The 121,896-nt window shown below is 51.5% G+C and overlaps 3 protein-coding genes and 1 long non-coding RNA gene across 19 annotated transcripts; 2 read left to right on the forward strand and 2 right to left on the reverse strand.

The window, feature by feature from the left end:
• Nucleotides 1-23,079: 23,079 nt before the first annotated feature.
• Nucleotides 23,080-24,979, reverse strand: LOC112585206. The gene is made up of 2 exons (XR_006551400.2): nt 24,226-24,979; nt 23,080-24,122 (listed from the first exon to the last, which is right to left on the reverse strand). It is a non-coding gene; the product is annotated as an uncharacterized LOC112585206 (long non-coding RNA).
• A 192-nt stretch (nt 24,980-25,171) lies between these two features.
• SPINDOC (spindlin interactor and repressor of chromatin binding) lies at nt 25,172-36,771 on the forward strand. 2 transcript variants are annotated; one of them, XR_003109645.3, is made up of 7 exons: nt 25,172-25,473; nt 28,892-29,221; nt 29,296-29,427; nt 29,575-29,712; nt 29,845-30,045; nt 34,779-34,893; nt 36,032-36,160. XR_003109645.3 is itself a non-coding variant. In XM_006050837.4 (6 exons), exons 1-6 carry the CDS (start codon nt 25,347-25,349, stop codon nt 36,241-36,243), a joined length of 1,140 nt encoding a protein of 379 aa, XP_006050899.2. In that variant the 5' UTR covers nt 25,172-25,346; the 3' UTR covers nt 36,244-36,771. The 2 variants fall into 2 exon arrangements, 1 of the variants encoding a protein (XP_006050899.2); XM_006050837.4 differs by lacking the exon at nt 34,779-34,893 and having other exon boundaries at nt 36,032-36,771.
• Nucleotides 36,772-55,933: 19,162 nt separating this feature from the next.
• MARK2 (microtubule affinity regulating kinase 2) lies at nt 55,934-112,223 on the forward strand. 12 transcript variants are annotated; one of them, XM_025286580.3, is made up of 19 exons: nt 55,934-56,876; nt 96,627-96,803; nt 97,043-97,096; nt 99,914-100,046; nt 100,369-100,434; nt 100,524-100,594; nt 100,776-100,832; nt 101,507-101,743; nt 102,185-102,304; nt 102,402-102,501; nt 102,579-102,691; nt 103,623-103,755; nt 104,011-104,192; nt 104,512-104,609; nt 105,398-105,559; nt 106,182-106,439; nt 107,461-107,487; nt 109,398-109,442; nt 110,078-112,223. In XM_025286580.3, exons 1-19 carry the CDS (start codon nt 56,823-56,825, stop codon nt 110,436-110,438), a joined length of 2,448 nt encoding a protein of 815 aa, XP_025142365.1. In that variant the 5' UTR covers nt 55,934-56,822; the 3' UTR covers nt 110,439-112,223. The 12 variants fall into 12 exon arrangements, with proteins under 12 accessions (XP_025142365.1, XP_025142369.1, XP_044799577.1 ...); XM_025286584.3 differs by lacking the exon at nt 55,934-56,876 and adding an exon at nt 91,616-92,041; XM_044943642.2 differs by lacking the exon at nt 55,934-56,876 and adding an exon at nt 93,859-93,879.
• A 184-nt stretch (nt 112,224-112,407) lies between these two features.
• On the reverse strand, nt 112,408-117,631 carry RCOR2 (REST corepressor 2). Of its 4 annotated transcripts, none has more exons than XM_044943646.2 (13): nt 116,783-116,912; nt 116,392-116,530; nt 116,006-116,062; nt 115,641-115,721; nt 115,349-115,401; nt 115,100-115,261; nt 114,867-114,991; nt 114,704-114,773; nt 114,401-114,616; nt 114,005-114,082; nt 113,816-113,873; nt 113,447-113,676; nt 112,408-113,336 (listed from the first exon to the last, which is right to left on the reverse strand). In XM_044943646.2, exons 2-13 carry the CDS (start codon nt 116,435-116,437, stop codon nt 113,022-113,024), a joined length of 1,491 nt encoding a protein of 496 aa, XP_044799581.1. In that variant the 5' UTR covers nt 116,438-116,530; nt 116,783-116,912; the 3' UTR covers nt 112,408-113,021. The 4 variants fall into 4 exon arrangements, with proteins under 4 accessions (XP_044799581.1, XP_025142375.1, XP_006050914.1 ...); XM_025286590.3 differs by having other exon boundaries at nt 116,447-116,530; nt 116,783-116,911; XM_006050852.4 differs by lacking the exon at nt 116,392-116,530 and having other exon boundaries at nt 116,783-117,621.
• Between the last annotated feature and the right edge of the window lie 4,265 nt (nt 117,632-121,896).

The following is a 121,896-nucleotide window of genomic DNA, read 5'->3' on the forward strand; positions in this document are numbered from 1 at the left end:
GTGGGGCAGGAGTTGACATTATCAGATTTATATTTTGAAAAGACAACTGTGAAAATATATTGCAGGAAAAAAAGAATAGAGGCACGAGGTAGATAGAAGGCCTTTGATGGGACCAGGAGAGAACTGAGGAGCTGCCAGCAATGCAACAACATACGTGGAAATGTAAAAAGGAGGCAGAGTCCACAGTCCATGAGCATATTGAACAAAAACAGGGGAGGGACTGGGGGAGGAGAGGGGGGCTCCAGTCATGACACTGAAATTTGGTTTGCAGGGAAGGAAAGCTGCTGGTATTATTCATTGAGCCCTGGGACATCAGGAGAAAAGCTGCCTGGGGCCGGGGAGGGAGCCGGCGAGGAGCAGATCAACTGGGGAGCTTCTGTCTGCAAGCACCAGAAGGCAGAGGCTGAACTGCAAGACTGTCTATTGTTTACAGAAGGAGCCCAGAGATTAGAGTTCCCTGAGTTTTCCCAGACTCTTCCCACTGTTCAGCTCCGTCCCTTCTTGCGGGCTGGGTTTTTGGTTCTGTTTGTTGTCTCATGACTGACATTAGCTCCAAATATCATGCGCTCACACCAGCATTACAAGTAAGAAGTGAGGTGCAGGGACTCTGTCTTTTTATCTGGAAGGCAAGATCTTCAGAAACTCCCCAGCAAATTTCCCATTGCCTCTCATGGCCCAGAACTGGCTGCCTGACCATCGCTGAACACAAAGGGAGCTAGAAAGATTTGTATCGGTGACAAAAAGTCTTCCTTGACAAACTCCAATCAAGCTCCTTTGAAGCCTCTTCTCAGCTGTGCCCTGACTTTTGGACTTCTATGTTCATCTCTGCATCGTTCAGTTTTAACAAGAATCTGTTGGGTTGGTCTAGCCAGAATCTTGCCCTTACCCCCTGAGTTTTCCACTTAGTAATTTTCCATCCACTGACCCCTACCCTGATCCTTGGCTATAAATCCCTACTTTTCTTTATTGTGTTTGAAGTTGACCCCTAATACAAACCCTCATTGTAGTAGCTCCTTGGCAAAGTCCACCTGATGATCATCAACAAATGTAATGAATGGTTTTTCCTTTAACATCAATCATTTGGCAAAAAAAAAAAAAAAAAATATATATATATATATATATATATATATATATCATTGGTAGGTTAGAGTAATCATAATTTATCCCCCAGGGCTGAGGGCAGAGCCTGTATTCCTAAAATCAAGGGAGCCCATAAAGGAGCTGGGAGAGGGCGAATGGGTGGCAGTGAACTGGATGTGCACAGTGTCAAGGTCAGCTATCATCTGTGCAGCTCACATCCATGCTTCTTTCTGGAAATAGCACTTCCACTTTTTCTTTCGAGATTTTGCTTCTCACACCCAAACTAAGTGGTTGGGTGTGGCTGATCTCTTCCCCCACATTGTGGGGTTGGTGTGTGACCCAGGTGAGGTCGCCAGTACACGATGCAAACTTGGGACATATAGATCTTCACATTTTATTCATTATTTATCTAAAATTCAAATGTGGCTGAATGTCTCATTTTTAATTTTTTTTAATTGACATGTACACACTATTTATGGGAAATAGATGGGGAAACAGTGGAAACAGTGTCAGACTTTATTTTGGGGGGCTCCAAAATTACTGCAGATGTTGATTGCAGCCATGAAATTAAAAGACGCTTACTCCTTGGAAGGAAAGTTATGACCAACCTAGATAGTATACTGAAAAGCAGAGACCTTACTTTGCCAACAAAGGTCCATCTAGTCAAGGCTATGGTTTTTCCAGTGGTCATGTATGGATGTGAGAGTTGGACTGTGAAGAAAGCTGAGCGCTGAAGAATTGATGCTTTTGAACTGTGGTGTTGGAGAAGACTCTTGAGAGTCCCTTGGACTGCAAGGAGATCCAACCAGTCCATTCTGAAGGAGATCAGCCCTGGGATTTCTTTGGAAGGAATGATGCTAAAGCTGAAACTCCAGTACTTTGGCCACCTCATGCAAAGAGTTGACTCATTGGAAAAGACTCTGATGCTGGGAGCGGGCAGGAGGAGAAGGAGACGACAGAGGATGAGATGACTGGATGGCATCACTGACCCGATGGACGTGAGTCTGGGTGAACTCCAGGAGTTGGTGATGGACAGGGAGGCCTGGAGTGCTGCGATTCATGGGGCCGCAAAGAGTTGGACACGACTGAGCTACTGAACTGAACTGAATACACTATTTATTTATTATTTTTTGTCTGTGCTGGGTCTGCATGGCTGCATGTAGGCTTTCTCTCGTGGTGAACAGCAGGGGCTATTCTCTAGTTGTGGTGCATGGGATTCTCATTGCAGTGGCTTCTCGTTGCAGAGCAGGGGCTCTAGGTGCACGGGCTCAGTAGTTGTGGCACACGGGCTTGGCTGCTCGGCTGCACATGGAAACCTGCTGGACAAGGGATCAAATCCATGCCCCAGCATTGACAGGATGATTCTTATCCACTGCGCCATCAGGGAAGTCCTGAATGTCTCATTTTTTTTTTACTTTTTATTTTATACTGGAGTATACCCATGGAGAAGGCAATGGCAACCCACTCCAGTACTCTTGCCTGGAAAATCCCATGGACGGAGGGACCTGGTGGGCTGCCATCTGTGGGGTCGCACAGAGTCAGACACGACTGAAGCGACTTAGCAGTAGCAGCAGCAGATTATACCCAATTAACAATATTGTGATCGTTTCAGGTGCACAGCAGAGCAACTCAGTCATACATATACATGTATCTATTCTCCAAACTCCCCTCCCATCCAGGCTGCCACATAACATTGAGCAGAGTTCCCTGTGCCATACAGTAAGTCCTTGCTGGTTATCCATTTTAAATATAGCAATGTGTACGTTGTCTGTCCCAAACTCCCTAGCTATCCATTCCCCCCATCCTTACCCCCAGCAACCATAAGTTCCCTCTGGAAGACTGTGAGTCTGTTTCTGTCTTATAAAGAAGTTCACTTGTATCATTTCTTTTCAGACTCTGCATAGAAGAGATATCATATTATACTTCTCTTTCTCTGTCTGACTTACTTCACTCAGTATGACAATCTCTAGGTCCATCCATGTTGCTGCAAATGTTATTTCATTCTTCTTATGGCTGAGCAATATTCCACTGTATATATGTACCAGATCTTCTTTATACGCATATTTTTATTCATTAAATCTGGCAACTCCAGATCCAGGCCTACCAATAGGACACAGACATTGGTTTGGAAAAAACCATGGGTCCTAAGCCAGGCTGATGAGAGTCCCCCTTCAAACATTTGATGGAGCACTCAGGGAGGAGGCTTTTTTAGTTGTACTGGGTTGCAAAGCTAGCAGAACATAACTTCAGCTGCAAGAGTGAGCTTCAGACCTAGATCTGGCCCGTCCAAAGAGTCCTTCTCCAAATTACAATGATTGGGTCATAACTAGGCACAAAACCCAAGCAGAGTCAACAAGATGCAAGCCTGGAGCTGATGATGAATTATTGGGATAGAGAAATCCCATCTGCTGGAGATGCTGAGCTGGAAGCATGGAAGCCTGTTGGTGCTGGTGATTATCTCACCCCCATGTGAGGAAGGATAAGCGTAGACGTTAAGTCAGCAGAGGGGATTCCCTGGCAGTCCAGTGGTTAGGACTCTGCATTTCACTGCAGAGGGACTGTGTTCAATCTCTGGTCCAGGAAGGAAGATCCCACAAGTGAAGTCAGCAGAGAAAAAAGCTGAAGCAAGAGATGGCAAAACGGATACTGAGACCTGTCAATATCATTGAACTTTTAATATCAATGAGCCAGGCCTCAAGCCATTCTTCCTCTGGACTTTTCAGTTAACTGAGCCATTAACTTTGGTTTATGGCTTAGACTAGTGTGACCTGGAGTTCTGTGACTTGCCACCAAGGGAATACTGATTAGGGGAAGGTCCCTGGTTTAATTTTGGACATGTTGAGTTGCCTCTGATGTCAAGTAGCTGGGTGCATATGTGAATCTGAGCTAGAGGTTTAAATTAGTATGTCCACTTTGCATAGATGGCAATTGAATTCCCCATGCCTAGAACCAAGCCTGGCATAAGGTAGGCATTCAGTGAATATTTGATGAATATGTGAATGAATGAATATAGCAATTGTTAATTCTTAGTAGCTCTTCAAAACAAGAAGTACTGATCAGTCCAGGTAGTTGGGATAAATAGAATGAATACTGTTGAATAAAATGATAGTGAACAGGAAGACCAGATAGAATAACTTTCCCAGATGGGAGGTTTTAAAAATTGAAAATATTTTTTTTTAAATTAGTAAAAGCAGAAGTAAAAATATCCAGATAATAGGATTTCAGAAAGAGAAATATAAAGTTGGAGAAAAAAATATTTGAAGAGATAATGAAAGTAAATTTACAGAATATAAGAAAAGATCAAAAGACTTCTGTTTGCAACCAGGATATAGAAATTTTCAGCAGGCCAATGCTCCCACTGCAGAAATTAGAAGAAAAACAAAACAAAACAAAAAAAAAAAACAAGAAAATTGCAAGAATCATGTTTTTGAAATCAGCAGTTATGAATGCAAAGCTATGAATGAATGAGATAAAGATGCCAGACATGAACCTTTATTCCTAAATAGGCTGAGAGCCACAGGTCAAATATTTTTCTCTGGAGGGATTTACCAATTCTGGGCACAAAAGCTTAGCTCAGGTAAAGGAACACTACTGGGAGGAAGAGAAGCCAGCAGAGCTTTTGGTGGTTCTGAGGAACTGGAGATTCCTGGAAGTCCTAACTTGGGAGTGAAGTCTTCTGCAGTCTCATGTGTTTAGGAGACCATGAGACTCCTAAATTAGAGGCAGAGGGACTGCCTGAAACAAAGGGCACTTGCTATGTTGTAAAGATGTGTGGGGCAGGAGAGGGGAGTTGTTGTTGTTCGAAGTGGGAGAGTTAAAGCTCAAAACTTCCAAACGGCAGAATAAAACATCCCACAGCCCAAAGGCCAAGACAGAGACCTTCTAGGCTCTCATTCAAAAGCCCCAGAATGGAAAATTCCCTGGTGGTCCAATGCTTAACAATCTACCTTCCAATCCAGAGGGTGCTGGTCAGGGAATTAGATCCCACATGTTGTGGGGCAACTAACTCAGTGTGGGCAAGTAGAGAGCCCACATGCTGCAACTAAGACCCAACACAGTCAAATAAGTAGTTTTTTTTAATATAATTAAGTCTTTAAAAATAAAAATAATGAACAGAAATGAAAGCCCAGAATGCTTATGCCTAAGAGACGAGGATGAAACAAAAGTAGATAGAATATTCATAAAACTGAAATGTATCCCCAATTCAGTTAATCCTTAACTAACTAAATGTGATCAGTCTTAGTGCAGGAGCCCCGTGAATGCAGAACATCCTCTAGTGGAGGATAAGATTATCTGTATCATGGTCCTTTGGGAAGTGGCTAGTCTGTCCTAACAGCAAACAGAAAGCTGAGCAAACTGAGAAATCAGCAACTCTTCTTAGACGTGTAAAAGAAGTGAGATCACATCGAGTGACGGAAGGTCACAGAGGGCCAGGGACCTGTGACAGTGAGGTCACAGAAGTGAGGGCAGCAGAATACCACACCCCAAGTTGGAGAGACAGACAGGTGAATACAGAGAGCAGAAACCCACAAGCTGAAACCTCCATGGAGCCCGAGCCAGGTAGGGAAGCCTGAAGTGTAGCTGATGGATTGCTAACAGTTCAGTGTGCAGTGTGGATGGCCATGGCATCACCGACGTGATGGACGTGAGTTTGAGCAAGCTCTGGGAGTTGGTGATGGACAGGGAAGCCTGGCAAAGAGTCGGACACGACTGAGGGACTGAACTGAATGGGAATATTAGAAAAAGGAGGAAGAGTGAAAGGAGCAGAGGAATTACTGGAAACAGCAATGACTTTCCCCAACTGAATGTCAGATACCAAAGCAGTAGACTTGCCATCTCTAAGAAATGTTAAAAGAAGTTCTTCAGAGAAAAGGAAAATAATATAGGTCAGAAAGTTGGATCTACATAAAGAAAGGAAGAATATGGAAGAAAGAATAAGGAAGGTAAAATTAAAACTTTCATTTTTCTTATTCTTAATTGATCTAACAGATAACAGTTTGTTCAAATTAATAGTATACACATACACACACACAATGTATGTTTATATATAAGTGACATGAATGACAGTGAAGGAACAGGAGAGAAGTTATAATTATTCTGATATTATAGGAAACTCGCTACCGAGACTTCCTGGTGGTCCAACAGTTAAGATTCCAGGCTCCCAAGGCAGGGGGCCCAGGTTCCGATCCTTAGTCAGGGAACTAGATACCACATGCCTCAATGAAGATTGAAGGTCCCGAATGCTGCAACTAAGACCTGCTGCTACTGCTGCTGCTAAGTCGCTTCAGTCGTGTCCGACTCTGTGCGACCCCACAGACGGCAGCCCACCAGGCTCCCCCATCCCTGGGATTCTCCAGGCAAGAACACTGGAGTGGGTTGCCATTTCCTTCTCCAATGTATGAAAGTGAAAAGTCAAAGTGAAGTCGCTCAGTTGTGCCCGACTCTTAGCGACCCCATGGACTGCAGCCTACCAGGCTCCTCCGTCCATGGGATTTTCCAGGCAAGAGTACTGGAGTGGGGTGCCATTGCCTTCTCCGCTAAGACCTGGCACAGCCAAATAAAAAAATACTAAAAAGAAAAACTCATTACCCATGAGGTTGTACACTGTTATTAGGAAGTGGACCTGGACTTCCCTGGTGGTACAGTGGATAAGAATCTGACTGTTAATGCAGGGGGCATGGGTTCAGTCTTGGTCCAGGAAGAGTCCACATGCCACAGAGCAACCAAGTCCATTTGCCACAACTACTGAGCCTGAATGCTGCACTACTGAAGCCCTTGCAACTCGAGCCTGTGCTCCCAGCAAGAGAAGCCACCGAGGTGAGAAGCCAGCGCCCTGCGATGAAGACTAGGCCCCTCCCACCACAGCCAGAGAAGGCCCGCACCCAGCCACGAAGACCCAGTGCAGCTGAGAATAAAACTAAATGAAATTTTTAAACAAGAAAATGGACCTGGATTAGTTGTAAATGTATATTGCAAACTCTAGGGCAACCACTAAAAAACTTAAAAAAAGATTTTTCTTTATGCGGGGAAAGGAGAGAAACTGGAATCATAAAATGCTCAGTTAAAATCATGAGAGGTAAGAGAAGAATGGAATATAAAAACAGGAATAAAGAAGAAGGGCAATAAGTAGGAAACAGTAACAAATACGGTACATATGAACACAACTATACCAGTAAGCACTTTTGCATGTCAGTGGTCTAAAGGAACTACGCGAAGGACAGATATTGTGAGGGTGGCTGACACCACGATGAGGAGGGAAATGCAAATAAAACCTACAATGAGACACCACCTCACATCCGTTAGCATGGCTACTAACAAACAAACGAAAAAGGAAGTAAGTGTTGATGAGGACATGGAGAAATGGAACCTTTGTGTGCTATTGATAAAAATGTAAATGGTACATCTGCTGTGGAAAACAGTATAGCATTACCTCAAAAAATTAAATTAAATTTCCTCAAAAAATTAAATATAGAATCACCATATGACCCAGCAATTCCATTTCTGGGTATACACCCAAAAGAATTGAAAGCAGGGTCTTGAAGATATATTTGCACACCTATGTTCATAGTAGCACTATTTACAATATGTGGAAGCAATACCAGTGTCTATGGACAGAAGAATGAGTGGGGTATATACATACAATGGAATATTATTCAGTCTTTTTTAAAAAATTTAATTGATGTGTAATTGACATATAACATTATGTTAGTTTCTGGTATACCACATAATGATTCACTGTTTGTGCACATTGAGAAATCATCGCCACAATAAGTCTAGTTAGCATCTTTTCAGTCTTTAAAAGGAAGGAAATACTGATCTAAGTAAAATAAGTCAGTCACAAAGGGCAAATACTATTCATAGAGGGTTCCCTTCTGTTTATTTGAGAGTAGAAGGGTAGTAGTTTGGGGTAGTCAAGTTCATAGAGATAAAAAGTAAGGTGGTGATTGCTAGGGGCTGGGCAGAAGAGAAAATAAGGGGATTTTGTTTAATAAGTACAGGGATTCCATTTTATAAGGTGAAAAGATTTATGGAGATGAATGGTGCTGATGGTTGTATAACATTATGAAGTATTTAATACCACTGAACCATAAACATAAAATGGTTAACATGATAAGCTTTATGTGTCTTTTACCACAATAAAATAATTGGAAAAAAAAAAAGATCTATAAGAGGAAAACTACACAACCTGATGAAAGAAATCAAAGAGCTAAATAAATGGAGAGATATTCCATGTTCATGGATAGGAAGACTCAGTATTGTAAAACTGCAGTAATCAAGACAGTGTATTATTGATGAAGGAATAGACAAATAGATCAGTAAGTAGATCAGAACAGAGAGCATATAAACAGACCCACATAAATATGGTCAACTCATCTTTGATAAAGGGGCAAAAGCGATACAATGGATGGAAGATAGTCTCTTCAATAAACAGAACAACTGGACATCCACAAACGAAAAAAGAAAGACACAAACCTTACGCCCTTCACAAAAATTAACTCAAAATGGATTACTGACCTCAATGTAATATACAAAGCTATAAAACTCCAAGAAGATAATATAAGAGAAAATCTAGATGGCCTTAGGTTTCTAAATGACTTTAGATATGACCCCAAGGGCACAATCCAGGAGGAAAAAATTGAAATCCTGGACTTAATTAAAATTAAAAATTTTTTCTAAGTAAAAGACACTGCTTGGGACTTCCCTAGTAGTCCAGTGGCTTATATTCTGTGTCCCCAGTGTGGAAGGTGAGCAGAGGCTTCTCTGACTAGGCTCCAACCTGCGCCCCCTGCAGAAGTGCAGAGTGTTACCCACTGGACCGCAGGAGGTACCATCACTTATTTTCTCAGGGAGGAAAATATTTGCCAAGAGTCCTCCAGCAGCCTACCCTTTATGTTCTCACTGGCTAAATCCAAGTCACAACCCACAAACCAATCACTGCAGTAGGGATGGGATTCCAGGGCTTTGTTGTTGATGTTCAGTCGCTGAGTTGTATCTGACTTTGTGACCCCATGGACTGCAGCACACCAGGCTCCCCTGTCCTTCACTATCTCCCGGAGCTTGCTCAAATACATGTCCACTGAGCTGGTGATTCCAGGGCTTGGGTTAAACCAATTATGATTCATGCCCTACAGCTGAGTGAGGGGCTCTCCTTTCCTTAGCTTCTTGCTACCCAACAAAATTTGGATTCTGTTAGCAAAGAAGAGGAACACAGCTATTTGTTAGGTGAGGGTACATGCCATATCCTCCTCTTATAATAATTTCATCCCACATGTTCTCTGTAAATATTCATACATCTCTCTCAAAAAGGTCATTCAACTGGGGTGACCCCACCCCCAAGCATCAAGAGTGGACAGTAAGCTACAAGGGTGGTCCAAGGATGAGTATATGACCTATTCTCACTGATAACAAGCATTCTCTGAACTTTCCTGGAACTTTCTGGACAAGTTGCATTCACTCCCCATTGAGCTTGCTAAACTACCAGGTTATAAACCTGAAGTCGCTATGGTGTTCATCTCTGCCACATAGTAGATTCTCCCTGAAAAGGAAGCCAATACAGAGACAGAGCCTGGAGATGGAGAGAAGAGGCATTCCCCAGAACATGTGCACTCCTGAATCCAGCTGTGCCTGAAGTCAGTGTTGCTCAGGACTTTACTGACACAGTGAAAAAGAGAAAATCAGTTTCTATCATGTACAACTGAAGAGTCCCAAATAAACAGAAGACAAGCAGGGGCCAGATCATAAAAGACGTGAATGTGAGGCTAATATTCATTGGAAGGACTGATGCTGATGCTGAAGCTCCAATACTTTGACTACCTGATGCAAACAAATCAACTCATGAAAAAGACCTTGATGCTGGGAAAGTTTAAGGGTGGAAGAAGAAGGGTGAGACAGAGGATGAGATGGTTGGATGGCATCATGGACTCAATGGACACGAGTCTGAGCAAACTCTGGGATATAGTGAAGGACAAGGATGCCTGGCATGCTGCAGTCCATGGGGTCACAAAGAGTCAGACACAGCGACTGAACAACAACTGGGAAACATGGATGAGTTTTAAGTAAGGGAAAGACATGACCAGATATGTGAGACATGGTCCCTGTTGTAGAAACTGGGGAGCCTCTCCCTCTGCCAAAGTCAGATCTGCCACATGTTATCCTGTTTAAATCAAGAAAGTAAAAATGTCAGTTGCTCTGTCGTGTCCGACTCTTTATGACCCCATGAACTATCCAGACTCCTCTGTCCATGGGATTTTCCAGGCAACAATACTGTAGTGGGTTGCCATTTTCTTCTCCAGGAGATCTTCCTAACCCAGGGATCAAACCTAGGTCTTCCACACTGCAGGCAGATTCTTTACTGTCTGAGCCAAATAAGGAAGAGGCACCAAATTCCCCAACCCCACCCCTATCGACTTTATCAGAAGAAGACTCTAAATCAAAAGAATTTAATGAAAACCACTCCCTGAGTTGTAAGCCAAGTAGCCTTTGAAAGTGGGTATGGATTGGGACTTCTCTGGTGGTCCAGTGGCTGGGATTCTGAGCTTCCAATGCAGGGGGCACAGGTTCAATCCCTGGTCGGGGACCTCAGATCCTGCATGCTGTGCAGTGTGGCCATAAACAAACAAAAGGAAGTGGATGTGGATTAATGATGTCCCCAGGACCCAGGCAGTGCAGGAAGGAATACTTTCTGAGAAGAGAGCTAGCCATGCAAATGGGGAAAACATCTTTTTAGACATTTATCTTTACTGCCTCTAGAAACTCTTTTGTTGGGGGGGAGGTCTTTGAAAGATGTACTTACTTAGGAAGAAATCTAATAAGGGAGCCAGTAGGCCCTGCTGCTTTCACTCTTCCAACTGAGCTAAAATTGGTGGGTCCACTGAGGCATCCCTGCTCTGGGTCCTGAAAGCCATTCATCACCTGGGGCGGGCTGGCAGGAAGCAAACATCAGTGCCCTTCCGGCTGAAGTCCAGGACCCTGCTCTCTTTAGACCACAGGATACAGGAAGGAACCCAGAAGCAAAACCTTCTCCTGTGGAAAAGGAGTGGAGCCTTCCTTAGGAAGAGAGCAGTCATCTTACTGAGACACTGGGAAGGAAGTTCATGTACGCATGCTGGGCGTACCTAGGATGGGGATGCCAAGTCAGAAGAGATGAATGACATAGAGATGGAGACACACAGTCATAGAATGCTTTTCTGTGTGACACAAGGGGATGTTCAAGTGTGCCAGAATTGTAATCTCTGCTGCTGCTGCCGCTAAGTTGCTCAGTCGTGTCCGACTCTGTGCAACCCCATAGACGGCAGCCCACCAGGCTCCTCTGTCCCTGGGATTCTCCAGGCAAGAATACTGGAGTGGGTTGCCATTTCCTTCTCCAATGCATGCATGCATGCTAAGTCGCTTCAGTCGTGTCCAACTCTGTGCAACCCTATGGACAGCAGCCCACCAGGTACCTCTGCCCACGGGATTCTCCAAGCAAGAATACTGGAGTGGGTTGCCATTTCCTTCTCCATTGTAATCTCTGCTCCTCTTATAATGTAAATTCCTTCAGAAAATGCCCTAATTCTGTGTTTTGCAAACTTTTTTTAGACTGCATAGGAGCCCCCTACAGGTCTTATTACACATCTAGATTCCTGGGATCCTTCTAAAGATTCTTTTTGAGTAAAAAATGTGGGCAGCTGTTGTTTATACCCGTTCAGCATCCTTCACCCCTTCCTTTGGTATCTTTGGGGAAGCAAAGTGAAGGACAAATGTGTAAGCACTTGTTCACTAGCTTCCATCCCTGCCGGTCAGTCATGGCTCCAGGGGCATCCGCTCCACCCACTTCTAGGCTGTGCAACTGTTAGTGCTGGATAGGGCTCCACGTATCCCACGCTGAGGGGTCAGAGAAGCCCCAGAGCAAGAAGCGAGAAGTGCAGAGTATGGGCGGGGTGCAGTCAGGCTGCTTCTGTGTGAAGGGAAGTTGGCAACAGTGACTGGAAAAGAGGTGTAGAACTGATAAGATGTGAAGGCATGTGCCAGAGTTTCCTGTATGGTCCATATCCTGAACTCTCAGATCTGTTCAGGCCCTCCATTAAGTCCAATCCATTATGAGGATACACAGAAGAAGCTCTATTAATTGTCCTCGTGGTCTATCTTCATTCTTTTTTTAAAATTTATGTATCTATTTGTTTTTGGCTGCGCTGGGTCTTTGTTGCTGTGTGTGGGCTTTCTCTCATTGCGGTAAGCAGGCTTCTGATTCTGGCAGCTTCTCTTGTTTCAGAGCACGTGCTCTGGAGCACAGGCTCAGTAGTTGTGGCACACAGGCTTAGTTGCTCCACGGTATGTGGAATCTTCCCGGACCAGGGATCGAACCCATGACCCCTGAATTGGCAGGCAGATTCTAAACCTCAAGACCACCAGGGAAGTCCCATCTATCCCTGTTCTTGATTTCTCTCACCTACACCCAGCATTGGTATAGAGTTGATGCTTTTGAACTGTGGTGTTGGAGAAGACTCTTGAGAGTCCCTTGGACCGCAAGGAGATCCAACCAGTCCATCCTAAAGGAAATCAGCCCTGAATATTCACTGGAAGGACTGATGTTGAAGCTGAAGCCCCAATACTTTGGCCACCTGATGAGAAGAACTGACTCATTGGAAAAGACTCTGATGCTAGGAAAGATTGAAGAGAGGAGGAGAAGGGGAGACAGAGGATGCGATGGTTGGATGGCATCACCGACTCAATGGACATGAGTTTGAACAAGCTCCAGGAGTTGGTGATGGACAGGGCAGCCTGGCGTGCTGCAGTCCATGGGGTCACAGAGAGTCGGACATGACTGAGTGACTGAACTGAACACCCAGCATTGTGCTCACCTGGCAGTGACCCTAGGGTAGAGAAAACACTGTCATTAAGTGGTAGCTCTAGTGGGGATTTGAACCCATGCAGTTTGTCTCCAGAGCAGGGGCTTTTAACCACTACCGTGCCCATAGCACAGTGTTGAGGAAAGTTTCAAGGTAGGTGGCATCCAGTTTCAGTGATTAAAAAACCCACCGTAACTGCTTAGGGATGTTGACTATGAACGAGGAAGCTGGTAGACACACCACGAAAAGCAAAAGTGACCAAAGAAAAATAGATTCATTGGACCACATCAAAATTTAAAACTTTCTTGCTGCAAATTAAGAGAGTAAAAAGACACCCCCACAGACGAGAAAATATTTACAAATTGTGTATCAGAGAAAGGTCTAGTTTCCAGAATATATAATGAACCCTTACAACTCAAACGTACAAAGACTAATAACCTAATTTTAAAATGAGCAAAGGATTTGCATAGACATTTTTCCAAAGAAAGTATACAGATGGGGAATGGGCACACGAAAAGATGTTTAACAGCATTAGTCATTTAGGGAAATGACAATCAAAACCATGATACGCCACTGTGTGCCCACTAGGACAACTCTAATAGAAAAGATGGACAATAACAAGTGTTGGCAAGGATGTGGAGAAATTGGATCCCTCTTACACTGCTGGTAGGAATGTACCTCAGAGCAGCTGGAGGAAACAGTCTCGCAGGTCCTCTATCAGTTAGACATAAAATTACCATTTCACTCAGCAATTCCACTCCTAGGCAGACACCCAAAACAACTGAAAACAGATGTGCAAACAAAGACTCGCACATAAATGTTCACAGCAGCACAATTCACAGCAGCCCAAGGTGGAAACACCCAAATGGCCACCCCTGATAAACAAACGAGTAAAACGTGGTCTATGCATACAACTGAATTTTTCCCAGCAATGAAAACCGATACATGTTACTAGGATGAACCTGGGAAACATCATGGTAATTAAGAAAAAAACAGTCGAAAAAGGCTGTACTGTCGGATTCCATTTATATGAAATATCCAAAATATACAAATTGACAGAGACAGGAAGTAGATTAGTGGTTGCTGTGGGATGGGAGGGGAACAATAGGGAGTGACTGCTGATGAGCCTGGAACTTCTTTTAGGAGGAGGGACAAAAATGTTCTGAAAGTAGATTTTTGTGATGGTTGTACACCTCTGTGACTATACTAAAAAAACATTGAACTGTACACTGTAAATGAGTGAATTGTATGGGATGTAAATTATATCTCAATAAAGCTGTTTTTGAAAATCTGAAAGTCCCATGTCCTAGGAAACCCCTCAATCATTCAGGAAAACCAAGATGATTGTTCCCCCTATTGCCACTCTCAGCCATATAAAATTTTATTCAAAAAAGAACAAGGGGCTTGGGGAGAAAAGGCAAGGTCCGGAGTATTAGTCAGCTTCTTGCTGTGGCAAGGCTGTGTAACGAACAACCCCAAAATGCAGTTGTTTAGAAAAGCGAACACTCATTTCTCGCTCACAGGTCTTTGGGTCACCTGTGCCTCTACCAGGTCAGCTGTGCTCAACTGGACTGGGTGTCTCCCATTCTAGGACCCAGGCTGGAGAAGCAGCATTTCCCTGGGGCATGCTCTTCTCATGCTGGGTGGCACAGGCAGAAAAGGCCAAGGCATGCCACACACAAATGCAGGAATCCTCAGCTAGAATATAGATTATCTCATACCTGCTCACATTTCATGGCCAAGGCAAGCCCCTCTGCCAAGCTCCAAGTCAGTGGAATCGGTAAATATTCACTGCCTAATGAGAGGCACTAAAAAGTCTCCAGGCATAGGGGCTAGGCCTGTAATCTTATTATAGGGGGAGTGGAATAGTTGGAAATAAGCCAATCTACCACAGTTACTGGGCCAAATTCTTTTCGTTCCTACATTATGAGACATTTGTCTAATATCTACTGCATTGGAAGTCTTTTTTCTTTAATAGAAGTGACTATATTTTAAATTCTGATTACAAAAGTAAATCAGACAGTTCAGAAAACTTTAAAATATAAAAACTATAATCCCATCATTCAGGCTTAACCAATGTTAACAGTGTTTATTTTTATACAATTTCTTACATATACATAATCACACTGATGTTTTAACGTAATTATGATGTACACTGTGTTGCAATTGTCAGTTAAAATTTCATGAATACCTTTTTATATAAAAATGTATATCACCGCTGTTTTATCACTGCTATTTTTAATGTTCGTGTGAATTTCATGATACTTACATATTTTGAATGTTTATATATTTCCTCACCAATAATTCTGCCATCGTAACAGATTTATTTCCATTTCTCAGGTTTACCTCCAATCTGTATTAAAGTTATTCAATGTTTCGCTTCAACATAATCATAGTATACGGACTTCCCAGGTAGCGTTAGTGGTAAAGAACCTGCCTGCCAATGCAGATGTAAGAGACGCTGGTTCAATCCCTGGGTCAGGAAGATCCCCTGGAGGAGGGCATGGCAACCCACTCCAGTATTCTGGCCTGGAGAATCCCATGGACAGAGGAGCCTGGCTGGCTATGGTCCATAGGGTCGCAAAAAGTCAAACACGACTGAAGCAAGACACGCATGTAATCGTAGTGTACAGGTGGTCCCCAGCTCACAATGGTTTGAGTGAAGATGTTCAACTTTATGATGGTTGGAAAACAATATGCATTCAGTAGAAACCATACTTTGAGTTTTGACTTTTGATCTTTTCCCAGACTAGCAATATGCAGCCTCTGTCATGATGCTGGGCAGTGGCAGCTACTGCTCCCAGTCAGTCATGTGATCACAAGGGTTAAAAACTGATACACTTCCAACCATCCTGCACCCAGACAACCATTCTGTTTTTCACTTTCAGTACAGTATTCAATAAATTATATGAGATATTCAACACTTTGTTAGAAAATAGTTGTTGTTCAGTCACTAAGTTGTGTCCAACTCTTGCAACCCCATGGACTGTAGCCCACCAGGCTCCTCTGTCCATGGGATTTCCCAGGCAAGAATATTGGAATGGGTTGCCATTTCCTTATCCAGGGAATCTTCTCCTGCCAGGAATCGAACCTGCATTTCCTGCAAATGTCCTGCATTGCAGGTGGATTCTTTACCTCTGAGCCACTGGGGAGGCTCTTGACATGGCCATAGGACATGACAAAAACTGGTTAGAACCAGCGAGGTCCAAGATGGCAGACAAGTTGACTTCCAGTAGACCTTGAGCCTCAAATGACACGCCCAGGACAGTTCAGAGGCTAACCATAAAAGGCCAAAAAGTGGGTGATGGCCCAGTCCCTGGCAATCTCCATCCCCTTCCTAAAATAGCCAGAATAATCCTCCCATTTCTTAGCCTATGAAATTATGCAACCCGTAAAAACTAAGCACATTGTATTTTGGGGCCTCTCGCCTTTTGAGATAGCCCACGCTCTTGTCTGTGGAATGTTTTCCCAAGGTCCTTCTTGCCTTTTGAGACCGACTGCATTCTGTCTATGGAATGTGTATCTCTCTAAATAAGTCCACTTCTTAATAAATCACTTTGTCTCTCACTGAATTCTTTCTGTGATGAGACATGAGCAACCTGAGCTTCATTAAGTCCTGAGATCAGGTGTGTTATCTCAAATAAAAGACTCAGATTAAAAGACAATCTGAGTTGTACGATTTCAAACGTATGGTAGGTTTATGGGAATAAACCTGTAAGTCAAGGAATATCTGTGTATGTTTGTGGGTTTGCACACTTAACATTATTCCACAAATGCTTTTCTATGTTGTTACAGTCTGGAAATTTGTTCTTCATGGTGCTATCACACCATCATTTAATTAGCCAATTCCTGTTACTGGCTGTTGTGATTTTTAGTATTTTACTATTATATTAATTTATCCCCAAAATTCCTGTTGCATTCGATTGGCTATTTGTTTTTTGATATTTATGTATTTATTTGGCTGCATCAGGTCTTAGTTGTGGCACGGGGAACCTTCGTTGAGTCACGTGGGATCTGTGCCAGACTCTCTAGTTGTCCTTTGGCATGTGGGATCTTAGTTCCCTGACCAGGGATCAAACCTGTGTCTCCTGCATTGCAAGGCGGATTCTTAACCCCTGGACCACCAGGAAGTCCCTGGCTGAGTTTTTCTGCCGCCTTTTCCACCATTCTTCCCCTCATGTCAAGTGGAGGAGGGATGGCCATTGGCCGTTCTGACTGTTGAGTTCAGCAGCTGTGTAGTAGATCAGTGGGAGGAGTTGTATAAATACACTGCTATAGATGTGTATTGTTCATAGCCACTTCCCTGTCTAGTTACTAAGAACAGTCCTGAGTGGGCATGGCTTCCAGAAATTCTCCGAATGCTCACTAAGCAGATTCAGCTCACTTTGTGACACCAAAGTGCAAGATCAGAAGTCTTCTGCTGATAGGAGTGTGTTCTATAGTGCCTGGCACCCGAGGCGCACGTGGGCAGTGGAGGAGAAACAAGGTTTGAAACAAACCCAGTCCCTGGTGGCTCAGACTGTAAAGAGACCGCCTGCAACATGGGAGAGCTGGGTTCGATCCCCAGGTTGGGAAGATCCCCTGGAGGAGGGCATAGCAACCCTCTCCAGTATTCTTGCCTGGAGAATCCCCATGGACAGAGGTGCCTGGCTACAGTGCATAGGGTTGCAAAGAGTCAGACACAACTGAGCGACTAAGCACAGAAGCTAGTAGACGGGAAATGGTGGAAAATCTCCTGCTATTTGGGAAAAAGCCATCTACAAGGAGAAAATAAGGCTGATGCACAGAAAAAGGCAGAGACCAGGAATGGAAAGATGGACTGGTGGTGTTCACATCCTGCCTGTCTCCCTGCCCTTTGCATGATCGAGTGTTCAACCCTTCCCTGAATTCCATGAGCCAACAGAGCCCCCATTTTGGTTTCTGTTTATTTCCTTATTTGCCTGTGCTAGGTGTTCCTTGCTGCCTGGGCTTTTCTCTAGTTGTGATGAGCGGGGGCTACTCTCCAGTTGCAGTGCCCAGGGTTCTCATTGCAGTAGCATCTCTTGTTGCTGAGCACAGGCTCTAGGGCGTCCAGCCTCAGTAGCTGCAGCTCCAGGGTTCAGCCATTGCAGCTCCTGGGCTTTACAGCACAGGCTCGGTTTGCAGTGCATGGGCTTAGTTCCTGGGCTAGGGATCAAACTCGTGTCTCCTGCATTGGCAGGTGGATTCTTTTCCACTGAGCCACTAGGGAAGCCGCTCCCCAACGCCCCCACCCTGCCTCCTGCCCATTTTGTTTGAACAAGACCCTTGCAGTACAGACACCAAGCTCGTGCTAACACCACAGCTCCTGGGCCAGGGCTGGAACTAGAAAGATGGATGAGCAATGGACCTGCCCTCTGGCAACCCACAGACCAAGAGACTGGGAGATGCTGACAAGTGATTAGAGCACAAGTTTCACAATAGAAGTGTTGCTATGAGTACAGAATGCCAAGTAAGTTAAAGTACAACTGCACACACCCACTCTTAGCCTTCAAACAGCCCTCTCTTCACTTAGAGCTCTGGCTGGCTTTATTTCCCACAGCAGCCCACTTCTTGTCCCCTCTCATCACCAAGGCCCCAAATGCCAACAGTAAGAGCTGGATCAAGAGGATATGCTTCTATTCAATGTCTTATAGTAACCTATCATGGAAAAGAATCTGAAAAAGTATATATGCAAATGGAATAATATATTTGAAAAAGATATATATATATATATATAAATGGACTGGAATGGGTGAATTTAACTCAGATGACCATTACATCTACTACTGCGGGCAGGAATCCCTCAGAAGAAATGGAGTGGCCATCATGGTCAACAAAAGAGTCCAAAATGCAGTACTTGGATGCAATCTCAAAAACAACAGAATGATCTCTGTTCGTTTCCAAGGCAAACCATTCAATATCACAGTAATCCAAGTCTATGCCCCAACCAGTAACGCTGAAGAAGCTGAAGTTGAACGGTTCTATGAAGACCTACAAGACATTTTAGAACTAACACCCAAAAAAGATGTCCTTTTCATTATAGGGGACTGGAATGCAAAAGTAGGAAGTCAAGAAACACCTGGAGTAACAGGCAAATTTGGCCTTGGAATACGGAATGAAGCAGGGCAAAGACTAATATAGAGTTTTGCCAAGAAAATGCACTGGTCATAACAAACACCCTCTTCCAACAACACAAGAGAAGACTCTATACATGGACATCACCAGATGGTCAACACCGAAATCAGATTGATTATATTCTTTGCAGCCAAAGATGGAGAAGCTCTATACAGTCAGCAAAAACAAGACCAGGAGCTGACTGTGGCTCAGATCATGAACTCCTTATTGCCAAATTCAGACTTAAATTGAAGAAAGTAGGGAAAACCACTAGACCATTCAGGTATGACCTAAATCAAATCCCTTATGATTATACAGTGGAAGTGAGAAATAGATTTAAGGGCCTAGATCTGGTAGATAGAGTGCCTGATGAACTATGGAATGAGGTTCGTGACATTGTACAGGAGACAGGGATCAAGACCATCCCCATGAAAAAGAAATGCAAAAAAGCAAAATGGCTGTCTGGGGAGGCCTTACAAATAGCTGTGAAAAGAAGAGAAGCGAAAAGCAAAAGAGAAAAGGAAAGATATATACATCTGAATGCAGAGTTCCAAAGAATAGCAAGAAGAGATAAGAAAGCCTTCTTCAGCGATCAATGCAAAGAAATAGAGGAAAACAACAGAATGGGAAAGACTAGGGATCTCTTCAAGAAAATCAGAGATACCAAAGGAACATTTCATGCAAAGATGAGCTCGATAAAGGACAGAAATGGTATGGACCTAACAGAAGCAGAAGATATTAAGAACAGGTGGCAAGAATACACAGAAGAACTGTACAAAAAAGATCTTCACGACCCAGATAATCACGATGGTGTGATCACTGACCTAGAGCCAGACATCCTGGAATGTGAAGTCAAGTGGGCCTTAGAAAGCATCACTACAAACAAAGCTAGTGGAGGTGACGGAATTCCAGTTGAGCTACTCCAAATCCTGAAAGATGATGCTGTGAAAGTGCTGCACTCAATATGCCAGCAAATTTGGAAAACTCAGCAGTGGCCACAGGACTGGAAAAGGTCAGTTTTCATTCCAATCCCAAAGAAAGGCAATGCCAAAGAATGCTCAAACTACCGCACAATTGCCCTCATCTCACACGCTAGTAAAGTAATGCTCAAAATTCTCCAAGCCAGGCTTCAGCAATATGTGAACCGTGAGCTTCCTGATGTTCAAGCTGGTTTTAGAAAAGGCAGAGGAACCAGAGATCAAATTGCCAACATCCGCTGGATCATAGAAAAAGCAAGAGAGTTCCAGAAAAACATCTATTTCTGCTTTATTGACTATGCCAAAGCCTTTGACTGTGTGGATCACAATAAACTATGGAAAATTCTGAAAGAGATGGGAATACCAGACCACCTGATCTGCCTCTTGAGAAATTTGTATGCAGGTCAGGAAGCAACAGTTAGAACTGGACATGGAACAACAGACTGGTTCCAAATAGGAAAAGGAGTTCGTCAAGGCTGTATATTGTCACCCTGTTTATTTAACTTATATGCAGAGTACATCATGAGAAACGCTGGACTGGTAGAAACACAAGCTGGAATCAAGATTGCCGGGAGAAATATCAATAACCTCAGATATGCAGATGACACCACCCTTATGGCAGAAAGTGAAGAGGAACTAAAAAGCCTCTTGATGAAAGTGAAAAGTGGAGAGTGAAAAAGTTGGCTTAAAGCTCAACATTCAGAAAACGAAGATCATGGCATCCGGTCCCACCACTTCATGGGAAATAGATGGGGAAACAGTGGAAACAGTGTCAGACTTTATTTTTTTGGGCTCCAAAATCACTGCAGATGGTGACTGCAGCCATGAAATTAAGACGCTTACTCCTTGGAAGGAAAGTTATGACCAACCTAGATAGCATATTCAAAAGCAGAGACATTCCTTTGCCAACAAAGGTTCATCTAGTCAAGGCTATGGTTTTTCCTGTGGTCATGTATGGATGTGAGAGTTGGACTGTGAAGAAGGCTGAGTGCCGAAGAATTGATGCTTTTGAACTGTGGTGTTGGAGAAGACTCTTGAGAGTCCCTTGGACTGCAAGGAGATCCAACCAGTCCATTCTGAAGGAGATCAGCCCTGGGATTTCTTTGGAAGGAATGATGCTAAAGCTGAAACTCCAGTACTCTGGCCACCTCATGTGAAGAGTTGACTCATTGGAAAAGACTGATGCTGGGAGGGATTGGGGGCAGGAGGAGAAGGGGAAGACAGAGGATGAGATGGCTGGATGGCATCACTGACTCGATGGATGTGAGTCTCAGTGAACTCCAGGAGTTGGTGATGGACAGGGAGGCCTGGTGTGCTGCGATTCATGGGGTCGCAAAGAGTCAGACACGACTTAGCGACTGATCTGATCTGATCTGATATATATATAAAACTGAATCGGGGCTTCCCAGGTGGCTCAGTGGTAAAAATCCACCTGCAATGCAGGAGACTTCCAGGAGACATGGGTTTGATCCCTGGGTCAGGAAGATCCCCTGGAGGAGGGCATGGCAACCCACTCCAGTATTCTTGCCTGGAGAATTCCAGAGACAGAGGAGCGTAGCAGGCTACAGTCCGTGGGGTCAGGACTTCGTGAGTAAACAACATAACTGAATCACTTTGCTGTACACCTGAAGCTAACACAACATTGTAAATTAACTATACTTAAATCTTTTTAAAAAGTAAAAAAAAAAAAAGGCAACACTTCATCCCAGCGTGGGCCTCCAGCTCTGGGATGACGTGGGGAATGGCCTGGAACAGCTAACTACTGGGACAGAGGCCACTGTTTCCATGTCTCTAATCTCCAGTCTGACCTTCCCCTGCTCTAGGAATCTCATAATCCAAGGCCAAATTCATGAGTAGCAGACATACGTGCCTAGTAAATCTCTACCCTCTCTCCTCCACAGGCCAGCTCAGCACTTAAAGTCCCAATTCCTTCAAAAAGGACTCAGCACGGACTATGTGTCCGACAGATGGGAGCTGGTAACAGCTTCATTTAAGCTGGTCCTGGAGTTTCCCCTCAGATGCTCTGTGCAGGGAGGGCTCCCTCAGCAGTAGGTATGATGGAAAAGAGCCCTGGCTTTGCAGTCAGAATCGCTCTGTGACTTGCAAGCTGTTTGATCTCCAGTGACTTATTTCTCCTGGATTCAGTTTCTTTGTATGCATGTATTGGAGCTAATAATATCTACCCTTTCATTCATTTAACAACTAAAGTTCCCAGTGAGGTAGCGTGGTGCTGTAGTGGATGGAGCAAGGCCAGTGGATGGGTAGAACGGGCAGAACAGGAGTTGAGTCCTGCTTTTGCAACTGACTGGATTTCACTCAATAGAGCACAAGATGTAAGATGAACCATTATTTTAGGCAACCCTAAAAAAAAAAAAATGCTGCCAAGTTCTGACACGATGATTTCTTACCTCTTGGAATTGTATAGTTATTTAAAGAGCTCTTTGAGACTGACATGGTGACATAGATTTTTATTACGTATCACTCTTTATATGTATAAAAATGGAAAATGTAAGCAAAATAAATTGGTTAAGGTTGTCAAAGCCCTGACCAAAGACCACCAGAAACACACCTGTAGTCAAAAAGTCAGGTTTATTTAACTTGCACGCAGTTAGGAGAGCTTACCCTGAGAACACCCTGTGTGTGTGTCCTTAAATGTGGGCTTTTTCCCCTGGTTCTGTGGAGGAATTAGGGAAGTGGGGACAAGGTCTGGATTGAAGGCTATCAAGAAGCAGGGGCAATTCAGAGACTGGGTATCTTTACAATGCTTACCTAGGAGGCAGGAAGAGTCAAACAGGGCTAGATTTGTATCTTTGGTAAAGAAGCACCTATTGGGAATTCCCTGGTGGCCTAGAGGTTAGGATTCTGGGGGCCCGGGGTTCAATTCCTAGCTGGGGAACATCCCACAAGCCACGTGGTGTGGCAAAAACAAAACAAAACAAACCAAACCAAAAAAAAAAAAAAAACCCACCACCAATCACTCAGAGAAAGGCCAAGTCATTTTTGTGGTCACAAAGTGGCCACATGTGAGCGTCTAAGCATGTCTCATTGTAAGCACTGATAAATAACAAAATTCAACTGAGTAAATTTGAATATTTAATTGGCTTTATCTAAAGATTCAGCATCCCATCTAGGGAACAGAAAAGTGCTCCAAGGAACTGTACAAAAAGGAAGGGTCTTACAAAAGGAAGGAGGGGTGAGTGGGGAAATTATTAGCAAAGAAAGAACTTTTCCAGTCTAGGTTATCTTCTTTTCAGGGAAAAGGGGACAGAAGGGGTCTTTTATGCAGATTACCTGACTAGTACTGATCAGCAAATTTCAGATTTTCTATTTATAGATCACATTCCTGGGAAAGGATGAAACTGCAAGTAAGCCTTGATTTGCTGTCCTGAGGGCAAATGGCTCCATTTGGGGCCTGTTTCTTCCTCTTCTTCTTAAAATAGCAATGGTTTACGTTCTGCTGGAATCATCACTATCCGAATATCAGAAGGGCCATCTTATACTTTCTTGATAGTCCTAAAACTTCACACTGGTGTCCATTAGAGAAAAAAGTACTGTAAGATGTTAAAATGCAGGGGGAAATGCTCATGCTAGATTTGATGAAATAGGATTCATGCTGATTAACTTGGGCAAGTAATAAAACCCTGTAAGGCTCAACTTCCTGCTAGGTAAAATGGGAACAATACAATCTACCACATAAGACTTGTGAGGTCTAAGAAATAATGTCTACAAAGTGCCTGGTGTAACATTGGGTGTATCACTCAAGGTCCAAGCAGGCAAACAGGAACCACCTTAAGTATGTAAACCAGAAAATCCAGTGCCCCGTATTGCTGACACAAAGACAGGGGTGACGGAAGGGCTGAGAAACCCAACAGGGGACAATGAGGCGACCCAAAGATTAGCAAATACAAGCTGCCCACACTCCTAAACTGGAGGGACAAACGGAGGGGGTGGAATTAATGGAGAGTGGGGGAGAGGGTCATCCTTGAGAAGTTGGAACCACGGGCAAGAGAAATAACCTGGCTTTTTCCTGCCTCCTACCTTCCAGTCTCCTGCCTCTGTCTCCGTTTCGCCAAACCCAAGGCTGAATGAAGGCAGCTGTCCTGGAAGCCTGAGAAACTGCACCCTGCAGGGCAATACAGAGCTGAGCAGAAAGGCAAGGAAGGGGTCTGCAGCAAAGGGAGCGAACAACCTTAAAATAGAATTAGGGTAAACACACTTAGTAATACCTTTATTCTGATCTGGTACAGTGGCATTTTATGAGGGATTTTTCAGTGTCAGGCATGTCCTCCACTGAATTCTCCTGAGGGCTTCTACAGTAGACGGAGATGCCCATTCTCTGTCGCAGAGGTCAGAGCTCAGCCAGACCGGAATCATGATGCAGCAGCGTCATGGCAACTGGACTCTGGTCCGGGGCTCTCAAGGGCTTCCGAGTGACCTTAGTGGGGAGGAGCACGATGTCTGGACTCGCGTTTAAAATATGGAAATCACAATCCTCGGCCGGTTGACGCGCCCTCACAACACTCCACTTGGCATCTTCATCCTTGTCCAGAAGGCTCCACAATGTTTTGGGTTTTTTTAAATAAAGGATGAAATAGTCTAAGAAAACAGATAACGTACCCAAAGTCCCAGAGCCGGCAAATCCTAAGGAATTCAGTCTCTACTCTTCCCACGCCAAAGCCCTTTTCGCTCCCCTACCGGTTCTTCCCTCGCCCGGGGGCATCTTCTGGCGGAGGAGGGCTCGTTCAGGTAAAAGCTAGAGTCAGGCTCGATCAAAACCCTGGGGCGCCTGGTAGCGCCCTACGTGCAGGCTGCGTGCCCGTTCGGCATCTCAAATGGCGGGAGACCCGTCAGGCTCGGCTGGCCGACTCCGGACGCCCCCGGCCGGGAGGAGCTCAGGGTCCTCTCCCGCGGGCCAGCGACCCCCACCTCCGCGCGCTGGGGCAGCCGGAAGCCCGCAGCCCTGCCCGCCCCTGGCGGGTCCCCGGGATTCTAACGGAGCCGCGTGCCCGGGGCGGGGCCACACGCGATTGGCCGCGCGGAGTCGGAGGCGGGGCCTCGGCGGGCCGGCCGGGCGGGCGCCGACAATGAGCCTCCATAAAAGGGAGCGGCGGGGGGCTGGGGCCCCGGATTGAGCCCTCCCCCCCCCCCCACCCCGGGGTCCTGACGGTCTAGGTCTCAGGGAGGCCCAGACGCGCCCGTCCGCAGGCTGGGCCGGCGAGCGGCGGGCGGCGGGGAGGGGACTGCGCGGGGCGCGAAGTGGCAGCCGCCCTCGGCGCCCAGGCCTGCGCGCCCGTCCTCGGCGTCCGGTCACCAAGATCCCACCCCACCCCACCCCCCGGGCCGCGCCATGGCCCTGAAGGCCGAGGGCGCCGCGCTCGACTGCTTCGAGGTGACGCTCAAATGCGAGGAAGGGGAGGATGACGAGGAGGCCATGGTGGTGGCCGTAATTCCGCGGCCCGAGCCGATGCTTAGAGGTGAGGAGGGGAGGGGATCCCACTTCCGCGTCACGGTCCGGGCTCGGCGTCCCCTCCTCAGTCGGGGGTCCGGGTACCCCTCCCCCACCTCCAGTCTGGTGCCCAACCGCCCCCACCCGACTCCAGCCTGAGGCCCGGGCTCCCCCTTCCTCACCGAGTCTGAGGCCCTGGCGCGCTTTTGCTCCACCCCCACACCAGGGTTTGGAATCTCAGGCCTCCCCGAACTCCCCCTCCCCCGCCCCTGCCCGGGGTCTGGAGCCTTCGATCCACGCCCGGCGCGCTCCGGATCTTCCGGTGCCCGAGCGCCCCCTCGCCCGGGCCCAGCACGACGGCTTCGAGGTGACGCTGGCGGGTCCCCCGCCCGGGGAGGCAGAGGCAGGCCCAGGAGCCAGGCTGTGTTCTAGGCCGAGGGGCGTCAAGGCCTCCAGGCCGGAGGCCGGGGCCCTTCCCCTCGGGGTTCGGAGCGACTCGGTGGGTGGAGGCAGGCGCCGGTGTAGCCCGCCGCCGAGAGGTGGGTTTTAAGGGCGCTCCAAGCCTAAAGCTTTCCTGCGCTTCCCCGCCACCATTCCCAGGCCTTGTACACGCATAAGCTACAGGTGTCAGATTCTGGCGCTAGAAGGGTGAAAAGGATTGCTTACGGCACCCAGTTTTATTAAATGTTTGCTACAGGAGCCCTCGGCCACTCTAGAGGGAGATGGGCCTTGAGAGGGGATTTGAAGAGCAATGTGTAAGCACTTACTTTCCCTTCCTTCTCCACCGATTTTTCCAGCCCTCAGGATGTTGAGGGCCCTAAGGAAACAAAGGGCCACCTTCATGGAAGACATACTATTCATGAAAATGCAGATCTTTGCATTCCTGGATACCTCCTATCTTGGGACAATACCCAAAAGCTTGAGAGCAAGGCCATTCATTTAGCTTCACCAGAACATACTGACGTCTCCCTACACCGCCTCTCTTCCTTTTTGGAGGGCTTTAAAATGAGGGAAATAAAGCATTTTCCGTCCGAAAGAGGTTCTCTCCCTACCTTTGCTAGCATTTATTGAGTGCTCAGTGCCAGACTGTCTCAGTTAACCATCTCAACAACTGCGAGAACATCCTCCTTCACCAGAGAAGTGGGTTCATGCAACAAGTCTTTGGGGGAGCCTCTTATATGTCAGGGCTTCCCAGGTGGTGCAGTGGTGAAGAACCTGCTTGCCAGTGCAGGAGACGCAGAGATGTGGGTCTGATCATTGGGTTAGGAAGATCCCCTGGAGCAGGAAATGGCAACCCACTCCAGTATTCTTGCTTGGGAAATCCCATGGACAGAGGAGCCTGGCAGGCTGCAGTCCATGGGGTCACAAAGGGTCAGACACGACTGAGCACGCACACTTACATGTCAAGCACTGTTTTAGGCTGGGCATGCTAATTAGTGTAAACAAAGTCGAAACCCTGCTCTTCCGGAACTTGTGTGTATATGCTAATGACCAAAGATAGATGAATATAAATAAATGTATAGCTTGTTAGATGGTGACTAGTAGTTTAGAGAACACTGAATCAAGAAGAGTGAGAGTGGTTTATTTGGAGTAGCAAGTGGTCGGGAAAGTCTTCTTAATAAGGTGAATTTTGAACATAGACCAAAGGAAGTGGGGAATGGAATCCTGTAGATAATTGGAGGTAAGGCATTTTAGGCAGAGAGAACAGCAATTGCGAAGATCCTAAAACAAATTTCTTGAAAGGTTTGGTGCACGGGGGTAAGAAAAACACAAATTCGAGGTTTTTGGCTTGAGTGACTGGAAGGATGGACTTCCCATTTGCGAAGACTGAGGGGCAGGCCTGTAGGAGGTTACAGTTTGAACAAGACAAGTTTGAGAAGCACATTGAAGCACAGAGGTCCAATGAGAAATAAGACAGGTGTATCTAAATTTCCTGGGAGTGTCTGGCTAGAGGTATAGACATGGGAGTTGTCAGCAGGCAGGCTTTGGGGCAAGACCGCCAGAGGAAGGAGGTGGACAGAGAAGGGGTCCTAGGACTGAGTCGTGGAATGCTCCCATGGTTCCAGCTTGGAGACTGAGTCGATCCTTACCAGACATTGCTGAATGCCACAGCATGCCAGGCACTGGGCCAGTTGCTGGAGATACAGGTGTGAAGGATCAAAAAATCCATGCTGTCACAGACCTGCGGCGAAGTGAGACACAGGGAACAAAGAAAGCACATGTGTCGTCAGGCAGTGTTGTGTGCTCTGGAGGAGATGAAGTGAGGGGAACAGGACGCTCAGGTGGGGCTGATGGCCGCTTTCTCAGGAATGGCAGGCAGGCCTTGGTGAGAAGACGGTTCTCTCCTAGAGAAGGAACTGGCACTGGTGCCCGAAAAAGAGCCCCTGTGAAGTAAGAAAAGAACCAACAGAAGGTGGTGCCCTGGAAACCAGGTGACAAAAATCAAGATGGAAGAAGTGATCTGCCAGGGGATGAAGTTGAAGCGCTGACCGCTGGGTGTAGCATTGGTGACCTTGACAAAGCTATTTTGGAGGAGTGGTGGGAAAGAACTGCAGCTACCCTCACCTGGGGGAGAGGTACCGCCCAGCCTTGGAGCTAAACCTTCTGAGACCAAGCCAATTCTCAGACCTGTTTCAGATGCCACCTCTTCCAGGAAGTCCCCAGGTATTAGGACCTCCCCTGTTTGTATATTGCCCCATCCTCTCAGGTGGGAGAGAGGTGCACCCACAAGGGATTAAAAGCTCTGAGCTGCCAGGCTCACGAGGATCTGAGCCTGCATTCTTTGCGAAGCTGAGAACGGTTCCCACCCTGTCAAATGTCATGGTCCTGTGTGCACAGGGAGAAGGTGCTGGGTCCACCCTTGGGGATGGACAAGGTCACCGCTCAAAGGCTTTGGGGGAGAGGCCCCTTGACAGGGCCCCAACGAGTGGAGGACCAGGCCTGGATGCCCTTTGCTGACCCAAAGCTCATCGAGCATCGCCTCCCTGCATGCCAGGCCCTGCAGGAGAATAAGATGACAAAGTTTGCTGTTCTTGTCCTTGAGGAAGTGAGCACTGTCAGAAGTCAGGTGTGGATGCAATTGCCGGGGGTGGGTGATCGGAAAGGCTTCACAGGGCCGAGGATTTGAGTAGGGCCGTGAAAGAAGTTTGCCAGACTGATGGGGTGGTCTGAACAGGTGTGCCCAAACCAGAGCCATGCTGGAATGCAGTTTTTGGAAAAACCTGTTGGACCTGTGGTCGGAGACTAGATTGGGCTAGCGGGATGTGGTGGTATGTCTGCTGCTTTTATTGTGGCTGGTGCCTTGTGGGCTCCAGAGGGGGAAGAAAAGAGACTCTAGATGGGAAAGGTCCTTCCTTGCACACACCGCCAGGCTTGGGGAACCCTGTTCTCTCTTGCTGGTGTGGGCAACTCTACTGATAACACCTTTCCCCTCCTCTCCTCCTTAGTGGCCCAGCAGGAAAAGATCCCACCTCCCAGGCCCAGCCTCCTGGAGGCGGGCAGTGATAGCTCTGAGGAGCCCAGGCAGCAGGTGTCTTGGGAGCAGGAGTTTCTGGTGGGGAACAGCCCGGGAGGCAGCGGGCGGGCGCTGTGCATGGTGTGTGGGGCCGAGATCCAGGCCCCCTCAGCAGACACGGCGCGCGCCCACATCCTGGAGCAGCATCCTCACACCCTGGACCTGAGCCCTTCCGAGAAGAGCAACATCCTGGAGGCCTGGAGTGAGGGGGCGGCCCTTGTGCAAGACTTTGGAGCGGAGCAGCCGTCCCCACCCCACTCAGGTAGTGGGGGCAGGGGTGGGGGCGGAGGGGAGAGTCGGAGCTCGTGATTGATCACTGGTATCTGCCCACTTCAGACTCAGGCCAGGACTCCGACCCAGACTCTGCCAGGATGCCAGCAGAGATTGTCGTTCTCCTCGACTCCGAGGACAACCAGTCCCTCCCCAGAAGGACCCGGCCCAGGGGGCTTCGCCCTCTGGAACTTCCTGGTCAGTTATCCCAAAGCCAGCGAGGCTGAGTTGGGGTGAGGGTATCATGAGCCCCGCCAGCTGGGTGGAGACAGGATGCTCAGCAGGTACCCTGCAGCCCTGAAGTTGCGGGAGTCAGGCCTCTTAAAAAGGTCTTATCTTTTGCAGCGGCCCCTGTCCCAGAGCCAGTAAGCAAGAAGCCCCGTGGTCAGAGATGCAAGGAGCCCTCTGGGGAGGAGCCGGTCAGGAAGAAAAGAGGCAGACCTATGACCAAAACCTTGGACCTAGACCCAGACCCTGACCCAGGTGAAGGGGAGGAAGGTGTGGGCTCCAGGGGGAAAGCTGGGGTGGGAGGTGCAGGGGTCACATGCACCTCAGCCGAGAACCAGGCGGGCCTTGGGAGTGTGGCCTCACAGTTTGATCCCGTCCTTCCTTCAGATCCCCCCTCACCGGACTCGCCCATGGAGACCTTTGCTGCTCCGGCCGAGGTCCGGCACTTCACGGATGGCAGCTTCCCGGCCGGCTTCGCCCTCCAGCTCTTCTCCCACACCCAGCTCAGGGCCTCAAACCGCAGAGACTTGCCCAAAGAGGGGAAAGGGGCCCAAGGAGATCGTCTCCAGCCGGAAAGCCCCTCCCCAGGTGAGCGCCTGAGCAGGGGGGGCGGCAGGTGTGCAGGGTTGGGAAGGCCGCGTCCCCAGGGTGGAGCCCCAGGCAGAGGTGACCGGCGCTCTGGTCCCCGGGCAGCTGGGCTGAGGGCAGGTGGATTTAAATACAGCAGCCAGCCTGAGAGCTGAGGTTTTGGCACGCTCCTTGGGAGCATCCTGGTTGTTAGGTTGAGTTAGGCCAAGTGTTCCCCAAAGCCTGACACCCATCACCGCACTCATGGTTGATTCCAGCTGGGGCCTGAGGTGCCCACCAGGGGCCTAAATGGGACTGATGACAGGAGACAGAGGTCAACGCGCCACAGACCCTCAGCTCAGGGTGTGTCTGGTAATACCAGTGGGCACTTGGATTTATATCATGTTCTCTGGTTTTAAGAAACTTATATGCAGCTCATTTGGCGCTTAGAAAAGTGTCTTTTTCCGAATGGACAGGCTGAGTCTCAGAGAGGTGGTTCCTTTTCCACGTCCATGTGTTCCCTTCCTGTGGCTGCTGTAACAGATTACCACAAACTCAGTGACTGACAACAGCACAGATACACTGCCTTTTAGTTCAGGAGGCCAGAGTCCTCGTACGGGAGGTGTCAGCGGGCTACAGGCCGGGTGTCGGCAGGGCCAACTCCTTTCTGACTCCTAAAGAGGGAGTCTTGCCTCTTGCAGTCTCTCGCGGCTGCTTGTATTCCTCAGCTGTGCTCGCTTTCCGTCTTCAGAGCCAGCCGTGCCCAGGCTTTCTTAGGCTGCCATCTTTGGTTCTCGCTCTTCGACCTCCTCTTTCCCCTTTAAGAACCTTTGTGGTTACACTGAGCCCTCCTAGGTCATCCAAGGTTCCATTGAATTTTAAACTTGGTTGATGAGCAACGTCAGTTCCTCCTGTAGCCTTGATTCTCGCCCCCCGTGAACGAACGATACCCACAGCCCTGGGGGTGAGGACGTGGGCGTCTGAGGGACTGGTGCCCTTGCTAGCGCAGTCACCTGACGCGGCAGTAGCAGAACTGAGATGAGACTGGGCTGTGTTCCAGCGGGGCGCCTGGTTCCTCTCTCTCTTCGTCTCGCCAGGCCAGGCCCTGCTCGCAGCATCTAGGGTGCAGAAAGTGGTTCTTGAAGGAGTGAATGTGATACACAGAGTACCACATCCCGGCCCACCTGAAACGGGCACTTGGAGTTGAAGCCCCGAGAAAGACGGCACACGGGGTGCTGGAGGCTCCCCAGAGCAGGGCTCCCAAAAAGGAGGCGTGCTTTTTGCTTAAAGAAAAAGCTTCACTTCCCTTCAGCCCACGTCACTCAGTGGTGACCACTGTCAAAAATTTGGCTTATGTCTGTCCAACCTCTCACAAAGCTCTGCGTGCACATAGGTGCCTATACACTCCTGTCTGTTTATTTTTGACCCAAAGGGGCTCTGCTGTCTCCAGTCTGAACGTGGGCCTCACCCCCATGGGGTTTTAACTGTCTCAGGTCTCAGCTTGAGTCACCTTGCGTCCTGCCTTCCCAGGACCGCACTCTGCCTAGACTCGTGTGTTTCCTGGTCCCCCTCATGTCAGCGGACTTCTGCTGTACACAGCTGACCTCTCCCACTGGCTGGTGGGTCTTCTGGTTTCCTTCTAGAAGGCGGGGGCTTCATTTCAAGCCTTGGGGTACCCTGGGCCCAAACTCCACCTGTCTGGAGTGACCAGTAGCTGAGAAGAGCATCCTTGAGGTCTCAGGTTTGTTTGGGGTGAGTGGGCAGAGCCTGAGACTTCGGGGTTCAGCCATCTGAATGATTTGAAAGGGAGGGAGGCTCTGAGCCATGTCCTGGCAGCGGCAGGGACCTGGAGAGGTTGGGGACAGTCCAGAAACCGCAGGAGATGGTGAGTGACACAGCGGTGCGCGTGCCTGCAGCCCAACCCAGGAAGCGCCCTGAGAAATGACACAAGTGGTCCTCTGAGGGGCCCAGGCCAGCAAATCCAGGCCAGCAGGTGCCCGTGATGGTTCTGCGCGCAGTACGGCCTCCAGACTAGTGACTGCAACTGGTTTTGGGTTTTAAGAACCCAAAGCTCAGATGTCTCAGAAACATGTGAGGCTTCAACCAGAATGTTCTACTTTGAGTTGTTTAATTTTTTGAAGTTCTCCAAAGGTCTTATTGGACTAGAGATCCTACCACTTTAAAAAAGAAAATTAAAAATCAAGGATTTAGAAGTTGGGAGTGGGCAGGAAGTCACTGTGGTCAGCTGAGTTGATGGACGTGTGTGAAGCCATCAGGGAAGACTTGCTGGACATTCTGGGGCCTTACAGGATGAGGGTGTCCAGGCCAGGAGAGGCGGTGAGCCCTGAGGGCCCACTTGCAAGTAGTGGAGAAAATCCTTGCTGGTGTTTAATTAGAATAAGACCTTGAGACCTGGCTTAGGATACCTCAGCTAGACCAGTGTGTTCTGACTGGACCTAGGAGAAGAAAGTGTGTGTGTGTGTGTGTGTGTGTGTGTGTGTGAGAGAGAGAGACTGGACTAAGGAGAAAAATGTGTGTGTGTGTGTGTGTGAGATTGGACTAAGGAGAAAAATGTGTGTGTGTGTGTGTGTGTGTGTGTGAGAGAGATTGGACTAAGGAGAAAAAAGTGTGTAAGAGAGACTGGACCAAAGAGAAGATGGGGTGTGTGTGTGAGAGACTGGACCAAGGAGAAGAAAGTGTGTATGTGTATGTGACTGGACCAAGAAGAGTGTGTGTGTGTGTGTCTGTACCAAGAAATAGAAAGTGTTTGTGCGTGTGACTGGACCAAGGAGAAGAATGTGGTGTGTGTGACTGGACCAAGGAGAAAAAACTGTGTGTGAGTGAGAGAGAGACTGGACCAAAGAGAAGACGGGGGTGTGTGTGTGTGTGCATGCGCGTGCACGTGTGTGTATGTGAGACTGGACCAAGGAGAAAAAAGTGTGTGAGTGAGAGACTGGATCAAAGAGAAGACGGGGGTGTGTGTGTGCGTGCGTGTGTGTGTGTGTGAGACTGGACCAAGGAGAAGAAAGTGTGTGTGTGTGACTGGACCAAGAAGAAGAGTGTGTGTGTGTGTGTGTGTGTGTGTGTGAGCTTCATGCGTGGCAGGCTTTGTTCGCTGCTGTACCCTCTGCACCTGGAACAGGGCGTGCACAAAGAAAGCCCTTGGAAAAGATTTACTGACAGATGAGTGGATGGCAACTGCCTTCACTCATCACTCTGGTGGTGACATTTCCAGAGTCTCTGCTCAGGTGAGCCTCAGTGAGAAACGAGAGATGGGTCCCAGCCACCCCCAGAGGAGGTGCTCACATTTGCACACACATGCATACGTGTGGAGGAAGAGAAGAAGGCTGAAGCTGGGGGAGCAGAGGGATTTGGGCCGGGCCAGGAGGCAAGTGGGGGTGGTTCTGGGCTCGGGGTGCTGAGCCCCTGGTTTACAGAAGAGGAAACTGAGCCTCGGGCCGCCCATGTGTGTTTCGCCCATGCAGCGCCAAGCCTGCCACGAGTGCCAGGGATCAAGTCTCCTCTGTTGGACCCCGAGCTGTTCTTTCCTTCAGGTCTTCCTCATCAGCTTACACAGAGATGTTATTTCTCCCTTCTCAGCCCTCATCCATCATAGCCTCTGTCACATTTGTCCCTAGCTTTGCTGAAAAGCTTTTCTCTACCATCTCTAGTCTGTCTTTGGAAGCCACTAGATTCAGCCTCACGCTTACCACCTACATGTCTTTTTTGGCAAGATTGCCACTGACCTCCATAAAGTTAGACCCAGTGGTCAGTTCTCAGTCCTTGTCTTTCCTGATCGGCAGAAACCAGGAGCCTGTCCTGCCCTCCTTCCTGGAGGCTCATTCTGCCCTCGGCCTCTCGGGCCGCACCATGAGGGGGTTGCCCCTACCTCTCTTGCCTGTTCGCTTCCAGCTCTCAAAGTTGGATCCTATGGTGGTTCTACTTCCTGTTCTAGAGTATTATGCTTCCTTGGGTCTGGAAGTTTGCCTGATTCATTCACAGTAATATTCCCAGTGCCCAGCCCAGAATGGGTGCCATCTGTGTATTTGGCAAATGAATGAATGACCCAACCATGAGTCAGGATCTGTACTCGCACCCTGGGTGATCCTAGGCTTGAAGCTTGTCATGGTCCCACCTTCCCCTCCGCCCCGGGCCTGTCCCTTCGGTTCCAGCCTCTCTCTTGTGCAGTTGATGCGTCTGGTTGGTTGTATAAAAGATCCCCCAAACCCTGTGTTTCTGACAGCGTTTCTGAATGGAACCCGTGGTCTCCTCCTCTTACCCCCAGCCTCTTTACTCCAGCCTCCCAGGGCTTCACTTCCCCGGGAAGCTGGCTGCCACATTCTTCAGTTTGCTTGGACCGAAGCCTCAGAGTCGTCATCTATCTCTCTCAGACCCCACTTCAGTCTGTCAGCAAATCCTGTTAGCCCCACCTCCAAGATGCTCAGGTTTGACACACACACACACACACACACACACACACATACTCACACTCACTCACTATCTCTACTGCTGCTCCCTTCATCCAGGGTTCCTTAGCAGACTGTCTCCTGGCTTCTGATGATTGCCCGCTGCGGTCAGTCTCCTATAGCAGCCAGACCCCCTGCTGAAAACACAAGTGGGATCCTATCACTGCTCTGCTCAGCCCTCCAGCGCTCACTGTCACATCCCAGAGAAAACTCAGAGTCCTCGTGGGACTGGTGGTCCTCACCTTTCCCACTCACCAGGGCATCCGCATGTCCTCTTCCTCCCACCAGGAATGCTGTTCCCCAGCTAGACACTGCGGACTCCTCAATTCCTGCCCACCTTTGCTCACGGGTCAGCTCCGGTCACCTCTGTGAGATCCTCCCTGATATCCTGTCCCCTACTCTGGTGTGCTTTTTTACTTTGCTTCCATCCGTATATATCACATTGCGTTTTTAATTTGTTTATCTTGTTTATTGGCTTTCACTGCTGGAACATAAATTCCAGAAAGGCCACTTGATCTGCCCCGTGTCCTGGGGAACCCCCAGCAGCTAGACTAGCGTTGGGCACAGTGTGGTTGCCCAGTAAGTTATTGTTGAATTAAAGAGCCCAATGAGTGGGCCGCACCTGTCCTCAAGGGGCGTAGAGTGTCAGGAAGGCAGACCAGCTCATGTGAATACAAAGCAGAGTCTGTTCAGTTGCACAACCCAGTGGCAGCCATTCAGTCATGTTCCATCCCAGCAAACGGTGTAGCAAAGCTGTACCCGTTTTCTCTGCCAAATCACTAAGTACGCAGACACCTCACAGTTGCCGTCACCGGTTTCTGTTTTCTGGGTTTGCTTTTTGATGTAACTTTTGGACCTGCTTACGCAGTGCCCAGGGCGGGGTTGGTACCTGACAGGGCCGTCAGCAGCCCGCTTTCCCATCTTGAGATCCGATTTTGCCCATTGTGAGTAGCTTCTCCATGCTGGTAATGTGGACACGTGATCCCTGCGTGGCCGGTACTGACTCGGGAGATAAAGAGCCTGGTCAGGTTTGCAAAGCAGAGCTGGATGTTCACCCCAGGACTCTCCATGCAGTGCTCCCTCCTCCACCCTGCATATTCACCTGGGAGCTCTTTTGTGAGAGCCCTGTCTCTCTCCTTTGGGGTGTTCTCCATCCCACCACCTCTGCCCATGCAGGGCAGAGCCCATCAGGCTAGGATGCCCAGTAAGTTTCAGGTGAAACAGTCAGCTGAAGATAAAGGGGTGAGGGGAGCAGAGGACAGCACCAAGCATCCGTGTGGGAAATACACACAGGAGGAAGGCTGCAGAGGGCTGGTGGCGGATGCCCCAGGAGGCGTGATGCCTCTGTGGTCAGCACTGGTCCTCGGGTGGACCAGGAGCGAGGCCTCCCACTGTCCCTGGGCTTCCCCTCTGACTACAGGTCCAGGGCTGTGGAATGGAAGGCCTGGGAAGGGGGATGTGGCTTACCCAGACCTTCCAGGAACACCCAGAGGCGATGGCCTGGAGGGCCCTGACTGCTCTCTGCCCTCACCCCTGCCCAGCTCCCCCTCCAGGGCTTCGCGGGACGCTGGATCTCCAGGTCATCCGTGTGCGACTGGAGGAGCCCCCCGCAGTCAGCCTCCTGCAAGACTGGTCCAAGCACCCCCAGGGCGCCAAGGGCATGGGAGCAAGTGACGCCCCAGACTGGCCCGCGGCGCTGTCGGAATCCAGCAGCACTGTGGGGGCACAGCCAGAGGCGGGGAGTGGCCTGTAGGTTCTTGCTTTTCTGGGGTGGGAGGTAGGGAGGGAGGAGGCAGTGTCCCCCTTGGGCTTATCACGCAGAGCCCCCCAGCTCGGCTGCCTGAGAGAAAGGGTAGAACCAGGTGCCAGCAGAATGGAGGAGAGGAGGGTGGGTAGCATCTGCCGTGACTCGGGGCGAGGCGTGAGGCCGGGCCAGGGGCCGCCGATGGCTGTCGAGCGGTAGGGCATTGGGCCTGTGGAGAACACCCACCCGATCCTTTTGCTGACCCCGACCTCTACTGTCCCCCGACCTCCCGCCCTCTCGGCCCCCCATTCTCCCTCGGCACAGTGCCTTACACAGGAGGTGGTCGTGAACTGAGCCCCACTACCTCGGGGGACGCCTCTCCTCCCCCCCGCAGGCCCCCAGAGCAGGAGGCCTCCATTACCTCTTCCCGCTCCATCCCCACTGGTGGCCGACTGGTCACTCACTGTCCTGTTCACCTCTTTTCCTGTTGTATATATCTCCTTTGTTGACAATAAATTATTTTTTTTTATTAAGAGAGTTCCGTCTGGGCCATCATTGCGGGGAGGGGTTTGCTAGCAGGCTGTCCGGCCCCCTAGAGCGACCCTGAGAAGCAGGAGAGCTGAGAGGGGTCCTGGGCGTGGGCCGGAAAGCTGTGGCCCCGGAGGCTGGCGCGGGGTGGGGACAGGCCTTGTCAGAGGGGCACCTCAGCCCCTCCCCTCACCCCTGCCCTCCAGTGTGGTCAGGAGCACCTTTTACACATACCTTCTGACTCACTTGGTGAACCTCCGTCCGAGACAGGCCATACTGGGGCGCCCGGGGAGGAGCTGAGACCTAGGGTCATCTTTCTGGTATGCCCTGGCTGTGGCCAGCGTGCAGGGGCACCGATGCCTGCCCGCCCCTCCCCTGCCCCATGACAGGAAGGGAAGGCAGGCAGGCCGCCTCCAACCTTTCAGCCTCGCGGTTAGCCCTCATCTCCTTCGCTTACATACAGCGAGCCTTTGCCTGGTTTTCTGGTTCCCTGAACCAGGAGATAACCCACTTTGGATCTCTTCCCCATATTCCTTACTAAACTTCCCCCATATTCCTTCCCTCCTAAACTAGCCATCACCAGCCAAACCTGCGTAGGGTTGTTTTTCCTCTGTGGTGATGGGGGCTCTCAAGAGAGGCACAGAGAGAGCACTCAGATCCCTAACTTGACTGTCCCATGTAGAATCCAGGGGTGGGTGGGAGAAATAGGGCCCTCCACCCTCTGCCCCTGGCCTGCTCCACTGCTTCTGATGGGTCTTGTGCATCCTGGGGGGGATGGACTCGCAGGGCAGTTGTTCTGTACAACACTGAGCCCAGCAGGTTCTGAGACTGACCAGAAGGCTGGTCCCGAAATCGGGAAGAGTCTGGGCTGAGCAGGCTGTGCTGTGTGGCTGTCTGAGCTGATGTCACCCATGGGCCCAACCAGGCGTGGTTGGTTTGTGGGATGTGGCCCTTTCTCCCTCTCTGATGAGCTCGGGAGAAAGAGCCCGAGGATGTCAGGGGCCCTTTTTCAAGGGAGACCAGACGTGTGCTGTGGTGGAGGAAAACTGAGCAAGGATTCAGGACTCCTGGTGTCTCGGGCCACTCCACCAGTGCATGAGGGCCACGGAACTCCCCTGTGTCTCTCCCCCCATTTCTGCAAATTGGCAGAACTTGTATCCTACCAAATAGAAAGGAATAAATAATGCTGAAATGCTCTGAACCACGGACTATGAATTATTGCCGGTGGTTGCTGTCTGTCTTTTCAGTCGTGTGACTGTTTACATTTATGCCAATGTGCTTTTAAAACAACGTGGCTGTGTTGTTGGGTGTTGACAATTGGGAGAACTTACAGAAAAGCTCGTTGTACAATTGTGAAGCTAAATGCATCTTCGCAGCTGTTAATGATTGAAGGTTTGGCCCACTAGACTGTGAGCTCCTTCTGGGCGAGGGCTGGATTGCATTGACTTCATTTTCCTAGTGTCCTGCGTAGGGCCTGGCGCAGAGTAGGTGCTCAATAAATGTTTGTGAAGTGCCCTATTGGTGTGTATTCCTTTGTGACGTTTTTCCTGTGTGGGCTGGTCCTCCGAATGCGGTCCTCTGCTATCACAAGCTAGCTGTCGGAGTAACTGCTGGTGGTGTGGTTCTTCCGTGGCTTAAGCCCCACATCTCGGGTGGCAGGGATCTGCCCAGCCTCAGCCGGGACCCCGGGACTCCATGAGCTTGTGAGGCTGGAAGCTGCCTGTGGGCACCTCTGAGCTTCCAGGGAGAGGCAGAGCGTGGAGCCCGGGACATGGCTCCACCCAGAGTGCGGAAGGAGGTTTCTGAACACCAGTGAAGGATTGCTTGGGGTCCACCACCCGGGCCAGAGTCACTGCCATAGAGGCTGCAACACCAGGAAAGCCTCCCTCGCAAATATCAGCGACCCAGGGGCTGATGGTGCAGTGCCGAAGTCCAGCCACAGCTGAGAAGAATCAGGACAAGGGTGTCACCGCCCAACCCCCGACCCGTGCCCCTAGTGCCCAGTACTCCTTTGCGCTCTGAGGCCGGCCGGCCACCTGCCACCCTTCACAACGGCCTTCCTTGGGGTCTAGGTCAGAGAGCTCTTTTTAGAGACCTGTGGGCAGAGCCAGACTGAGAAAAGGGAAGAAGCACCCACTTCTCTCCTTGAAGAGAAGCTGAGCTATGGTTGGACAATGGGGGTCACTGGCTGAGCATCTGTGTAGCATCCAGTTCCATCATGGCTCTGGTCCAGATTGTGGCTCCAGCAACCTGACCCCCCTTTTCCAGTGCCTCCCACCCCAGCTTTCTCACGCGTGCGCACACGCGCACACACGGCCAGGCTGCAGTCTGGCTCAAATGAGACTGCCTTCCGGCCCTCGGTGAACTGGGAAGTCCTGCACACCATGGGGTGTGGGGAGGTCTGGGGTGGGAGAGCCTCTCTGAGGGGATCGCAGCCTCTCTGTCTGTCCCCCCGGCCAGTCTGTTGGGGGCACCCAGCTGACCCCGAGGCAGGATGGGAGCTGCTGTTGCAGGTGTGCTGACAGGTAAGGTGACCCCACCGCAGCCCTTGTGTCTGTTCCCCACTTCCCTGGAGCCGGTCGCCTTCACATCACTGAATCCAGCCAGTCCCTTTCTGACCTCTTTCCGTGGTCAGAGCTCACCCGCCTGCGGACAGGAAGCAAAGCCACCATTTTGGGCCTCTCCAACACCAACAACAAAGCCTCTGGTCTCCTCAGGCCCCACCTCCAGGAGGCCCGGGGCAGCAGGAGCAGCACCCTGCAGGGTCAGACTGCACAGCCGCGAATGCAGGCCCTGGGCAGCCCTGGTGCCAGGAACTGGGGGGGTGGACAGGACACCGCCCTGGTCCCCAGGGTGGGTCGCCCCACGCTGTGCCTGTGATACAGATGAGGAAACAGGTGCCCCCAGCTACACGTGGTACCTCGCCTGCCATCCCAGAGCAACTACAGCAGCAGAAGCTGGCCGGGCCCAGGTCTGTGACCACAGAGCTGCTGTCTCCGGTGCCCTGCGGCCTGTCTGTGCCCTAGGGAGGCCCAACACGTCTTCCCTCCAGAGCCTGGAGACCCTCGGTAGGTTTGGGGTGGGAGTGGACTCAGGAATCGGGAAGCGCATTCAAAACAACAAGCACTCACACCTTTTTTGTTTTCCTAATTTCATTTATTATTTATTTTTGACTGTACCGCGTCTTCATTTCCATGAGGGCTTTTCTCTGGTTGTGGTGACTGGGCTTATCGCAGTGCTTATCTTGTGGAGCAGGCTCTAGGGCACTAGGTCTCAGCAGTTGTGGCTCCCGGGCTCTAGAGCACGGGCCCCATTGTTGCAGCACACACAGGCTTAGTTGCTCCAAGGCAAGTGGACCTTCCGGACCAGGGATCGAACCTGCATCCCCTGGATTGGCAGGCAGATTCTTTACTGCTGAGCCACCAGGGAAGGCCACTCATACCTCTTTTACTCCAGGACCGTAATAGTGGTGCCCAGGGCCCTTGTCGTGCCAACTTCCAGAGGCCCCCAGGCCCTGGCCCCTGCTGGGATCTTGCCCTGTGCCTGGCAGTGCCCACTGGAGCGGCTCACCACAATGTGGAGGGGTGCTCATCACAGCCAGAGAAGGCAATGGCACCCTACTCCAGTACTCTTGCCTGGAAAATCCCATGGATGGAGTAGCCTGGAAGGCTGCAGTCCATGGGGTCGCTGAGGGTCTGACACGACTGAGCGACTTCACTTTGACTTTTCACTTTCATGCATTGGAGAAGGAAATGGCAACCCACTCCAGTGTTCTGCCTGGAGAATCCCAGGGACGGGGGAGCCTGGTTGGCTGCCGTCTATGGGGTCGCACAGAGTCGGACACGACTGAAGTGACTTAGCAGCAGCAGCAGCTCATCACAGCTGTCTCAGGTGATGATGTCTGGGAACCAAGCCGAAGGCTTTGAGGGTGTGGGGAGTCTTGTTCCTCACTGACCTCTTTCTCCTGAAAGGTGCCTGGGCTCCTGGGTGGGTCCTGCCTGCTGCCCTGGCCTCACTCTAACCTCTGACCGGATCAGACTGGGCTTGGTATTTGGAGGCTATAAAAGCAGCGTGTGATGTCCACATGAGCTGGGGCTGCCCTAGGGGACAGGGCATAGGGAAGGGCTTCTCCTTTCCAGACTCTGCCCTGACCCCTCCACTCCTTCTCTCTGATCTGACCACTTGCCCACCCACATCCTCCTGGTTAAGTGGTTGGCCTTGGAGAGACAAGCTCATGGCCCTCCAAGGTCAAGATCACTGTACTCTTCAGAGCTCAGGCTCAAGGGGCCACTCGGACCCGGGCCCCAGCTGTCAGCTGGATGCGAGGCGTTCACTGTTCAGGTGTTCTGAATACAGTCATGAGCATGAGACCGTGCCGCAGCTCTCCCCACACCATGGACAGCAAACTTGGAACTTTTCTGGGCGTCCAGCAGGGATGAGCGCTGGGTGAAAGGGCCCTATTTTTTTCTCTCTTCTTTCATGATCATGGACATCTTTCTTTTTCCTCACCTCTCAATTTGTGGGATCTTAGTTCCCCAACAGGGATCAAGTCCAGTGAAAGCATAGAGTCCTAACCACTGGACCACCAGGAAATTCCTGATCACAGACATTTTCATACCCACCCAAAAGAAGAGAGAGAGGGAATAATGAACCATGATGTATCCATGACCCAGTTTGAACAAATATGGACAATTTTCATTTATCTTTATCTTCCCCTCCCTTTGGGATTATTTAAAAGCAAATCTCAGGAGTTACCTGGTGGCACAGTAGTTAAGAATCCTCCTGCCAGTGCAGGGGACACAGGTTCCATCCCTGGTCGGGGAAGATTCCACGTGCCTTGGAGAAACTAAGCCCGTGCACAGCAGCAACTGAGCCTGCGCTCAAGAGCCCACAAGCTGCAGCTACTGACGCCTGTGTGCCTGGAGCAACAAGAGAACAAGAGAAGCTACCGCAACGAGAAGACTGCGAACTGCAACTCGAGAGGAGCCCCTTCTCTCTGCCGCCAGAGAAAGCCCATGCAGCACTGAAGAACCAGGCACAGCCAAAATACATAAATGAATAATTTTTAAAGTGAAGAAGAGCTAAAGAGCCTCTTGATGAAGATAAAAGAGGAGAGTGAAAAGGCTGACTTAAAACTCAGCATTCAAAAAGCAGAGATCATGGCATCTGGTCCCATCACTTCATGACAAATAGATGGGGAAAAAGTGGAAACTGACATTTCATTTTCTTGTGCTCCAAAATTGCTGCAGATGGTGCCTGCAGCCACGAAATTAAGACACTTGCTCCTTGGAAGGAAAGATATGACAAACCTAGTTCAGTTCAGTTCAGTTGCTCGGTCGAGTCCGACTCCCTGCGACCCCATGAATCGCAGCACGCCAGGCCTCCCTGTCCATCACCAACTCCCGGAGTTCACCCAGACTCACGTCCATCGAATCAGTGATGCCATCCAGCCATCTCATCCTCTGTCGTCCCCTTCTCCTCTTGCCCCCAATCCCTCCCAGCATCAGAGTCTTTTCCAATGAGTCAACTCTTCGCATGAGGTGGCCAAAGTACTGGAGTTTCAGCTTCAGCATCATTCCTTCCAAAGAAATCCCAGGGCTGATCTCCTTTAGAATGGACTGGTTGGATCTCCTTACAGTCCAAGGGACTCTCAAGAGTCTTCTCCAACACCACAGTTCAAAAGCATCAATTCTTTGGTGCTCAGCCTTCTTCACAGTCCAACTCTCACATCCATACATGACCACAGGAAAAACCATAGCCTTGACTAGATGAACCTTTGTTGGCAAAGTAATGTCTCTGCTTTTGAATATGCTATCTAGGTTGGTCATAGCTTTCCTTCCAAGGAGTAAGCATCTTTTAATTTCATGGCTGCAGTCACCATCTGCAGTGATTTTGGAGCCCAAAAAAGTAAAGTCTGACACTGTTTCCACTGTTTCCCCATCTATTTGCCATGAAGTGATGGGACCAGATGCCATGATCTTAGTTTTCTGAATGTTGAGCTTTAAGCCAACTTTTTCACTCTCCACTTTCACTCTCATCAAGAGGCTTTTTAGTTCCTCTTCACTTTCTGCCATAAGGGTGGTGTCATCTGCATATCTGAGGTTATTGATATTTCTCCCGGCAATCTTGATTCCAGCTTGTGTTTCTTCCAGTCCAGCGTTTCTCATGATGTACTCTGCATATAAGTTAAATAAGCAGGGTGACAATATACAGCCTTGACATACTCCTTTTCCTATTTGGAACCAGTCTGTTGTTCCATGTCCAGTTCTAACTGTTGCTTCCTGACCTGCATACAGGTTTCTCAAGAGGCAGGTCAGGTGGTCTGGTATTCCCATCTCTTTCAGAATTTTCCATAGTTTATTGTGATCCACACAGTCAAAGGCTTTGGCATAGTCAATAAAGCAGAAATAGATGTTTTTCTGGAACTCTTTTGCTTTTTCCATGATCCAGCGGATGTTGGCAATTTGATCTCTGGTTCCTCTGCCTTTTCTAAAACCAGCTTGAACATCAGGAAGTTCACGGTTCACATATTGCTGAAGCCTGGCTTGGAGAATTTTGAGCATTACTTTACTAGCGTGTGAGATGAGGGCAATTGTGCGGTAGTTTGAGCATTCTCTGGCATTGCCTTTCTTTGGGATTGGAATGAAAACTGACCTTTTCCAGTCCTGTGGCCACTGCTGAGTTTTCCAAATTTGCTGGCATATTGAGTGCAGCCCTTTCACAGCATCATCTTTCAGAATTTGAAAGAGCTCAACTGGAATTCCCAGACAGCATATTAAAAAGCAGAGACATCACTTTACCCACAAAGTATGTATAGTCAAAGCTATGGTTTTAATGGTAGTCATGTACGGATGTGAGAGTTGGATCATAAAGAAGGCTGAGCACTGAAGAATTGATGCTTTGGAACTGTGATGTTGGAGAAGACTCTTGAGAGTCCCTTGGACTGCAAGGAGATCCAACCAGTCCATCCTAAAGGAGATCAGCCCTGAATATTCATTGGAAGGACTAATGCTGAAGCTAGAGCTTCAACACTTTGGCCACCTAATTGAAGAGTCAACTCATTGGAAAAGACCCTGATTCTAGGAAAGACTGTGGGCAAGGGGGAAGGGATGAGGGGAGAGGATGAGATGGTTGGATGGCCTCACTGACTTAATGGACGTGTGGACATGAGTTTGAGCAAACTCCAGGAGATAGTGAATATCAGCGAAGCCTGGCGTGCTGCAGTCCATGGGGTCGCAAGAAATCAGACACAACTTAGAGACTGATGAACAACAACAACAATTTAAAAAGTCTCGGATATTGTATCATTTCATCTGTAAATAAGCCTGTTTGTATCACTCAGAAATTCAGACTCTTTTCAGTAAAATATATCATATTGCACTTGCAAAATTAATAATTCCTTGGTGTCACTTACCCTGGACATGGGGTATCTCCTCCCGGCTGCTGCTACTGACCCTGGACGTGTGGTATCTTCTCTTGGCTGCCCACCACTCCAGTGCTGCACTTTGCTGGAGGAGCTGTGAAGAGATACCCCACATCCAGGGTAAGAGAAACCCCAGTAAGATGGTAGGTGCTGAGAGGGCATCAGAGGGTAGACAGACTGAAACCACAATCACAGAAAACTAACCAATCTAATCACATGGACCACAGCCTTGTCTAATTCAAACTAAGCCATGCCATGTAGGGCCACCCAAGACAGACAGGACATGGTGGAGAGTCCGGACAAAATGTGGTCCACTGGAGAAGAGAATGGCAAACCACTTCAGTATTCTTGCCTTGAGAACCCCATGAACAGTATGAAAAGGCAAAAAGATAGGACACTGAAAGATGAACTCCCCAGGTCGGTAGGCGCCCAGTATGCTACTGGAGATCAGTGGAGAAATACCTCCAGAAAGAGTGAAGGGACAGAGCCAAAGCAAAAGCAACACCCAGTTGTGGATGTGATTGGTGATAGAAGCAAGGTCCGATGCTGTAAAGAGCAATATTGCATAGGAACCTGGAATGTTAGGTCCATGAATCAAGGCAAATTGGAAGTGGTCAAACAGCAGATGGCAAGAGTGAACGTTGACATTCTAGGAATCAGCAAACTAAAATGGACTGGAATGGGTGAATTTAACTCAGATGACCATTATATCTACTACTGTGGGCAAGAATCCCTCAGAAGAAATGGAGTAGACATGGTCAACCAAAGAGTCCAAAATGCAGTACTTGGATGCAATCTCAAAAACAACAGAATGATCTCTGTGCATTTCCAAGGCAAACCATTCAATATCACGGTAATCCAAGTCTATACTCTGACCAGTAATGCTAAAGAAGCTGAAATTGAATGGTTCTGTGAAGACCTACAAGACCTTTTAGAACTAACACCCAAAAAAAGATGTCCTTTTCATTATAGGGGACTGGAATGCAAAAGTAGGAAGTCAAGAAACACCTGGAGTAACAGGCAAATTTGGCCTTGGTATACGGAATGAAGCAGGGCAAAAGGCTAATAGAGTTTTGCCAAGAGAACACACTGGTCATAGCAAACACCCTCTTCCAACAACACAAGAGAAGACTCTACACATGGACATCACCACATGGCCAACACCGATATCAAATTGATTATATTCTTTGCAGCCAAAGATGGAGAAGCTCTATACAGTCAGCAAAAACAAGACCAGGAGCTGACTGTGGCTCAGATCATGAACTCCTTATTGCCAAATTCAGACTTAAATTGAAGAAAGTAGGGAAAACCACTAGACCATTCAGGTATGACCTAAATCAAATCCCTTATGATTATACAGTGGAAGTGAGAAATAGATTTAAGGGACTAGATTTGATAGACAGAGTGCCTGATGAACTATGGATGGAGGTTTGTGATATTGTACAGGAGACAGGGATCAAGACCATCCCCAATAAAAAGAAATGTGAAAAAGCAAAATGGCTGTCTGAGGAGGCCTAATAAATAGCTGTGAAAAGAAGAGAAGCAAAAGGCGAAGGAGAAAAGGAAAGATACACCCGTTTGAATGCAGAGTTCCAAAGAATAGCAAGGAGAGATAAGAAAGCCTTCCTCAGTGATCAATGCAAAGAAATAGAGGAAAACAATAGAATGGGAAAGACTAGAGATCTCGTCAAGAAAATTAGAGCTACCAAGGGAACATTTCATGCAAACATGGGCTCAACAAAGGACAGAAATGGTATGGACCTAACAGAAGCAGAAGATATTAAGAACAGGTGGCAAGAATACACAGAACTATACAAAAAAGATCTTCACGACCCAGATAATCACAATGGTGTGATCACTCACCTAGAGCCAGACATCCTGGAATGTGAAGTCAAGTGGGCATTAGGAAGCATCACTACGAACAAAGCTAGTGGAGGTGATGGAATCCAGTTGAGTTATTTCAAATCCTAAAAGATGATGCTGTGAAAGGGCTGCACTCAATATGCCAGCAAATTTGGAAAACTCAGCAGTGGCCACAGGACTGGAAAAGGTCAGTTTTCATTCCAATCCCAAAGAAAGGCAATGCCAAAGAATGCTCAAACTACCGCACAATTGCCCTCATCTCACACGCTAGCAAAGTAATGCTCAAAATTCTCCAAGCCAGGCTTCAGCAATACGTGGACCGTGAATTCTCAGATGTTCAAGCTGTTTTTAGAAAAAGCAGAGGAACCAGAGATCAAATTGTCAACATCCGCTGGATCATCGAAAAAGCAAGAGAGTTCCAGAAAAACATCTTCTATTTCTGCTTTATTGACTATGCCAAAGCCTTTGACTGTGTGGATCACAATAAACTGTGGAAAATTCTGAAAGAGATGGGAATACCAGACCACCTGACCTGCCTCTTGAGAAATCTGTATGCAGGTCAGAAAGCAACAGTTAGAACTGGACATGAAACAACAGTCTGGTTCCACATCGGGAAAGGAGTACATCAAGTCTGTATATTGTCACCCTGCTTATTTAACTTACATGCAGAGAACATCATGAGAAACTCTGGGCTGGATGAAGCACAAGCTGGAATCAAGATTGCCGGGAGAAATATCAATAACCTCAGATATGCAGATGACACCACCCTTATGGCAGAAAGTGAAGAAGAACTAAAGAGCCTCTTGATAAAAGTGAAAGTGGAGAGTGAAAAAGTTGGCTTAAAGCTCAACATTCAGAAAACTAAGATCATGGCATCTGGTCCCACACTTCATGGCAAATAGATGGGGAAACTGGCAGATTTTATTTTGGGGGGGGCTCCAAAATCACTGCAGATGGTGACTGCAGCCATGAAATTAAAAGGTGCTTACTCCTTGGAAGGAAAGTTATGACCAACCTAGACAGCATAAAAAGCAGAGACATTACTTTGTCAACAAAGGTCTGTCTAGGCAAGGCTATGATTTTTCCAGTAGTCATGTATGGATGTGAGAGATGGACTATAAAGAAAGCTGAGTGCTGAAGAATTGATGCTTTTGTACTGTGGTGTTGGAGAAGACTCTTGAGAGTCCCTTGCACTACAAGGACATATAACCAGTCCATCCTAAAGAAGATCAGTCTTGAGTGTTCATTGGTAGGACTGATGTTGAAGCTGAAACTCCAATATTTTGGCCACCTGATGTGAAGAGCTGACTCATTTGAAAAGACCCTGATGCTGGGAAAGATTGAAGGCAGGAGAAGAAGGGGATAACAGAGGATGAGATGGTTAGATGGCATCACCGACTCAATGGACATGAGTTTGAGTAAATTCCGGGAGTTCGTGATGGACAGGGAGGCCTGGCGTGCTGTGGTCCATGGGGTTGCAGAGTCAGACACGACTGAGCGACTGAACTGAATGTCACTTAATATCCATTCAGTGTTCTCATTTCCCAGTTGGTCCACAAACATCGTTTTTTTTGTTGTTGTTATTTTTTAATATTTTGTTTGTGGGAAATACACATAGTGAGTACATTCATGTTGTTGTACAACCCATCTCAAGAACTCTGTCAGGAATCTTTTTAAAGCTGATTTCTTTGAATCATGGTCTAAGTATGGTCCACGCACAGCATTCACTTGACAGGTTTCAACCTGTAACAGCCTTTCTTTCCTCTTTTTCCCTATACCATTTCTTTTTTCTTAAGAACACAGTGGCTTGCTCTGTGGACTGAAGTTCCTCCATTCTGAATCTGGCTGATCACATTCCCGTAATATGCTTGCAAGTTCATCCATCAAGAGAGGCAGTTTTGAAATGGAGGCTTGAGAGGGCCTCCTCTGGAGACATTTTAAGCAGAGAGAACATGTAGTTACTTAGGGAGGGGAGTTCTGGGAAGAGGGACAAGGAGGGCCAAAGCCCTGTGAATTTTGTTTCCTGGGGGTTCACAGACCCTGTTGATACTAAGGACACCACCTGGGCCAGAAAATGTCCCTGCTGTCCTTGGGGCTGGGGACCTCAGGCACTGCCCTCCCCAGGGAGGATAACGGTCAGGAGCAGGAATGTCCCCCCGGACACACGTGCTGCCAGCCAGGAGCAAGCCTGCAGCTTTGGGCATACTGATGAGTCATTTTCCACCCGCCCATGCCCCCCTTCTCCCGGAAGCCAGTTAGAGCCCTGGATACCCACTGGTACTGACTCCCCTCTGCCAGCTCCAAGTCTAAGGCTGCTCTTGGCCCATCTGACATCTGTACCAGATGAGATGGGAACTCCTTGAGGGCTGGCCACCTGTGGGCCCCCATGGGCTGCTCCAATTTCTCCAGTCCTTCCTTGCAGTCCTTTGCTTATCCCTGGGACCTGATTCAGCATCACCTCCTCTAAAAAGCTTTCCTTGCTGCTTCCTCCAGTCCCTGTGCTCCCACAGGCCCCCGATCATCCACTTAGGGTATTCCCCTCTGAGACCCTGGAAAACCTACCCACTCCTGCTTTGGCCTCTGCTTCCCACCAGCATTTCTTGTGCCAACACGGCCACCTGATGCTCAAGGCATCGAGGATGCTCAACCTTCTTAGCCATGGAGGTGGCAGAACCCCGCCTGTGGACAGTCGCCCAGAATGGGAGTGTGGGTGGCCCAAAGGGCACCTCTCACCAGAACAGACTCTGAAGGTGGCCTCCATGCCTACTGCACCTGCCCCTCCCCACTTGCCATCCCAGGTTGGTATACAGTGGCCTCCATGGGCAGCTGGAATTTCCTGCTGCACTGGGCACATATGAGTGAGGCTGGTAGGGACACAGTCTCCTCCACCCCAGGCACAGTGTCAAGTCCTGGGCGAAGAAGGGCGAGAGTGACTTGGTCACTGCAGTAGGGTTTGAGACATTGCCTCAGACTGTCCCCGCTGCTGTCACAGAATATCATACAGTCATGGCTTATGGGCTTCCCCGGTGGCCTAGCTGGGAAAGAATCCACCTGCCAATACAGGAGACGCAAGGGACACAGGTTCGATCCCTGGGTCGGGGAGATCCCCTGGAGAAGGAAATGGCAACCCACTCCAGTATTCTTGCCTGGGAAATTCCAGGGACAAAGGAGCCTGGTGGGCTATAGTCCATGGGGTCATAAAGAGTCCATGCACGCATGGCATACAATAACAGAAATTTATTCCTCATATCTCTAGAGGCTGAGAAGTCCAAGATCAAGTTGCCAGATTCAGTGTCTGGCGAGAGCCTGCTTCCTGGTTCATAGACAGCTGTCTTCTTATCATGTCCTCACACGGTGGAAGGGACCAGGGAGTCTTATAAGGGCCCTCGTCCTGGGACTTCCCTGGTGGCCCAGTGGTTAAGAATCCACCTGCCCATGCAGTGGACGTGGGTTTGACCCCTGGTCCAGGAACTAAGATTCCACAGGCCGCAGGGCAACTAAGCCTGTGTGCCTCAACTACTGAAGCCAGAGCATTCTGAAACCTGTGCTCTGAAACAAGAGAAGCCGCCTAATTGAGGAGCCCACGCACTGCAACCGGAGACAGCCCACGCGGCAACTAACAGCCCCTCGCACGGCAATGAAGACCCAGCATGGCGCATCCAAAAATAAATAAATATTTAAAAAAAAGAACTCTTATCCCATCCCTTCCTGACCTAATCGGCTCCCAGAGGCCACACTTCAAAGACCATCACCTCAGGGGTATTGTTCAGTCACTCAGTCGTGTCTGACTCTTTCCGACCCCACGGACTGTAGCATGACTCACCTGATTCATTAGTGAGAGAACTGGGGCCAGGATGGGCTCTCTCACATCTGATTCAGGGTTGGTGTCCTGGGAGGTGGGGAGAATACAGTAGAGAGATTTAATAGAAGAGTCGGGAGGCTAGCTAGATTCTGCATAGTAATGACAGCAGCCCACACAGCGCAATGGCTGCCCACCCGGCTCTGTCCCGGCGTGTTTCATGTATTATCTCATCATTGCCTCACAAATCAACCCTGTGAGGTAGGTACTTTTATTATCCCCATTTAACAGATGGGAAAATTAAGGCAGAGCAAGCTTAAGAGGCTTACCTAAGATTACACAGCCAATAAAGAGCAGCCTGGCAGCAAGGGCTATGTGTTTTTGCTCACGACCCCCACACAACCTGCCTCTCGCGGGCTCAGAAGCCTGAAGTCCATTCCCGTGTTCCTACTCCCACTGGCAAGGGACCAAGCTTCTCTAGGCTTCGATTTCCTTCTGAGTAAACCTGAGGAAATCATAGTGCCTCTCGCTTGTAAATGTGATTAAATCCATATAGGAGCCAGTGTGGGTTAGCCCTGAGAAAAGGGAGGGCGCCTGGGAGTTCCTGTCCTTGTGTAGCTCACATCCTGGTGGAATAATAAATATATTCTATTCCATCAATTCTAAGATGCACATTTTCCCATACTCTAATCTCTGAAATGTCTTAAATTCAATAAGAAAAGTGAAAGTCACTCAGTCGTGGCCGACTCTTTTTGACCCCATAGACTGTAGCCCACCAGGCTCCTCTGTGCATGGAATTCTCCAGGCAAGAATACTGGTGTGGGTAACCGTTCCCTTCTCCAGGGGACCTTCCAACCCAGAGATCAAACCCAGGTCTCCCGCATTGCAGGCAGATTCCTTACCAGCTGAGCCACCAGGGAAGCCCCAAATTCAATATGGTGTATGGTAATAATGCTTCCCTGGTAGCTCAGCTGGTAAAGAATCCGCCTGGAATGCAGGAGACCTGGGTTCGATCCCTGGGTTGGGAAGATGCCCTGGAGAAGGGAACGGCTACCCACTCCAGTATTCTGGCCTGGAGAATTCCATGGACAGAGGAGCTTGGCGGGCTACACTCCATGGTGTCACAGAGTTGAACACGACTGAGCAACTTTCATTTCACTTTCAATGATGATAAAGTGCATGATGAAAGTTTAGAGAAATCGAGAGTAAAGCTCAGTGAGATAGGAGGGTCCCCGGTGAGTCAGAGGACATGCATGGGTCTTGCCACACCCTGTCATCTGACTCTTGACCAGAAGGCTCGCCTCACCCACAAGGTGGCCTGCCTGGAATGAACAAGTTCTCTGGCTCCCCTGATTGGGAAGAGAAGATGGAGAACAGTTGCAATGGTTCACAGAGGTGAGAATGAAAGTGTCTCCATCCAGCACTTCGGGCTCCCCTTGGCTTTTCCTCTCCTGGCCGTGGGAGGAATTGCTAGTCTAAGCCCCTGGACTCTGCAGCCGGGAATCTGTAATCCTCGCCTTCTCCAGTGGGCATCACAGCTGCCCTGGAGCACTGCTCCTATTGGCTGACCTCTACCTGGTCTGGGGCCTGTGAGAGATGCCTTTATTCTTGCATTCGTTTTCACTTGTTCAGGTTGGAAAGTCTGGAATTATCCTTAACTCTTCTCTCTCACATATCTCCTAAACCAATCCATCAAAAAATCCTTTTGGGGACTTCCCTGGTGGTCCAGTGATTATGGTCCCAGCTCCCAATGCAGGGGGCCTGGGTTCAATCCCTGGTCAGGGAACTAGACCACACATGTTGCAACTAAAGATCCCACATGCCTGCCGCAACAGAATTGAAGGCCTTAAATAAATAAATAAGATTTTTTTTTTTAAATTTAAAAAGAAAGAAATCCTGTCGGCTCTATCAATCTTATTAATAAACCACTACTTCACTGCTGCTGCCTTGCTCTGAGCCATGGTCATTCCTCACTTGAATTATCCTAAAAGCCTCCTTTAGGGTTTCCAGATTTCTACTCCTGCTTTGCCCCTCTACTCATTTTTTTTTTTTACTAATTAAAAAATAATCCCTGTATTGATTTATTTGGCTGTGCCGGGTCTTAGTTGCTGCTCTTAAGATCTTTAGCTGCAGGAATTGAGCTCTTAGTTATGGCGTGTGGGATCTAGTTCCCCGACCAGGGATCAAAGCCTGGTCCCCTGCATTGGGAGCTCGGAGTCTCAGCCACTGGACACCCAGGGAAGTCCCCCTCACTCTACCAGCAATCTGGCAACCAGTCAGATAGAGTCACTACAATGGTTCCCCACCTCGCTCCAAGGAAAAGTCAAAGCAACGGCCCACCAGGTCTGGCTCCACAAACCTAGACATCGTATTAAAGAGCAGAGACATCACTCGGTTGACAAAGGTCCATCTAGTCAAAGCTATGGTTTTTCCAGTAGTCATGTATGGACGTGAGAATTGGACCACAAAGAAGGCTGATCACTGAAGAATTGACGCTTTTGAACTGTGGTGTTGGAGAAGACTCTTGAGAGTCCTTTGGACAGCAAGATCAAGCAGTCAATCCTGAAGGAAATCAATCCTGAATATTCATTGGAAGGACTGATGCTGAAGTTGAAGCTCCAATACTTTGGCCACCTGATGTGAAGAGCCAACTCATTGGAAAAAGATTCTCCTGCTGGGAAAGACTGAAGGCAAAAGGAAAAGGTGGCTGCATAGGATGAGATGTTTAGACAGAATCACCGATTCAATGGACATGAACTTGAGCAAACTCTGGGAGATAGTGGAGGACAGAGGAGCCTGTCGTGTTGCAGTCCATGGGATCACAAAGACTCAGACATGACTTAGCAACTGGATAACAACCTCCTACTCACCTTCATGCTCACTCTGCATCAGTCTCACTGGCCTCCTTGTTCTTCAAACAGCCAGCCCTGCTCCTGCCTCAGGGCCTTTGCACCGTCTGCTCAGAATGCTCTTCCCCCAGATAGCTGCAGAACTCCCTTCCTCCTCTCCTCCAAGTCAGCTCAAATGTCACCTTCTCAGTGAAGCCTGCTGCTGCTGCTGCTGCTACTAAGTCGCTTCAGTCGTGTCTGACTCTGTGCAACCCCATAGACGGCAGCCCACCAGGCTCCCCCGTCCCCGGGATTCTCCAGGCAAGAACACTGGAGTGGGTTGCCATTTCCTTCTCCAATGCATGAAGATGAAAAGTGAAAGTGAAGTTGCTCAGTCGTGCCCGACTCTTAGTGACTCCATGGACTGCAGCCCACCAGGCTCCTTCGTCCATGGGATTTTCCAGGCAAGAGTACTGGAGTGGGGTGCCATTGCCTTCTCCGAGTGAAGCCTGCACCGAGCACCTAATACTGCAACTTGCTTTTCATTGATCCCCCTTAGCTGACTCTAGTTCCTTTTTTTCGGGGGGGCACTTAATATTAACTATTATGTTTGTTGTTTGTCTTTCCCCAGTTGAGATGTAAGTTCCCCAAAGGTGTATATCTTCGACTACTTTGTTCACTGATACACCTGAAGAGCTTAGAACTGTGCCTTGCACGTATTAGGTGCTCAGTAGAGATTTGTGAATGAGTGAATTTGCAGATTAGAGAGAGGTAAGTGTGTGGCAATAATTAATCTTTGAGGAGGTTAGGTGGGTTCAGGGATATGAGAAGATGATATTTGAACTGGATCTTGAAGTATCAATACCTCCCGAATTCCAGATGATATAGGTGATGGGCAATTGATCAGCCTGAACTGACTGGCAACTGATCAGAATGAAGGTGAGAAAGCTCGGTGGCAGGGCACGAATTACAGGGAGGTGTCAACCACTGATATGTAATTAGGATATTCACAAGGTTGAGGTCAGATTGTATAAAGTTTTCTTTTACTTTCTTTTTTTTTGGTTGTGCCACCTGGCATGTGGAAACTTAGTTCCCCACCCAGGGATCAAACCCACATCCACTGCAGTGGAAGCACAGTCTTAACCACTGGACCACCAGGGAAGTCTTGGGCAAAGTTTTCAATGCAGGCTAAAGTCTTTTCCTACTGCCAGGACCAGCCACAAAATCTGTGGGGCCCAGGGCAATTTGAACATGCAGGGGCCCCTTGGTAAAAATTTCAAGAGGGGTAACAGTAGAGCACTATATATCAAGCTTCAAGCTTAAGGCCCTTCTAAGAGTGACTTTGTGAGACTGCACTGGTCATAGGCCCACAAAGTCAGCCTGCCTAGTCCACAAGGGAGCTGGTTAGAGCCTTCTACCAGTAGAGATGTAATTGGAGCTGGACTTCAGGAAGATTATTCTGGCTTGTCTGGTGGGGCAGGTTGGAGGGAGTCTAGGCAGGGAGACCGGTTAGGCAGCCTTGTGAGGAAGAGGAATGAATGTAGGATGGGGGCAGGGGCCAAGGGGCAGAATACAGGGATGAGAACTCGAGGGGAACGGAAGCATGCAAGAGGCAGAGCGAGCTTAGTCAAGTCTCCTCGGACAGAGGCCAGGGAAGCCCGCTGAGTGCAGCTCCATTTGCTTCTCCAACCCTTTCCCCTTTTTCCTTACTGCAGGGACCCCAGCCTTTGAGGCTATCGCCAGCACAGGATTCAGCGGTGACTCTCCCTTTGGCCACCAGAGGGCAGACCATTCTCATGGATTTTCCGGATGAATTTGGGGTGGGGGTGTGTCCTCCCGCTTCACCTCTTCCTCTTTTTCCCTCTCACCTCTTTCTGTTTCTTCATCAGCTTCTTCCTCAAGGGCTGGGTGCCTGAATGGAGCCGAGGTGGAACATGGAGCGGTGTCCTGGAGTCCCATGCATTTATTAGGACTGTAAGTCATACTTGTTGCCTTAGGAAGTGCGTTCATACCACCCTCTCATTGCTCTGTCTGGCTGCCTATTTCTCTGGTTGACTTAGCCAAGGGTTCTGCTCAAAATGTTGGAGCTGGAGTTGGAAGTCAAGTGTCAGAGGTCCAATCTGCACTCTTTCCCAGCAAGCTCTTGGGCCTCTCTTTTCCTGTACCTTCTGCGGACTCGCTGCTTGAGCTTGGTCTTTGGCTCTTGTGGGGATTCTGGCTTCTGTCTACCTTAAACTGCTGTTGAACCTGGGGTAGGTTTGAGGGGATGGTTTTCCAACATGTCTGGGGTACAGTGGGTGGGGGCAGCCAGAAGAGTCACACCTGCCAGTCTACTCACTGTCCTTGGTGAGGTAGCCTAGGGGGAAGTGAAGAGTGAACTTATGTTGCCACATGGACTTCCTGTTAAAGTAACGGGCTCTCCAGAGATGAGAGGGACCTCAAGCTTATGAATAGTGACCTCTATTCATTAATAGGAAAAGAGGCCCAGAAAGGAAAGGAACGTCTCCAGTTGTTCATTCTTTGTGCCATCCTGAAGAATCCTCATTTTCAACCAGTTTCTCTCTTTTATTTTCCCCATGAGTCTCCTTGTTTTAGAAGGGATAAGTGAAATGTGATTAAAGATGAGACTGTCTCTCCTGCCCAACCTCAGAGGGATATTTAAAAAGGGAACTGGCATGACTCAATATTGCCATAGTGCAATGCCGTTTCGTGCTATTTTGAACAATTAGAAGACTTTTTTTGAAAGCAAAAAATAAAAAAGGTAACAAATCCAAAGATATTATTTAGAATGTCATCACTAGAACAAAGGCATGGATTCTTTCAAGATAGGGACGTTGAGGAGCTAAACAGAGATATTATGTGATTTTCCCCCAAGATCCCATTGCATTTTCACTGCAAAGAGCTAAAGGTAGAATGCAGGGTTGAGGGAATCGCCGAAGCCTTTGGCAGCTGGGAGCCAAGAACGTTTTCCTGGTGTTTGCCAGGAACCTTGAGGAGCCCTGTGGATTAGATGTGGGGTACACGGATAGACAAATAGAAGCCAAGATGGACGACAACAGGTGATGAACGGTAGGTAGACAGGTAATAGACTAACGCTGCATCTGACAGGTGACTCACATGTTGATAGATAGGCCGGATGATAAACGAGATGTATTTAATGAGCTGACTAACAGAGGAACGGAACATAGATAAGAAGTTGCTTTAGAACCAAAGGATGTCAAAGCAGGGCTTAACAGTTTTATTTTCTACTTAGTCAAATAGTAACACGCACACGTGATCTACGCTCCCTGTTCAAGATTTGCAAATACCCGAAAACTGACGGAAAGAAACGAAGAGTCAGACTTTGGGTACCATCCGAGGGAATGACCCGAGGTTCGCCCGATCTCGGGTGTTGCCGGAAATGGCCGACGACCGCGGTCCGCGGCGGGGCGGGATGGGGGCGTGGCCCGCTCCCAGCGCGCGGAGAGGCTTCGGGTGTTTCCGGAAACTGCCGAAAACCAGCTTGAAGTGGGCGGGGAAAGGCCTGTAGGCGTGGCTGGAGTACCCGGAGTCTCTTCGTAGATTTCCGTAAACAGAGCCGAAGCTTGGTCTTCGGAATCGCGGAGCCGCGCGCGTCCCCAGGATTACCTTCTTCGGGTGTTTCCGGAATTCACCAGTAGTCGGTGGCTGGGAGGAGAAGGCGCGCCTCCCTCCCGTTTCTAGCCGCTTCGGATGTTTCCGGCTGCTGCCGGCGGAAAGAGCCGAGGACCGGCGGTGGTGGCGGCCATGTTGGGAGCAGCAGGTCCGGCGGCGGCTGCCTGTGTGCCGGGCGCGGAGCAGTGCCGCTGAGGGCAGGGGAGGAGCGAGGCAGGCGGCCGGCTGCAGCGGCACAGAGTAGGCGGAGCGGCGCGGCCCGGCCGAAAGGCGGCCCGGCCCAGCCGGGGGTCGGGGGGGTGCGGTCCGGAGCTGCTCGGAGCCGGCGCGGCCTAGCCCGAGCGGCGCATCCCCGGGCTGGCGTGAACGGCAGCCCGGCCTCCCCGCACCCCCGGCCGGGGCCCATGCGGCGGGTGCTCCTGCTGTGAGAAGCCCCGCCCGGCCGGGCTCTGCGCCTTCCCTTCCCTCCCTTCCTCCAAGCTTCTCGGTTTCCCTCCCTTGAGATACCGGCGCCATGTCCAGCGCTCGGACCCCCCTACCCACGCTGAACGAGAGGGACACCGAGCAGGTAAGGAGCCCTGAGGGCTCCCCACATTCTTTGGCTGGGCCCCTGCACCTTGCAGAGCCTCCTCCCTCCTCAGCTGTCCTCGTGCCCCGGCTGCCACCCCGTAAGCCTCGGCTGCCCTGTCATCTGGCTCCTGGCCCCGTACACCTCCCTTCCGCGTCCTGTCCGGGGACCCACCTCGTCCGGACTCCAAGCTGCACACTTGTCTTTCTGCCGACCACCCCCCTCCCTCCGGCCCTTCTCCCTTCACCGCCCTCCTGCGCTCTTCCGTGTTACCTCCCCAGCTTCCTCTTCTCTTCCCTTTTTCTCTCAGGGGCCTTTTTGGTCTTCCTCCACCCACGCTGAAAGCAGCCACCTTCCTGCTCCTCGACCAGCACCCTGCGATTCGCCCCAGATCGTTGTCCACCCCTTCCTCCATCCCTCCAGCCTCGCTTCCCCTCCGCCCGCACCGGTTCTCCCGGTCCCAGTTATCACCCTCAGGGTCCTTGCCCCGGACTGTGACCTCGATCCCTGTCCCCTGTCAGTTCCCCGGCTTTTTACCCTGCCTCCCCCTGCTCCACATTGTGCTCGCCCTCTTGCTTGCAACCCACCAGCTCCACCCTCATCACCTTTCCAGATCGCTCGCCTACTCTTTGCTCATCACTTTCCCTTCTCTTCTCCAGGAGCTCCCTGGTGCCTCGCGCTGGCATTTGTCGCTTCCGTGTTTCCCCGTACAGCTGTCATGCGCATAGTTTTCCCACAGGTTGTCTTTGGGGTTCCAGTCTTCACTCCCTTCAGAGTCCTGAGATCCCTCACGTTCTCTTCCCCTGGGGCTTGTTTTTTTAAGTTTTGGTTTGCCCTCTTGTTTCTCACTGCGAGTGCTGTACAAGCCTTCTCCCTGGGCTCTTCCTGCGGAGGGAAAGACTGTCTCTTTCAGCCCTACTCCATTGACACCACCTGTTGCGCGGTCCTTTCCCAGGCCTCGCTTCATCCTGGTCCTTCCCTTTCTGTCTAATTAAACCACAACACAAGCCAGGCCGTGATGCTTTCCTGTTTCTTCACTTAGGAATCTGTCACTTAGTATCTTCCCCTTTGCTTGTTGCCTTCCCGTTTCTCTGCCCTCACCCCATCTTACTTAGTACCATTCCTCTTAATCAGGATTGCCTTTCATCTCCATATTCTTCTCCAGCCTTCTTCACATCATATTTATTTCCCCCACGTATGCCCCTGTCCATCCGCTTGTGATTGGCTAGCCTTTGTGACTCCTGGGGCCAGGAATTTTGCATGCTAGTTTCTTGAGCTGCTCCCTCTCCCCTCATCCTGGCAATCACTGCTATCATTTGTCACCCAAGCCTTAGCCTTTTCTGTGTCATCTCACCTCCCAGCCGAGAGGCGTCCACTTTCCACCCCTCCCCTTTCTTTCACCATCTCTGGTGTCCCTTGCTGCCTGCTCTGGAGAGTCCTCTGCCTGTCACACCTTTCCTGGTGGAGAACTTTACTAGACAAAAAAAAAAAAATTAACTTGAAAAAAGAGCTCTTCACCCTTGGGGCTTGCGGTGCTTTTTTGCATCCTTTTCTCTTGTTGCATTCATTATGTTTTCCTCTTGTTCCTTTCTTTCTGGCTAGCGCAATAGAACCATTGTTACATTCTCTTGCATATTAATGCCTCTTGCATATTAACATTAACATCTTAAAAGAAATCTTCCCTCTTTTCATTTCTCCAATGTTTTTCTCTTTTGTTAGCCCCTCAGTCTCTGTCATCTGGACAGTCAGGACCTTAGGAGTTCTGGATAAGTTTTTTCTGCAATGGTTGACCCTTTCATAACCTGTGGACTGACTGACTGCTTCTAGGGGTGAAACAGGTTGAGAGGGAGAGATGGTTGAGTTCCACTGTATCACTGGGTTTGGCATGGGACTGAGGTCTTTAGAAACAGGAGCATGGTCTCCATCTCTGTCTTGCCCTCAAATGCCAGCTGTTTCTCTCCTTCCTGGGAACCACTTTCTCAAGGCCCTCTCGAGGTTACCTGTTCCATTCCTTTGCCTCGCACAACCTTTATTTAGCAGGTAAACCCTGCTTAACCAGAGGACTTTCCCAGACTGTTGATTCTGAGCTGGTAGGAGGAAGCCAAGTGACTGACTGGCACCCGCAGGCATCTGGGGCGTGGCGGTGGAGTGCCTACTCTCTCAGCAAGGCTGTGGGGGGCATTGTGTTCAGCAGAGCAGAGTAACTGAGTGCCTCAGTGTGCTTTCTGTGTGTTGTTTACTCAGTGTATATGTATGCTTGCCACGGTCTTTTTCCTGTGATGTGTGCATTGATTTCCTCTCTTCCCTTCAAGCCTCACAGTCACCTGAGCATGTTGTAGGAACCTGCTGCTCGCCTCCCACCGATTTTATGATAGCCGAACTCTGTGAACCATTTGGGAATGTAAGCTGCTTCTTGATAACTTTGTCCAGAGAACTGGCTGCATACGTTGTCATCTTGTTCCAAATTGTGAATTACTCATCCTGTTTCCACTCTGTGGATTTAGGTTCCCCTGAGCCACTTCATCACTTCTGCTGTTATTCTCAGGGTAGTCCCACTACGGACTTGATATTAAGTCTTATCCTAGAAAAAGCATAGATTTTGAAAAACCTTACAAGCAGATGTGGTATTTTTTAAAACAAGAAAAAAATATGTAACAGCTCTTGGGGTCATAAGGCCAGAGAGGCTTGAAGCACTGGCCTCTTTCGGACTAGATCATGCTACCAGGTGAGACCAGAAAGCTCTTCTTGGTCGTGTTGTGAGTTTAACTAAAGTGGTTGTGGTGGAAGCCTTAATGTTGCGAGATAAAAAGCAAGGGATGTGGTTGGGTTGGTTTCTTTCCCCCAAAGGTCCTCTGTTACCTTACTTAGATTTAAATTATTTAAATTGGTTTCACTGAAAAACAGGTAAACAGACTCTAACTGGTTGTCTTCAAACTCCAGTCTCTTCTCGCTCTTTCTCTCCCCCTTTCTTTAAAACATGTGGCTGATGAGAACCTGTTTCTAGGAGCTCTTTGATCACATCTGAATTAAATCCACGTAGACCCAGAGAGAGAAAATGTTGGAGCATAAAAATAAACCTGGTGTTGCAGAGACATTGCCTGTTTGCTGTCGACTCTGCTTCTAACAGAGAAAGGAGGAGATAAAAGAAAGTGAAGCCCTGCCGTTATTGTGATTTTTGTGGCACCTGATTGCAGATATGCTTTTTCACAGTCATAGACTCTTCTGTTTGCAGAAAGAGGGTTGTAACCTGGGACTGGTAGTTGGGGGCATCCTTAATCTGTGAGCTGAGCTTTCTGTTCACTTTTCCAAATGGCTCTGTTGGCCTGGAGGCTTGGCAGCGGTGGAAGCAATCAGCAGGATGATGTTTGTCTTCCAGCCAACAGCAGCAGAAACAGGCAAGTGCAGAGGGGTCCAGTGCGCAGTGTCCACCTGCCGCTGGCGAGAGCTTTCTGTAATGCCTGGTGGAGGCCTGCGTGGCCCCAGGCCTCCCCCACCTCTGGGCCTCGGGAACCACAAGGGAGAGCTCCTGCGAGAAAGAAGGAGGCTTTCACTGCCAGCCCTGCCTCTGCGCCTGCCCCTCTGCGGTAGGGGCTTCTGTCGTCCTTCCAGGGAGTAAGTGGCATTGTTTATTCTCTCAGATGATTCTGGGAAGAGGAGTTTGGAAGTCTGGGTGAGAGAGCAAATCTAACTTTCAGGATCCTGTAAAGAACCACTGAGCCACTCCAAACACATGTAGCTAGCTCATGGCTCCCAGGGTTGATTCTGGCTGAATGTCTCACTGAATAATCCGGTTTTAGTGTCGTCTCGGCGAGAGCTCGGTCCCCTCTCGTTTAACTCCCTGTCCTGCAAGCTGTGAGGCAAGACTCGTGCTCTGGGTGCTGGCTCTCACCTCTGCCCTTTGACTCTGGCAGGGGCCCTTGGTGGTGCGGCATTCTGGCTAGAGGTGTGGGTGAATTTCAGACCGTATAGTCTTTACTCTCTGCTTTACCCCTGAAATGGAGAAAGAGGCATGGTTAGAGCAAGGACACCAGTAGACCCTGGAGTTCGTAGAGCTGCCATACTACAGCCTTTGAACCTGGTCAAGGTAACTCCCTAGTAAATTGTAATAATTTCTCTCTAGTCTGTGGACTTTGGGAAACAGCTAAGAAGATGGATACAAGGCAGTCATTGAGATTTGGCCTGCTTCAGATTACATGGTGACCAAAGATTGGGCCTGATTTCCCCCCCACCCCACCCCAGCATAAATGTCTTAAATAGAGTTGGTGCCTGTAAGGTAGGGAGAGACTGAGAATTTGTTTTCTGAGAGGTTTGCATGGTTAGAGGTCTTGGGAGTCAAAAACTTTCGGACTATACTGCTTCCCCTTTGGACAGAACAACCTCATTCTCAGTGGGCACTTGACCAGGACTAAGCCATGCCTTCATGAACTCTTTCCCACTGAGCACTTAGCCACCTGGCGGCATTTCTCTTCTCCCAGGAGCTTCCATGACTTTCCTACATATGTATTATGTCGACTTGAATGAATATTTTATGCCTAAAGTGCAGCTAAGCCCCAGACTTTGTGGCCCATTATCGACAAGCGAGGTGGGGGCTGGGCGCCACCCTTGGCCCCGTGATAGTGTCTCTGCTAAGTGGGCTCCCCCCAGCAGCACTTTGAAGCCCGTTAATGGATTGGGATGAGGCAACCTCAGCAGATGGAGAGGGCGAGGAGGGCGGTCATCCTTCATCCTCTGAGGCTGCCTGATGAGGCTCTCCTGCAGCCAACCAGGTCCAGCCCCAGCTCCCTCGGCTTGGTTAAGCTGTAGACTGACCACTAGGCCTCTTCTTTGAGAGGAGTTATGGAAAGCCTTTGGTTCTCTCTTGGTCATGGTGATGCTGCCGTTATTTGCCACTTTCCTGTCAAAGCCAAAATTGAGAGGGATGTGGAAAGGGTGGGTGGAGTTTAAACCTGGCCCTTCCTCCTTCAGCGGAAGTTCAGCAAAATGACAAACCAGATAGGTGGCTGGGTTTCCTTTTCTCCATGGTAGATTCCAGCATTTGTACATTTTGCACTTGAAGCTTGGATTCTCCGGGCTTTCTCCCAGCCTTCATCAAACAGGCATGAGTCACTGAAGCGTTATCTATGCAGGTTCCCCTTCAGTCTCAGCAATGGGAAGAGTAAGCCTTTACAAACCCCGTGGGGGAGGAAGCCACCCATTTCCCACTTGTGGCCTGGGAGGAGGCCGTCTGTCCCCATGTTAACTCTGAAAGTTCTCGTCACTCCCCCACCACAGCCCTCTCAGTGTGGGCTATGGAATTTCCTTGCTTTTTTTTTAGACTTTAAGATGGTACCTCTGGTTCTGAAAAAAAACACCAGGAGAAAATCTGGCCCCTCGATTTCCAGTTATCAGTTGGAGGAGGAGGAATCCCAGGTCCTCCTCTTCACTAGACCTGCCTCCGCGTTGGGCCATGTAAATAGGCTAGATCCCTTCATCTGAACGTCTAGAGGGTTTGAAGCTTCCTTGGTCCCTGTGGGGAGTGCTTCACTCATTCCCCCTTACTTCCATTGATTGTTTCTCATTAGAAAAGGGTGAGTGCTCCCTAAGTTGCTTTAGTCATGTCCTACTCTTTGCGACCCTGTGGACTGTAGCCTGCTGGGCGCCTCTGTCCATGGGACTTCCCAGTTAAGAATACTGGAGTGGATTGTCATGCCCTCTAGGGGATCTTCCCAATCCAGGGATTGAACCTGAATCTCCTGCATTGGCAGGCGAGTTCTTTACCTCTAGTGCAACCTTGGAAGCCCAGAAAAGGGCAAAAACATGTATCAGTATATTTCATCTTGTGCAGCAAACTACTGACTTGAGGCTTACAGAGTCCTAAGAGTCACAAGTAGGTAGGAGGGAGGGTGAGGTGGACCCTTGGCTCCGTGGATCCTGGGGACAGTGTAGGGTGGGGGAAGGGAGGGTGGGTTCAACGACTGGCTGCAAGCCACGTTTATCTTTTTAACATACGGAAGGCGGAGCAGACCAGCGACTTCTCTGTAGAACCAGTCAAGCTGGTTTTGAACCACCTCGGCCTATTTTCCTCTGTGCTGTTTGGGAAGTTGGCGATTCAAAGATCTGCCTCCTCTGGGCTCTGCTTATTGAGGCAAGAGTTTGGATGATGTCTGTAAACACCCCCTTTCCTCCCCTGGCCTTTGAGCTGGGCCTCTCCAGTGAGTGGGCTTTCTCCACACCTCATGCTGTTTTGTCTTACGCACCTTTCACCAGCATCTCAAAGGTACAGCTTCTTTTCTTTGCAGTTCACAGCTTGGCAGAAGGCCCTCCACCTGGCCAGGAGGTCTGTGCTTGGCTCCCGGTCTGTGGATCTGGAAGGGAATCTGGACTCCTGCCTCCTGGCTGTTGTGACCTGGCTGCTAAATCCAACCAGACCCCAGACCTTTTGGATTGGTGCATAGGAACTGTCTGTCCAAGCCCACTGGAGAAGAAGAAAGGAGAGAGAATAGGTTTTGGTCTTTGGCAGTTCAACAGGTACTTCAGCTACGGGGAACAGTTTGGTTGTCCTTGGTGGAGGTACCTGTAGGAAGCGTGGGAGACTTCAGTCACCGCGTGCTGGCATTTCCCGAACACAGAAGGGAATCCGTCTCAGGGAGGAGACACTGCAGGATTCTGAGGCCCCTGCTCCCGGACTGCCAGTGCCGCTGACATAGCAGGATTGTTTCCTCAGTCTCCCACTAAGAGAGCTCCCAGGTCCACGGCCTGGTGGTTAATAAGTGGAGCCGCCTGCGAGCAGCGCTCTAGCTGCTGTCCTTGCTGCTGCTGCGGTGGTCCTGTCTCTCCTGAGCACCACAGGACTGAAGGGTTTCGTTGTGGGCTGATGATCCAGTATGCAGGGCACCCCCTTTTTTCCTCACCTTTAGACCTGAGGGTCTGCTGGCTGTCCCTTACCCCCTCACATCCCCCCTCCTCTCCACAGATGGCCATGTTTTGGTTGTCTCTGCACGTAGCATTTGGCAGTGTCTGTGGCTTGCTGCTTTGCTTTGCCCACAAAAGTTTGAGGTACTGGTTCTCCAGTCACAGGAAGCGGGGCCTCTCGGGCCCGTTTGGTCTGGCGTAGCACTCTGATTGAGTTGACTTTATGGCAGAGTTGAAAGGGGATCCCAGCGCCTTTGAATTTCCAATAAATGGTGTCGCTGTGGTCAGATTGGGCAGTACCGCTAGAGTTGCTGAGCTGGAATCTTGGGATAGGCCCCACTGTGACCTTGGGCTTACTCTGTCCCTATGGGGCTGTTTGTTTTTCTGTAAAGAAAAAGGAGTTATAATAGTACTGTCTTAGAGGTATAGCTATTGGGAGCATTAAAAGAATTAATGAATATAAAGCACTTAGAATAGGACCTGACAGGATATAATAATTATTGTCATCATTGTTTCAGTTGACCAACTTAATGAATTTTGTCTGTGTGTGTTTGTGTGTCTGTGTGTGTGAAGTCACTCAGTCGTGTCTGACTCTTTGCGACCCCGTGGGCTGTAGCCCACCAGGCTCCTCTGTCCATGGGATTCTCCAGGCAAGAATACTGGAGTGGGTTGCCATTTCCTTCTCCAGGGGATCTTCCCGACCCAGGGATCGAACCCAGGTCTCCTGCATTGCAGGCAGAGGCTTTATCCTCTGAGCCACTACGGAAGCTTGGTCTGACCGCCATGCAACTCTAGGTCGCTAGAAGGGAAATACTTTGGATTATTTCTGTGTTGACTGGGGTTCCATAGGTGCTTTTCCTAGGATTTCTAAGTTTAAAAAAAAATTTTTTTTTTAATTTTACCAGTCAGCTATCTGAAAGAAATGGTGTCGGACAGGGAGGCCTGGTGTGCTGCAATTCATGGGGTCGCAAAGAGTCGGACACGACTGAGCGACTGATCTGATCTGATCTGATCTGGAGAGATTTAGGAGGAGAAGGGGACAACAGAGGTTGAAATGGTTGGCTGGCGCCACCGACTCGATGAACCTGAGTTTGTGCAAGCTCAGGGAGTTGGTGATGGGCAAGGAAGCCTGACGTGCTACAGTCCATGGGGTCACAAGGAGTTGGAGCGATCGAACTGACTGACTGGAGAGGTTTATATACTTTCGAAAGCACTTTTTTTAAAGTGCATGTATTGACAAGATACCAATATTAGGCAGCTTTATTGATTAAAGGAAAAAGAAACACATGCCCTCCGCCGGCCCGTACTTCTGTGCTGTGAGTTGTGGTGGTGGTGGTGGGTGTGCAGTCTCTTCACTGGCTGGAAGGCCAGATCTAGCCCCCAGAACCCCGGCTTTTCTGCGTTGCCGGGATCTGGGTGTTAAAGGAGGCCCCACCTGGCGCCAGGATTGGATTTCTTTGCTCACGTTCCTTTCTTCACGAGCCGTGTCTACCCTTTGGCAGCGGGAGAAAGCTCCCTGTTTCTCTTAAAGAGCACATGGGAACCTAGCAGCTGGTGATTTCAGGTTCCTTTTCCACTCGCCGAGGGGCTGCAAGGGCCAGGTTCTGGTTACCTTTGTTGGCTTTTCTGAAGTGAGAAGAAAGCCTCCCCTTTGGGAACCTGGGAGGGTGACAGCCATTTCTCAGCCGTTCCTGTGGATTTGTGGACTTTGAATCTTGAGCCGAGGTTTTGGTCTCAGTTGGCTCCTGTTGATGTTCCTTGCTTGTGCTTCTAGAGCCTAAATGCCTTATCAGAGCAGCAAGTTGCTCAGTTTTTTCGCGTTGCCAACTGTGGCAGGGAAAAAAGGCAAGTGGCGCTGCGGCAGGGCTCATCTCAGAATATTTCTTTCACTGCATTTTCCTCTTCCTTTTGACTCTCTGCTGGCTTGTCTCACTTCCTTTTTTTTCTGTATGGTTTCTTTGAACCCTGTTCCTTCCTTGTCACTGTCCTTCTTGGGTTTTCATCTCCATGTCCCACTGCCTTACCTGTTTGTATGCCTCTTTTGCGGCCTGGCTCAGAAGGGGAATTTTGATAGTCTGAGATCTCCTTCATGTATAGAATCCCAGAACCACCCAGTCCTTTCTTTCTCCTATTCCTCTGATTTGTGTAAAGTTAAGAGCTCCCTGCTTTGGAAAACATTTTCCTTTTTTTTGTCTCTGGAGCCACTTTCCTCAGTGAAGCCTGATTTGGCATCCCAGTTTTCCTGGTGACAGGGTCTAAGCTAGTTCTGGGCAATCAGGAATGCCAAAACTCTAGACCATGTCTTGGGAGAGATCTGAGGAGGCACTTAATACTTTTGGTAACACTGTGTTGGTTCTCAAAGTGTAGTCTGGGGGCCCTTGGGGTCCCTAAGACCTGTTTGGTGCTATACAAAATCCAGAGAGTTTTCCTTGTAACATTATTGCTGTATTTGCTTGTTTCGCTCTCATTCTCTCACCAGTAGTCAGTGTTTTCCAGAGGCTGAGGGATGTGTATGGACGTTATCACTCTTGGCTAATAGAGTATGTGCTGCTTTTTTTTTTTTTTCAGTGTGTGCTTCTTTATTTTTGTTTTTCCTGGAATTTTTAAGGTAGTACTTTAAGGTGTAAATATGAAAGTTTTTGGTGATGAACTTGATTTGTTCTTATCACTTCTACTGTGCTGTTACTAGCTTTCTTCAGTACACCTTTTGTAATTTCTATAAACCTCATTATTGACCAATAAATAGTTATTTTAAAATCCCAGCATTTTCCTGGCACCTTTGAAGAAACATGAGAAGTAAGTACAACTTCCAGCACTTACTTGTAAAAACTTTGGGGGAAACTAATAATTCTTAAAATTATATTTATAACTTACTTTAGCCTTAATTCTGTTGTATTCTAAAATAGAGGAAAATTCATAGTGTTTTTCTTATATTTAAGGATGAATTGTTGGCTTAAAAAAGGAAGGTTGGAAGTTTTGCTTTCTCAAACACAGCTGCTAGCTCTGTTTACTGCAGTTAGAAACGTATCAACAAGTGAAAGGGAGGGCTCACTCTGAAGAAACTTGGCAAAACTGTAAACAAGAGATGAAAAAAATTTTAAAGAAAAGAAATCATAATAAAAAGTGTCTTCTCATCTTTATAGATGCTAATAATGTAGCTTATTGTGTGCACTTTATTTTTAGTGTTTTCACGTAGTATTAGAGTGCTGGTTGGTCTTCCCTGGTGGCTCAGACAGTACAGAATCTGCCTGCAATGCAGGAGTCCAGGGTTTGATCCCTGGGTTAGGAACATCCCTTGGAGAAGGAAATGGCAACCCACTCCAGTATTCTTGCCTGGAGGATTCCATGGACAGGGAAACCTGGCAGGCTGCAGTCCATGGGGTTGCAAAGAGTCAGACACGACTGAGCGACTTAACACTACAACTGCTACTTCGAGGTGCCAGTTAAGTTGCAGCATCGCTCAAGAGCAGTCGTCAGAGATGAAAGACAAAGGGACTACGTGTTTTAAGCGTACATACCACAGTCTCTTTAAAATCCAAAACTTGTTCCAGCATTTCCAGCTAGAAATGCCAAAGTCACTGAAGCCTCTTACAGGATGAGTTATTGCTTTGTCCAGAGAAGCCCACCCAGTAGCTGAGAGACTGATAAAAAGTTTTGAACAGCTGGCATTCCTGAATGCACACTGGATAAAAAGTCAGTAAAGTTCGGGGCAGTGCCACTTCATGTTACTGTGTTGTTGAATTAAAGATTGAGCTGCAAACATGAAGACTGAGTTAATATCTTGTTTATAGAATTTTACTTTAACCTTAGAAATGAGCAGATATATAGGCATGGCTCAACTTGTATCACCAGCACCTACACTTCAAAAAGTATTTTTTCTTATGGGAATGCTCAGCAACAAAACACAAGTTGTCGTAAATATGCAAAGGGTTGATTGACTTTTTTGGCTCTCATGGCTTTTCCTGGAGCAGCTTTGTTTCCAGTTGCATTGTTGGTACTGAAGCAGTGAGCAGCAGAGAAAACTGCTGGCGCCAGAACATGAATCAGGGTAGGGGCACCAAACTCTGCTGGTGGTCAGTCACGGACTTTCCTCTACACACTTGTGGTTTAAAAAAAAACAACTCATTGTCACTTAAGAACATCCTGGATGAAGCACTGAAAATTGTGTGTTTCGTGTTTTTGGTTGTTTTTTTTTTTTTTTTTTTTAATTAAATCTCAGTCCTCCAGTAAAGGTCTCTGATATGCCAAGTGATGAAACTTAGAGTATCCATGGATTTGGAGCATTGCGGCTCTTAACCATAGTCCAGCTGTCTGGGGAAAATGCTCTTGTGTGTTGGAGCCGACCCAGCTGAATGGATCATTTTTACTTGAAATAACAATTGATGGAAAAACTATAGTTATTCATACTTAAGTGTTTAGTGAACGTCTTCTTGAAATTGAACAGAGCGAGCCTGTCATCATTGCCAGTGATAAAATCCAAGTTTTCAAGCAAAAATTAGAATTTTGGAAAACTTGCATTTGTCACACTTTTTTTGATGAGATTGGTGGTAAGATTAATGGAGTATGATTTTTTGATATTGTATGAAATCCCAGTATTTGGAAATTCTGCATAGTCAGTGAAGGAATATTTCCTTGATTCAGTTCACTTCAGTCACTCCGTCGTGTCCAGCTCTGCGACCCCATGGACTGCAGCACACCAGGCCTCCCTGTCCATCACCAACTCCCTGAATTTACTCAAACCCATGTCCATCGAGTCGATGATGCCATCCAACCACCTCATCCTCTATTGTCCCCTTTTCCTCCCACCTTCAATCTGTCCCAGCATCAGGGTCTTTTCCAGTGAGTCAACTCTTCGAATCAGGTGGCCAAAGTATTGGAGTTTCAGCTTCAACACCAGTCCTTCCAATGAATATTCAGGACTGATTTCCTTTAGGATGGACTGGTTGGATCACCTTGTTAGTTCCTCGGTTATCGGTTATCGGTAGGTAAAAGAGCAACTCACAGTGCAAGGTGACCAATGGATTTTAATGTAAAAGTACACAAAAGATGCATTTGATAAAATCTCAGGTTGCACATTGCAGCTAGCCTTTTAAAACAACCACTTGTGGAGTTTTGGTCTAGTATCAAAGAAAATCCTCAATATTTGAAAGGCTATTAAACTTCATTTTCCAACTACACATCTGTGTGAAATGAAATTTTTGTATCTTTCACCCAACCTGTGGAAACACACTGAATGCAGAAGCAGATACAAGAAATATCTCTTTCATTAAGCTTGACGTGAAAGAGATGTCTTGGAGTATAAAACAGTGCAACTCTTGTTATGAATTTCATTTTGTTTTAGAAATAGTTTCTGCATTTAAAAAATGGGTTATTTGTGTAAACAGGTAATGGGTTTGTTGTTATTTTAAACAAATAAAAATACTTTAAAAAATCAGTTTCAGTTTTTAATAAGGTTACTGTTGACAGCTATGACCCACATAAACAAAAGATCTCTGCAGTCCTCCATAAATGTTTTAAGAATGCGAAGAGTTCTTGAGACCAAAAAGTGAGAAAAACCTTTGTTGTAGACAGAGCCTGGGTTGACTGTCCTCGGTCTTGGCCTGGCTATCTGTGGTGACTCCATCGGGAGCCCTTGTTTGCAGCCCCCGCCCCTGTAACCGTGCCTGCCTGCACCTCAGAGACTGTGACCCGAGTGAGCCGATTTCCTCCTCCTCCTCTTTTGTTTTTTTTATAAATTTATTTATTTTAATTGGAGGCTAATTACTTTACAATATTGTATTGGTTTTGCCACACATCCACATGGATCCGCCACGGGTGCACACCTGTTCCCCATCCTGAACCCCCCTCCCCCCTCCCTCCCCATACCATCCCTCTGGGTCATCCCAGTGCACCAGCCCCGAGCATCCAGTATCCTGCACCGAACCTGGACTGGCGATTCGTTTCACATATGATGATATACATGTTTCAATGCCATTCACCCTCTCCCTCTCCCACAGAGTCCAAAAGACTGTTCTATACATCTGTGTCTCTTTTGCTATCTCACATACAGGGTTATCGTTACCATCTTTCTAAATTCCATATATATGCGTTAGTATACTGTATTGGTGTTTTTCTTTCTGGCTTCACTCTGTATAATAGGCTCCAGTTTCATCCACCTCATTAGAACTGATTCAAATGTATTCTTTTTAATGGCTGAGCAATATTCCATTGTGTATATGTACCACATCTTTCTTATCCATTCGTCTGCTGATGGACATCTAGGTTGCTTCCATGACCTGGCTATTATAAACTGTGCTGTGATGAACGTTGGGGTACACGTGTCTCTTTCCATTTCCTTCTTCTAATACATACAGCATTGGCCCTGTCAGATTTTTTGATTGTTGTTTTATCTGTGGTTTGTTTATTTCCCCCATTTTTTCCTCTTTATTCCCTGACTTTTTTCCTTTTCTCATTTTCCCTTTCTCTTATTTGTAATTTTTCTCATTTTTTCTTTTTCTATTCTTTAGTTTGTTAGGTTTTTTTGCGGGGGTGTGTGTGTCTGGCATTGTGTTTTGATTGCATTATAAAAATCAGTTAATCAAGTGGACTTCCTTTGGTCTGTGTGAAGTTGTGGCTTGGAAAATACATTTTTTTCATTAAAATTAAGTAGTAATGTTTACATGTAATGGGTTTACTAATGTTCTTTTAAATGAATGGAGACATTGGTAGGTATGATTCATATAAACAGAATCTTTTGGGAGATTCAGGTTATTTTTAATACTGCAAAGACTTTCTGGAACCAAGAAGTGTAAGAACCACAGTTGTAGACAAACCAAGTTAATTCTTCCTGTCTTTGTTCAGTTATTTCTTCGTAATTTCATAAAAATTAAAAAAAAAAAAAAATTTTTTTTGCCATTCTCAGAACCTTTTTAGTCCTGACTGGACTCACAAAGGCACCTGCTGCCTTGGTCTGCTGTCGTTCTATCTGAGAAAGCTGGTTCTCTGTGACCAGAGGGACTTTGACTAAAGTTGGCTCGTCTCCTATGAATACATAACTTTGACCTTATGAGAGTTTTTAAACAGTTAAATTTTTTTTTTTTTTAATTTTGAACTTTGAAGAGTTAACAAAAATAATCCAAAGTTTATAGTTCTTCAGCCAGCTTCCCCTTATGTTAACATCTTATATAACTGTAGAACACGTGTCAAAACTGATAGTTAGTCTTGGTGTCATACTGTTAACCAGACAACTTCAGATCTCATCCGTTTTCCTCCTGGTGTACTTTTCCTGTCTAGGATCCAGCCCAGGAACCCATACTGCGTTTAGCTGTCATGTCTCTCTAGTCTCCTCGGTCTTTTCGTGTCCTTCATGACACTGACAGTGTTGAAGAATGCTGGTTAGTTATTTTATACAGTGTTCCTCATGTATGGTAGTCTGAGATTTTCTCACACCCTTGTGCTTTTGTTTTTTCGTTGTGGTCAAATATGGGTAACTCAAAATTTACATTTTTAAGTATATAGTCCAGTGGCATGAAATCCATTAACAATGTAGCCACCAGCACCATTTGTAGAACTTTCTGGTCATCCCAAACAGAAAATCTATATCGATAAACAGTAATTCCCCATCTTTCCTTCCCCCAGCCTTTGGTAACCTTGTTTCTACTTTCTCTGTGAATTTGTTTGTTCTGAACACTTCATATAAGTAGAGTCATACAGTATTTGTCTTTTTGTTTCTGTCTCATTTCACTTAGCATAATGTTTTCAGGGTTTCATCCTTGTTGTAGATTTAATAATTAAGTTTTAAAAGTTAACCTAGATTTTACTATGATGATATGTATTAACTTGGTATGTTGGAAGATAGTTATTAATACACAGTTGTAATGAGTTCAGTACTATATGTTAAATGAATTAATAGATTAACATTTTCTCAGTTTAAGTCATAATACAGTAGCTCTAATCCGCATCAACAAAAGCTATTTGAGGCCCTTAGTAATAAGAGCATAAAGGGTTTTCCAGGAGTGTGAGAATTGCTGTTGTAGACAAGTAGGGAGTGGGCCATCCCTGTCCTTGATTGGCTGGCTACTGACTATGACCTCATAATGAGCCTTTGTTTTGCAATTCCCAGAGTCCTGGCTGAACTGCAGGAAGGCACTTGCTGCTTGGTTTGCAGTGTATCTAGCTAAGGAAGCTAGACTTTAACTAAGTTTGGCTCATTTCCTCCTTCTAATAGGGGCATTGGCCTTTTTTTTTTTCCCTTAAAAAAATAATTTGGCTTACTCATTATGACAGTAGTTTGTGTTTTTTTAAGCTTATATATTGGCTATTGGTCAGTTCCAAATTTGAAAACTGCAAAGCTTGCATAGCCTCTATCCTTGAAAAACCTTGGTCCCCATAATAGCTGAAGGCCATTTGGCTCCAGGCACTCACTAAGGCCAGAACACCCAACAGTCTGTCTTCAGAGTGGCTGCAGAGCCTATACACTCGGTTCCTGTTTCTTCTTAGCTTAACTCTTTGTTGGCCCCGTCTCTTAGTGAAGCTTGCCTGCCAAACCCCACTTTCATGAAAGTGTGCTGTGCTTTCTCTTGGAAGAGGTTAAGCGGATTTGTGTGTATGTAACAGCGTGTGGACTTTTATCTTTATCTTTGCTTGATGAATCTTTAAGAGACACGGTTGCAGTAAATATATTTCTAAACTGCTTGATTGTTTTCCACCTGTTCGTTTGTTTGTATTCATTCTCTCAACGAAGCACCTCTCACGTGTAAAAGCTTCTCTTAGTACCTCTAATAGTAGACCTTTGGGCCTCCTCCAGTAGTCACTTGGATCAGCTTTAAGCAAATCTCCTTACACTCATCTCATTTGCTCAGGATCACTTCTCATCAGAATCATTAGAAAAGTTTAATCAAGTGATTACCTTATATCAATTTGTGTCTACATATGGACTTGTGGGATTATAGCTCTATTTCCCATCACTCAGCAAGTCCCATAATCCTCTGCTTTTTACACAAAGCATGTTTCTTTTCGGATACACATGTGGCTTTCACTTCAATTCCAAAAGTGAACTTGATGTGCTTTTTTCTCTCTCTTCGGCCCCTGGTCTGTATGGAAGACAGACTTTTGCTTTCAAAGGAGATTTGTTCACTCTGTTAGCTAAGGCAGTGACTCAGTAACGGTGCCTCCTGGATGGCCCTCTAAGTACATTAGTCTGTTCCAAGTGGTTGGGAAACTCTTAAAGGCAATAGACTAAGTACTTGAAGAGTAGACAGTGCCCCCACCCATTCCCACAGGGTGCCATTTGCTCTGAGGCTAGTGTCTTTAGCTGTCATATCATAATAGCCAGCATTTATTGAGCACTTTGTCCCAGACACTTGTTTAACTAGCTGTTTTACATTCATTAACTCATTTAATCTTTGTAAGATAGTAGATCTTATTATTTTCCCCACTTTGCAGATGAGGAAACAGAGGCCCAGAAATGTTGAGTAACTCTGTTTAAGGTAACAGACTCATGTAGTCCAGAGTGTTTGTTGGTGTTAGAACAAGATTTTCCTGACCATGAAGAGCACTTTGGCTCTGGCTTCAGTTGTGTCCAGGCAGTAGAAGATAGATTCCTTAGGACTAGCTCCCAGTCGGTGTGGGGCAGAGCACGCCTCCCCCGCCGGCTTCAGAGTCCTGCGTGGTCTCTCTGCCCGCTGAGGCCTGTTGTAAAGGTAGCACGGTGTGGAGATGCAGCTCTCTGGGTTTATCTCCCTTGTCTTAACAGCTTCTGGGAAACTTTTTTTTAACCTTACTATTTAATCCTGGCTTCCAATTTTCCTGTTCATCTCTTCTCATCTTCTAGAATTCCAAGAACCTCTAGAAAAACCGGAGTCTTAAGACCTTAAATTGGTAACCCGCAAGTAAGTAGCCTAAGACAGTTTGGATTCTTAGATTTGCCTGTCCAGCTGGGTAGCACCTCACTCCCGCTGCCCCCACCTCCCAGGAAACTTTTGTTTGTGGACCTTAACTATGTTTTATCCTTATGAAACTAATATTTTCTTTTTACATGCCATTATGTACCAGTTTCACACGCAGAGGCCCAGAGCTGCTTGTGTTTGGCCTCGATTGCCAGGGGCACTGAGCACTGGAGCTGCTGGTGCCAGGAGCCTGTGTGTGTTTGGGACTTGCCAGTTCAGTCCTGGGAGCTGAACTCTGGCCATCCTGCTGTGTCTCTTTATCCCGTCGCTTGTGTAATATGCTGCTACTTCCTGTTTGCCTTTGTCGGTCTTTTGATCACTCCTGTCTCCTGAAACTCTGCCTGTGGTCCTTGATCACTCCTGTCTCCTGAAACTCTGCCTGTGGTCCTCCTAGATTTTGGGAGCTGTTTCTCAATGAGAGTGAATCTCTGGAATTTCAGTTAACTTGAGTTTGTGAGTTTGTGGTATGATTTACTTGCGTGTCACTCCTGGTATGATAGTGCCTTTTCTTTTGTCCTGTTACAGGTTTTGATTTTATTAACTAAATTCTGAAATTTTGAGCTGATTTTTTAAGATCCCAGCATGGGGCAAGGGTAAAGGGGTGGACTGCTGCCCTTGATTCAAGCATCACACTTCCCCACTTGCGCCCCTCTTGCTGCCCCTAGTAGAAAAAGAGTTCAGCTGTGTGATTGTATTTGTGTTCAAACCTGTTTCACTTTTCTAAGATCATGGTTATGTGCCGTTTCTACGTCAATTTAGAATCCATCCTTTTATTACAGTGGAAAAACCATGGTCTATGTGAATTATGGTAAGAAGTGCAGCCTGCTAAATTTTTTGAGTGGCTCTGCCCCTCCCCTCTTCCCGCCGCCAGCACATTTTCATCTGTCCTCAGAGGTGGCTGCTGTTCACACACAGGTGCTCTGTAGTGATGCAGGCCACTGCTTCCTTGGAGAGCGCATGGCGGTGTTCTCTCGCTAATGAAAAGGCTGTCATAATGGGTTAGGTCCTTAGGGGCTCTGCCCTTCTGTACTTGTATTCCCAGGGAGAAGAATCTCTCCCTTAATTACCGCATCACGCTGGGCAGAGGTGTGGCTGCTAATTGATTAGATGACCATGCTTCGCGTTGGTGTGGAACTGTTGGGTGGTTTTGTTTTTAAATAAAATAGATTTGAGTCAGTTAAGTGTATTTTGAAGAGATGAAGATTTCCTTTTATCAACCTCATGTCTTTAGTGCCATCCTTATTTTTTAACTTGGCCATAAGAAGAGCTAGCTCGACTTTTTTTGGCATTTTGCTGCTGGTGGCAAGCAGTGTCTTTTCCTCTCCTGCACCTCTGGTGTGCTCCCTTTATGTTTGGTAGCATCAGAATCCTTTATTTGGTTCAGTTTTCGTTCCCTCCTTCTGTCTTGGAGTGGTTGAACCCTGTTCTGAAATATGTATTTTTAAGATAGTGTTTAAAAGCAAACACCCTGCCTTTCTTGAAACCTCAGAAGCTGCTTGTGAAACAGCCGATAGGGCAAGCTGCCAAATCCACAGTTAAAACCGATCCCTTAATGACAAATTGTCAGACGATGTTAAACCTTCATTGTGATTGTGGTGTGAGAATTTTTCTTACTAATAAATGTTTAGGTGCTGAGCTCCAGTTTCACGTTTGGAATGCTTTCTGTTCTAAAATTCTGCATGGTAAACCATCCCAAAAGAATCTCATGTGGCTAATCTGCTGTCTGCTGTAGGGAAGATTTTCAGCAAGCCAGTCCCCATTCTCCTTCATCTACATATTTATTTTTGTAATTTCGGGAAATGATTTTCTTTTGAGTGATGTGGACCAAGTCTCACTAGCTTTATCATTTTTAGGATAGAACTCTATATAAAATATATAAACAAAAAGGACCTACTGTATAGCAGAGGGAACAATATAACTGTATTCAGTGTCTTGCAATAACCTATCATAGAAAAGAATATGGAAAAGAATATGTATATGTTTGTGTACACACACACATATTTAACTGAATCACTTTCCTGTACACCTGAAATATTGTAAGTCAACTAAACTTCAGGTTTTTTTTTTTTAATTTATTTTAATTGGAGGGTAATTACCTTACAGTATTGTGGTGGTTTTTCCCAAACATCGACATGAATCAGCCACAGGTGCACGTGGCTGGTTCATCCTGAACCCATCCTGAACCCCCTTCCCACCTCCCTCCTCTCAACTTCAGTTTAACCAAAAAAAAAAAAGAAAAAAGAACTAGCTTCAGAATTATTTTTCTCCAACAGAGGAGGACTGGGGCCTTAATCTTTATTCCCAGGCCCTGAATTGTTTTTTGTTTGTTTTATTTTTAAGACGATATAGACTCTTCTGTTTGTCCAGGGAATTTCTAAGTACTTTCAGGAGTGAGTATTCATTCCTTCTTAAAACCTTCCAGAAGAATTCTGATGTTGCTGGTAGCCTGCTGATTAAGAATACAACTTAAAAACTGATATTAGTGTACAGCAAGCTATAACACTGAATGAATGAATTGATGAGGGAGACCAGGCTTGACAACTGATAATTGGGAGAGAAGAGGATAAATGTGTTAACATGCCTCCGCAGTCACAGCTGGCACTGAGATTTGGGGCTCTGGATACAGAGCTTTAGGAAGTCCTTCCACACTTTCACCAAGAGCAGCCTGTTCTGTTCTAATGCCAGGGGCATTTTTTGACTTGATTTGCATGACCTTAGCCCCGAACAACTTTTTTGACTTTGTGCTTAAGCCTTTCCTGTATCATCTTTGCTTGTATATTGGGCCTGTCTCTGGTTTCTAGATGGGAATGAGACAAGGAAGACTGAATGACTGACTGACCAGTGCATCTCCCCGAGTTGATTTCCTCTTATCAGCATCTCACAGCTCTCATCACAGCCCACTCTGTGGGCAGCATCCCCATTCATTGACGTCTCAGGGTTTAGATAGATCCTGGCAAAACTCATGGTCCTAGCTAGAAGCGGGACCTGGGGATCTCTAAATCTCTCTGAAAAATAACAAAGTCCTGACTTAAATTGCTCAATGTTCTTGCTACCAGAGGGGGCTTCCCTGGTGGCTCAGTGGTAAAGAATCTGCCTACAATGCAGAAGAGGCAGGTTCAATCCCTGGGTCAGGGAAGATCCTCTGGAGAAGGAAATGGCCACCCACTCCAGTATTTTTGCCTGAAAAATCCCATGGACAGAGGAGCCTGGTGGGCTACAGTCCACATGGTTGCAAAGAGTTGGACACAACTTGGTGATTAAACAACAAGAAGCATCTAGTAAATTGGAGGGCATAGGCAGACTGTAACTCTAGTTCCTGGATTCGGTCCTGTGTTAGGTAGTGTGATTTGTGCTTCCCTCTCCTATTAGATAGGCAGGTTTATTGAAGGCTGGGCTGTATTTTATCCTTCCCTTTCTTCCCTAGAGTCTGTTAGAGTGCTTTGCACGTGATCATCTCTCAATGAATTACTTGTGAAATAAAAAAAGAAAAGAAAAATTACAACATGGGTATTATTCTTCACTTACCACCACCCTTGGGAAGTGTGTCTGTATTGATTTGTGAATCAGACATCTGTCTATTCAGTTTTTGACCATGTAAGTCACAGGTCTTAATAGTTTCACCTTAATAGGTTCAATAATGACAAAAAAGAACAACCTTCTCAGCATGAGAGGCTAAGGAGGATGTTTTCCCCTATCACTGGATTGTCTTAAGAACCCAGAGAGGAGACCGCAAGGAGGGCGTGCACTGCTGAGGGACTGTGTGGCTTCCTGAACTAGGGAGCAGAGCCGAGAGAGCCCTCCCAGCTTTGCTGAGTTGTGTTCTTGCCCCGGACACACAGCACCTCTGGCTGCAATGTTGTCTCTGGTTATAAATTGGCCTCATCTTCCCTGCTTTTGCGATGGGTGAACAGAGGGACACTGTTGGGAGTTTAGTCCAGGGTTGGAGAGGCCGTGGGGTCTTTATCAGAAGACTGTGGAGTTATTTTTAGTGGGAGAGCCACTCGGGAGCATGGCACCGAAGAACCGGCTTCACAGCACCTCGGCACCTTTCTGTGAGCATCTTAGGGGAGATCAGTTACCTTTCGGAACTGACCAAAACCTGTGAGGTCAGGGACTGTGTTTCCCAGGACTATTGCAGGTAGGGCAAGAATGAGATGGCCATTTTCTATTTTCTTCTTGATTCCCTGGTCTTTGTGACTCAGGGTGTGAGAGCTCTGACGCTTGCAGCTCCTGGTTATGAAGCAGTGCAGAAGAGACCAGCTGTGTAGGGTGGTGGGAAAAGGACCTGTTGGACTGGTCTGCTTGGACCCGCCTTCCCCTCCCCTCCGCACTGGGCAGGGAGGGTGAAACTGCTGCTTACTGGCTTTGCCAAATGGGTCTCTCCTCATGGGTGGGCTACCATGGCGGGCAGGTGGGCAAGCAGGCAGTTCCCCACCCAGGAGCCCTCCATGGCGCCGGGCTGCTAGGGAGTCGTGCTGAGAGGGGCGGGGGGCAGGTGCTGGGCACGGGGTGTGCCACCTGCCCTGCCAGGGGCTCGCCTACTCAGAGCTGCTGAGGCTGAGGCTGCAGGGCCCTTGGGCCTGCTGGGAGGACTGTGGGTCACTGTACCTCTCCTTGCACCTTGTGGCCACATTCGTGGTGTGCAGAGAGGCTGGGAGTGGTGAGGAGCTGGTAAATTGTGGGTAAATGAAGTCTCGAGAGGAAGAGGATTCTGGCCTAGGGCACACTGAGTTCAGGGTTGTAGTGTTTCTAAGTCCAGAGTTGTCACGTAGCTTAACTTGAATTTTCTCAGCCCTAGGAGGAAGAGGTTTTCCAGTGTGTGAGCTTGGTGTCCAAGACATGTTAGGTGAGGGTTAGTTACAGAGCCAGGCTTTGACGCAATGTAAGACAGGGTCAGGATGTGGTCTTCAGAACGTGCAGACCGTGCCCACTTCCTGCTGGAAGGCTTGTGTGCACAGAGACACTGAGAGCCCTCACGTCCACCAAGGATAGACCCTCCAAGCTCACCACCAGCCCCTTGTGCAAGTGGGGAAACAGGTCCCAGGAGGGTGAACAACTGGCTCAAGCGATACAACCTGTTTGGGTGGTGCTGGATCTAGACTTGCTCTCTCGGGGACGTGGAGCTGTACCCCCATTGCTTCACTGCAGAAGCAGTCTTCTTGCTCAGCAGGCCTGTGCAGGGTCTCCCTGCAGCCCTCAGAGCAGAGGGGAGGCTGTGAAAGGACAGGTGGAAGGGCAGTCGGCCCAGCTCCACACTGACCACGAGCTCTGAAATCCTGCCAGAGACTGCGTCTATAGAGGCACCAGAAGGCCCTGGAGAATGGATTGAAAGCCACAGGCGCCAGCTCTCTAGCCCTGGCCTAGGTTGAAGCAGTCATATGAAGCAGAGATGTGCTAAGGGTTGTCGGGTAAAGAGTCATTCTGAAAAAGGCAGGAAGACCCTGCCCTTGGCTTTCTCTCATGAATAGGAGAGCATTTCTTGAAAGCATGTGAGGTGCTGGGCACTGAGGACATGGAGTTGACTGAAGCCCTGGAACTTCCCTTAGGTCACGCCTAGTCTAGCACCGGAGAATGTGATGGCACCCCACTCCAGTATTCTTGCCTGGAAACTCCCGTGGATGGAGGAGCCTGGTAGGCTGCAGTCCATGGAGTCGCTAAGGCACAACTGAGTGACTTCACTTTCACTTTTCATTTTCATGCATTGGAGAAGGAAATGGCAACCCACTCCAGTGTTCTTGCCTGGAGAATCCCAGGGACGGGGGAGCCTGGTGGGCTGCCGTCTTTGGGGTTGCACAGAGTCGGACATGACTGAGGTGACTTAGCAGCAGCAGCCGCAGTCTTGCACAGTGGTGAACAAGACAGCCACCTAGAGTTGTGAAGGAGGCTGGCCGTTCCTCAGGAGCCAGGTCCTAGTGCAAGAAGGCTGCTGTCCTCAGGACGCCTGGAGTGACAGGTCAGGACCCTGTGAGGGCAGGGAAAACTTCCCGGAGGATGCGATGTCTGAGCTGAGGCTGACCAGGAAGAAGAATGGGAGCGGAGGATAGAGGCAGTGTTCCAGGCAGTAGGAAGTGGCGGCAAAGGCTGGAGGTCTGGAAGGACATGAGAAGACAGGTGGCAGGAGCCCAGGGTGAGACTCCAAGAAGGGACAAGGGCAGGGCTGGAGCTGCAGGCAGGAAAAGGGAGCCAGCCAGATGAAGGGAAAATCCGGAAACTGTGGATCTGAAAACCAGTTTTACATATATATGTGCACCTATTACATGTGTGTCGGAGAAGGCACTGGCACCCCACTCCAGTACTCTTGCCTGGAAAATTCCATGGATGGAGGAGCCTGGGAGGCTGCAGTCCATGGGGTCGCGAAGAGTCACACACGACTGAGCAATTTCACTTTCACTTTTCACTTTCATGCATTGGAGAAGGAAATGCAGTCCACTCCAATGTTCTTGCCTGGAGAATCCCAGGGATGGGGGAGCCTGGTGGGCTGCCGTCTATGGGGTTGCACAGAGTCGGACACGACTGAAGCGACTTAGCTTAGCATTACATGTGTGTACATGCATGTGTACTTCATTTGTGTATGTTTAAGGGGAGCTGTGACCAGGAAGCCACATAGTGAAGTTCCTGGTGCTGAGTGTCCTGCAGTGATGACTTCGATGTCCCCCCACTTGTGTAGAGTTGAAGAGGGGCTGGTTTTTCTACACGCAGGTGTGGGTGAAGAGTAGGCCATCCAGGGTTTCAGTCCGGCAGGTGGGACTGGTTTCAGCTTTGGGGCCGGGCTGGCTCAGGACTCTGTGGGGCTTCTTCAGGCTCAGGGCTCAGGCCCCATTTCCCTCTTCTCGTGGGGGCGTGATTCACGGGTCGTGGCTGCCACCGGGTGGGGAGGAGGGGCTCTGCAGGCTTTTTAGAGGCAACCTGTGGCGGCCGAGGCTAGTGGCTGGTGGAAAGCGGAAGTACCTGGTGGCCATTTCTCCTGCCCCTCCTGACAGGTGTTTCTGTCGCCCCTGTGTGGCAGCCTTGCGCTCTGCTCCCGCCACGGAGGAGCGTTTCCTGTCTGTGAGAAGGGGCCGTCCTCTGTGGCTGAGGCTCTGCCCCCTACAGCCTGGCTCGAGAGGGGCCCCCCTCCCTCCTGTCCTTGGCAGTCGGGCACAGGCACTTGCGTGGTGGGCCTTAACTTTCAGGGTTGTGGAGATGACCGTGCTGCAAACTGTAGAGTTCAGGGCACGGCCGGCAAAGTGTGTGAAAGCCGACCTAAGGTTAGCGTGAACACTGTCTGCCTCTAAAAGGTGTAACGGGACAGCGTTTCACTTGCTGACATGGTGGCCGTGGCCGTGGCCGTGGCCTTGCAGGCAGCTGGGCTGTCTGCTCTCCTGCTAGAGAGCAAGTTTAGTTCCCATGCTAGTCCGGCTTTTACTGTTTCCCCTCCTGCCTTTCCCCAGAGACCATAAACCTGCCTACCTCCTGTTATGTTCTAGTTCTGATAGGAGTACCATTCAGAGTTCTTGGCAGGAGACCAGCCCACTTCTCCCTGGGTTGGTCTCCCCTCCTTTTCCCAGCGTGTTGGATGTGTTCGCTCCCCAGAGTTCTCTTATGCAGCTGGCTGGCCCCGTAGTGCCCAGAGATTGGAGCGCTCCTGCAGTGGGAGCCCAGCTGCTTCCCTCCCCAGTTTTAGGGGCTGGGCTTGAAAATAGAGACTCATAATCTCCCTTCCTCCTCCTTCCCCTCCGCCTCCCCCACCACACACCAAGCAAACTGGAGTGACCGGCTCGGGGGCGCAGAGCGGGACTCAGCCCGCCTCACTGCTCTGCATGGCATGACAGCAGCAGTCTGGAGGAAGCTTAATGGACGCGTGAGTGTGTGAACTCTGGGGCACGTTACCGTCTCAGACTGGCCCTTGGTGGCAGGTGTGGACTCATTCTGGTGTTAGGGAGACCAGAGCGCCTTCGGGGAGACGATGACCCACCCAGGTGTGTGTCTGCCAAGGCCGCCACCCTTTCTCGTGCGTGGGGAAATGGAAAGTGCTTCTAAATACCCCTGCTCTCCAGAAGAGCTAGGTGGGTGGTTTGGAGAATTTATTCTTGGAATCCCTTGCAGCACAATATCCTTTTCTTCCCTTAGCCATGTTCTTTGGCTCCTAAGCTGGACTTCCTACCTTCACTTCTCATAGGATGGGCCCATGACCCTGGCCTCGGGGAGACCGTGGGTGGAAGGTTAGTGAAGGAGTCACTGCTCTTTTGCTAGAAGGAGGAGGAGGGGGAGGGAGCCCAGGTTGCCAGCAGGTGTTTCGTGTCCCTCTCTGGCTGGCTAGAGAAGGGTACCCCCCTGGCTTCTGTCTGCCAACCTCTTCGGACAGCCAGGGGATCACCCAAATGGAGACCATCCTCTTGCTGCTGAGGCCCGAGTGCCCAAGGCAGAGAGCAGATGATAGCCGCCCAGGCCTGCTAAGAGGGGAAGATTGGTTATTTTGGGCCTGTGACGAGCACCAGCCAGGGGCCAGTTTCTGCAGTAACCCCATGGAGAGCCCGGACAGCCGGGAGCTGCGGAACCACAGGCGCGGGGGCTGATGCCATCCCCTTCCCGTGTGTGGTGGCTAGTGATGTCGTTGTGAAGGTAACCCCCCTGGTCGGACAGGACAGCCCTGACACCCTACTTCTTGAGCCCCTGTGCCCTGGAGTTATTGGTCTCCCAATTCTAACTTTGATTCGGGCGAGAAGTGGTCATAGGAAGTTCTGTTTTGATAGTTTGACTTCTGATTGGGCATTTAAGCAGCTGAGAACTGAGTGCTTTCTTGATGCAAAAGTACCCTGGAAACCCCTTACTTAAGCCCCACGCTACATAGATCTTGGTTAGACAGAAAGCCTTTGCTTGGACATTAATCTGGGACTCTTAATGGGGTCCTCTGTTGCTCATCCCTCTAATCTCCCTGAATTCTCCCAACCCCCTGCCCCAAAAAACCAAACCTTTTATACGAAGAACTTTGGGAAAATGGAGCAGCGCCTCAAGGTCACTGGGTCATAAGTGGTGTTTGGCATAGTGAGCGGGTTTGGTGTTTGGTGAGAGATTTATGTTTTTTATTTGAGCAAAAGATTTCTTGGCGGGAGGCCTCTATGCCGTGTTCACAGTGCTTGCCCTGTGTACAGGGTTTGCCCCCTTTCCACCCCGACAGGTCGTTTTAATCCTCTTGCCCATAAACAAGTGCAGCAGGACGTGTCGGGCCAGCTCACATGACCTCGGTTATCTCTCCATGGAGTAGCCAGCATCAGCTTTGGATACCACAGTCACTTGACGTGGTAGAGCTGTCAGGGTCAAGAGGTGGAGATGCCAGGGGAAGCCTGGGTCCTCCAGGAACGGGAACCAGGAGTGCCTGTGATTCCTTAGGACCAGGTAGGAGAAGTCAGCTCTTGTGGCACAGGAGTGTGAAAAGGACAGCCAGACCGTTTCATTCTGTCTTGCCTTTCTCATCCCCGGATTCCTACTCCTGGTATCTCATTTCTCTTTCCCCTGTATCTCAGATCCTGTCTGCAGGGGCCCAGGACATGCAGCTGTGTCAGGAAACTGCCCCTGAGCCAGACACATACCAGCTCGTAAGATACAAAACCCAAGACTGAAAATCCCATCTTCCCAAACAGTGATCTCGTTCTGTTGTGTGAAGAACAGCTGGTGGTGGGAGCCTGGCTGCCACAGAAGGCTGCTGCGTCTCCACCGCTCAGGAGCTGGGTGTGTGGCTAGGTTTTCACCCCCACTGCCACTGCTCTGAGTTTCCGCGTCTCACCACGGAAGAGGCGGGGCTCTTGGTACGTAACAGTCAGGGGCTCTAGCCACACGGTGAGTGTGTGTGTGTGCGCTTCTTAAATACTAGTCACATTCCCCATTGTGCCTGTTAATTTGTAACGTTTCCAGTTCCATATACCTGGAAAATCTTGGCAAGATTGTTGACACTGTGTATTTCAAAGCTCCGGTGTACACTCTGGGTTTTCCTAGGGTTGGATGTGTGTGTGTTTCAAGTGCTTTTGATCGGGGCAAGTAGAGTGGCCTTTTATGGAAGGGATAAAACAGTTGAGCTGCTGGAGCCCTTTCTGGCTCTGCCAGAAAGCCATGTCCAAGTCCAGGCTGTGCAAATAGATGACCAGAACTTGGTCTTCGACTCCAGCCAGTTCAAAAGATCCTTTTTTTTTTTTTTTTTGAAAATAGAGAGTTTGTGGTAAGCATTGGGTAAAAAGTTAAAGCCAAAAGCCATGTCTTTTTCTGGCAACCTGCAGACTAAGTTAGGAAAGCATGTGGAATTGTAGTAATAATAGCTAGCATGTCGTGAGCATTTAGTATATGCTAGGAATTGTTCTAAGTGTCTGGGATGGTGTTGGATGATTCTGACTTGAGCCCTTCATCTTTTCTTGATAGAACCCCCTTTATTGCCTGTGGGTTCTTTGTCCTTGTCCTGGTGGTGGCATGGACCAGACAGAACAACAAGCTGGGGAGCAGTGTCCTCCTGCAGCTAGGCATATTCTTCTAACCGGAGGTATCCCAGCAAGGGGGGCGGGAGTTGGGGGGGAGTGGGTTGCACTCAGTCTTCAGGTTTTTATTTAAGCCAGCATGCCGATTGGCAGTTAGAGCTGCCCTTCAGGATTTGTTGGGGGGAGGATCTGTATCCCTTTTGCAGCCATCCTTTCTTCCCTGCCCTCTCTGAGTGAATTTGGAGATGGAAAGCTAGAAACTTGGCTGGTTGCCTCCTTCAGAACAGCCAGCATTCTCTTGTCTGCAGTCTGTAATAAATAGTGCCTCTCACAACGCCCTGCAGTGGCCCCTTCCTCCCCAGCACCGCCTGTCGGTTGAGGCTCTAGTTCCTGAGGGCTTCCACCAGCGCAGGAGTCCACCTGCACCAGAGGACCTCGCTCCCAGGTTCACGCCACAGACGTCGGAAAGCTCAGCGCCACCAGCAGCGTCCTCTGAACCCACGCCTGCCTGCCACCTTGGCCAGGGCTAAACTGGCCTTTTCTGGACTCCTTTCTCTTAGAACCAGCACAGAGTCTCTTTCTTGAATTCTGTCTCTGAAAAGATGAATTAACTATTAAAGCGCTTTTTAAGAAGGCACTTACAATGGAAAATGACTGTCACCTCATTTACCATACTCTCTGCTCCTGGGTCGTGCATACAGATAGCCAGAGCACCCTGGAATAGGACCGTTGTTGCCGCCAGAAAACGAACAGGGTTTGGCTTCCCAGGCAGACCTAGGCCCAGTGTCAGCAGCTGTCTTGTGCTCAGTCCCAGGGAGAAACCTGTGCTTTCCAGTCTTCTCCACCAAGCTTCTGACAAATGAGCCCTCCTGTTCATCCAGCATGCTAAGGCACCAGCCCAGGCCATGGCCACGCCATGTAGCAGGATTCAGCAGCCTCTGCCCTTGGCCTTGGTTGAGACTGCAGTGGGAGTGATGGGCCCAGTGAGGTAGAAAAGAAGTGTGTCTCTGACTTCAGTTACCAAGCAGGGAAGACAGTTCTGAAAAGTGCTTGCCCCTGCTGTGTCAGGGACTGTCCCAGGCTCCCCTCTACCCGCCCTCTCCGGAAGTTCTGCTTGGTCTTCCTTCATCAGCCCTTCTGTCCTGTAAGGCAGTACCCATTCAGAATTCCTTTCCTCCAGCCTGTTCTTCATCTCCACCTGGATTTCTGTTTCCTTAGACCCTCCCTCCTGCCCAGCCACTCCAGATGTTCCAGTCCTCTTATGTCAAACCCTCACCTAGAGTGTGAAGGTTAAGAAACCCCAGTCTCTACTGCCCATGCTCCTTGGAGAGCAAAGATACGTTCCTGTCCCACGTTGGAACACTGAATTCACTTTCCTATTCCGGACTCTGGTTTAAGTGTCGTGTTAGTTGCTCAGTTGTGTCCAACTCTTTGCGACTCCTGGGACTATAGCCCACCAGACTCTGTCCATGGAATTCTCCAGGCACGAATACTGGAGTGGGTATGAATTCTTTCTCCAGGAGATCTTCCCAACCCAGGTATGCACTGCAGGTGGATTCTTTACCATCTGAGCCACCAGGTTTAGGTATTAAGTATGGTTAATATAGTGCTTCAGAGACCGTGGAGGGCCCTGACGGGATGGGCTGGCCCGAGAATACAACTGTCATTTGTAACATGTTCGTATGGGAAAAGGTTCCTCCTCAGAATGGAACTTTGGTTAAGTTGGGGGTTTCTTTGCTAATACGCTACAGCAGATTTGTGTGTGCCTTGTGGGAGCATTCTCATCACTTGTAGTCATAGCGCTATCACAAAAGTAAGTTGTCTTTCTAGATGCCAAATGCCAAAGATAAACACGCACACACCACTTCCTACCCAGAAAGTTTTCTGGAGAGCTGTGCTCAGCTCCTGCAGTTGTTCTGAATTCTCCATTCTGACTGATTTGACCTGTTGTCAGTTAGCACCGGTTCAGGGGTAGCCCTCATTCCTCAGCTTGTTTGTCCTTTCCTGCTTGGGTTTCTAGTGATCTGCTGAAGGAGAAAGATAACCCCTCTGCCTGCAGGAGCAGCCCAGTGGGCAGTTAATCATGGGAAGAGCAGCCAGTTGGATTTTTAGTGGTCACTTCAGTGGAACAGCCACCTGGCAGCCTGGCCAGGTCGAGACAGTGCTGAGAGAGGTGGTGCGGCCTTGGTGGCGTCTGCTCTCATCCTGCTTGAGCTCTGAGCTCAGCCTGGCCAGGTGGAGACGGTGCTGAAAGAGGTGGTGCGGCCTTGGTGGCGTCTGCTCTCGCCCTGCTTGAGCTCTGAACTTGTGGCCACGGTGACTTCTGGGCAGCAGACTTTAGGCCCAGTCTTCTTTCTGACGTTTCCTCCTCCTCCTCCAACTCCCTCTTTGAAACTGGAGAAGTCAGGAGGTAGTAGTTTTTCCCACTTTGAGAGGAAGATGCAGTGGGAAGAGGCACTTGTCTTACTCAGCACCTTCCAGTATAGAGCTGGAACCATATAGAACCCAGAAGGCCTGTTTTCGAGCCTCAAGAAGACATTTGAAGGAAACTGCATGGGAAGGGCAGAGACACGGGGTTAAATCTGCACCCAGGTAGAAAGGCTGTTGCATAAACGCTGCGATAGGGTTGGTTTTTGTTTTTAAGATCTCGTGCTTCTTTTTCACTTTGTGTTGGCAAAAGCCCCAGGAGAAGATGGGAGATTCTGGGAGGAGATGATTATGCTGGGTGGTGAGTCAACTGAGCTCCCCAGCTGCCGTTTTTAGTTCCTCTGCTTTTCTGTAACAGGAGGCAGTTTGAGGAGGGGTGGGAGGCAGAGTGGGGATGCTGATTTTTACCAAGAAACGGGGCAGGGGTGTATGGGTGATCTCTGGGGTCGACTCAATTCATTGGTTCAAGGAGGAAATACTGAAGCAAAGCTCTCAGTGTGGCAAACACCAAGGAAATGTCTCCTAAAGTCTCTGTCACTTCCCCACATCAGTAGCTCTTCAAGTGGCTTCAGCTGCCTTACATTGTCACAGCAAGACACCGTGGTTTTGATTGAATGTGGAGAGGCAGAGAGCCGTGTGAAGTGCGAGGACCTGGGGCTTGTGGGGCAGCAGGCAGTTCAAGGAGAGGGAGCCCCCTCTGGGATGAAAGGAGCCGGGGATGGGAGTGGGGGGCAGCTGCTGCTTGGCTTTGCCTATATTCTGAGTCTGTCTCCAGTTCTCCTTGATGACCACCCTGGCCTCGAGCTTTGTGAGAGATGGCGTACCAAGGGCCTTGTCTCCACTGGAGAGAAAGCTTGTTAGTGAGACTAACGCTCCACAGATGTCACCCATCTTTGGGGCACCCAGTCTGTGGCCCATTGCCTGCTTGGATGTTGTCTGCAGAGTACACTGATACGGGTTACTGGTGTAGATCCCAGAAACTGTCATGAAGATGCCCCAACATGTTTTCTTATTCATTCGTACGCATTTATTCATTCATTACCTTACTGAATGCTTCCGCTCTGTGCTATAGGCATTGTTGTGGGCCATGAATCATACAGACCAAGGGCCTTCCCTGTATGGTGTAGTCTAGTGAGAAGGACGGACAGTAACCAGTCAACTTCAAAGGGCAGTAAACGCCCTGAAAGAGGGGAGAGGGATCTTGCAGCCAGAAGCTTTGATCTTCCTTCCTCTGCCCTTGCTTATCTCCTTGAGGGAGGAGGGAAGCAACTTTAGGGATCATAAAGTTGTACCACTTTTATTCTGTATAATTTCCACAAGTATTATAAAGCAGGGGAGCTAGGTGTGCGCCCTGTTAGGCACTCGGCACACAAGGGTGACCTCTGACTTCTCAGAGCACAAAGAGCGGAATTAAGGCATAGAAGCCCAAAGTCAGAAGAGCTGAGTGGGCACAGACAGGGCGCTGTGAGATAGAGGGAGAGGTCAGTCTCAGCTAAGAAGGTGTCTGGATAACTATTTGAATAAAGGGATTTCGGATAAGCAAGGGATAAGAGGGTTACTTACATGGACCACTTAAAAGAAGGTATTTCATGAGAGCAGGAGCCTTTCAGTATGTGTATCTGTAGCTCTCCACACCACCGTTCCGATCCGATCCCTACACAGCAACCAGGGTGGTAGAGCTGGGGTCCCACCACAGGTCTGTCTGACTCCGGAGGGACACCCTGCACCACTTTGATGGCCAGACGGTGGCTCAAGACAAACTACTGGGCAAAGAAAAGGCACTTAGAGGGTGGCCTGGGCACCTCGGCTGCCCTGGCTCGTCTCCGTCAGCTCCCCACAATCCTGTGTCAGGAGAGCCAGACCTTTCTGATGCAGACTGCCTTCTGCCTCCCCCAGAGCCCTGGGCTGCTGGCAGGCTGGCTCTCCTGTGATATGGAGGAACTTGCTGGTCTCCATGGTTACAGTAACCCACTGGTACGGGAGGAGCCGAATGGAGCGTGAGGCTGGCAGTGTGAGCTTCCCATAGCCCGTGGCACCGTGTGGCACTGGTATGTCGGCTGTCTCTTGGGCCTCTTCGGAAAGGAAGGGGTTAAGGAGCTGACAAGGACGGGAAGAGCGGGCACACCTTCCTCCTCTTCTGGGCTGCTCTGAGGGCAGAGGCGTGGCTGCCTTCTTATTCACCCACTTCTCCTGGCAGGAGTGGTTTTATGTTAGGAAGGAGGGTCCTTTTTGTCTGACAGCCTTGCCATGGTAGGAATTTAACTTTTCCTCATTCTAGAAGGAATACCAGCTTTGCCGCACTTGTAATCAAGTTCTTAGAGATTATAGCTCTTCTCAGAGCTCAGAGAACCCCTGTAGATGGAAAACAAAAGTTCCTACCTGAAAGTGAAGAGAGATCACAGAAAACATGGCAGAGACCTTGCTGTGCACCAGGCTCCGTGGTCAACACTGGCGTGGATTTTCTCATTTCCTCTTCACACTAATCCTGTGAAGTGGGAGCAGCTAGAGTCCTCATGTCTAGAGATCTGGCGGCTCCAAGTGTTCTCGCTGGTGGTGGTCTGAGCTGGTAAGGAGCAAAGCAGGGCTCCCAGCAGGCCCGGCGCCTCCCGAGCTCTGCCGTGCCGTCCACAGGCACATCGTGAGTCTCATGTACAGTCCCCCTCCTCTCAGTCCCTTGGAGGCAGAAGCCAAATCTCTCTTGACTTTGTAAACGGGCTTCAGCGGTGGGCGCTCAGTGAAGGTGTGCTGAACAGGCAACAGTAATTGGAGATTGAGACAGAGACCAGGCCCTGGGCGAGTGGATGCCCAGGGATGAAGTGGTGTGGAAACTTCTAAAGCTCTGGTTGCTCCGTAGAATCCACCGTGTTTGAAGAGGAGCCCAGCATTTCAAGTGACTCAGAAGACAGGAGATCTGAGGGGTGCTCCTGGCACGGTGGCTTCTGTGCATGAAGGGGTGTGAGCTGGAGGGTGGCTCAGCTCGGCTCTCACTGTGGTCAGTTCTTGCCCGCCAGACTTCCAGGCAGGCGCTGGCTCTGCCGTGGCTGCTGGGAGGCGTGCGGACTCCCTGCGCGGCCTGGGCTGCAGTGCCAGTCTCCCATCCTCGGGGTGAGACTTGCAGCTCAGACAGCCGGACGACAGCGAGCCACCTTGCTTTCGACTTCGCCTCCGTCGCAGGCTCTGCTGGCCTCCTTTGTTGGGGAGGCATCCATCTACCTCTTCATACAATCTCACTGCCCCTCTGCAGTGAAGTGTTAGGGGATTGCAGGGGTTCCTCAGGCGGAGGGTCACAGTTCATGGTGGGGGTGCGTCCAGGCCCTCCACCCATCAATGCTCGCCAGCCTTCCCAGAGCTCTCCTGCCCAGCACGCTCCGCTGGCTTCTTGACTGCCGGCAGTTGAGAGGACAGTTGCTCAGGACGAGCGGGTGCAGAGAAGGCTCCTGGGTGTGTGAGGAGGGCGGGTGAAAGAGCTAGTGCTCTGCCCCGTGGCGCCCCAGCTCAGGCCTGCCCTGTCCCTCCTCAGCGTCTCTGCGGTCAGTGCTCGGTACTTCCTCAGTTTACAAAACTTTGCCTCCCACACATGCAGTCGAGGAAACGATCCCTGTGTCACATCACAGAACCCTGGAGCCTAGGAAATGCAGCCATTTGACCCCACTCTGGCATCTGAATTGGGGGGCAGGCCTGACAGCCCAGGGTCCAGAATAAAGCCTGATCTCTTGCACTGAGTTGAGTGCCCACTTTGAAGGAGTGAGAGGAGTGGGTGCTGTGAAATAGCCCCCAGCCCCACAACTGGCCTTAACCAGACATGGCGCTCCTGCTGTCCCAAGCACCTTTCCTGAGGCTTCACATCTATCCCTCCTCCTAGTCTGTGAACGAAGAGCCAGAGACTTCTGCTTCTTTGGGGAAAAATAAGAGCAGAGTAGTCTTCAAGAAGGGTTGAAGGGAAGCTGGTAAATGCAGCCATGAGGAACAGCAGAGTGCTGGAGTGGGCACGAAAACACTGGGCCCCAGGCCCAGCTCTGCACTGGCAGGCTGGCCTTGGGCAAGTCTCTTAACTTCTGTGCTTAAATTTCTCATATATAAAATGAATGTGCTACCTACCCTGTAGGTTTATGGTGTGGAGAACACAGGATATACAGCAGACGGTAGTACCAGGGATGTCGAGGCTGTTGACCAGGGCTATACAGAAGGTGAACACGGAGTAGCGCCGTCTCCCATGTGTCTGTGCCAGGTGCTGTGAGGGCACCGGGAGCTCTGCCCTTCCCTGGAGGAGTTGATGGCCTCCTGGCATGAGTGCTTTAAAAAGAGTTGCCTAATGGGAAAGATGCTAGCCTAGAGTAGTGGAATGAGTGTGAAGTAGATCTGGCAACCAGAGGAAAAGCCAGTACCAGAACACAGCAAGGAGGGCTCAGCAGGCGCCTGGACTGCAGGGGCTTGGCCAGAGGCAGGTGTGAGGAATGGCTGCCCCTGCTGTGCCCAGGCCCGGGGGAGCCTGGAGACGGTCTCCCAGAATCGGGGCTAGAAGGAATTAGAGAAACGTTTGGTTTGTACCCAACTTTTGGGCAAAATTTAGGATTAAACATCTCATTGTCTATCAGTGACAAAGGTTCTTCTTCTAGAATCCGTAGACCTAAGGGGCTTTCCAGGGTTCCTGAATCTCCTGATACTATGTCCAGAACACTCCATACAAGTGGAGTGTGCATTTTTCTAAGGTTGAACGCTGCTTTCTGTGAAGTAGGAGGTCCATCTGCCACTGTTGGACAGCTGGTGCTGCTCCCCCCACCCCCACCCTTGGTCCTGATGGCGGTTTTGCCGCCGCTCTCTGGGGCAGCCTGTCTGATTCACACGGAGGCCCCCCTCCACTCCCAGGTGTGAGCCCCTATCCAGGTTCCACCTGCTGCAGGTGCAGTAATGGCTTTATGGCAGCCTGGGCTGGAGTAAGTCTCCTCCTCACCCTCTCCCAGCTGTTACCCAGCAGAGCACCTTGGGGAGGGTGGGGCAGCCCACTTCCGGGGAGGGGGAGGGAGAAGGAAGTGGATCTAAACCCGCCTCTTTCTCTCTCTGTCTCCCTCCCTTCCCGTTCCCCTGGGCCCCTTTCCTCCCACCTGGCTCCTGGGCAGTGTCCGAGGACTGCGTCGGTTTCCTGGCCACCAGGCCTCGGCCTGCAAGAAGCCGCGGGGCTCTGTCCCCGTCCCTCTCCTTGCCAAGCCCGGGCTCTCTCTGCTAGTGGTGGTTTCGGTTGCGACACAGTCCAGGTTCCCAGAGCCGCTCGGCCTGGCTGCTGCGCTCTTTTTCATTGAGGAGGTGGTGGAAGGTGTCGCCTGCTTCAGCTGAGTAAGGGTGGCTGACGGCGCCAGCAGCCCCCGCCCTGGGCCTGGCTCTTCCCGGTACCTCTGTACTTTGCCCTCGCTGCCTGACAGGTTCTGCTCTGGGCTCTGCTGAATGGAAGTCGCTGGTAGTCCTTGTCCCTTTCTCCAGCCGGGTATGTTTCCCCCTGTTTTTGTTTTGTTTTTTTGCTGTGGAATTGCCCCCTTCTCTTTCATCCCTCCCACCCCACACGCAGGATCCTTGAGGAGTTGCTAAATGGAGCCAGGCACTAACTAGCGCAAGGCAGTGCCCTTCCTGGGAAGAGGCGCGGGTCCCGAGAAGAGTCGACCCTTAGGTGGAGTCAGCAGGCCTGGCCAGAGTGAAAGGAAGGGAACGAGACAGGCCGAGGCCCCGGGCGGGCGCACCAGTGCCACGGTGAGGGGAGACGGAGCCGGGGCGGCCCCCCGGGGCAGTGCCCAAGGGACAGCTTCCTCCGTTCCGCAGGGCCCAGGCGCACTCTGCCTCTGGCCCAGGAGCGCCTGTCGCCCTTCCCAGCTTGGCCCCTTCCCGGCCCTGGGGAAGTCTCGGGACACTCGAGGCCAGCCCTGAGTGCAAGGCCCCAAAGCGTGAGGTTTTCTTGGGAGGAACTGTTGGTCAGAGCCTCCAGCGTTAGGGAAGGGGCCCTGCCTACCTGAGTCAGCGCCGGGCCGCTCGGGGTGGAGGCTGTCTTCCGGGCGAACCTGGCAACACGCCTAGGCCGGGTTCTGAGATCCCAGGTTGAAGGGCCCACTGGATAGAAGACTTTGTTTTTCTTCATCTTCATGCCCTGAATTCTCCCCTCTCCTCGAATGAGGACCCTAAAGCTGCTTAGGCCCAACTTCTCAGTCAGGCCTGCTAAGTAACTTGTGTGTTTTGCTGTTTGGTTCCAAATCCTACCTCCCAGGGTGACCCCTTGTTCTTTCTGAAAGCTGCCTGAGGGCCATGGTGTCTACTTTCAGCGGACTTCCTGAGACCTTTGGGGCCTGCCCATTCTGTGGTGTCGGCCAGAGCTTGGAGGATGCTGTGTTCTGTGTCTGTGCGCAAGGAGGGTGGAGGTGGGGGGCAGAGCATGGTTCTGGCCAGATCCTGTTTAGTTGGCCCAGAAGGACAGCCAGTCATCAGCCTCCCACCTTGTTGGTGAGATCTGTGTCCATGTTACATGGGCCTAGTCAGAGCCGTGGAAGGGCCCTGTCTCCATGGTCGCACTTGCACCCCTGCCTCTGCTTCAGCCTTCAAAGAAGCCGCCTGGCGCAGGGGCCTGGTCCAAGGAACATTACCTACTGAGGACTTTCTCTTCTTCCTGTCCCTCATCCCTGCTGTGGGAACTGTGTCTCTACATGGAAGAGGCAGAAGGGTGAGAGAAGGACTGTGTCCTTGGCATCCTGAGAGTTGGGTGGTTTGGTCAGAAAGGGGAGCGTGTGACTTGTAGAGCGGGGGAATCAAAGAACACGCCCCAGCGTTTTCTGCTGCTTTGGGACCCAGACAGGCAGAACCTTCTCTTTGAGTGTCCTGGAGACCTCGCTTGGAACTAACCCTTTGCAGATGCCCTGGCGAGTCCCTTCCTGTGAAGGCAAGGTGGCCGATGCTCAGCTGGGACCTCTCCCCAGCAGGGACATCTCCCCAGCGGGGGGACCCTGCATTTCTTGGCCTCCATCTGAGCTGCAGCTGGATCAGGAGGACTTGACTTAGATGTGAAAGTCTTGTTGACCGTGAGATTTCTGGCTCTGCAGACAGGCTGTGTAGCATTTGAAGTGAAGTGAAAATCGCTCAATCGTGTCTGACTCTCTGCAACCCCATGGCCCATAGCCTTCCGGTCTCCTCTGTCCATGGAATTCTCCAGGCCAGAATACTGGAGTGGGTCACCCAGACATTCCTTTCTCCAGGGGATCTTCCCAACCCAGGAATTGAACCCACGTCTCTTCTCATTTCAGGCGGATTCTTTGCCGTCTGAGCCACCAGGAACCAAAAATAATGGTAATCGTGGTTGTTCTTTATTAAGATTGGCTAAGGCATTTTACCTGTTCTTTGGAAGGAATGATGCTAAAGCTGAAACTCCAGTACTTTGACCACCTCATGTGAAGAGTTGACTCATTGGAAAAGACTCTGATGCTGGGAGGGATTGGGGGCAGGAGGATAAGGGGACGACAGAGGATGAGATGGCTGGCTGGCATCACCGACTCGATGGACATGCGTTTGAGTGAACTTTGGGAGTTGATGATAGACAGGGAGGCCTGGCGTGCTGCAATTCATGGGGTCGCAAAGAGTCGGACACGACTGAGCAACTGAACTGAACTGAAAGCATTTAACATGTTTTCTGTCACCTAAGGAATGTGAAATAGGACTGTTTTATCACCACTTTACAGATAAGAAACTAATGCTAGTAAGTGGGGGGAGCCTGACCTAGAACCTCGGTCTGTTGGACAGAGTTCCTCGGCACCCACTAGACCATCTGCTGGTACCCACACGTGGGATCATCCCATGTCGGGCATCTTGTAGGATTTCTTCCTGCTTTGTAGTAATGTCATCTCCCTCTTAAGGATGTTGTTGGTGATAGTAAAATTAACATGTGTTGAGTAAGAGGCAGATTTGAGACCTGAACCCTGGCATCTGTCTCTCCACCTGTACTCGTAATCACGCCTCTCTGTTCCAGTATGGAGGACGTTTGTTGCTGTTCCTTGAAGATAGTGTGCAGCTGAGCCTGGGAGTGAGCAGTGGGGAGAGGGTGCTGGCCAGCTGTGCCACACACAGCAGCCCCAGGGCTGAGAAACATGGAGACAGAGGGGCCAAGCTCAGGATGGGCAGTCAGACGTCCAGATTTAGCTTCTGGGAGCGAAGGACCCAGACCCTCAGGTCAACACTAAATTCTCATTCCAGACTCTGAGGACTTGGTCACTGCCAGACTCCTGCTGCCTTTGGCTCATATCCTCAGAAAATAGGGGCGTGACCAGAAACTTAGGAGGTGAATTAGAGGTTGCCAAGGAAACTTTTCCACCCATCTTCCTCTCTCGGAAGTGGGGGCAGAGGGAAGTTTTTCCTTGTCCGTGGCCCCTTAGGGCTGAAAAGCAACTGGTTGGGGAAGCATATGCTCCTTGCCGAGGAACCCTGGACAGTTCCTTGGGTGGTAACAAGTCATTTCTTTGTGGTTTTTGAGGGTTTCACTGAGAGCCAGAAAGGACTGTAAAAGAAAGAACTTTGAGGCACACTTCTTTGGTCCCACTTCTTGCTTCCAGATTGTATCCTTGAAGTTTCCAGGGCAACTCTGGATGGCTCTGGGACAGGGCTCTGACTGCCCTTGACCCGCGTGACGCTGGAGCAGTGGCATCGGGTGCTCTGAAGAGGCAGATCAGGGCTTTTGACCAGCGTTAGACCAGACTCTTAACAGTTTGATTGAGATGTAACTCACATCCCATACAGTTCACCCTTTAAAGTGTACGCTTAAGGGGCTTTTAGTAAATTCATGGAGCTGTGTATCCATCACCACAGTCACAGAATTCTAATGAAAAATTCATTAGAATTTTTTCATTACCGCAGAAAGAAACCTCAGCCCTTAGCTGTCATCCCTAAGGCCCCCTCCCCTTCGGGGAGTCCCCTCAGCCCTAGACTCATTTCTTTTTTTGTCTTTCTGGATTTGCCCACTCCAGAGGAGGCGTTTCATATAAAGGGAATTGTACAGCCTGCAGTCCTTCATGGCTAGTCTTGTTCACTTAGCATAACATTTTCAAGGTTCACCCATGTTGTAGCATTTGTTGGTACTCCTTTTTCTTTGTTTAATTGCCCATGAATATTCCACTGTGTGGATATTTCACAGTTTGTGTGTCCATTTGTCAGTTGATGGGCATTTGCGTTGTTTCCACTGTTTGGCGATTGTGAGTGTGGGATATTATGAACGTCCATGGGTGTACAAGTTGTTCTTAGGTGTGTAGCTAGGAGTGGATCACTTGGAACTCTACATTTAGCCTTCTGAGGGCCATACAGGTCTTCATACAGATGGATGTTTTCATCTGGACCATGCCTTTTTTGTGTTATGTTTTTGTGTCTGTTGGTGCCAATTGTTGTCATTTCTGCTTCCTCACACCCTTACTTGAGCTAGGGGATATCTAAGGAGGGCCTTGCTCAGACCATCATTCCATGTTTTCACTGCACAAGTGTTTATTGAGCATCTACCATAATCCAGGCTACCTAGGTGCTGAGTTGTATCAGTGAATAAATGATACGTGCCCGCCCTCATGAGCTTCCATTCTTACGAGATAGACAACGAATCAACATAAAGTCATACTCAGTAAAGATAAATGTAAAGCACTGGGTGCCGAGTGCTTTGCAGTAATTCTGACCATGTTGACCCTGCAAGTCTTCAGTTTTGGCCCGATTAAAGTGTGAGCAGGCCACAGGGAGGGCAGTAGGCAGCGCTCCCCTACATGAGGAGGAGAAACTGTTGGGCTGTTCACGGGGACGTATTGCCAGAGAGTGGAGCCAGGGATGGGACGGCTCCTAGTAGGATGTTGACACTGGACCCCGGCTGTGCTCTTCTGGAGTGGAGTGGGGCTCGCTTTCCCTCTCCTCTTACTCCCCTGCCTTATGACTTGCTCTCTGCATGCCTCCCAGCCTCCTGGCGTCTGCCCCCCTACCCCAGCCTCTTACGATTTATTGCAGAGAGCTAAGGGCCAGGGCCTGGGGAGCTAAAGGGTGCCACACTTCAAGGTGTGCGTGTTTCTACCCGGCAGCCCCCCTTGGGACACCTCGACAAGCCCAGCAGTAAGTCCAACATGCTGCGGGGCCGCAACTCAGCCACCTCTGCTGACGAGCAGCCCCATATCGGCAACTACCGGCTCCTTAAGACCATCGGCAAGGGTAACTTCGCCAAGGTGAAGCTGGCTCGGCATATCCTGACTGGGAAAGAGGTGAGCGCTGGACCTGGGGGCACAGCAGCATCTCCCGCTGTTGATACCCCAGCAGTAGTGGTAGGGCTACTCCCCAGGACAGCCTTCTGTTTATCAGGCAGAAATGAGATCTGAAAAGAGAGGGATGCTCAGAGGGATAGGGCCAGAAGAAGGCGGAAATATGAAGGAAGAAGCAGATTTGAATCCTGATCTTAGCCTGGTCAAAGAGATAATCTCGGGCTTTTTTGTCTCTTGTGCAGGTAGCTGTAAAGATCATTGACAAGACTCAGCTGAATTCCTCCAGCCTCCAGAAAGTAAGCTCACAGTACATGCTGTCCCTTTATAAACCTCCATCAGGAGTCACTCATCTGCTGATCCCATCTGGACCTCCTCCTGAACCCCTGGGCTTCCTAGGTGGCACAGTGTAGGAAATGCGGATTCAATCCCTGGGTCGGGAAGATCCCCTGGAAGAGGAAATGGCAACCCACTCCAGTATTTTTGCCTGGGAAATTCCATGACAGAGGAGCCTGGCAGGTTATGGTCTGTGGGATCCCAAAGAGTCAGACATTATCGAGCACACACACAGACACTGGAACCCCTAGTTCAGATTCTCCGGTTATTTTGTTGTCCCCACTATCCCTCTCCATGGCTCTGCTATCTTCAGGATTTTGTTGGATCCTGTGTGCTGACTTCTCCTCCTTGGGCTTCCTGGCCTCAGGCACTGGCTCGTTAGAAGTCTTTCTGCCCTTTCCCAGCCCCTCGGCCTACCTGTCTGACCTACTTCCTGCATCTTGTTATTTTCTGGCTTGTGACCAGCCCGTATGCAAAAACGCATGTATACAGCTATTACTCGAAACACAAGCAATTGCTTTAACATCTGGAATGATCCAGGGGAGTGGGTCTCGAAGTACAGGGATAAGAGGAGGCAGAGAACCTGCCCCTGGATTCTGGGCCAGCTCCATTTCAGAGAATGGGAATGGAGGGCTGGGGTTTTTAGAAACTGAACTCTAGTTTCAAGCCTCTCATAGTACGTGCAGATTAAGGACAGGTACTCCCAGTTTTCCTTCTCACTTTTAGGCTCCTCCTGACTAACAGTTGCAAAGTCGTTTGCATGTAGTCTTTGCAAGGTGAGGCTTTGGCTTCCCTTGACTTACAGTGGAAACTGAGGTCTTACTAGCTGGTCAAGGAACCCTCCAGGTGGCACCACATACGTAGGAGTGAGGAAAGAAGGCTTTCATTTGCAGAGGAGGGACAGCTTACCAGTGACTGGCTGGTGTAGAGCTGGAAACAGCCCTCTCCCCACTGCCATGGGCTCAGGCAGTTTAGGGGAAGGAAGAAATCTCCCATCGGGCTCCCGGAAAGCAGCCCCGTTTCAGGTCAGTCAGATTTGCTTATTCTCCAGATGACCCTGGCTCAGATTTTCTGACCTTGATTAACCCAGATCTTTTGATCTCATGGCAGATTGAGCTTTCCTTTTCATGAGCACATTGTGTTACTTGGATTAGGAGAGGGTATAACCTCATGCTAACAGAGCCAACTACAGCGAGATTGGGAAGCTTGGGGCTCGGGGTTGGGAGTTGTTACTGGGAGAGACACTCACAGAATTAGAGTGGGTTGAGGTGCCATGACACACTTGACGGCCAAAACCAAGGTGTTTCCTATTTTTTTTGTTACCCCTGGGATCCGCTCAAGGTTCTTTGAGTCAGAGGAAATGTGGCTCTCATCACCAGGGCTTCCCTGCTGGGAGCTTTCCGGAAGGAAGGGAAAGAGGGCTACTCTTGACATGTTGGCTCGGACGCCACAGAGCAGAAGCCAACTTGGTGTGGGCCATTCAGTCTTTGGAGCGTGTCAGGCTGCCAGCGTCAGATCGGCCGTCCGATTTTCCACCTGTCTCTCTCCCTGCCTCTTCCTGACTGGCTGGAAGACACCAGCACCAGACAGATGTCCCTTTTAACACACTCCGTGGCCAAGGCCAGACTGACTCTGGCCAGATCACTCTGTTTAAATTTGATCCCAGCAGCAACCCCTAAACGACACACCTTGAAGAAGCTGGCCTCTTCAGGGCTCTAACCAAGCTCAGCAAAGTCCACGCTCCCCTAGGAGGGCACTCTTCGCAGGCCCAGCGAGTGCCCTCAGGGGAGGAGCCCTGGCAGCTGGCTTCAGGCCCCATTTCAGTGTTGCTACCCACTCCTGCCCCTGAGGTGGTGTCCAGGACTTCCTGCCTCTTCATCCACTTTATCTCCTGGGCCAGGGAAGAAAGCAAGGAAAAACATGGGGTCTAACAGGAAAAGGGAGTGAAGGTCAGAATCAGGTTTTCAAGAGTTGGAAAACCTGTCTCCCATTTCCTTTCTAGCTCAGGAAAGCTCTGGGACTTCATTAAAGGGGAAAAAAGGATAGGTTCACTTTCTCCCTATAAAATAAATTGGTCTCCATACCTCCCCTCAAAAAACAAAAACACAAAACTGCTGGTTCTGCTCCTTGTGCAAGTGGGAAGGCCTAGAAGTTACCAAAACCCCACCCCCGATTTTCTGGCCCCCGCAGAGGGGATGGGGTTCATTTCTGTCATTTTTCTTCATGGAAATGTATGGTTTGGAGTCCCTGATTTTGTTTCACAAAGAGAGCGTGAGTGTGTGTAGGTGGATTTGATTAAAATTGGCATCAGCTATATATAGGAGTGGCTTCTTCTGTCACCACCCCGAGGCCCAAGAGAGAAAGACGCACCCACGAGTGCCGAGCCCTCTGGCTTCGGTAAGTCAGAAGACAGTGGGGTCCCCCTTCAGAGCTCCCTGCCCCTTCACACAGACCACACTGAGTCTGCTTTGTCTGTGAACCGTAGAAGCAGCTCAGGTTCTAAATATTCATGTCCACGGGCTCACGCTCCCTCCTTCGGAGGCACCCAACCAAAACCGTCTGCTGTTGGGGGGCTGGATCTGAGTGGACAGCGCCTGAGGGCGCAGCTGGCTCGTCCAGATGCCGCCCCTGAGGATGCAGGTTGGGAGAGCCCTGCTGGCCTCGCGCTGACCCTTCTTGCTCTCCTCTCCGCTCGGGTCCTCAGCCCCTGGGGACGGGTGTGGAAGAGCTGGACTGCCAAACTGTTTCTTCACCCTGCCTCTTTGCTCTTTTGGAAAAAGCATCCTAGCAATGGATCTGTTTGGAGGGGACCTGAGGGGAGCAAGCTGAGCAGGCATGACCCCTGCTGCTATTTTATTTTCCAGCTGTTCCGTGAAGTAAGAATAATGAAGGTTCTGAACCATCCCAACATAGGTGAGGACCGTTGTCGTTCCTCTCCCTCCCCCACCGCGCGACTCCAGTTCCCACATGTAGTCCTCCTCCCAGAGGCGCGGTGCCGGCTGGAGTCCGGAGTCTTCCAGGACGCCTCTGGGGCGGCCCAGCTCAGTCCGGCTCTGCCCCTGGCGCTCAGGGCTGTCCTTAGAGGTGTGGCTGCCATGAGGGGAGCTTGTCCTCGGGAAAGCAGGAATGGGAGGGGAGGAAACGTTTGTTCTGAGGATGCCCCTGTGCATGTCGGGGCTTGACCTGTGACCCCCTGCTGCTGTTCCAACTCAGAGCTTGGCCCTTGCTCTTGCAGTTAAGTTATTTGAAGTGATCGAGACTGAGAAAACACTCTACCTGGTCATGGAGTACGCCAGTGGAGGTAGGTATGGAATTGCCTCTCGCTCCTGTGTCCCTGCCTTCCCCAGCTCCAGCCAGCTCTGATGTAGACCCCACTCCTGTCACTTGCAGGAGAGGTGTTTGATTACCTAGTGGCTCATGGCAGGATGAAAGAAAAAGAGGCTCGAGCCAAATTCCGCCAGGTGGGTGTGACTCCCTCCCTGGGCTATGGGCCCAACCTCTGCTCTGGGGGGTTGGCATACAGGGAGTCACTGCCTGCCTTCCAGCAGCCTCGGAACGTGGCAGGCTGGAAGCCGGCCACAGGGTCGCAGGTCCCCCAGCCCGTGCGGCCGCCTCCGGGCTGACCCGTCTTCTTCCTTTCAGATAGTGTCTGCTGTGCAGTACTGTCACCAGAAGTTCATTGTCCACAGAGACCTAAAGGTAAGGCGCGCGCTCGTCTCCCGCGTCCGAGTCAGGGCTGGGCCGCTCACCTCTGTGAACGGTGACAGAACCATGACACCCTGATGTTCAGGGAAGCTCTAGCCTGTAATTTTTTTGGAGATGATGAGGAAGCCCCTAGGGCTGCTTCTGACACAGGCCTGTGTGACTGGACTTAGGCTCCCGTTCCCGCCAGCAAGCAGAGAGCCTCTGCCATTCCACCTCTTCCGGTGCTGCCAGGTCTGGCAGCCAGCCGAGGAGACAGGGTTGACTGTCCCACAGCTGCATCACAGCTGCTTTGCAGATGTGAGCACTCCCAGCTCTGTCCCTCAGATGTTAGTGTGAGAGACTACCTCTGGGTCTTCCCGGCCCCTGAGTCCTCGCAGGTGACCACGATTAACCCAGGCCTGACAGGGACACTTTCCACAGCTCACAGCCCTCAGCCTTCAGATCCCAGCCCTCATACAGCTGCCTGTGTGGGGAGTGGCCTTTGCCACCCTCCTCCAACCCAGCCCAGCGTCTTCACACAGATTGGAGGCCGCCCTGGAGTTGTGGAAACAGTACTAAGATTGAAGATGACTTCCTGCTTTTTCTCTTCCGTTCCCCTCAGCTCCTTCCTGTCCGGTGCCTTGGTGTGGTCCACTTGGTTCCCTCACATTTTCCTTCTTACCTCCCAGGCAGAAAACCTGCTCTTGGATGCTGATATGAACATCAAGATTGCAGACTTTGGCTTCAGCAATGAATTCACCTTTGGGAACAAGCTGGATACCTTCTGTGGCAGTCCTCCTTATGCTGCCCCAGAGCTCTTCCAGGGCAAAAAGTACGATGGACCCGAGGTGGATGTGTGGAGCCTGGGAGTTATCCTGTACACACTGGTCAGCGGATCCCTGCCTTTTGATGGACAGAACCTCAAGGTGGAGTGAATTGCAGGCTTAGGGTTATCATTTGAATTCTCATTTCTTCTCTTGGCCTCTGGTCTTGTCCCCAACCTCTCACCTTCACTGCTTTTCTACATTTTTCCTGAGCCGGAGCTTCAAAGGGCATACAAGAGGTAGCTGCTATTAAAAGGCATTATGTACCCAGCATCATAATCTCAGTTCTTCTCTTGAGAGCTGGGATAAATTGTATGTTTGTTCACCTCTCCAAGGCACTCAGGATTGCAAGCCACGCGCTCCTCAAGCCCGAGGGCGTGAGGTATCTGACAGCACCGCCTCTTTAGTGAGGGGCCTTGTCCCAGGCCCTCTGCCTCCTATCATATTTCGTTTCTATCTGCCTGGACAGTCAAACTATCAGGAGCCTGGATGTTAGGTTTCTTAAACCCTTGGCCTTGGCTGATTTAAATTTCCCTCCTATAGGAGCTACGGGAGCGGGTACTGAGGGGGAAATACCGTATTCCGTTCTACATGTCCACAGACTGTGAAAACCTGCTCAAGAAATTTCTCATTCTCAATCCCAGCAAGAGAGGCACTTTAGAGGTGAGCAGCCTGAGACCTTCTGCCCAGGTCCTGGGTCCCAAGGAAACCTCCAGGCTGAGTTCTCCCTCTCTGCCCTCTCCTTCCCTTTGCTCCCCAGCAAATCATGAAAGATCGGTGGATGAATGTGGGTCACGAAGATGATGAATTAAAGCCTTATGTGGAGCCACTCCCTGACTACAAGGACCCCCGGCGGACAGGTGAGGCTGTGCTGGGCAGTGAGGTTGAGCCTGCCTGGGACTCAGGACCCGCCTTAATTGTGTGCCCTCCTGTGCAGAGTTGATGGTGTCCATGGGTTACACGCGGGAAGAGATCCAGGACTCACTGGTGAGCCAGAGGTACAACGAGGTGATGGCCACCTATCTGCTCCTGGGCTACAAGAGCTCCGAGGTGCGTGCCCCCACTCCGTCCTCGTGTGTGCCGTCCTCTGTCAGCAGCAGCCCCTTGCTTCTAGCAGCTGTTGAGGGCAGACCTCATCTCCAAGTAGCTGTGTAGCTGTGCTCTCTACTGACTGATTTTAAGCCCCACCTATGGGGGGCGCTAAGGCCCCTCTGGCCTTTGCTTTCTCTGATCAATAGGAAAGCTGATGGGGTCGGGCCTGGGTCTGGGTTACCACACGGTGAGTATATCTGGTTCCTTCTGTGTTGGTTAGACAGGGTCTCGGTCCATCTGGGTCAGTTCTTTGTTGCCCCTAGACGTGTTTCCATATGTTTGTGTCTCTGTGTCGGGAAGTCTCGGGATTCCTGGGTGCTTTGTCTCTCACAGGAGCCATGAGTCTGTGTTGCTTCTGCTCAGTGCTCATGTCTGGGAGTGTGTATCTGGGGGCCTGTGCATCCATCCCTCGCGTCTGTCCATCTGGAGGCCTCGTAACTTGCTCTGCTTGTCTGGGTCACCATGTCTGCACCTGAACCCATGGGTCTCTGGGGGTCGGGTCCTGCTTACCATCTGTGTGCCGCTTGCACGCGCGTGTGGCCTCCCTGTCCCCCTGGTGGTGTCAGACTCCTTTCCTTGGTTCTCAGCCTGCTCAGGAGGTATTGGGGGATGTCTCTGAGTCTGAATGCTCATTCTTACGCACACGCGCGTGTGTGTCCGTGTCCCTCTCTGAGGGCAGGGGTCTTTGTGGGGAGGTTGGTGTGTCTTTGGCTGTTTGTCAGGGTCTGCGTTGCTACTTGTTTTTCTCTGTGTTTATCTAAATGCACTTTGGTCTTGCAGCGGGTGTGTCTCACGGGAGCCCAGGTGGATTTGTGTCAGGCAGGAATGTGGCGTCGAGGTGGGATCTTCCACAAGCAGCTCTTCACCCCTCCCTCTTGTGTTCTCGCAGCTGGAGGGCGACACCATCACCTTGAAGCCCCGGCCTTCAGCTGATCTGGCCAATAGCAGTGCCCCCTCCCCCTCCCACAAGGTACAGCGCAGCGTCTCCGCCAACCCCAAGCAGCGGCGCTTCAGCGACCAGGGTGAGTGCTTCCGAGAGTGGCAGATGTAGGGCTCACCCCTCTCCCGATGGGTTCTGGGGGCTTCGGGTGGCACAGCCGAGTTTCAGTCCCTGTTCAGCCCGTATTAGCATGTCCTTGGACAGGTCACTGCAGTACACTTCCCTCCAACCCTGTGAAATGGGGTTGCTGGCAACATGGGAGGAAGCATGAAGTACATGGTGGGTGTTCCGTGTGCCTCCCTCACCCTTACCCGTTCCCACCGTCCCTCTGGCCCAGCAGCTGGCCCTGCCATCCCCACCTCCAATTCCTACTCTAAGAAGACTCAGAGCAACAACGCAGAAAACAAGCGGCCTGAAGAGGACCGGGAGTCAGGACGGAAGGCCAGCAGCACAGCCAAAGTGCCTGCCAGCCCCCTGCCTGGCCTGGAGAGGAAGAAGACCACCCCGACACCCTCCACGGTAAGCCATGCCCCTGCCCCGCTCCTGGCCAGCCCCGCCCTCTTTCCCAGGCCCCCACCCCGCCTTCTTGCTATGGGGCCTGCCCTCTCTAGGCAGCTCCTTTCTAAACCAGACCCGGCTTCCTTTGGCTGCCTACCTGACCTTCCCTCCTGGGCCACTTGTGTTTACTGTAGAAAACCCTGCCCCCCAGAGTCAAAGCAACATCCTTTTTCCCCCCCAGCTCCCCCCTCCATTGCTTATGGTAGAAAGGGAAGAAGGAAGCTGGATTTGTGACCACTTTGGTTTTCTGTGATACAGCTCTTCCCCTTCTTCCCCACAGAACAGCGTCCTCTCCACCAGCACAAACCGAAGCAGGAATTCCCCACTCCTGGAGAGGGCCAGCCTTGGCCAGGCCTCCATCCAGAATGGCAAAGACAGGTGAGCAGGCCTGGGCCCTGCCTGCCACGCCCCCTGGAGCCGCTCCCTCAGTGGTGACGTCTGTCGGCAGCACTCCTCCCCTCCTGTACCCTGGAGTCCCGTCCTGGCTCTGTCCAGTCCAGCCGTCCACACGCCAGCACCTCCCTGCTCTCCCCTCCATCTCCTCCTCCCTGTGCTCCTGTGACCGCTTTTTGCGGGGTACCCAATGTGACTCCATGACCATCTCAGCCACCTTCTTGCTTCTTGACCGCAGCCAGGGCATGGCAACTGTGCTGTTCTGGGCATCAGTACCCCAGGGACCCCGGCTCAGGGCAGAACCCAGAGATGCCCAGCTGAAGGGTGTACACATTGAGGGTGACTCCAGCTGTGCCTGTGAGAGCAGAACCCCCTGACCTTGACCGTCAGTGTTGAGCTCCTGGCTCCTTGTCTTCTGAGCTTAATGAAATCTCCTCTTAGCAGCGCCCTGCTCTTTCTGGCGACAGCACGTCCTTGTCCTTAGAATTCCTAGGAGACCCGGTGCAGCCCGGGGGCAGTGGCCTCCTGTCGGCTTTCCCGCACTCTGGGTTTCCCTCCCCAGGCTCTGGCCCACTCGCCTTCCTCGCCCTGCCCTCCGCTCCGCAGCCTTGCTTCCCTGGGCTCTGACTTGTGCCCCATTGCTGCTTCTGGGCCTGACGTGCATCCTGCCAGGGCTCCCCTCTGGCCCTTCCCACCCAGCCCTTGCTTCCTAACCAAGCCTCCTGCCCCCGCCCGCCCCTAACCCAGGCCTCTCCGCTGCTTTTGTCTCCTAGCCTAACCATGCCAGGGTCCCGGGCCTCCACGGCTTCTGCTTCCGCCGCGGTCTCTGCGGCCCGGCCCCGCCAGCACCAGAAATCCATGTCGGCCTCCGTGCACCCCAACAAGGCCACTGGGCTGCCCCCCACGGACAGTAACTGTGAGGTGCCGCGGCCCAGGCAAGTGTGCTGGGGCAGCTGACGCACCGCTGCCCTCAGCCTGCCCCCCTCCGCCCCCCACAATTTCTTCCCACCTGGGGGTCCTGCCTTGTTCTTGTCATCTTAGCCACAAGAGGTGGCTGTCTGCTGCAGCCGGGAGGTAGAGGGAAGCAAAGTAGCTTACAGCCCTCTTCTCCTCCAGTTCTCCCTCTCAGAACAGACATGCACGAAGCCGCCCCGAGGCTCCAGAAGGAAGCCTTTTTGTTCTGAGCCTTCCTGGACTTCCTTAGGACCCGGGGACAGTCAGCATCACAGGGACTCAGTCCTTGAGGGTTGGTCAGCATTGTCCCCTGGAGGTTCCAGTCTGCCGAGCTCCCAGGGAGCTGCTCCTCTCCAGCCTGTACTGCTCTCCACACACGAATCCTTCCCTGCCTCCCTCCCTCCCCGAAACCATCTCCTGCCCCCTCCCCCTTACTGGCGTTCTCAGTGGTCACATCCCTTCCTTCTGTGTCCTCTGTGGTGGCTGCCTCCCTCTGCCCTAGCTTCCCCTTCCCTTTTCCCACCCCAGGGCGCTCCGGCCGCTGGCGGGGCCGCCTTCTTGGGCCCTGATGCATTTCCCCCACCCCCACCTCTTTTCCCACAGCACAGCCCCCCAGCGTGTCCCTGTCGCCTCCCCCTCCGCCCACAACATCAGCAGCAGTGGTGGAGCCCCAGACCGAACTAATTTCCCCCGGGGTGTGTCCAGTCGAAGCACCTTCCATGCTGGACAGCTCCGGCAGGTGCGGGACCAGCAGAATTTGCCCTACGGTGTCACCCCAGCCTCTCCCTCTGGCAACAGCCAGGGCCGGCGGGGGGCCTCGGGGAGCATCTTCAGCAAATTCACCTCCAAGTTTGTGCGCAGGTGAGTAGGGGGCCTAGGGCAGCAGAGAGGGTGAGGCCAGGCCCTGCACCTGCCTGGGGGAGGGGATGAGAACACCTGGGGTTAGAGCTGGGAGTAGGTCCCTAGGGGGTTAGAAGCAGCCTCAGGAAGCCTAAGAAAGTGAGTCTTGTTGGCACCTGAGGCACTCAGACCTGTCCATCCCTCTCAGGCCTTCCCAGCTCCTCATACACACCCCTTGTTCTCTGGCCCAAGCAGATGGCCGATGCCGCCTCCTCTCTAGGAGAGTGTGAACTCAGATGCTAAAATAAAAGCCCCCCTCTTCTCTCCTGTGTTCCCATGGAAACTTATATTTGGTGACGCAGCTGCAAAGTCATGAGGCCTGAGCCAGGCTGGGCCAGCAAGGAGAGTTTCTCCTGGTCTCTTGTCTCGCCCCGTTTGACCTCCTTGCTTCCCACCCAGTTGGTTTTGTCGTCGCAGCCATCTTCATCTGCTGGGTGGGACGGGACGGGGTGGGGTGGGGGTGGGGGTGGGGCGGTGTGCCAGGATGAAGGCCAGGGGCCCAGGGCGGCGCTTTGCCGTGTGGGAACGGGTGGAGATCCTCTTCATGAGGTTTCTCACTCCGGGCCCCTGACGACCCATAGGAACAGCGTTCATCCTTGTGCATCCGGTTGTCCGGCCTCGTGGGCTGCTCCCTGCTTCCATCTCCCTGCTTCCTCAGCCATCTTAGCAGAGCTCAGGATACAGCAAGCAGGAGGCTTGGAGAGAGTGGGTTTGCCTGCCCTTCCTCCTGTACTTGGCTCCACTTAGCTAGCGTAGCCAGGCTGGGCCCCTTTCCACCTCGGCATGCAGCTGTGGGGCTGCAGGGTGGGGCATGAGCAGATGGGGGTGTCTGGGACTCTAGTCTCGCTGAGCGGCTCTTCCGAAAATGGGGGTGACCCTTGAACCTGTAAAGCCCACTCCCCACCTGCTTATCCACATACCGTCTTGTTGGTTTTTTTTTTTTATTTCTTTTTTTATTTTGTCTTTTTGTTTGTTTTTTTAGAAATCTGTCTTTCAGGTTTGCCAGAAGGTAGGCGTTGAGCCCGCTGTGTGTGTGTCTGTGTCCTGCCTCCATCACTAACGCCCCTCTTTGGCTCTTGCGCCCTCCTCCATCTGCTAACCATGTCCGTGTGGCGCTCTCTCTGCCATCTTAAAGGGAAGACAACGGCCTCTGACAGGGTGGCCCACGAGGCCATGTTTGCTCACTGAGGGCAAATGGCTCTGAAAACGATGGGCCCGTCCCCCAGCAAGGGGGACCTTCTCAGGGAATTCTCCCTTTAAGATTGTCTCCTCCCCCCGGCCCCCGGCCCCCTACCCCGGGTGTTGGTCACAAGTGTGATGGGCTCCTCTTCGGCCATTTCCCGTGTCTGTGCATGCGCTCTGAAGAAGCTCCACCCGGGTCAGAGGTGTGTCTGGGATGGTGTCTCACTCTGGGTCTCCTGGGCCTCCTCTTCCCTGGTGCCCTGAACTGCAGGTCCTCTGGGATGGCAGGACTTCAGGGGCCCTGCAGGGACACTGGGGTGTCCAGGCTTTTCTGCCTGATGCCTCAGGTCCGAGGAGCCTTTGCCTCTCGAGCGGGGCACAGCACCCCCTTCTGGCAGCTCCGTGGAACAAGCCCAGTGCTCCCCCACCCCAGCAGGCCTCGGGCCTCCAGCCTTTGCTGGGCAACTGGAGCCGGAACATTCTCTCTGGGCTGTGTTCTCCAGTTTCGGCCTGTGGCTTCCCACAAGCCAGGAGCTGGGACATCCTACCCCTGTGCCCTGGCAGCAGAGGGAGATCCCCCCGCACTCAGGCACCTGCCTTCCTGGGCCAACTCCTGGCTCTGTTGCCCCCAGTCCTGCCTTCGTCCTGTCTGGAGGCCTGGGTGGGCCGCATACCAAGCTGAGGAGCAGGTTGGAGCCCTGGTTTCCCAAGGCCGGCAGCCCAGGCCCTGCCCTGGGGCAGGGACACCTGATAGGCACCCGGTGCCCCGCTGACAGACTGCCGAGACAGGGTCTCCAGGCTTTCCCCCTTCCGCCCGCCACTCCCCACCCAGCTCTTCAGTGCATGGCTGGCTGTTGACTCATGGGGCCCCAGTGGGGGCCTCCACCCACGGGGCAGGAGCCAGGTGGGGCCCAAGAGCGCAGCCAGGCTCTTTCCCCTGCTCAGCGCGGGCGCCTGCTCGCAGCGCGCTGGTTGCGTTCGTGTGTCTCGTCTCTTTGTGTTCCTTTTACATGTGCTGCTGCTGCTCGCTCTCTCCTCCGTCCTTGCTCTCCTCTGCACTCCCAGTTCCCCGGCTCCAGGCACTCACCTTCCAGCCAGGAGCTGGAGAAGCCGCTCAGCGGGGCCAGACCTCTTCCCCACCCACCTTCCCAAGGTGTCTGCCTGCCCTGCCCTGCCCTCCGTCTCCCTTCTGTATCAGCAGATGGCCTGGCAGGCAGGGGAGTTATAAAAGAAAAAGGGAGGCAGGCCTGTCTCCAGCAGGCCTCAGGGCCCTTCTCCCGACCATCCAGCCCCAGGCACACTCCCAGCAGATCTTAGCCCTTTAAGCCTCCCAAGAGAGGCCTCTATTTATTCCCTCACCCCTTCCCTCTAAGAGGACCACAGTTCTGAGACCCAGCCCTGGGGCCCTAGAGCAGGAACCCCCTCCCCAGAGTGCTGGCTGTGGGCTGTGCGCTCCATGAGCGCCTGCACGTCCACACCCTCCTCCCCGGCTCCTCCTCGCTGGCACGGATCTCCGTGTGGGGAGGGGCAGCCCCCCCCACCGTGCTGGGCTCCCTGTTGGAGAGGGACGGTCAAGCTGCCAGCGTGAGGGGCCGCGGGCCACCGAGCCTCATGGCCTGCCAGTGATGGGCAAGTGGCCTTCTGGGCTTGGGTCCCGCCCACCCACCGGTGGCACCTCCCCGGACCCGCCCTCACAGAGGTCCCAGCACTAAACTCTCCCTCGCTCTGTTTTTTGAGGAACCTGAATGAACCTGAAAGCAAAGACCGATTGGAGACGCACAGGTGAGAGAGGGCTGGAGCCAGCGCCAGCCCTGCGCGGGCCACCAGGCTCGCCACGAGCCTCCTGCTCCTCTCTTCCTTCTGCCACACGGCTCTTCCTCCCGTGCTTCTGCCCTGGCCCCACCTTCGTGGGGCCTCCCTCTCCTCAGAGCACCCCTCACTGCCACCACAGCAGGTGTGGGCCCTTCTCCTGAGATCCGGTAGATTCTGGAAGCAGGAGCCCCAGGCCAGGGGGCTGGGGCTACAGACTCCCACCCACGGACAAGCTCAGCTCTCATGAAGCAGCCACTTCTTTCTCTCCGGTCTGTGAACTGCTCGGGGCTACTGTGCAATGCTCCCCGTTCTTCCCCGACCCTCCCTTCTTCGAAGGAAAGCATGAAGCTGTCACCTCATCACCCCTGGCCAGGGGCTGGCTTCTCCTCCCTGCTCTGCCCTGAGAGATGGGGGTACAGGACCGTCCACCCTCCTCGCCCCGCTCTGCTCCCCAGGCCAGCTCTAACGCTCCCTCTTCTAGCACCGCTGTCTCTGGGGCACCCTCCTGCTGTCCTCTCTGGTCTCAGGGTCCATCTGCCAGGGGGGCGCTCCTGTGGGTGGGACACCGCGCCCCCGCCTGATGCCCGCCTCTGCCCTCTTCGCAGACCTCACGTGGTGGGCAGCGGTGGCAACGACAAAGAGAAGGAAGACTTTCGGGAGGCCAAGCCCCGCTCACTGCGCTTCACGTGGAGCATGAAGACCACGAGCTCCATGGAGCCCAACGAGATGATGCGGGAGATCCGCAAGGTGCTGGACGCCAACAGCTGCCAGAGCGAGCTGCACGAGAAGTACATGCTGCTGTGCATGCACGGCACACCCGGCCACGAGAGCTTCGTGCAGTGGGAGATGGAGGTGTGCAAACTGCCGCGCCTGTCTCTCAACGGCGTTCGGTTTAAGCGGATATCAGGCACCTCCATGGCCTTCAAAAACATTGCCTCCAAAATAGCCAACGAGCTTAAGCTTTAATAGGCTGCCAGGAGAGGGGGGCGCGGAGGCGGCCAGCTGGACTTTGCTGCTGGGCCGGCGCTCCGCCCGCCCGGGCCAGACTGCAGAGATGGGTCGGTGTGTCTCCCCTGCTGGCACTTCCCCTCCCCGCCCTTCTCAGTTTTTTCTTCCATGTTTGTGGGGGATGGGAGATGGTTCTCTCCCCCTCCCCACAGTTACCCTGCCCATATAGCCCCCCTTCCCTCCTCTCTCCCACAGGAGGCAAAGGAAGGGGAGGGAGGGGGTGGGGGGGCAGGGCTCCCCCTCGGTACTGCGGTTGCACAGAGTATTTCGCCTAAACCAAGAAATTTTTTATTACCAAAAAGAAAAAAGAAAAAAAAAATTTCCCAGCGGCCACCTTTCCTCCCTGCCCCATTGGGACAGTTGAGACTGGATCTGTGGGGTTTCCCGGGAGGGTGGCTCAGGGCTGGAACACTCTCAGGCAAGAGTGGTGGAGTTCCCTGTCAGGCCCTCCGCCAGGCCCACTTTGGGCTTCTCCCCTCTCCTCTCCTTCCCCTCCAAGCAAACCACCAGAGGTGGCCTTCCCCTGACCTCAGGCCCCTGGGCTGGAGGCCTGGGCGGCTGGGGGCTGGGGCGGGGGTGCCGCGCAGCCCAGAAGCGGGGGGTTGGCGGCGGCTTGGGGCTGGCAGGCTAGGCACGGGGCTCGGCCTCCCTCCACACTGTATCCTCTGCCCCTCCTTTCCCAGAGGCTGGGCATTTCCTTCCACAAGCTGCTGTGGGGACGGTTGTTCCCCTCCTCAAAAAGTCTGTGCCATCTTCTCCCATCCCCTCCTGGGTAGAAGGCGGGGTGACCCCAGGGCTGGGAGGGGAGGGGACCGCAGGGCAGATGGGCTCCCCGGCCCCCAGGGGCTGCCCCGGCTGCTAATCTCTGGAATAGGGACGATGGCATCCTCCTTTCTGGGAGAGCCTTTGTCTGAAAGCACAGCCCCCTCGCCGGTCCTCTCCCCGCTGCCCCTCTTCATTGGCATTAATCTGGGCACCAGCTAGTTCCATAGCAGTGACTTCCCTCACCACTCATCTCTCGGCCTTGCCTTCTCTTCCTCACACTGTCGCCCCTCCTCTCAGGAGACACTGCCCCGGGCCTCCAGGGCCGCCTGGCCAAGGCTGCGGAGGGCAGCGGGGCCGGGAGCCTCTGCCCTCCACGGGGTTGGGGGGCAAATAGGCCAAGGGCCTCCCAGCTCGCCGACCTCCGCAGCCAGTGTGGGAGTGGCTGGTTATGGGCGCTTGGCTGGTGGCAGCCGCTGCATCCCTTAATTTATTTCTCTGCTGTTTCTGTTCTTGAGAAATTGGGGGGGGGGGTCCTAAACAGAGGCTGCCTCTACCCTCACCTGAGTTGTACATTTTTTGTGATGGGTTTTATTTTTTATTTTATTATTTTATTTTTTTTTTTTTGATTTATGATGACTCCACCCCTACTCATCACCCCACTCCCAGGCCTGGCTCCATGGCAAGTCAAGCCCTTGGGTCCCAGGAAGGGGCCTCGCCAACCTCAGCCCTCCCGCCCCAAGCCCTGACCGTGGGCTCCGGCTCCTACCAAGGGCTCCCCCTCCCTCCTTCCTTCCCCCTTCCTGCCCTATGGAACAGCCCGGGTGCTCCCAGGGGCCCGGAGGGCAAGGCTTGGCTCCCAAAGGGGGTGGTGGCCGGGGGGCTCCCAGGCAAGGTGGCCCCTCCCCACCCAGCCCCCCTTCCTGCACTTAGTTTCTCCTCTGGATCAAACACGTAATAAAGAGAATGTTTGGAATCTGAGCTGCCTCCTCCTGTTTCTCATCCCAGCTGGGCAGGGACCCAGTCCCCATGGGCAAGATATGGCCCAGCCCACCTGCCTTGCTGGGGAGAACTGATTGCTGTTTGGGGCCTGGGGAAGGGATAGTGCTGGGTGGACCTGTGGCCCTGACAAAGACAGTAAGCCTGGGACCCTTAAACCAAAAGATTTTGTGAGCTTGAAGGTTTTATTTTTAAAAAACATTGAAAAATAAACCCATGTCTGCATATGTTCCCAACCCTCCTTACTCCAGGCTGGTGGACAGGGGGGGCACCCTCAGAGCTCCTCAGCATCCCCACCCCAGCCCCTGAAGACAGGAGAGCTAGCTCTCTGGCCCCAAGGGACCTTTCTGCCCACCTCCCCCCTCCAGCGCCCTCCCCACCTCACCCAGACTTATTGCTACAAGAAGGGAAAGAGGAAGAACAGCCAGCACATTTAACTGTCCTCGCCCCCAGCCCCCACACTATGGTCACTATCCCCTACACACGAAGGGCAGGACCAAAGGCCAAGCCCTGGCAGCCTAGGAGGCAGCCATTCCAGTCCCAGCCAGGAAAAGAAAGTACCCTCAGGCCAGCTCACAAGGCCCCAGACCCTGGCCAGGCTTGGCCACCAGAAACAACGTGCAGAATCCACGGGGCCAGCTGTGCCCGTCGCGGCAGCCCCGGGTCCTCGAAAGACCTGGCGTGACCTCTAGTCCCTTCTGTCCTTGGTAAAGCCGGAGGTCCCCAGGGACACCCAGCCGAGGGCTTCTGGAGCCTCTGGTTGGCGGAGAGCCTCGGGGCTCAGAGCGAGGGTGCCGGAGGCTCCAGAGGGGCTCCAATCAGGGTGGGTGGGGGCTGAGGGCCAGGGCGGGCACTGTGGCGGGACGCAGCCAGGGCAGGGCGGATGAGAGGTGGTGGCGGCTGGTTGGGGGCCAGCCGGGGCTGAAGGAAACGGCCCTGCTGGAGTGGGGGTGGCTGGCGAAGCAGGGTGGGGGCCGTGGGCAAGGGTGGCCTCAGCAGTGGGGGCGGCTGGGACAGCGAGGTGGGAGGTGGAGGAGGGGGCGGCGCAGGGGGCCCCGATCGGGGTCCCGACGTGGAGACAGATGTAATCTGGACCTGAGAGGAGACAGAAGAGTGAGAAACCAGGTTCGAGCATGCCCTCAGCCCAGTCTTTAAGGACAGAGGTGGTTCCTCTCTCTCCTCGCATTTCTCTCTTCCCTTCTCACCTCATCATCTTCCTCTAGGGCTGGGGCTGGCAAGGGAGCCCCTCTCCTAGCCTCCTCCATGGGGACCGGGGCTCCAGGGGCCCCATCCTGCTCGGCCTCCCACTCCTGCAGCACCTCCTCCAGATTGAAGCGGCGCCGGTAGCTCACAAAGAAGGTCTTCACCTGGGTCAGAGTCTTGTTCCCAATCACCTCTGCAATAGCCCCAAAGTCTTTGCCATACCTACGGATGGCTGCAAGGGTCAAAAGGGCAGCAGAGTGTGAATACCGCCTTAGATCTAGTTACTTCCCTGATCCTTCCCCTCTGCCCCAGCTCCCTGGGGGGAAGGAGACACTCCTGGGGCCCTCTGTTCTCCCCAGAGCCTCACCCACCTTGTACAGCCAAGAGCTGCTCATCCGTGGTCCAACGGGAGTTGAACTTGGTATTGGCCTGCAGAGCAAGGCAAGGATCCTTGAGACTCAAATACAGGGGAAGAGGGCCTGCTCTCTAAACAAAACTCCCCTTTCTTGCTCTGCCGCCAGACTCCCTCCCGCCCCTCAAACTTGGAAGAGCAGCCTCACCTCAGGGGGGCGGAGTGGATCAATGCCGCCCTCCAGGGCTTGTCGGAGGCTGCTATTGGTCTGCTTCATGCTTTGCACCTGGGAAGGTAAGTCAAGGGAGGGCCATCAAACTCCACGCCAGGAGGCCATCAATAGCAACCTTCACACAGCCCTTTACCTCATCGCTCACAACCATTCAGTAGGGGAGACACAGGGGTTCGCCCCTTTTCAAAGACTAGCGTTATTTATTTTTTAATGACCAAAAAAGAACATCAAGTTACCCAGAAACCCAGAGGATGGAGAAGATGCAGGCTTGGCAACCACACAACCTCCCTTACACCTCAGCTGCCTCCAGTTAAGAGTTCCCAGCTGCCGACTGTCACCTCTCACAGCTCCTCCCTTCCCTGGGCCCCCTACCTGGCGTTTGAGGGAGATGAGCTGGGAGTCAAGGCCTCGAAGCGTGAGGTTAGCAAGGTCCGGGCTCCCCGACACTGCGGTGAGGCCCTCAGGGCTCAGGTACATGCCTTTGGGCGGGCGCCTCCGAGTTCTCAGCGGATGGTGGCGGTATTGGGAGCCCTGGGCCTCCTTCTTTCCTGGGCCTGGGCGGGCATTCAGGGGCCGAGAGGGCAGAGGCTGCCAGGGAAAAAAGAAGAGGTGGGCGGTGCAGAGCCCAAGGAGAGGGCGGGCCAGCAGGCGGGCCAGGAGAATCTACTCCCTCACCTCTCTCTTGGGGTCTCCAGCGTCCGGCTCCCCCTCACTCACGGCTCCTCGTCCCTCTTCAAGATCATCGCTGCTTACACGGGGGCCAAGGAGCGGGTGAGGCAGGGGCTAGGGCCTGCAGGAGCGCCGTCTACCCCCACCTACAGCTGCCCTGGGCCCCCACCTGTCTTCTTTGTCCTTTCGGCCCCCAAGCCGCCGAGCCTGTCTGTCCATCACACTGGTCCGGCTGCGGGTCTTCTTCCAAGAGTAGTAATACTTCACCAGGCTAGGAATCAGCTTGTCAGGCAGCTGGGGGCAGGGGGCAACACCAGAGGAGCCCACCTAAGACTCCAGGCTCCGGGAAGGCTTATCAGAAAGAAGGGGCCAAGTAGCGCCAACAGGGGTGGAGGGCTTTACCATCTGCTGGATCCGCTGGAAGCACTTGCCATGGAAGCCAAAGGCCTGTTCAAACAGCACCTTGTCCTCTACCGTCCACTCATCCGGGAATGGGGTGAAGTTGGCCAGGTCAGCCAGCGACTTCTCTACGTCGTGTTTATGCCACAGGAGCATGCCCAGTGCCTGGCCCAGGAGAGAGGAGGACTCGGGCTCAGCTGCCCCTAGCACGGTGCTGTCTCCTCCCCGAATCCCTGCGGGACCGAGGCTCACCTGCTCAATGTTGTAACCGTGCTTCTCCTTGGCCATCGCAATGTATTTGTCAACTGCAGAGGCGGGAGGAGCCAGCTCTTGGAGGAGGGGTTACAACTCCTAACCCAGGCCTGTCCAGACAGGGGTATGCCCCCAGGGACTAGGCCCCTGACCCTGAGCCCCAGGGCAGGGGTTGAACCCACATGTCTCAGCCTCTAGCCCACTTCCGAGAAGAGCCAGCCGGCAGCTGATAGGAGAACCAGGCCCCCAGCTCCCAAGGGTATGCATGAACCCAGGGTCCCACCCCACTCACGCTTGGCATCTGACACACAGTGGTTGGGGGACCACACCAACATCCCCTTCAGCTCCTTGTTACTGTAGCGTGCGGGGCTCTCTGAAGGGCAGAGGACAGAGGACACCATCACCCGGGTGGCCCTGGCCTGGACCCATGGCCAGAGGGCGGTGGAGTGAGGCCTGTGAGGTGAGGCCCAGAGGGGAAGGAGGGGCAGAGAACCAGACAGGAAGGCAGAGCAGGAAAACTAACCGTGCCACAGGGCCGGCCACCCACACCCGCCTGTCCCACCAGTGGGCGCCAGTCAAGGGCTCCCCCAGGTGGGGCCCAGGGCCAAGCCACGGGCCTTCAAGTCCCCTCCCTTCACAGCCTGTCCTGCCACTCACCAGGCTTGCACTCCGGAATTACGGCCTGGTAATTGGTTCCAACGCGGATCATGCTGTCTGTGGAGCCAGGGGGAGGCAGTCAGGACTCCAGGGAGGGAGGGTGGGAGGATGGGAGGATGTGGTGGGGGAGGTGGCTGGCCTGGAGTTCTTCCTGACCACCCAGGGCCCCCACCTTCCAGGAGGCTCACTTTTCCCTGATCATCTCCTCAGTTACCCTCAATCACAGAAGGAACTGGAAAAGGGAGAGACCTTGCCTAGCTATAGGCCCTGGGGAGGGGGGGGGGGCGTTGGGAAGGATAGGGGCCAGTTTAAAGCCCAGGCCCAGCAGAGCCCTTTGTTCTGACTTAGTGGGGGGCGGGGGGGGGGTTGGAGGGCTGCCCCTAGACCTGGACCACAGCCCTGCAGGGAATCCAAGGCTCCTCCCCACCACATGAGCCTCACGGCTTGGTGTGGAGGTGTCTTTCCAGCTCCTGCCCCGGCCAGACCTCAGTCCTCTGCAAGGTGGTAAGGTATGAGGAGCCTAAGCTGTGAAAGGGAGGGAGGCCTGAGTACCTCGGGGACTGAGGGCAGGGAGGGGGGAGGCAGGACCGCCTCCCCGGCAGCTAGGGGCCCAGCCTCCAGATTCCCTGTGCCGGCTTGCGAGGAGCAAAGCAGAGGCTCCGATTCAAGGAGGGCAGGAACCATGCCTAATAGTACCCCTGGGGTCGGCAACTCTGCCTCGCGCGCCTCCCCCCGCCCCGGGCCCGTGCGCCTTTAACCCCAGGCTGCCGGGCTCACCGTGCGAGTGCTCCTCCTCGCTGCTGTCATCCTCCGAGTGCGGCTGTCCGCCGTTGGGCGCCGTCTTGGCCCGGCTGCGGGACAGGATCCCGGAGCCCGCGCTCGGCTTCTCCATCACCGAAGGCATTACCCTCGCCCAGCCGCCCCGGGGGGCGCGGGAGCCTTCGCAGAGCCGCGGTGGTTGCCGCGCTCGCCCGGAGTGCTGTGCCCGGCCCGGCCTGGAGGGGTCGCCACTGAGGCTACGAGAGCCAGGAGGTCAAGCGTGGCTAGGGTACGGAGGGGCAGAAGCCCAGCGGGCAGCCCGGCGCTCTCCGCGACCCCCAGAGGTGAGGGCTTCAGAAAAGTTTGTGTAGAAGTGGGGTACGCGGGGTAAGAGCCGCAAGGTCCGGTCGGCTGCGGCGCGCTCGCTCTGTACGCCCCCACGGAATTGGGGGCTCCCTGGAGAAGTCGGGGCAACCTGCCCTCGGGGCGCCCTGGAGCCCCAATTGCCCGCCTGCCCACGCAGTTCAGCGAGCGGGCGCTGCGGCGCAACTGCCGCCCGCCCCCGCCCCTCCCCACGAGCTCCGCGTCTCTCGGCTGCACCAGGATGCCCCAGTCCCGGGCGGGGACCCCTGTCCGGACCAGACCCCCGCCTGCGACGGCAGCCGGCGGCGGCGGGACGGCGCGCACCGCGCGCGGCGCTAGGGCAGAGTTGCCGGGAGGCGGGGGAGCGCAGCCGCGGGCGCCGCCTCGCACCCTAGCCGGCGCGCTCGCTCGCTCGCTCACTCGCTCTCCCCGGCGCGCTCGGGCTGCTCGCTCGCTCGCCCGCCCGCTCTCCGCCGCCGCTCGCTCCTCGCGCACACAATGAAGCTGCTGGCAGGGAAGTAGTGCCGGCTGCGGCCTCAGCACCCCTCCCCCAGCCGATGCCTCCGCCAGCTGAACATCTGGCCCTGGGGTGGGAGGCAGGGCCCGGGGGGCGGGGCCTGGGGGCCGGGGCTAGACCTCCGAGGGGTGGGGTCAGGACCCGGGTGGCGCGCGCTTCCCTCTGCCGGCCCCCGGGGCTCGCAGACTTACCCCCCAGGGGGAGACCCTCTGCATCCCCCCCCCACCCCCAGGAGTAGCCAGGGGTCAGCCCCACCCACGCGCACACCAGCCCCACACAGCAGCGGGCTCGGGTTACCGCCGCCTGCCCCGGGGGCCCTGAGGCCGCCTGCCCGCCCGCCCGGGTGGAGCCCAGCTTTTCCTTCCATTTCCCTTCCTGCCAAGGAACTCCCCGCCCCCCCCCCTTCCGCAGGGGGAACCCCCCCACACACACACACTTCATGCGCCCTTGGGGGCCAGAGCGGATGGGAGGCCGGACAGGCGAGGATTGAATTCCTCCAAGAGCTACTGGGCCAAGGAGCCTGGCTTCTGGTGTGCATCTCTGGGTCCCCAGGGGTCACCTCAATTCCCTTTAACGGCTGCAGTGCGCACCCCAAAACAGTGGCCCATGGGGTTGCGGGATGGGGCATGGGAAGTGCAGGGGAAGACCTGGACTGCAGAGTGGGCGAAAAGCTGGGGGTCTGTCCCCCCCCACCCACGCCCGCCCCGAGTTCACTGTCACCCCAGCGGGGCGGAGAGCCCCCTCCCCCAGGACGAGCACGGGCAGCGTGACAGACCGGGAAGCGGGTAGCGCGGCACAGACGGAGAGGGGGGAGGGGGTGGGCAGAGACTTTCAAAGCCAGACCCAGCCACCCTGCCAGGCACACAAAGAGCCAGCACACACACCGGCGGCGGCGGCTCGGAGCCTGCGAGCCGCGCCGGTGCCCGTCCCCGCCGCCCCAGGCACGTGCTGCGGCGCACACAGGCCGAGGCCCCCTCCCGCCCGCGGCCCCTCCCACCCGAACCCCGGACTCCCAGACGCACCTCCGCCCGGGCACACCCCGCTGTGCCCAGGCTGAGCCGAGCCGGCTCTCGCACCCTCCCCTCCCTTCCCTTCCTCGGCCACTCTGTAATCAGATTCCTAAATTTAGAAGCAACCCCGGGCCCAGCCAGGGGTCCCCGCCCCCACACGCTGCCTGCGGCCAGCCGGCCGGGGTCCTGCGGTCGGGCCACGACCCGGCCGGGGCCTCCAGGTCCCGGGGGCTCCTGAGGGCGGCTGGGCAGAGTCAGGCCCGACCCCACCCCGCTGCGGTGCTGTCGGGCCACAACTGGGGCCACCCAGCCAGCGGCCACGTTGCCCGCCACACCTCCGGCCAGAGCGCTGGGGCCTTTTTCCTCCTCTTAAATCATGGGTTGGGCACCAAGCCCCAGGGTGGGGAGGTCTGGACAGAGGAGAACGAATAGGCCAAGGGCAGGTCTGAGCTGTGAGGTCGGCTACAAAAGAAAAGAGCCTCCTCAGCCTAAGCCCTCCTGAGTGGCAGGGTGCCACCCCACCCCCAGCACCTCCAATCTTTAGGGAGCCTCTCCTCTCTGTCCCCTCCCGCCTGGCAGGCAGCCAGGGCTGCTCACAGCTCTCTCCTATGATGGAGTCTTCCATTTTGCCCACAGCAGCCCCCCATTAGGCAGGGCCTCGGCTGAGTCCCCTAATTCCCCCTTGCCTCTTTTCCATACTCGTACTCAGGGTCCAGGGCCCAGCATCTCACCTCACCCCCAGACCTCAGCATCATGCTCATTCTGGCCTCCCTCCTCCCAGGCTACCCCAGGTACCCCCAGTCACCAGCATCCTGCCATCCTTTGCACCCTGCCCCCCATAAGGAGGTAGCTGTGTTCTCACTTCTCCCTGGAGCCTGGAGCTCAGGGCCAGAGAAGATTCTACTCTGGAGGTGGGGGCAGGGAGAGAAGGCTTATGCCTTGGAGTTGCAGAGGAGGCGGGGAGTCTGCGGACCCTGGTGTGATGAGGCTTCTGCCTAGGAGGTGGGACACCACATGGGAAGGGTATCCTAGGAATTTGGGGATGACGGTGGGGGCCACGATGTCCAGAGAGGAGGTACATTCCTAGTGAGCAAACCTCCCCAAGGGGCATCCTTGCAGGGTTAGGAGGGGGAGGGGCAAGGCCCCACCCTCCCACCTGCTGCAGCCGCCCCCCCCCCAGCTGGCCCCCTCTTTTGTGCAAAGCCACACAAAGGACAAGGGGCCCCGGCCGGCCTGGCCATCTGCTCCCAGCAGCCAGAAGGCTCTTAAAGAGACAGCACCCCCTCCCTGCCCTGGGGCTGTAGGGTGCGATAGACCGGGTGCTCCAACAGAACCTGGTCTCAGCGGTACCCCACGTGCCGCCCACTTTCCCCTGGCTCCCCCAGCCCCAGGTGAGGAATCCTCCTCTCCCAGAGCACCGAGGTGCCACGTGGCCTGGAACACAGGGGTGTGGGAGGGGGAGCAAGGAGGCAGCCAGGGACCAGCCCCTCCTCTCCTGCCTTAGGCGGAGGGGCTGGGGGGGGGGAGGGGGAGCTCAGCACTGGGGTCCATCGGCTCCCTTAGGCCACCTCGGAGCTTTGTGAGGGCCGCCGGTCTCCTGGAGTGCCCTCCCCGCCAGGGAGCTCCCCTAGCCCTTCCTCAGGGAGGATGCTGGTGCTTGCTTTGGGCTGCAGGCCGCTGGGCAGGAGCCCAGTGATCTGATCCGGGCACATTTGTTTCCTGCGTTTTCCAGTTGAGGAAACTGAGGCTTGGCACAGCCCCCACAGGGGCCTCCATGAAACCAAAGCCGCAGGCTGTGTCTGAAGGCGGCCTCCCGCGGCCCACCCAGGCCAGATAAGGCTCCTCACCCTGAGATCTCCAGGGAAGCCAGAGCCTTTGCCACACTGCTAGGGATACAAGTTTACAATATTTTTGTGATTGTTTATTTCTCCACTGTCTCCTGCTGAGCCACCGGCAGGGATTAGGTCCCCTGTGTTCACAGCGCCTGGTATATAGTAGGCACTCAATATTTGCTGAATAAATGCCAGAAGCCCCCAAATCCTTCCTCTTCACTGTTCCTCTGTCCTCTGCGTGTTAGGCATCTCACCCCCTCCCTCCTCCTCGAGGTGAGGCAGAGGGGACAAAGGTCGAAGCAGGATGCTGGGAGAGAAAAGGAGGGTGACCTTGAACAAGCCCTCAGCCTCCCCTCTCCCTCCTCCCAAAGGCGGGGGCGGCTCCAGCCAATCCCGAACCCGTAGCCCTGCCAGACAGACTGGGACTGTCCTGAGCTCTGGCCAGGCCAGCCTGGCCGCTGCGGCGTGGTGCCTGGGACCCTGGCCAGACCCTCGGTGGCCACAGCCAAGGGGCTCAGCTTGGGGAGGGTGGCAGGCAGGCGGCCCCTTGGGTGGGGGAGGGGAGGGAGGGTGGCAAGATCTCAGGAAAAACCTGGCTGAGCAGCTGGGGGAGTTGGACAGGAGGCCAGGGGAGATGAAGCTGGGGAAATGGAGAAGGTGGGCTATAGCGCTGAAGGAGCATGGGCAGGGGGCTGGGGGGGGCTCCCTCCAGGGCCCCCATCCCCTCAACCTACACAGACAGGACCTTGGTTCCTCTGTTCCTCCCAGGGCCCCCCCCCCCCCCCCCGCCCCGGGCCCACTGGCAGGCTGTGTGGCCCAGGCACTGCCCTCCTCCTCTCTCGGTCCTGGTAGTAACCCCCTGAACGAGCCCACACTCCCACCCAGGGTTGTGAAGAGACTGGGAGGTGACAGAGGTGACAATCGGGTGCTTGGCACCGCCTCAGTACTGTGGCCGCGTGAGGAGGGCAGGGAAAGCAGGCCAGGCCCGCGCATCTGTGAGCGGTGCTCACCGAAGCAGGAGCAGGCAGGAGGTCAGCAAGGAGAGACCCCAGGCTTCCTGACACCGGCGCCCAGGAAATCTGACTCCCCCCAAGCAGAGCAGGAATGGGGGTGGAAGATCAGAGAGACCTTAGCAGAGAGACAAGAGAAGGCGATGGGGCCTCCCTGGACCCACAAGGGGGCAGCTTCCAGACCTGGGAGCCAACTCTGTTCCTCTGGAAGCCAGGAAAGGAACCTCCTCCCCTCGCCCTCACCTGGGCCACAGCTGGCGCCCTCTGGCGGTGACAGCGTGGACCAAGGGGGCCCACCTCAGCCAGGCCACAAATGTCTTCCCAGGGAGTCTGAACACAGGCCCCCTGAGAAACCCACTCTCCGGGGGACAGGGCATGGGGTCAAGATCCTCCAGGGCCG

The sequence above is a fragment of the Bubalus bubalis genome, chromosome 5 (assembly GCF_019923935.1).
Source record: "Bubalus bubalis isolate 160015118507 breed Murrah chromosome 5, NDDB_SH_1, whole genome shotgun sequence".
Classification (NCBI taxonomy): Eukaryota; Metazoa; Chordata; class Mammalia; order Artiodactyla; family Bovidae; genus Bubalus; species Bubalus bubalis.

Bases quoted from the DNA above. Each gene is read 5' to 3' on its own strand.
- SPINDOC (XM_006050837.4), top strand. From the start codon at position 25,347: ATGGCCCTGAAGGCCGAGGGCGCCGCGCTCGACTGCTTCGAGGTGACG. The intron at 29,428-29,574 runs GTCAGTTATCCC...TATCTTTTGCAG, and splicing joins TCGCCCTCTGGAACTTCCTG to CGGCCCCTGTCCCAGAGCCA. The intron at 29,713-29,844 runs GTGAAGGGGAGG...TCCTTCCTTCAG, and splicing joins AGACCCAGACCCTGACCCAG to ATCCCCCCTCACCGGACTCG.
- RCOR2 (XM_006050852.4), bottom strand. From the start codon at position 116,909: ATGCCTTCGGTGATGGAGAAGCCGAGCGCGGGCTCCGGGATCCTGTCC. The intron at 116,063-116,782 runs GTGAGCCCGGCA...CTGGCTCCACAG, and splicing joins CGAGGAGGAGCACTCGCACG to ACAGCATGATCCGCGTTGGA. The intron at 115,722-116,005 runs GTGAGTGGCAGG...TCTGCCCTTCAG, and splicing joins AATTCCGGAGTGCAAGCCTG to AGAGCCCCGCACGCTACAGT.
- MARK2 (XM_025286580.3), top strand. From the start codon at position 56,823: ATGTCCAGCGCTCGGACCCCCCTACCCACGCTGAACGAGAGGGACACC. The intron at 102,305-102,401 runs GTGAGCAGCCTG...TTTGCTCCCCAG, and splicing joins GCAAGAGAGGCACTTTAGAG to CAAATCATGAAAGATCGGTG. The intron at 105,560-106,181 runs GCAAGTGTGCTG...CTTTTCCCACAG, and splicing joins TGTGAGGTGCCGCGGCCCAG to CACAGCCCCCCAGCGTGTCC.